General features: G+C 40.9%; 1 protein-coding gene across 2 annotated transcripts; it reads right to left on the bottom strand.

The window, feature by feature from the left end:
• Positions 1 to 6,597: 6,597 nt before the first annotated feature.
• On the bottom strand, positions 6,598 to 105,269 carry HMGCLL1 (3-hydroxy-3-methylglutaryl-CoA lyase like 1). Of its 2 annotated transcripts, XM_060258327.1 has the most exons (9): positions 104,935 to 105,269; positions 88,674 to 88,751; positions 85,331 to 85,438; positions 78,268 to 78,363; positions 68,982 to 69,130; positions 51,018 to 51,081; positions 44,831 to 45,019; positions 15,315 to 15,440; positions 6,598 to 6,937 (listed from the first exon to the last, which is right to left on the bottom strand). In XM_060258327.1, exons 1-9 carry the CDS (start codon positions 105,034 to 105,036, stop codon positions 6,836 to 6,838), a joined length of 1,014 nt encoding a protein of 337 aa, XP_060114310.1. In that variant the 5' UTR covers positions 105,037 to 105,269; the 3' UTR covers positions 6,598 to 6,835. The 2 variants fall into 2 exon arrangements, with proteins under 2 accessions (XP_060114310.1, XP_060114319.1); XM_060258336.1 differs by lacking the exons at positions 88,674 to 88,751; positions 104,935 to 105,269 and having other exon boundaries at positions 85,327 to 85,440.
• Between the last annotated feature and the right edge of the window lie 38,910 nt (positions 105,270 to 144,179).

Consider the following 144,179-nt stretch of genomic DNA (forward strand, 5'->3'; position numbering starts at 1 on the left):
ATAAATCAGCGTAAACACCTAAGGAAGCAGATCTCTAGGAAACTTTATGCTCTGCCCTGAAAACCTTACAAGCTAAACAATCCAATGTAGAAATGGAATTTTTCAGCTACAGATTTCATCTTATTTCTTCTGAGTTTTTTTTTCAATTTTCCAAATTCACCACCATTTTACATTTTAATGTCACTGAAATTAGTTAATACATAAGTACTGCAGCCAACACAAGATGTTGCTCTGAAGTACAAGGTCGTAATATACCAGGTGCTCTGAAGCTGGCATTTTCTTGTAACCTTCAGAAGGCTGTGAAAGAAGTTCCTGATTCAGGGGACAAAGGGAAGCCTGGACCAGAAGCACTTCTAGGTGGGACAAGAGGAGACGTCTAGAGTGTACTGGATAGTTAAGCCTGTCTGGTTTTGTTTTGTTTTTTTAAACTCCTGTTCTGCTTTTTGTTACTAGCAAACATTGGAATCCCTCAATGTAGGGAGTCTAATTGTTTAGCTACCAACACAAATCCTGTTTATACTTGGTCTGTATGCGGAACTGCAGTCTGAAAGCCTTCCCAATTCTCTTCAATGGCAGGGCCGGATCTGGGGGAGAGGGGGTATTTTGCCCCAGGCGTGCCAGAGAAGGCACCAAATTGGGTGCCCCCCAAAGTGGAAGAGGGGAGAAAGATTGGCTACTTTTGCTGCTGAGAAACGGCAAAAGCAACCCCACAGGTTCCCCTCCCCATTTAAACACCCAGTGGGGTGTTTAAATGGGAAGGGGAGTCAGACCCCCTACTTTTGCCCCCTCTCCATAATGCAGAGAGACGGCAAAAGCAGCCCCAGTGAGAGCTTTCTTCCTGCCTTTGCACTCCTGGGGTGCAAAAACAGGGAGAGGCTCTCCCCTCCCCATGCCTCTCTGACTCTCTCGATAGGTACAAGTGGTGGGGGCTTTCTCCTTGCCTTTGCAGCCACCAGGATGCAAAAGCAGGAAGAAGATCTCTCCCCCCCCCATGCCTCTCAGGATTTCCCTGAGAGGCGTGGGGGGCTTTCTCCCTGCCTTTGCACCCCCGGGGTGCAAAAGAAGAGGATCTTCCCCCCGCCGTGCCTCTCAGGAGTTTCCTGAGAGGCTTTCTCCCTGTCTTTGCACCCCTGGGATGCAAAAGCATGGAGATCTCTCCCCGCCCCCTTTTATCCTTCCCATAGAATAGAATGGAAAAATCAGGCTGCCTCTGCGGTGCGACGCTAGAGAGATTTAAAGTTTAAATTCCTTTATCTGGCGTGGCGCTGCAGCAGCAGTGGCCCAACCCCTCCATTCTTTCCAATGGGCCCATAGGATAGAGTGGAGGGATCGAGCTGTGGCTGTTGCACTACTCTAGAGAAGGGGATTTAAACTTTAAACCCTTCTCTGGTGTGGTGCTGCAGAGGGGGCACAAAGTTAGTTTTGCCTAGGGCGCAAAACACTCTAGAGCTGCCTTGCTGAGGCTTCCCCTCCCCATTTAAATACCGGCTGGGTGTTTAAATGGTGTGTTTGCGCCAGCTTGCCCGCAGGTCTCCTAATTTTTTGAGTGGAGGTTTTTTGGTTTTGCCCCCACTCAAAAAATATGTAGATCTGGCTGTGTTCAATGGAAAACACAATGTAACTGGTACATTTCTTTGTGTGCACACAACTACTCTACCAGCTGAAATCTTTGCAGTTGGAGGAGCTCCATGTGTGTACTGAAACCCTGCTGCTTGTACTAAATGGCAGGATCATATGAGCTGTACTGAGCACAATATCTGCAGTATTCTTCTTTTGTGCAGATCTCATTTGAATGCTTATTTCCCAGTCTGGCCTAAAAGAATACACAGGCTCCTCAGACACAGAGTGCTCACAGGATTATGTATGAATTTGTACTTCTAAACATCCAATTTCACTTAAGGTTAATCAGGGGTCATTTTGTAGAAAAATAGATGTTGGAACTCATCCAGGGATTGTTATGCAACTGCATATACTATTTAATGGACAAGGAGGTGGAACTCTCAGAAAGGTTCAAGATCTGTGCTCCTGTGAGCTCCCACTGAATCTGAGGCCTGAGGTTAATCACAAAAAGGTATAAATAAAATTAGAGGGTAATTATTTTAAATAAGCAGCAGTAATGGTTTGGGATTTACCTGTGAGACAGGCAAGGCCTATAAACAATTCTACGAACAGAGCGGTCTGGTAGCTTGTTCTGTAATGGGTTTGCTTATTCTAACCAGAACTATCCAAGACAAACTAGAGGACTTCCAATGCAATCCTAAACTGAGTGGCACCTAGGCTTCCCAAATCCCCCGCCTGGGCGGGGGACCCCCGATTTGGAGCCTCCTCCTCCCCCCTCTTGGCAAAAATCCAGAAAGCAGGGGGAATGGCGGCCCTTCCCATGCAGCCTAGCTCCCAGCAGCTTCTCCTCTCCCCTTCCCATCGATCCCTGATGCTTCTCATCCTCCTCCCTTCCCTTCTCACCTCGGATCGCAGCAGCTTCTCCTTGCCCCTCCCCTTCCCACCCAGCTCCATTGCAGCAGCTGGAGCTTTCCCAGGCTGCTTCCTGCCCCGCCCCAAAGGACCATGTGCCTTTGCACCTCCGGAGGTGGTGAAAGGCTTCAACTTTCTGTGTCTGTGTCTTTGTTGCTGTGAAGAAGCTGGCTGGTGAGTAGAGAGCCAATCCCCTACATCAGATGTGCGAGAAGGGGTGTGTGTGTGAAGGAGAGGGAAACATCTTCATTATTCCCTATGTGGAATATTTCTCATAGGGTATAATGGGGAATTGATCTGGAGGTTTCGGGGGCTCTGGGGGAGCTATTTTTTGAGGTAGAGGCACCAAATTTTCAGTACAGTATCTAGTGCCTCTCCCCAAAATACCCTCCAAGTTTCAAAATGATTGGACTAGGGTGTCCAGTTCTATGAGCCCCAAAAGAAGGTGCCCCTATCCATTATTTCCTATGGAAGAAAGACATTTAAAAAGGTGTGCTGTCCCTTTAAATGTGATGGCTGGAACTCCCTTGTTGGAGTTCAATTATGCTTGTCACACCCTTGTTCCTGGCTCCGCCCCCAGTGTCTCCTGGCTCCACCCCCAAAGTCTCCTGGCTCCACCCCCAAAGTCCCCAGATATTTCTTGAATTGGACTTGGCAACCCTAGTGGCACCTTTCTAAGCCCAGAGGCTACAGTGAACCTTGAACAGTGTAACTCCACTTAGGATTTCATTGCTGGTCTTCAGCATTACCTGGATTTATCATTTGGGAGCCATTAGCTATAAGAGTTGTTTGGAACTACTGATAAAAAGAGGACATTAGAAGTAAATGCACTTGGTACAGGTTATATCTTAATAATGTCAACACGAAATGAAAATGTGGCTGTTACTTGGTAATGACTAAAGCGTAGGGTGGATGCCAGTTGCCGATGGATGTTCCAGGTTGTAATATACCAGGCTGACTAATGTAGAGCTGTTCTCCTCCCTCTTAAGAGGAGTATGATACACTGGGAAAAGGGAGCATAACAGAGTAGAGTCATTCAGAGAACCAGCTTGAGTCACCTTGGTATCCCCTGGACATATTTCTGTTTGCTATAAAACTTACAGGGTGTCCTTGAGGCAGCCATGCTTTCTCAGTATAACCAACCTCACATGACTGTGGTGAATATTAAAATGAGAAAGGAAGAACTGTGTACAATGCCCTAAATTCCTTGAATGAAAGGCAGGATAAGAAATGTAATAAAACAATAGGTAGTATAGGTCAATTATTTCAAAATGCTAATTATAACAGTCTGAATTTTTGGCTTAGTTTGTATTTCTCCTTATAAGAATGAAACAAAAATACTTTACAACAAATATGTCACAATTAATGCATTGACCGAGTAACACAGACAAACTAATGCTCACTTAAGAATGTTAGCATAATGTGTAATGATAGCTTCTTAAATGTACTATGTTATGGAAAGACGAAATAAGCTAACACAGAAATGACAGGTATTTCTTTTTAAAAGGTGGTGGGTTGGTGCCATCAGCAAATTTTAACCACCTTTAGTTTCCAAGTCCTGTCTATGTGGCAGTCACTTCAACATAAGTTTACCTCATGGCTCCCTCAAGCCTGGTAACACTGCTAGTTCTCTATGCACCCACCAGCTTCTGTCTCTCTTTCCTGAAACAGCTCAGGCCTCTGAATGGGGTACTAAAACCGTCACACACTTGCAGACCAGTGTTCCCTCTGAGCTGAGTTACTGTGAGCTAGCTCACCGTTTTTTAGCCTCCAGCTCACACATTTTTGTCTCAGTTGAAAAAACATAGCCCCAGATCATACTTAATTTATGCAGTAGCTCACAACTTTAATGCCAGTAGCTCACAAAGTAGAATGTTTTGCTCACAAGACTTCACAGCTTAGGGGGAGCACTGCTGCGGACCCTTTGTTTAGAGCAAGTTGATCACATGATGTAGGTGTGCTTTATCAGTGCTCATGGCCACATAGCTCCACTATGAGCCTATCACTTTCACTCTTCTTCCAGGCAGCATGCATGGATCTCCCCAGCTCAGCTCGTCCCCATTGTGACCCTGTGATGTAGGGAAGGCTGAGAGAAAGGGACTGGGCCCAAAGCTTTAGAGCAGAATGGGCATTTGAAGCTGGTCATAGTCTGATGCACTCAGTGCTGTAACAGACTGGCTCCCACTGAAGACTCTATATGTGGTTGGGGAGGATGAGGACACTTATCTTTGCACTTCACCATGTGTAAGTTTTATATGTTGGCTATGGAGAACTAGGCACAATTTACTGGAAAATAACGGTTTCAAGGGAAACGAACTAAATTAGGAAAGATGGTGAATTGTGAACAAAACTCTATGAAGTAAAAGTACTAACTTTGGTAGTTGAGGAAGTCTAGGATTAAAATGTTTTCCTTTGATGAACTGAGAAACATAGGTAAATAATGAAGATGTTGTTTTAAATTAGCCTTCAATGATTTACATATGATTGTACAGTTTTGGATTACACACCATATATTCTGCTATAGCACCAATTTACAAACTTAAATATCACAGAAGAAGAAGAATTAAGATTTCCACCTCAAGTAGTTAAATGGGCACTTTTTAAATCCACCTTTACAACCGCATGAAAAAAATTTTGGGAACTGCAGGATGAAAATTTAAAGGAAGGGGGGGGGAACTGCCCAGTTAGAACCAGTTTATTATCATTAGACTGACAGAAACCTTTCCCCATAGTTTTAAATGGTCCAACAGCTCCGCTTCCGTTCTTCCATTGATGCTTGCACAGCAATCCTACATATGCCTCCCAAAGCAGATGGAAATTGTACAGCAGCAGGGCTTCATTAGACACGTCCTCCCAAATACTACTGCTCAATTTTTTTAAATAACTCCTGGGGTAAAAGTAGATTGCCATGAATACAATATACGTAGCAACTATAGGAGGGCTTCATAAATCTGCAAAACATGGCGGGCTGCCATTCCCTACAGATTCTTGGAACAAGATAAAGTCATTCATATACTTAACAGATGTCAACCATAGGGGGGGGGGGGGAATCACAAAAATGCTACTCATAGCAAATCTGGGTTTGGCTCCCTGTCCCTAACATAATTGACTTGGCAAAAGAAAAGAAGTAATCTGGAAGAATAAAACCTATAATAGCAAGGCCACACACTAGGAGAGAGCTCACAGACTGCTGCAGATATTTATATGGCATTAAAAGCCGGCTTGATTAAGAAATGATAATGTACGCACTATCTCTAGAACTCTCTACAGTCAAGCATGTCTAAAGGGGTTTAAAATACCAGTTGAAGATATGGTATCTTCCTACCATCAAACCAGCACAACCAGGATGTTTTCTTAAAGTGATTTCAAAGGCCTGGTCCACCATATAAGACCAGGGAGCTGACTGAATTTCACCACTAAGAAGCACATACTCCTGTGTTGGTGGCTGTTCTTTTTCTGCCTTCTTGTTCCTCCTCCCAATTCATTTCCAACCATACAAATTCACTATAGAGTGACTTTCAGATATCATGATGGTGGTGGTAGTGTGTGTGCATGGGGGGCGGGGGGGGCAGGGATTATGAGTTCTGAATAAGAATTGTGAATTATGTCGCTGAGGCTCTGGATATATAATTTTAATAGGCCATACTGTGTAAAATCCAACATGGATGGGCTTCAATGCCATCTGTTCCCCAGATAAAACTCCAAGAACTAACAATATGATGTATCCTTTGTGTGTTGGAATTGCATGCATACACTTTACTGAAACACTCAAGTATGGGTGTCACAGATGGTATAGGCATGCTGGGTAGGCAGAGAGGCAAAATTTCTTCTTGCTTCTCCAGTGTGCAATTAAGTGCTATGTAGCTCAGAACTGTCCTCCTAATCATAGAGGTGTTATGGCCAACTTCAGATACACTTGTACATCTGGCATGAAACTATGTTTCTTTAAGTATAGAGACATAGGCATTTCTTCCACCTCGAGCCATTTGTCCTTCTTCCTTACTCTTGTAAGCAAGGAGGTACATGCTTGAATGCATCCCATGTTTTTGAGGGGTCTGTTACCATTGGATTGAAAGCTGAGGGGGGCCATATTGACAGAAGCGATGGTGGATTTCAACAGGAGGATTTCTAAAAGCCTAAACAAAAGGCAAGAGAGTTTAATTCAGCCATTAGTTCTGACATCTTCCATTCTGTTTTTATATATGCAACTACTATCAGCTTAACATGTTTCTGCTGCCCCTTTTTTGTCTGCTCAAAAGATTTTGTTTGCAATGGGGTTGCTTAATGCAGCTATAAACAGAAAGAGCATATTGGTGGTCAAATATTCATAGCATAAATAAACAAACACTACATCTCATACAGTTCAACCACTGAAGGAAGCCTGAGCAACTTTGGAATTTGTTGTCTTGTTTAAGGCTGTGCAGATGAAGTTTCCAGCTTCCATAACCTTGGTAAGATCCACACCCTAAGAAGACAAAGAGAAAGAAGAGTGAGAAATTATTGTCATGTCCGTTCACCCAGATAATTCTTGATCAGCAATCAACTTTATTAGCACCACAGTCATCATCAACTGCAATAACCTGAAGCCAACACAATGCGCAAGAGATCCATGATCAGATTTTTCTTTTGCTCCCTTTCCTTGGACATGGGGAGAAGGGAAAGAGGGTAGCTATCCTTTTCTTCCAGAATGCTTTCCCACATCTATTTATTTAGAAAATGTACATGCTGCCTATCCAGATAGCTGGGCATTAGGTGGGCTTCTTGGGAACCATAAGAAAAATGTTGAAATGGATGGGAACATTGCTTTGGAAAAGAAATTAAACATATTGAAGAAGATGAGAATAAGAGTCTAATGTTTGCTTTAGGGCACTTCTGCAAGCTTGGAAGGGGGGGGTGGGGTGGTGGGAGGCACAGTGCTTGTCTTCAAAGGTGAAATTTTTTTTCTGAGAGCCAGTTTGGTGTAGTAGTTAAATGTGCAGACTCTTACCTGGGAGAACCAGGTTTGATTCCCTGCTCCTCCACACACACTTGCTGATGTGACCTTGGGTCAGCCACAAGTTCTCTCAGAGGTGTTCTGCTAAAGAGCAGTTCTGGGAGAGCTCTCTCAGCTTCACCTACCTCACAGGGTTTTTTGTTGTGGGGAGGGGAAGGGAAAGGAGATTGCAAACTGCTCTGAAACACATTTGTGTAGTGAAGGGCGGTGTATAAATCTAATCTCTTCTTCTTCCTCTTCCTCTCAGTGCCTATCATTGTTATAGATAATCACATAGCTTCCCTTCTCAAGCATTCTTCCATCCTGTCTTTGGTCTCTCTTCATGGCTGCAACTCGATTCATATAAATGAACGGTGGCAACAGTCCTATACATGGTTTTCTCTCTTCCCTGAGAGAGAGGCAGACAATTTCCAACAGGTCTACTGAGCAGCCAGCAGCCAGCTTCAGGGGCTGTTTGAAGGAGATTGTTATGAACAGCTTTGTTCCTCATGGAAATAGAATATTATTCAATAAAGTTAAATTTCTTTTTGGTCTTCTGCCCTGCCTCCAGTTTCCACGCATTTTCTTAAGCTGAACATTGACATAGCCATGTTACTGCTGCACAGTTAACTCACTAATCAGGTTCTAATAAGCAGTAAAATCCGTTTTATAACAGCCTTGACTTGGCCTAGATCCGCTATACATACATAATACTATTGTCCTAGGCAACCTAGACAGATCATAGCAGAGGCAAGATTCAAATTCAGGACTTTCTGATTTGTAGGTCTACTTTTTTTTTGCCGCTTTCACAAGTACTGGCAATAACTGTCTAGTTGCCACAAGAAATCAGCTTTCTAGTCAGTTCCAAGGACAGAGGAGGCTCCCTGCTGCATCTCTGCATGCTTTATTACACTGGTTTTAATCAACATGGGAGGTGATGGTGTTAATGCTGCCCCATTTCCATATCTGACTTGACTGGAACTTTAGAAGATATTGGATATTGGATTTTAATCACTCTCCATATGGGGATGCAGCAGAATTATCTTTGCCTCAGAGGAAGCTGCCTGTTGCTGCTCTGTTCATTGTTCTAGGAACATCTCCACCCAATTAGGAGACAAATGCAGAATAATTAGTCACCAGATGCATGGGGGAAGATTCTCTGAGGGGCAACAGTCCTACATATTTGCATTACCAGCTCTTTTTCAGGTGTAATAATTCTCTGGTTTTAATTTAGAAAAGCTGTGTATAGGAAACACTGTAGTATTAATAGAATATACAGAGCTAGCAAGGTGTTGCAGTTACCTTCTGAGATGGACAGGCTAAGTTCAGTCTCTCCCTAGGAGCAGCCAATGAGAGTGGAAAGAATGTTTGGAGAAGGGAACTTGGAAAAGAACAGCTTAAAAAAATGGCATTCCAATATTTTGTGAGACAGGGCATCAATTTTACCCTGACCACAAGGGCAGAAATGATTTGAATAGGATGACGATGACATTGATGATATTGGATTTATATCATGCCCTCCACTCTGAATCTCGGTCTCAGAGCGGATCACAATCTCCTTTATCTTCCTCCCCCATAACAGACACCCTGTGAGGTGGGTGGGGCTGAGAGGGCTCTCACAGCAGCCCTTTCAAGGATAACCTCTGCTTGAGCTATGGCTGACCCAAGGCCATTCCAGCAGGTGCAAGTGGAGGAGTGGGGAATCAAACTTGGTTCTCTCAGATAAGAGTTCACACACTTAACTACTACACTAAACTGGCTCTCTAATACTCTCTAATATTAAAGCTGCTCTCTAATACTTTGGAGGGGGTGCTCTAACAAGGGAAGGGGGGGGGGTAGGTGTCTCATGTATAATGACAGAGTCCAAGGAGGTAAAATATCAAAAAAGAAGGAAGATGATATCTTCACTTATAAACCCAGCTGCCATAATCTAGAATCTATTATCTTCATCCATTGAGAATGAAGACAAAAATGTTGCTTCCTATACTTTACTGTTCTCATTGTTTTGTTTATATCATAAATAAATCTTCCTTTTTTGATTAATGCTGTGGGCTGTATGTCCGAGGGAAAGAATTACACACACACACTTTAATACCTTTAGTCTATATTTCTGTTATTAGGATATAAATGAATGGTGGCAGCAAGTGATTGGAACAATTTTTCAGCCTCAAATTCAGCAGCGCTGTGTGAGCGAGCACCGATTAATAAAGGGGGCTGTCTGTGGATGTTTCTGGGACTGAGAAGGAGGACCTGAGGTGTGAAATGGTCATGATTCTCTTTAGATTTTTAAAGAGACAAGAAGAATGGTGATGTCCTGACCTATGTGTAACAACTTGAAGAAGAGAGGTTGTAGAGGGTGGTCGGCACTCTGTGTGAGTGAATAGGGGGCATCACACCCAGAAATGGTGGAAACTAGGGTTCTGGAGCTAATCGCAGTGACCTTACACTAATCACTCAGCCTAACCTAACTCCCAGGGTTATTCAGGGAAATAGGGTAGGAAGAAATATATATGTGAGTTTCTTGAAGGAAGAAAAGTTCAGAAAATAAAGAGGGCAACATCTACTTATTTTGAATTAGGGCTGTGGTTCTATATGAACTTACTTGAAAGTAAGTTCCACTGAAACCAGGAAGACAATTGCATCTGAATTATATAGATAAATGGGATTTATTTGGGGAAAATGTTTTTATGACTGAAGTGTTCTATATTATCAGTACTGTATGATTCTGAACCCTGTTGATTTTGGCATACAACTTCTGTAAAAAATCATTTCTTATGAAGCATTGTAGAGGATCTTTACTGATGTTATAGATGTGCAGCAACAAGACATCACACTGTCTTTGCCAGAATGCTACACTGAGTTTGTGGTTGACTCAGAATCCTCTTTCCTTCAGCTGATTGCCATCACTTGATTAATAATCTCTGAAACCTATTTCTAAACATATCTAAGGCTTTGTATACCAACCAAATGAATACTCAGAATGGATTTCAACCATTGACTTCCTCTGTAAGTGATTTCAGTCAACAAAACAAGAACGTAAAACCTGGAGCCTGAAAGGAAACCAAGAGATTATTCAGGCCTAAGGTAAACATGAAGCAATGATTAATTTTAGTAAGTGCTACCTACTATCAGAAAGTCACTGGCAAACAGGAACATAATTTCTCAGAAAGGAACATAACTGTGAATGTAAAAAAAAGTACTGGAAACTATGGCTTCAGTCAGCACACTCAACAGCATTTATATTGTCATATTTCGACATGTGTGAGCTCCTCATGGAGTTATCATGCAGCTGTGAAAATGCCTGAAAGGCAACTCAGTGGGCCCACATCTTGATCAATGACTATCAATCCGATGCTGCTTTTTTGCACATCAAAAGCACCAAGGAAATTATCAAATAAGGTGTTTGATCATTTGAACTGGCCTTTTGTGTTTAAGGTTCTGGAAGAATTTGGTTTTGGGGTGAACTTTATAAAATGTTAAATTGATATGTACTACTCAATCAGCAAAATTATTATCAATGGAGAATTGATCAAATCATGTAAGGATACAAAAAGGAACAAGATAAGGATGTCCATTGTCTTCTCTTTTGTCTATTCTAGTTTTGGAAATATTGATAAGAGGTATAAAACAAGATGAAAAAATTAGAGGTGCCAAGATTAAGAAAGAAAATTACAAACTGAGAGCTTTTGTGGATGATTTAGTGTTGGTATTGGGAGATCCTTTAAAAGGAGCTAACTCTTTGACGCACAAATTAAAATAGTTTGGTTCACTTGCAGGTTTTAAGATCAATAAATAGAAGATGAAGATGTTAACTAAAAACATGAATTCACAAGCGGTGGTGTTCTGATGTCTGATGTTCCATTCAAATGACAACTGAAGGATATATCAAGATTTGTGTGTCAGGGGGAAAAAACTACATTAAATACAAAGTATTAGAAGACTAGTTGGATTGGATTAGAAGAAGAGGTGGATTGGGTTAGGTTTCCCAAGTCCCTCGCTGCTTCTGGCGGGGGACTTTTTTCACATGTGCAATGCACGCGGGGAGCGATGATGTCACCTGGAAGTGACATCACTGTGCTGGCAGCATTGCTCACCGGCCACTCTAGGCATTTCTGGGAAAACATTATGGTTTTCCTGGACGCACTAGCAATTTGGGAGGGGAAAACTCTATGGTACCTATTGTACCATAGTTTTCCCAGAAACACTAAGAGCGGCCGGCGAGCGATGTTGCCAGCGTGATGACATCACTTCTGGGTGACGTTATCGTGCCAGTGACATTGGGGAAGGTTTCCCCCGCCGGCTCAATGTGGGCCGGTGGATTGGGAACCTCCAGGGTGGGAAAAACCCCACCTGACCTGGGGGCTTGGCAGCTCTAGATTGAGTTTACCCAATTTGAGAGTATACTTTGCAGCTTGCTGTTTGGTATAGCTGCAAGAATGGTTTCTCTTGATAAATAAAAGATTGGAGTTAGAAGGTTGTGATTTAAGATTTGGGTGGCATGCTTATTTATGGTATGATAAAGTTAAAATTAATGCTGATTTTAAAAACCACTGTATTAGACATGCTATTCTGAGAATATGGAATAAACATAAGCCCAGGTTATGTCTGAAAACTCCACTATGGATCTCAAATCAAGAGGCATTTTTTAGATTGGAAATGGCTTCTACTCAAAAGTATTTAACATTTCAGGATATTTTAGATTTTTCTCAAGGTGACTGTAAAATGAAAATGAGAGAGTTTTTGTTAATACAAGGTTATAGTTGTCAATGGGTTTTTAAAATTCACAATTTTCAGAAAGATTTAAACTCCATAAAAGGATTAGTGGTTTTGATCAATCTACAACTGTATTTGAAACAGAAATTTGTACAAATGACCAACATGGCATTGCCAAAATGTATAAACTTGAAATTTGAAGCAGAGGAAGAACAGGTATTTATGATAAAGTGGTCAAAAATTTTGGTTATTCTATTTAAATGGAACAAAAGGAACATTTATGGTATAAAGTTAAAATTTACCTTAAGTTCCAATTTAAGAGAAAACTTATAAAATGATGTATCAATGGAATATAACTCCAGATAAACTAACTCAAAATGTATAAAGATATTAAGAATAAATGCTGGAAATGTCAATACCATGAAGGGACATTTTATCATATATGGTGGTCTTGTAAGAATGCTAAAAAATATTGGATACAAATACATTCGATTATGCAGAAGACTTTAAAGACTGACATACAAATGAAACCAGAGGCTTTTTTGTTGGGAATAATGGATAAACAACTTGAAAAGATGAATGGAACTTTGTATATATATGTATGACCAAAGAAAAACAAAGAAGGGAAAGAAACTTAACCCAAAAACTGGAGTAAGAAACCTAAAAGGTTAATATGCAATTAAAGGGCCAAACATTAAAAACAAAAAGTAAAAAAATCATAAATCAACATACATGTATTTATTGCAGAAAGCTAAAACCATTTAAGGGCCCATCATAAGCCTCTATCCTATGTAAAATCATAAAACCTCAATGGGAACCCACTCAACTTGACCTGACGCGTTTCGACCTAGATTGGTCTTTTTCAGAGGTCAGAAAGGTAAGTACACATATTGGCTCATAATACAGAACAGAATAAAACAATAGAACAATGCTGGACCACAAGGAAATTTAGTGAAGTGACAAAGGCTTAGAGATATTCTTGAGGCCTCTTGTTCTATAGCCTTATGTCTTAATCAAAGGCATACCTATAGCATTCATTGTTTTTTTTGTATGCCACGTGGTCCAGAATTGATCAAGTAAAGTCAGAGCCTATGTGCCAAGCCAGAGGCTTTTTTTGTTGGGAATAATGCATAAACAATTTGAGAAGATGAATGGAACTTTGCTTATATATATATACACGACAATAGCAGCAAGATGGTTATATGCGTAGAAATGGAAAACTGCAGGAATACAACTACAATAGAGGAATGGCTGGTCAAGATGATGGAATTTGCAGAGATGTCCAAACTCACATCTCTGATAAAAGATAGGACTTTTCTTAATTTTATGTATACATGGAAACCCTTTATAGTCTTCTTGCAAGAAAAAGAAAAAAATGTGTGTAGGTGGGTTTTTTGTTTCTGTTTTTTTATTATTTGTGTAAAAATTCTAATAAAGTATTCTTCAATAACTAAAAATACAGCAGTGCAAAAAAAAAAAAACGCACTAAGGAAAGAGCCATAGTCCAGTGCTAGACTACACCCTCTGCAGGATTGCAGGAGCAGGGCTTGTTGGTATTATAGTTTGCTGTGAAGCATGGTAGATCATGAACTGTCAGAATGACAGGTGTCACATGACAGAGGTCACAGGACTACTCTGGCTGATGCAATAACTGGTAATAAGTAGACTTTCTAAGAGAGTCATATCAAGTCAGCAGAATTAGCTGATTGGTGGGCTGAACTACATTAACAGCTGAGTAGTTAGTATGTTTTTTCTCGACATGAATGAAGGACTGGCGAAGCATACTGTTACTCTGGACTGTGTATGTATATATCTGCACTTCTGTAAATAATCTGTATAATACACCATTTGTTCTGGAAGAATCTGGTGTGTTGGCTCTTCTTGCTGGCGTTCCTACCAATAGAAGCCTTTCTGGGAGCACTCTGCACACACGCTATCCATCAGGGCTAGGAAGTATACCTGCCTGAAATGTGAAGCAGCTACTATCAGGTGGAAGAGACAGAACTGGGCTAGATAATCTAGCAGTATGATTGTGCATCAGCCAGCTTCTCATATTCCAAAATAATTTATTTAGGTATGTAACCAGCACATAGTAGTTAAAACACAGTTGAATACCATACACTGGATACACAGCCATTGATAAGAAAATTATTAAATGAAACTTTACAAGTATAGTATTCAAGGAAGAAGAAAAAACTTTTGTATTTTAAAAATTGAAAAATACATGGACTCGAAAGTCTCGAGTCTATATCACTTGCTTACATAATCTTTGCAGATTCTAGAAGCTGCGGCCAGAAATTTGCTGCAAGCAAATGTAACCTTGGGATTAGAATCTGAGAAAAGCATATTACTTAATTCCAAATCTGGGTGATCCCGGGATCTCTTCAATAGGGGTCAGGTGTACCTAACATGTATTTCTTGATAATACCCACAGCCAAACAGGATATGTTCGATCGTTTCAGCTTTTCCAGAGCCACAGGGGCAAACACACTCAGCTACTGGGACCTTTTTGTAATGGCCCTGTTTGACGGCAGATGAGAAAATATTACATTGGGCCATAGAAAAGGCCCTTTGATGGGATGGAATTTCTAAGCATGACAGATATAAAGCTGGAGACCTGGCTAGATAAACTAGCAGCAGTGTTCCCTCTAAACTGAGTTAGCTTGAGCTAGCTAACAGATTTTTAACCTCCAGCCCATACATTTTTGTCTTAGCTCAGGAAGAATGACCCCAGAGCACAATAATTTATGCAGCAGCTCACAACTTTAATGCCAATAGCTCACAACTTTAATACCAGTAGCTCACAAAGTAGAATTTTTCCTCACAAGACTCTGCAGCTTAGAGGAAAAATTGACTAGCAGTATGATTGTGTATCAGCCAGCTTCTCATATTCATATCATTGGCTGTTTTCACTCATGCACAGACCATTTGTTCCATGGATGCCAAAGACCCAACCGTTTCACAGTCAAAAATTCACACAGCTTCAGGGCAGAGTACTGCTGTGGTAAACATCTTGTGTGTCACAGTACATTTAACCTCTGACTGTGTTCTACTAGAACCATGTACTTGAACGAACAGTTCTTTCTTCTCCCCATCCAATTTAGAATTTTTAGAAACGTGCAAAATCTTATAAAGAATCACTTTACAAAGCACTTACCGTGTTGATCCCTAAACCATTAAGCATGTATATCACATCTTCTGTAGCTACATTTCCTGTGGCACCTTTCGCATATGGGCAGCCTCCTAAACCAGCAACAGCAGAATCCACCACATTAACTCCCATCTAGAAAGGAATCACAGCACCACCAGGCTTCAGTCAGACTGATCATTCACAACTAAATTCACAACTAAAATGCGCATGAAGCTGAACGCATTTTCAGCTGAACACATTTTCTTCACTCCATAGGCATTTCTTTAACAAAATACAAATTCATCCGGTTTTCTTGAATTGCCCTTAAAGTTCTATCCCTGTGTTTTGTTGAGCAGTGCATCAACTTATGGTAACCCCGAGAGAACAAAAACATCTTGCAGTGCCATGGCTAAGAGTCCAGTCAGAGTTACTCCAGGTCAAACCCAATGCACAGTCTTGAAGTGTGTGTGTGTGTGGTGGAGAAATCACTTGTTTTTAAATATAGGTAAATGTGTGCTGGCCTGCAATCATTAACAATTTAAAAAAAAAAATCTTCGATTCAAGTGGGTAGCTGTGTTGGTCTGAAGCAGCAGAACACAGTTTGACTCCAGTGACACCTTTAATAAGAAGAAGATATTGGATTTATATCCCAGCTATACTCTGAATCTCAGAGCGGTCACAATCTCCTTTATTTTATTTATTTTATTAGATTTATATCCCGCCCTCCCCTGGTGGGCTCAGGGCGGCTAACAACAATCTAAACCACATAAAACATTAAAAACAAGTTACACATGCAAAAACAATCATACAATTTAAAATCAATAAGTCCAAGGTATGCGTTTCTGATTTCTTTGATGTTCTTAATTCAGTTATAATGATTCAGTGGGATTATCGGTTCTGTGGAGTAATAGCTACCTCCCTTCAGCTGTTGAAAACGAGTTTGAATAATTTGGTTCTACAGGCCCTGGGGAACTGTGGCAAGTCCTGCAGGGCCCTGATGTTTTCAGGGGGGGCATTCCACAGAGCAGGGGCTATTACTGAAAATGCTCTGGCTCTGGTGATGGACAGTTGAGCCTCTTTCAGTCTGGGGATCTTAAGGAGGTTTAGAGACCCTGAGTGGAGTGCTCTCTGGGGCACATATGGGGAGAGGCGGTCCCAAAGGTAGGCAAGTCCCAGGCTTTCGCCCCACACAAAACAGACACCCTGTGAGGTAGGTGGGGCTGACAGAGCTCTTACAGCAGCTACCCTTTCAAGGAAAACTCCTACATGAGCGATGGCTGACCTCAGGCCATTCCAGCAGCTGCAAGTGGAGGAGTGGGGAATCAAACCCGGTTCTCCCAGATAAGAGTCCACGCACTTAACCACTACATCAAACTGACTCCAATGAAGATTAATTCTGGGAATGACCTTTTGTGTGATGAAATGTGCATTCACACAAAAGCTTGTACCAGGGGTGGCCAAATTTGCTTAATGTAAGAGCCACACAGAATAAATGTCAGATGTTTGAAAGCCAAAAAGGGAGGGAGGGAGGGAGGGAGGGAAGGAAGGAAGGAAGGAAGGAAGGAAGGAAGGAAGGAAGGAAGGAAGGAAGGAAGGAAGGAAGGAAGGAAGGAAGGAAGGAAGGAAGGAAGGAAAATAGATTGGGGGAGGGAGGAGGGAAGAAAAAGAACTTTAAATGCATTCTCCAAGCAGCCAGCTGGCTTGACTTGGAGAAGTGATTTAAAGAGAGAAATGCCTTCTCCGTGCCAGGGGCTTCAAGAGAATTAAAAGTTATTGGTCTTAAAGGTGCCACTGGACTTGAATGTTGTTCCTCAGTTTTTTATCTTGTGTGAAAAGTCTGCTCCAAATTGTTTTTGAAAGAGATCATTTTAATCAGCTGCATCCAGCTGGTCTGGCATTTCCCCACCACCACCAATCCTGTAAAAAAGGCTCCTTGGCACTCACAGCTCCTTCATTGCGTGGGCTCCTTTCAGTGTTCACAGTACACAAAATTAATTTTTACTGGTAGCTGACCCTGAAAACACATTGCCTTTAGCATATGATGCCAAACACAGGCCTGAAGCATACGATGCCAAAGACAGGACAGCCATGTATGCTGGCCTGCCAGATGATGGTCAAGGTGCCCCCTCACCCCACCCCATTCTTACAGTTCTAAGGAGGCAAGAAAATCAGCTTAACTGAGCTCCTTGAAGACTCAGTGCTCATGTGACAGCCTGCATTCAGCTTGGCAGGTTATTACTTGTTCAGGTCTGGCCTACCAGCTCTTCAACAAAGATGGGAAATGACAAGACAAACTTGTCTGCTGGAGTATTAAAACCATTCATGGCCTGCACGTAGGGTCAGCATATATCAGAAACAACTTGACAGCACTTAACACACACACATGCACATGGTCTGCTTTACCACTAAGAGTCAAGACGAAACCAGCCTCCCCCCTTCATTCCATCCCAGTACTGTAAGATCTACTGGACCTGGACAATAGGCCATCTCTGTGAGACAGAACCTGCCATTTTAATCTATCATTACTCTGTAGTTTTAAATTTTACATATTTTAAATTGGTCTTTTATTGTTTTTATTGTTGATTCTTTTTATGATGTAACCTGCCCTGAGCCAGTCCTATGGGAAGGGTGGGCTAAAAATTGAATAAAATAAATAAACCAACGGCACTGCCTCCGTGCAGTTATGTTTCAAAAAGTGTCTTTTGTTCACTAAACACCACTACAATTACTTAGAACATAAGAATTCGTAACTATTTAAGGATCATAGAAAATAATCATAGCAAGGAATGGAACGTTAAACCCCAAAGTCCAACAGGTAAAGTTCAATAATGTGATCCAATCACTCTTCTCCAGTTTCAAAACCTTTAATCGCATAATAAAATAAATAAATAAAATACAAACAGGATCTAAAATGAAAGAAGCAATTAAGACAATGTCACAGAGAAACAATACAAGAGAATTGATCAAATATTTGTTGCCCTTTTTCTAAATCACTCTTCTCTTTTCTCAGGCAGACATCTTCAGTTCCAGCAGTAAAATAATAAGGTTCCACTTGAGCAGTAAAATAATAAGATTCCAGCAGTAAAATAATAAGGTTCCACAGTCCAAGGACGGCTCTCAAATATGCAGTTAATCAGTTCTCAGACACACAGCTAAACAATCACATCCAGAACATTCAGACCCTGTTTTTGCTGAAAGCTTCATCTAAGCTTCATATTCAAGACAAGGCATTTCTTTAGATCCAAAACTTTAGTCTGGTCTGGGCCTTCCCCAACCCCATGCGTATGTAACCAAGAATCATGTTGGCTTTTCTGCGGCTAAGAATACCTGGCCAAGCAGTGGCTGTGGCTGATCTCGCCCATAAGGATGCTAGCATCTTTAGGATGCAAGCTAGAAAAAGGAGCATTCAAGAGCTAGTACAGAGACTTTCCTCTTCCCCCTCACCAGCTGTGTCAGGCTCAGCCTCAGGAGAAGGGCAGCTCCCTTCAACCATTGAATCTGTGGCAACAAGCTCTGATAAACAGGAAGGGAAATGGTCAGGAAATTCTCCTAGGTCTTTCCTGGGAAAATTCTTCTAGGCCTTTCCAGTTGGAACCAGATTTTAAAAGCCGTCCCCCCAACTAAATACCAATTGGATACAAAATCTGGATAATTGGCTTCAACCAATTTAGATACTAGAGGTCTTGAGATCATCTAAAGGGTACTCAGTTTGTTCATTCCCTGAATTCTTTGATTACGTACCAAAGGCAGTATGGAAGTTTCAGACAACAGCACTTTATTACAGGTGATTAATTTTTTTTAAAGGTCTATGCCCTTCCAGCAGACAAAAAGGAAGACCTCAGGCTCCTCTGCTGGACACTCATCTAAGGATGGGGACAATGCATTTTAGTGGACAACAATAATAATGAGACAGCCCTGGGGAATCACATGAAGCAGTCTCCCTGACAATCAGAGCCTTCATTGTGCTCTCAAATTTTGCCAGAGCCATCATGCTTTGGGCTGATATCCTCATTCAGGAGCCCCTTGACAGTTAAGAGGTCCATCCTAAATAGGGGTCCCAACCCTCCCGCCCTGGCGGGGGACCCCAGGATTTCCACCCTCTTCCCCCGCACCCCCAAAAAATGGAAGCGGGGGGAGGGGGGGAAATGGCGAGCCGCTGCCGCCCCCTCCCCGCCCAGTGAAGCCGTAGGCGGCGGGCCCGCCGGCGCCCAGCAGCAGGAGGAGGCGGCGGAGGAGGAGCTGTCGGCCGAGGGCCTCGCTGGTGGCATTGGCGCAGCAGAGGGGCAGCAGGAGCGCAGCGAGAAGATCGGGCGCGCCAGAGCAGTGGAGGCGGCGGAGCCAGGCGCGGCCCAGGGCGGTGAGGGAGCTCTTGTAGGGGTGCAGCACAGCCCCGCCAGCACCAGCGCGGCAGCGCCGGAGGCCGAGGAGGAGGCCCCGAGCCCCCGGCCCTGCTCTCCATGCCCGCACCACCGCCCTGCTTCACCCAGGCCTCCAGCCTCAGGCAGCCGCGGAGGGGCGGGGAGGACGAGCGGGAGGAGGAGGGAGGGACAGCTGCTAGTGCGGCTGCGGCACGGGAACCTGCGGCTGCGGCGCTTGTCACAGCCTTGATATTGGCTCCACCCCTAACATCTCCTGGCTCCACCCCCAAAGTTTTCTGGCTCCACCCCCAAAGTCCCCAGCTATTTCTTCAATTGGACTTGGCAACCCTAATCCTAAAGATTAAAAGGGCTGCAAACTTTGCAACAGACACATCCCAAGATTGGGATTTTGCAGCAGACGCAATCCAAGATCCCACTGAAGATTGGATTGGCTGTACAGATTTTTTAAAATGTTGCTTTAGCAGCAACTGCCACCACAGCATAAGTATCTTAACTAAGTGACTGAAGATAAATAGCAGCAGCCATTTTGTGGCTGGCTCCACTCCTACATTGGCCATTTTGTAGCTGTGCCCACCATATTGTGTCAGAATTGCAAATGTGTCCACAGGATCAGAAAGCTTAAGGGCCTTGGTATACCCTGATCTTGGATGCTAAGCATGACTGGTACTTGGATGGGAGACCACAAAGGAAGGCTCTGCAATGGAAGGCAATGACAAACCACATCTGCTATTCAATCTCTTGCGAGTTGCCATAAGTTGGTTCATGTATGTAACCTACCAGGTTGCTTGCCATTGTGGGTAACCTCTTTCCCCCATAGTCTGGGTTCCTGCTGCCACTCAATGGAGCAATGAGAGCAAAAATGGAAGGGGGGAACAGCATCATGTGATGCCATGACTTCACTTTCAGGTATGCAACCAGGAATGTCACATGACACCGGTTTCTGCAGTTTCTCCCACCACACTTCCAGGAGTTGCCATTCAAGGTCTGACAGCCTTAAGTATGATGTAGTAGTCAGGGCTGGGGAAACCATAACAAACTTAAGGGTTGTTGTAAGCATAAAATGAAGAAAAGGCAAAACATGCATGTCACCCTAAGTTCCTGGGGGAAGCAGCAGGATACATATAGATAGACAGGAAATAGATGTAGAGATTAGGGTCGCCAGGTCCAATTGTTGTGCTGGTGGAGATGGGGGAAGGGCTTTCTGGAATGGGGAGAAGCATCATAATGCGCCTACATAAACCAAAAGTGACATAGGCATGTTGGGGGATGCTCTGGTTTTTGGGCAAAACTCTATGGTAGAATTCACTTCAAATCATAGAGTTTTGCCCTCAAACCCAGTGTCTCTTCCCCTGACATGCCTATATCACTTCTGGTTTTCATAGATATGTCAAAATGATTTCCAGGTTCCTGCTGAAAAGAGGGATGATTTGGTGGGGAGAGGAGTGCCCAAAACTGCAAGTTCCCCACCCATACCTGGTGTGGGGGGGTGGGGGTGGTCTGGCAACCCTAGTAGAGACCCAAAGTTTGACTTTAGACATACCCAGACTTGAGCATGACTTTTGTCCTTTGAATGGCACCCTCACTCCCTTCCAATAGCCTCCTGTTAAAACTCCTATTTTCTAAATGATACATCATGACTTGAGGTGAACTGCTGGTTAAGAAGCACAAGTCCACAGCCTCCTGAATGCAAGGAAGTGACTCGATTTAAAATGTAGCACTGTCAGATGAGACATAAGATGCACTTAGCCATGTAATTTTATGTGGCCCTAATACTGCTTTGTGTGCAGTACAGCTACATGAGCCACATTAGTGCACCAACACAGCAGTCACCTGACTATGGATTTCTGGCATGCTAAGGCTACCTATGGAGTCACAAGAAACACTGCATTGCTAAAATCTTCTTATTCTCCAGAGTCATGTATCTGTCAGGCTGTAGTTCCACAGGATCTAGGCCATGGGCAACACTGAAACCCACATATTGAATGGTAAATACTAGCAGGGATGTAAAGCTGCAGTATTGCAGTCGGAGCCCTCTGCTCACAACCTGAGTTCAATCCCAGCGAAAGCTGGTTCAGGTAGCTGGCTCCAGGTTGACTCAGCCTTCCATTCTTCCGAGGTCGGTAAAATGAGTACCCAGCTTGCTGGGGGGAAAGTGTAGATGACTGGGGAAGGCAACGGCAAACCACCCTGTAAAAAGTCTGCCGTGAAAACGTTGTGAATGCAATGTCACCCCAGAGTCAAAAACGACTGGTGCTAGCACAGGGGACTACCTTTACCTTTATTGTAACTGTTCAGTGACTCAGCATCAAGTATTATCAGATATTGCAATCTGAACAAACCAAAGTTTTAAACATGTAAAAATATAAGTATAAGAAAATGTTTAAAATGATGACTAAAACTTGACACAGTTGCTACTGTTCTGTATTTTAAACAACTCTGAGTATGCATCTAAGGTATACCTCTCTGAAATGAATACCTTTTTAAAAGTGAAAACTATTGTTACACTGACCACTTGGAGGCACTGTTGCTTTAAAAAGTGCCACTTTCTAGTACTAGTAAAATTTGGAAATGGTAACATTTTACTTAAGTTTTTTAAAACTTTAACAGTTAAAGCAAGCAAAGGGAAATGGTGCTGCATGAGGTGCGTTAATACGACACTTTGAAATGTATGCTCTCTCAGTACAGCTAGCCAAAACAAAACGTTTTGTTGTCTTCATAAAAGAGGCATAGAATTATTTGGAACGTGTAGTCGTATTCTTTTTGTAAAACAAAAAGATTTTTATACCCATATAGCATATGTTCTATCATCACTCATCCTATGGTCTTCATAAAACATTAAGTATTGATGAGACCCAATTTTGAAAACTGCCTGATTTCAGATTCTTACAACTCATGAGGAACCCTCAAGTCTTGATTTTTGAATGTTTCCCTTTTTTTCACTCCAAAATTTTATCTTTAAAATTAATATGTGTTCCCAACATTTTCAACATCGGTTACAAGCATCAAGTGCCATATAACATAAACATGGTACATAAATGGCATAAAACAAACCAAAGGCCTGTAAAGACCAGTAGTGAAAAGGAGGCAAGCCCAAACTGATGACGACATCCAAGACAAAAAAGAAACAAAATGTCTGCACCACTTCATTTGCTGTATTTTCCTCATGCAGAGGACTATGTTTGAAATCACTGGCGCATGAAATGGAAGGATGTAGCCAATATCCTCAGTGCCCTAACTCATCTTTGGGGTCAGGAAGCAATATTTCCACTGCCAGTTTGGTCAGAGATTCTGGAGGCTTTTGGGGCATGGAACAAGGGTCACTATGTGTGTGTATGTGTGTGGGGGGGAAATACTTGTGAGTTTCCTACATTGTGCAGGAGGTTGGACTAGATGTCCCTGGACTAGATGTCCCTTCCAACTCTATGATTCTATCTGTAAGATACAGATAGCCAGACATCTGTATACTTAAATCTGGGGCTATGGACTGACAAGCCAGATCTTTCTATGGACTTGAAAAAAGCCCCAGTAATAGTAACACATTTGAGGACTTAAGACCCTCCCCCCCCAATAACAGAAGCAGCACCTGTAGTTTTAAGAAACAAATATCCTTGGGGGGGCATTGGTGGGGTTGCCCATAGCCATTCAGTGAGCTTCCATGATAGAGTGGAGATTCATATGTGGGTCTCCCAGATCTAGTCTGAATTGAAACTCTTAACCACTTTGGTGAGGAGGCAGGATCTGGGGAGAAAAGCCATCTTGGGGAGCATCCCACACAGAAGGGAGGGAATTGCTAAATGTGGGATCAGTCTCAGTTGCCTTACATCTATGAAGAATTAAGCATTCTGAAATTCCTAAAATCAAAGAGAATAACCCATCTAATGTTAAGCACATTTTCATTCTATTCTTTCCAACAAGGCACATGCTCAATTCCTACAGAAATTTCTAATTTGCAAGGGCTTAACTTTGGTGGTATGGTGCCAAAAATATAGCCTACCTACGTCAAGACTCCAAAAAAACATAATGAAACCTAACAGTGCCCTAACCTCTATATCTCAGGTAAGTAGATGACACTTCATTTCCCCCCCTCAAAAGAAAGATTATTTTGGCAGGACATCTTAAAAGACTCTTACCACAGCTGAGGCTACAGCCAAAAAGTCTCTGCTTTTTCTCTTAGGGCAATCAGAATACACAATTCTTCCTTTAGGATCCTGGCTTAAGTCATCTTTATTATTTTAAGAATGCTGGTATTTTTCAGGATCACTTGCTTGGTAACAAAAAAATACCAAACACCTCTAAAAGTACTCTGGTAAAAACCTGCTGATATTTTCCCTGTGACACAGATGGTATAATAATACAGCTCATGGCTTACAGTGACCTTGAACTTCCAAGCTAATCCACAAATCTATCATTTTTTACTTCTTTTCCTACTTTTGTTTTAGGTGGATGGCAATATAATGCAGGTTGAAATCCACATTGTGATTTTTTTTTTATTTCTTTCCACATCCCATGGAAGCTTTCAGATTATTTGCTACTCTGCTATGTAATTTCTATTTGTCATGAATGGTAATATAATTCAGGGGATTTACCTTAAGTGCTGTAACATTTCTCCTCTCATTTGCAAGATTCAATGAAGATGAATACCATTCCAGATAGCAAAGCATCAGACAAAGAATTCCTTCAACAAAACATCCTATTTCTGCTATTGTGCATAATTGTGAAAGATCCGTGGTCCCCATACAAATTTTCAGCACCCCTAGAACTTATCTCTAGGAACAGTCTGTATAAACATAATGAATAGGGTAGTCTGCACACGCAGCTGATCTGTGTGCAATGGACTAGGTCATATGCTTCAATCGGCATGCTTCTTCTATCCCTCATCATTTTTCGGTATGCACATTTTAGTCTTTAATTTAAAAATTAACTGTCAAATCTGTAACTGGAAAAAAAAATGTTTCACATTTCCTTCTATATTCATATCTGGGAATGAAGTCTATTCCTTCTTTTACTGAAATGACAATGGCTAAGGTTTATTGAACTATCAAGCTGCCTTATACCAAACCAGCCCATCGGTTCATCAAGGTCAGTGTTGTCTACTCTTCCATGTCACCTGCTACCTGACACTATTAACTGGAAATGCCAGGGATTGAACTTGAGACCGTCTGCCTGCAAAGCAGATGCTCTTTCACTGAGCCACAGCCCTTCTGTCACATTGTCTAGCTTTTGTGAGTAGGTGAAACATTCCTTATTTTAGAGTCTTCTGATTCCTGATACTGCTGGGTTTTCAGTTCTGCTTGCAACTTAAGTTTTGATTCTGGAGAGGATTTCTGGAACTTGTACACTAAAATGCAGCTCAAAGATTAAACACTTTCACAGCACAATGTAATGTGTTATTCTATCAAAATCACAAAAGATAGGGTTTTTTTTTTCTTCTGTCCTCTAAATCAGGTTTGCAAACAATGTTTTTGGGTTTAGATCGAAGTTGTGCAGACAAAATAACAGTCTGTCATGAATGCAAAGTTTTTTACTGGTCATACATGAGGAGAGGGCATAGAAGACCCCAAAGACTTCCCTAACCCCATTGATACAACAAGAAGTCACAGTGTTAGTAAATGACAGAAGAGAAAGCAGGTGGAAGTTTTATAATTAAGGCATAGTTAAGATGGACATCTGAACCATGCTTCATTTTTATTGGAGTTATAAACCTGGATTTAGGGGTGTGATTTTTTTTAACTAGTACTTTTTTATTTGGATCTATCAGAGCTGAAAAAGTCTCGGTATTTTAAGAAAAAAAATCCTGGCTCTCAACACTGTCATGGTATTCAGATTCAGGATCTTCCAGAAATATTGAAATTTTTTGAGTCCGACAGACTCAAGAAGAAAAATGCCATTAAAAAAAATGACAGCCCAACCTGAGGGCTGCGTTGGTTTCTCCTGCAGCACAGTTTGAACTGTGCTGCAGGAGAAGCTGGTCCTAGGATCTCCATATGGTGGGGAGGTCTCTTCCATTCATGCAGACCTGGATGGGAGAACTTCTCCTGCGGAGTGATTTAAACCATGCTGCAGAGAAGCTGGCCCCAGGACCTGCCTGCCACAGGGAGAAGCAAGTCCCAGGGGCTGCTGTGCTGTACAGAGCACACAGCTGTTCATGGCACTTAAGATGCTGGCTGAGCTCACTTCTCCTACAGTCTAGTTTAAACTGGGCTGCAAGAGAAGTGAGTTCTAGGAGCTGCTGTGAGGCGCAGAGCATATTGCTCCTGGCAGCACAGAAGATCCTGTGGCTGGGCTCACTTCTTCTGCAGCCCAGAACCTGGGTTGTAGGAGAAGCCAGTAGAAAGCCCAGCCTGTGGGGAGTAATCTGTTCCTGGTGGCACAGCAGATCCTGGGGTTGGCTTCTTCTGCAGCCTGGTTTAAACTGGGCTGCATGAGAAGCCTGCCCCAAGCTAAACAGTCTGCTCCTTCCTGGCATAGTTGAGCCTCAGGATGTCTTCTGCAGTCCCTTTAAACTTTAAAGTGACTGCAGTAGAAGCCCGGGAAACAACTCTCAGGGCTTCTACTGCAGATTGCTCCCATCTCTCTGCCGTTTTCAGATCTGCCCAGTAATCCCCAAATATATTCAGGATTTTCTTGGATTTTTTTTTGTTTTTGTTTTGCGAAGCTGAAATATACCCAGAAAATACTGATAAGGTATTTTCTGGGTTTATTTTCAGCTCAAATAGATCCAAATGCACATCCCTATCTGGATTAAAGCCACATGAGGCAGGGGCTACAGTGAGAAGGATCAAGTGGGATCATGTAGGAATCTGGTAGGATCCAACCTTATGAGTTTACAACCAGTCACTGTGTACTTAATCTGGTGATGGGTTGAAGCCTTAAAATCTAAGACCCCAATCCAACACACACTTACAGGGCATTTCTATGCAGAATTATAGCTTTCTCAATCAAGCATAGTCAATAGATTTAGGAGGGTATGTTTAGGATTGTACTGTTAGGTTCTCCTTGATTTCAGTGATTTCAGTAGTTCAGGAGGGTTTTTTGCACAGGCAAAAAGGTTGGACAATGCAAAATGGTTTCACCAACTTACATAACGTATTGTAAGTAGGATCCTATTCTGTATTTCTTAATGTGTCCCTTGAATGCTTATGCTATGCTCCTGTTCTTTCTGGTAGTTCCTGTCTTTTAATATCATAGAATCATAGAGTTGGAAGAGACCTCCAGGGTCATCTAGTCCAACCCCCTGTACAATGCAGGAAACTCACAAATACCTCCCCCTAAATTCACAGGATCCGAAGGCATTCGTTACTGAATATCCCATCCTGCTGATTGTATTGACTCATTATGTGTAATCTGCCTTGAGTCCATGTGAGAAAGGTAGACTATAAATAATATAAACAATAAAAATATGCTTAAGTGCTTTTGATACTACATTGACTTTTAGAATTATGATTTCAAAATAAACAGCTTGCATTGTAATAATATTTTTTGGGAGAGGAACAGAAAAGTGTCTAAGAAAAGCAATGCTTAATAATTTCAAATGCTTTCTCCAAGTACATTTGCAGGAATATTGCAACACAATACATGTTAGTTTGCAAAGAATATTAACTGCATTATTTTGAAGTACAGGTTGTCAAAATTAAAAGCAATCCCTGGCATTTATAGCATCATAAGAGTCACACAGGTGCATATTTTTCTCCAGCTATATTTCAGGAATGGAGCTTGCATTCTTTGTTTAGTGCCATTTAGTGCTGGACCCGAAGACTTCTATTTATCATTACAAAGTATAAAGCCAAATGTCCTCCTTTTTTCAGGAGCACCACAGATTAACAGGTTAGAATGTTTTCCACATGTCCGTTTTTACTGTCAGGAGAATATTAAAGACGTTTTCCAGCTTCCGCAGCTCAGCCAGATGTCCATGGATCCCACGGTGAGAGCAAAATTGGCAAAGTAGCCTTCTCATGACCCCGGCATTGTTTTATCAAGGATCAGTTTAAAAGTATAAAGGGCCATTTCTTGCTGAGATCTGTAATGTTTTTCAGCCCTTTCCCCTGCAATTACACAAAAGTGCTGACTTTGTTGAACTACTGATATGCAGTGGTATTCCTTATGACTCCTCTCACACTGCGCTGTAATTGCTGTTTGTGTTGGCACAAGAAAAGTACCAGGTCTTGTTTCCACTGTACATTTCCGGACTCTGGTTTCACTAACATCAGTGTAGGATATTGTACTGGGCATACGTTTTGTTGTGTAAACATTAGCCAGTAATTTACCCTGTCAATCTCCACAGACTAGCCTCTAATTACCAGGGACCTCAGATGGACAATTTCTAAAATATTTTCTAAAGCTACAACCAGTTGATTTTTCTTCCACTGATATATTGTGTTCACAAAGGCATTGCTGAGGCCCCAATGTATTTATGACAGAATTCTTTATTTAGACTAACTCTAGACCAGGTTTTATTTAGATACTAAGAGAACAAATGGGTAGCTATTTTTTTAATAATATGTAGTAACTTTTGACCTATTATGGTCAGGTGGCTTTTAATTTATTTCTAATTTTAAGTGACATTTGATTCTCTTACACTGTGCAACGTCTGATTTTAATGTGTATGTATATAACAATTGTTTAGATTTTTAACTGTAAATTATGAAATGTTAATTTTAATGTTTAATCTTAGATTTTATGTTAGTTTTATATGTTGTAAGCCGCCCTGAGCCACCTGGTGGGAAGGGCGGGATATAAATCTTAGATAAATAAATAAATAAATAAATAAAACATGCACTTAGTAAGAAAATGTACAATTATTTCATCAGCACTCAAATGAAATGTGTATCACTCTGCTCAGAGAACCTTTACTGGCTACTACTATTAACCTGCTTTGCTAATCTGGGATGCAAAAACGTTTGGTACTATTTAAATCCCACGGATTTCAGGAAAGACAGATATACCAATGGACCTTAAAAGTGCAGTTTTACTATTTCAGAAGCACTCTTTAGACCTGCCTGGGATGGCTTGGTGGCTTAGGTTTGTCAGAAGAATTGTGATGGGATACAATGCTCTTTTTCTTGGCTTATTTTGCATTTATGACCCATCTTATTTTGCATTTATGACCCATCTTATTTTGCATTTATGACCCATCTTGGCAGAGACTGACCAAGAGAGAGATCTTGGGGTCGTGGTAGATAACTCACTGAAAATGGCAAGACAGTGTGCGTTTGCAATAAAAAAGGCCAACGCCATGCTGGGAATTATTAGGAAGGGAATTGAAAACAAATCAGCCAGTATCATAATGCCCCTGTATAAATCGATGGTGCGGTCTCATTTGGAGTACTGTGTGCAGTTCTGGTCGCCGCACCTCAAAAAGGATATTATAGCATTAGAGAAAGTCCAGAAAAGAGCAACTAGAATGTTTAAAGGGCTGGAACACTTTCCCTATGAAGAAAGGTTGAAACGCTTGGGACTCTTTAGCTTGGAGAAACGTCGACTGCGGGGTGACATGATAGAGGTTTACAAGATAATGCATGGGATGGAAAAAGTAGAGAAAGAAGTACTTTTCTCACAATACAAGAACTCGTGGGCATTTGATGAAATTGCTGAGCAGCCAGGTTAAAACGGATAAAAGGAAGTACTTCTTCACCCAAAGGGTGATTAACATGTGGAATTCACTGCCACAGGAGGTGGTGGCGGCCACAAGCATAGCCATCTTCAAGAGGGGTTTAGATAAAAATATGGAGCAGAGGTCCATCAGTGGCTATTAGCCACAATGTGTGTGTGTGTGTATACATATATATATATATATATATAAATTTTTTGCCACTGTGTGACACAGAGTGTTGGACTGGATGGGCCATTGGCCTGATCTAACATGGCTTCTCTTATGTTCTTATCTTGAAGCTTAAGGACACCAAGCAACAGCAAAAGGGGGGGGGGAATTGATTAAATACAGTTCTAATGATTCATTTCTCTGAACCATTGGGTATAGGGATGGGCACAAACTGATAAATGAGCCAAAATTCAGCATGAATTTGGGCCAGTTCGGGGGAAGGCGCCTTCCCTGAATATTTACTGGACTTCTTTCCAGTTCATATGTTTGGGCCATTCAGCTGAGCAATGTGTAGCTGACCTGTTACATTTAAATGGCTGCGCAGGAGTTGCTGTGCAGAAAAATAGGTGGTGGAGCTCATCCAGGGATTGTTATGCAGCTACCTCTATTATTCAATTGGCAATGTTGAAAGGAGGAAGGGGAACCCTCAGAAAGGTTCAGGAGTTGTGCTCCTGTGAGCTTCTACTGAATCTGAGATCTGGCTGTGAGCCATTTCACTGGCTGGTTTCACTTTAGCAAAATGGACCAGTGAAATGACCACTAGCCATTTCAGTCTAACAGCTGACGGGTGCACCTGCCCCATGGTTAGACTGAAATGACTAGCAGCCATTTCTGCCAAGCATGGTAAAATTCCAATGGTAATTGTTTTAGGGTCCTCCATAAAGCTGGTCTGTGAAACATCATGGAGGGCCGGTGTAGGTTGGCTCTGTTATTCTCCCCCTTCTTGCTTTATTGCTTGTGAAGTAGAGTAGTGAGAAATGAAACTAGTAAGAGAAAGAATAATCAACACCTTCCCATACATTCCTGCCTAGGAGTGTGAGACATCTGGGGAAAGCAAGGATAAGACACTGATAACATTGTGGGAATGTAGACATTTATGATAGTTTATGTGTTAGCGAGCATTCCTCGCCCCCTCCTTTGGGAACCCTTTGAAGTATGTCTTAAAAGAATTGTATCAATGTATTTCTAGTATCACTCTCAAGGTCCTGTACCAGGAGAGCATATCGATTTAACAATAAACGTAGTTTTGTATCCACTTGACTCATTCTTTTGAAAATCGCATGCTTGACATTTTCACTGGTCAGTTTCCATGATATGGATTCAAGCCACTTCATCTGTCACTTTTGCAGGTCTGCCTGTCAGCTGTTAGGTTTAAATGGCTACCAACCATTGAAGTTGTTGGTTTTACTTCCCTCCACTTGGAAGCAGGGGAAGTGAAATGGATGGGATAAATAACTGCCAAGCCATTTAAACTAACAGCTGATGGGCCAGCTGCAGCTGGAAGAAAGGGGGAACTGAACTCACCATTTTAACTTAGAGCCTTTTTGCTTTGTTTGTGGTTCAGTTCGGGGGCTGCCCCGAACCCTGAACCAAACTAAATATTTGGGGCTGATGCCATCCCTAATAGTGTGTGTGTGTCAAATGCTATCAAGCTGCAATCAACTTATAGCAACCTCAGCAAGGGGCTCTCAAGGCAACTGAGAATTGGAAGTGGTTTGTCATTGCCTTCCTCTGCAGTGTCTTCCTGGGTGACCTCCAATCCAAGTACTGACTCTGCTTAGCTTTCAGGATCTGACAAGCTTGGGCTTTACCATGCCACCTTCCCTCCTTTGAACCATAGTCTTTTATACTATTAAAATGATTGTTTGAAAATTATTATATTATGAAGGGGGGGGTGCTAGGTAACAGCAGAAAATTACAGGCATCTAGGTAAAAGCCTGGTTTGCTAAGCATAAATATTTGTGTATGAACTGCCCTTGTGGCTAGCTGAATGGATATCATGCAGTAGGGTTGTCAGGTTCCCCCTAGCCATCAGCATGGAGTTGGGTTGCCAGTTCCAGGTTAGGAAACTCCTGGAGATTTGGGTCAACTATGGATTCATGGATGGGGGTGAATCCATAGTTAACCTGTTAGGTTTAAATGGCTGTGAGCCATTTCACTGGCTGGTTTTATTGAAGCGAAATGGACCATTGAAATGGCCACTAGCCATTTCAGTCTAACAGCTGACGGGTGCACCCACCCCACTGTTAGAATGTAATGACTAGCAGCCATTTAATTGATTAGTTTCAACGAATGGGTAGTAGAGCTGTAGTGCAGATTTCCAGTGGAAGCTGAAATAACATTGAAAAAATATCCTGACATTTCAGGAGTGCCCTTTTTTGCTTTTTGATATCCGTGAAACTAAGCAGTAAATTTCATGTAGAATTTCAGATCAGAAATATTTTAATGCACACCACTTAGTTCAACTGTCAAACACATTACCTGTGAAATTTGTGGCAGCTCTAGTGTTGATTTCTGGCATCAACTTCCTGTTGACACATGATGTTCCTTGCTTGTCTGTTAAATGAACATGAACTCATGTTCTTGTGTTCCGGTATCACATGCGTCAGGGGCATATCAAGAAAATTTTGGGTAGTGAAGCATTGGGAAATCTGGAGGGGGGGCAAGGGATGGGGAAGAGAGACAACTGTCCTGAACATACTAGGAACTAAATAAAGCAGAAATGGACTGGGGAATACAAAAGCCCAGGACATGGTAATAGCTGTTATTTTTAATTTGGGAAGTGTTTGGGGGAAGGTGAGCCCTTGGCTTTTTCCTCCCCCTGCCCCTACTCTGTATATGAAATTGGGATGGTGAGTCCATTGCTCTGGCCTTTTACTTTCACCCCCCCTCCCCCAGTTTGTATATGAATTTGGAGGTTCTCTGCGCCCTCCCTTGCCAGCAAGTCCCAAATATTCCAGGAAAGAAGCACGTGGAAGCGGTCCCTCTTCTGTGGTATGGGGTAGATTCCAAATCATTTTATGGGTGCCATTATCTGATTAGACCTGAGATGTATTGCTGGCCTTCCCTGTCCTGATTTTTTTTTTACTAATGTCTCTCGATTGTATAAGTCCCTGTTCTTACAAACCTTACTTTTAAAGTTTATTCCACATCCCAGTAAAGTTCCAATTTTTTGTGAGTGTGTGTGTGGGAAGGGTGATATGTATGTAGAATATATTAAACAAACTTACATGGGCTAATATGTGATAGGTTCCAAACCATTTTGTGGGGACCATTTTTTCAGTGGACTGTTCATCTACCCATTTGTGGTCATCTGGCAACTTTTTTAAAATAAGAAAGTTTATTTAATGGACTCTACATATATTTCATCCCTCAATAAAAAAAATAGAAATTTACTGGGATGTAGAATAAACTTTAAAAGAAAAGAATGTAAGAACAGGGATTTATATAATTAAAAAATCAGCAGAAAATTAAAAATACTCATATAAAGAGTAGGGGCAGGGGGAGGAAAAAGCCAAGGGCTCACCTTCCCCCAAACACTTCCCAAATTAAAAATAACAGCTATTACTATGTCCTTCTGGGCTTTTGTATTCCCCAGTCCATTTCTGCTTTATTTTCTGATTAGTCTTGAGATGTATTGTTGGCCTCCTTTGCCCTGATTTTCTGCTGATTTTTTTAATTATATAAATCCCTGTTCTTACATACTTTTCTTTTAAAGTTTATTCTACATCCCAGTACATTTCTAATTTTTATTGAGGGATGAAATATATGTAGAGTCCATTAAATAAACTTTCTTATTTTAAAAAAGTTGCCAGATGACCACAAATGGGTAGATGAACAGTCCACTGAAAAAATGGCTCCCTATTTGCAATTGACGAACAAGACACTGAATGGTGTTTCTGCATGCCTAGGCAGCTCTATAAGAAAGTAGCAGGGGGAGAGTATTTGTTCCTGGCATGGAAGAAGGGCCAAGGATGATGATCAGCCTACAGCAGCATAACCTATCACATGTGGCATAAGGATGTGGGCCTGGCTGTCTTACCTGGAATGCCAGTTGGCCAGGGCTGGCCATGTCAGACATGGGGGATGACTTGCTTCCTATAGATCTTGCACAACACCAGGGCTTTTTTTGATGCAGTTCTGGCTGGCTTGGCATCAAGGGTGTGACTTAATAGGCAAATGAGTTCCTGCTACTTATGTTACTTAAAAAGAGTTACCAAACTTTTTTCTCCCTCCCCCCGCTAATTACACAAAAGAAACACACAGTTACAGAATGTGAAACTGGAAGACCTGCATTTAAAGGCTTCAGCTAACCATTACAGCAATACTAGCACCAAAATTTGTCAATACCCCTTCTTAAAATATACTTCTGTAAAATTTAAAATATACTTCTGTAAAATGTAAAGAAAAGAATCTGAAAATGTGATTCTATAAACAAAAGAAGCCATCAGAAAAAAAGGCTTCTTGCATTCACAGCATTTGGAACCAATTTGTTTCTAGTCCTGAAAATGAATGACTGTTTTGGACACACGCACAAAAGAGGCACAAAGCAAAGAGCCTGGATTATTGCCCAGTCCACTTCAGGATTAGATGATACTGACTTCTTCGTCATTTGGATACTCAAGTTAAACAAGGCACAGTCAGATGATACTAGGAGATAAAGAAGCATCTGCTACAGTTGAGTAGGCATACAACTACTAAAAGAGTGTCTAGGGCCCTTTTCAGGCAACAAAGCTTTTCACTATAGTCACACTATTTAATTATGCAAGATCGCCATCTTAATGGAAGTGATGTATCCTGGCTGGAGAAGAGACTGATGTACTGAAGAAGTGTTTCTGCTTCTAGCACTAATACTTCAGCACTAGAAAAGGGAAACATTACAAATAAAAGAAAAACAAAAAAACTACTGGATAGGGAAGAAAGGGGAACCCCTGACATTTTTTTTTTTTAATACAGTGAGGGACTGGGACTGTAAGGGTGATTAGCTCCCAACTTTAAAGTCTATGACTTTGGGTGGAGGAAGGCTGAATTTTGGCATTCTTATTAATCTCACAAGCACTTTCTAACAAATGCCCGCCACATTGCACCGAAAAATTCCACATAGCACTCTCAACTGCAGTGGTGGCACTAACTACAAGAGGGAGGGGAGGAGATCACATTTTCCCAGAAAGAATATATTGCGGTTGGAATGTTCTAAAAATGTGATATTCCCTAAACTGAAGTTTGAGAAAAGATATCTGGACCATGTGCAGCATAAGGATAACAACTGCACATTTTATTTTCCCACACACATATACACACACTCACACAAAATCATTTGGAAAGATCCAAGGGAAACAACAGTGAAAGAGAGAAAAATCTCTTAAGTGTCATGTAAAAAGTTTAGAGAAGCATCTGTTTGTTATATTTTCTCCTTCCCTGTGGAGCTACCAGTCTAATCTCCACTCTGCTTATGCATTAAAACAGTCAACATTAAGCAAAAGAGGGGATTTGAGGTGGCCAGCAGAACCAAAGTGTAAGTAGAAAACATGACATAGCATGCATAAATTAAGGCTTAACGAGTCATTGTGTACGAGACAGATCCCTCCTGAAAGCTTTTTGCAGCTGCAGTTTGTCTTAACTCAAACTGGCCTGAGATGAGGAAGTGTCTGCAGTTCTGGCCACCAGTTTTTGTTTTGTTTTTAAAAGAGGACACTGGCAAACCAAACAGAATCCAGAGGCATAGAGGCCAGAAGTTTAAAGGGTGGGGGTAGATAGAATTTAGAATGCATGACATGTAAGATAAAGCTCAGAAAATTGGGAATGTTCTTCTAGAGCAGCACTGTTCAGTGTGCTTCCTGGTGAAGACCACTGGCCCAAACAAAGAAGGGAATGCATTTGAACAGTTTCCAGACTCCACAGGGAAAGAGTTGGAAAGAGCCATTTAGCATGAAAACACTGAGACAAACATGAAGCAATTGTTTAAAGTTGCATCGTATACAGTTGGGCTATGAGACAATTAAATTTCCTTTGACATAAATTGTCCAGCCAATAAAGGTACTCCTCCTCCTCCTCTTGTGGTTTGTAAAGGAGAACTGATGAGGATTGTTCACAGAACTTTTACAAGAAGTAAGAAATTTTGCCAGAGCTGGTCCTCAAGGATGTTTCTTTGTGTCTTCTCCAAACAGCCAGATAGTGAAGACCAAGATGGTGTAGGTTCGTGTCATGGCAAATACTCCCAAAATGTATATATTCAGTATTGACTGCTAAAGAGGTGTTAAATGCTTGACTCCCGAGGAGCCAAAAGCAAACAATGATTTTTTTTATGTTAATAAAAAGCAGGCAGTGATATATAGGACACTGAATACTAGCTGGCTATTAGGAGCTGAAAAATCCAGTGGTGGAGTTATATATATTTAATTAGAAAAGCTGAAATACAAATTACCTCCAGTAGAAAGCAATTTAACAAAGCCCAGAGGAAACCATTAGAGAGAGAGTGGTGCAAAATGGCAGGGCCAAATGCATCCCAAGCGTGAACCTTTCTTTCTTCAATAAAGTTAAAGCCTCTGGACTTTAAAGTCTCTAAACATTGCATAGATCTTATCCCTAGTTGACACGGCAACTCCCCACAGGCCATTTGATACATACTTGTGGAAGGCTAAATTCCAGAGTAAGAAAAAACTGTCAAGAGTTTTGAGCCTAAGCCAAACTTTTGTCTAACAGCTCAAACCAAATGCTAGGAAGCAACAGCCAGAGAGGAGGAAGCTCTGTAGCCGCCACTGTACAACATCTTTGGATGAACAGTATTGTGCCAAATTTAAGCTTGTCAACACCAAATTTAATTCTCCACATAAAATCCACCCCCACTTCTGGCTCATATACTATCATCAAGGGTCATGCTTCAAATTACTTTCTGGGACTCCTTACTCTGCCACAGTGAACCCCATTTTACATGCCCATTATCAGAACTGTCAGCTGGTGTTTGCTTCCTCTTTTAGTCTTTTCTGTCAAACCTCCCTGATCACATATGCCATTGATCACATATGATCACATATCCCATAACCAATTCCATCTATCAACCTATGAAACTTAAATATATGTAATTGATAAATAATTTCCTTCATTCTTCCCTTCTTTGCCATCTTATGATAAAACCATTGCCTTTCTTGGGATACTGAGAGCATCCAGCACATGGCTTTGGCATGCAGATGGTCCCTGTTCAATTCTCAGCATCTCCTGTTAAACAGATCAGGTAGGTGGGGATGTGAAAGATCTCAGCACAGACTCTGTAGAGCTGCTGCCAGTGTGAATTGCCAATACTAACTTAAATGAACTCATGGTCTGATTCAGTATAAGGAAGCTTCCTGTTTTCATCTGTTCAGTAGGTCTCACTAATACAAATATTATTATTTATTAAGACTGAAAGAGCCATACAGTGCAAACCTGAGCAGAGCTACACCCTTCTAAGCCCATTGACTTCAACTGATTTAGAAGAGTGTATCTGCTAAGAATTACACTGTTAATGTTGTAAGTCAAAGTGCACCTATTGGAAATTAATTATATTTACATTCACTTGAGCTTTTCCCCAAACAGCAGCTGTAATCAGGAAGAAAGCTTTACACACATGTGGGCATCTTGCTTTACAGGCCCATTCCCTTGGAAAAGTTCAAAATGGCTGTTGAAACAATTCAATACACTCAAGTTAGAATTGACCACTGGAGTCCAAACCAACAGCACGGGTGAACTGGGTGCATGTGCAACAGGGAGGGCTGACACACAAAGCTCTTTTCAAAAGCTGGCTCCAGGACTGAACAGCTGTTTTCATAGGAAGGGGAGCCAGATTTATTTGCTATGCTCCTTCCTTTTCTCAACTGCTGCTGCTGTTCCAAATGATAGGCTCAATTATTGGCTTCTTAAGAAGGGCCCTCACCACTGGATTAGGGAGTGGAATGTTGCATGGAGTTTCTGCTTCTGCACATAGGATGCTAGTATACAGCTCAGGATGTGCAGGCAGCTTCTTCAGCCTTCTTGAAGGCTGTGTATCCACTGCCATGCACCATGTGTCTTCTTCACTGTGTATTCACTTCCATAGGAATCTTGAATGGATCAGGATGAATGTGTTTTTCTTAATTAGGTTATTTGTATTATTTATCCAGATAAAGGCTTTAAGGACTGTATAAAACTGTTATATTCAGAGAGGTTTATCTGAAAAAGGTGAATTTTGCTATGTCAATTACACTAATTCTTTACGGTGTTTAATGTCCATATGCACAGAAACACAAATCATATTGCCTTCTGGAGTATATGATCATTAAACTGAAGGACTAGTTACAGGAAAGTCAATGTGTTAGAGTGGATAGAGTTATAATTTCAAATACCTCCTAAGGCAAGGAAGTCAATATCTTTCAGTACAATTCACCTCACATGGCCTGCACCCTTCTGCGTCCAAGGATAAAATAAAATGATATTTCATATTCGACAAACATACTTTTCTGTTCTGATGGACACTGACTCTGAACATTCTACCTCCACACTTGGAATACATCCTTTTTTAAACTTATTTGGATATTTTCCCCAGAACTGCTAAAATATCCCTGGGTCGAATCAGACTGAGTCTCTCCCCCAACTTTCTCAGCTTGGAAAGAATCTCTTATTTCTGAACAGAAACCTTCCCCTAATTGAAGGACTTGCTGTGTGCTCGCCTGCTGTCTTTGTATCACATGGATGAGTAGCTATGGAGCTTCCCCAAAAGCCTCTGCTTCTCTTCCCCTTTTGGATTTACATTTGGCCACAGCATGAGCTTTCAACTGCCTAAGACTAGCCCGGTCTTGTAAACCGGGGAGCTCCGATTGACACGCATTATATACATCGCATATGTCCCTGAATCTTTCCCTTTGGAGATTATGGTGGATCCCTGCCTCAGTGCTCATGCCAAGGAGGTAGAGTTAAGATGAGAAGACTTTAGGAGCCATCCTAAACAGGTCAACCTGTCCAATAGGGCTTACTCTCAGGAAAGTGCTCTTAGGATTGCAGCCTACAGCTTTTACCTTCCCTCTGCAGCAAATTTGCTTAGAGCGTTGGGACATTTATGATGGAGCAAGCATTAAGCAAGTGTGGTCACCCCTGATCTATAGAGTAGGAGTGCAATGCGGTGGAAGGAAGGCTTTCTTCCATGAATAGGATTAGACTATTGGGATACGAATTAGAATGTAAGACATATGTCAGTGAGAATATCCAGTACAACTATATTTTTGGACCATACATGGTTATAAGGAGGCATAATGCTGTGAATTATACTGTGGTTTTTAATGAAATTTCTTTGGTGAACTGCAGAATTGAAAACCTATAGCTTTTCTCATAATGTTCTTTTTCTTCCAGAAGTAATGACCATATAAGTAAAAGATGGTCCAAAAACATCAGGAATCCACTGTTTCTCATGCTATTCCACTGCACCCTGTTAAACACATGGACAAATAGAAACCCTGTCTTAGAACTAATATCCATGCTAAGACATGTGTTAAAGATATATAATCATGGGATCTGCAAACTAGAGCTTTCACTACCTTGTTGGAAAGGTCTCCACAGCAGGAGGAAAAATTCCATTTGCAGTTTCCATTTGTTTCCAGCCACTTAGCGGCATTTCGTTTTATTACAAGTTTCCAGTCTTTAATATTAACGTCCAGTACGAAGTTCTGTAAACTGTTTACTGAAATATCACAACCATTTAGTATCGTATCATGCATTCATGAGCTGTAGTAAGAACAGCACTAGAAATAGGGATGGACACAAACTGAACAACAAAGCAAAATTCATCATAAAATTTGCACAAGATAGCCTGAAACAGCTGCGGGGCGGGGAGTGCCTCCCTGCCCTCAGCTGTGTTTTGGGCTGCCTTCTGCAGTCCCTTTAAAGTTTGAAGGGACTGCACAAGACAGCCCAAAACAGCTGAACCAGTGTGCAGTGGTTAAGAGCAGCAGGTGCTAATCTGGAGAACTGGATTTGATTCCCCACTCCTCCACATAAATCCAGGTGGGTGACCTTGGGTCAGTCACAGTTCTTACCAAACTCTCTCATTCCCACCTACCTCACAGGGTGTCTGTTGTGGGGAGAGGAAGGGAAGGTGATTGTAAGCTACTCTGAGACTCCTTTGGGTAGTGAAGGGCAGGTAAAAACCCAAATCTTCTTCTTCCCTCCCACTCAGCTGTTTTTCAGGTTTTCTGCAAGTCCTGTTTAAAGGGACAGTAGCCCCTTTCAACCACTCAGCTGTTTTTCAGGTTTTCTGCAAGTCCTGTTTAAAGGGACAGTAGCCCCTTTCAACAAGGTTTGCAGGTCCACAAACCACAAACTGGTTTGGTTCATGAATAAGCCTTCCAGTTTGGTTCATGGTTCAGCATTTTTCCAGTTTGTGCCCATTGCTAATCAGAAAAGGCTAACTTACAGCCTTGTGCTTTTGGGAGCCACTCTTCAGAACCTGTGTGGTCACAATATTAAGCTTCATGTTCAGGAGGTAAGAATTGTAGGGAGACAGAGATCTGGGGGCTCAAATTTAAGCCACTTTCTCTTATCTGTCAGAATCCCTGGTTGTTGTTAGGTGAAATTTCTTATGTCTGCTGCTTTCAGAAGTTAAAAAGAAAAGATAAAGGTAGTTCCCTGTGCAAGCACCAGTCGTTTCCAACTCTGGGGTCACGGTGCATCATGATGTTTTCATGGCAGACTTTTCAAAGGGTGGTTTGCCACTGCTTTCCCCAATCATCTACACTTTGCCCCCAGCAAGCTGGGTACTCATTTTACCGACCTCAGAAGGATGAAAGGCTGAGTCAACCTTGAGCTGGCTACCTGAACCCAGCTTCCACCAGGATTGAACTTAGTCCGTGAGCAGAGAGTTCGGGCTGCAGTACTGCAGCTTTACCACTTAAGTGCTAAAGCTGCTAGAATGATGCAGCTTTCCTGCTGGATAATCTCAGGGATACATACTTCAAGATCCTCTAATCATTCACAGATGGTGGATTTGAGTTCCCTTTATGTGTATCATCCTCTGTGATTAGCTGTCTTAACACTTTTTCTCATTCACTAAAAAGACACACCAACCAGTCAGCCAAACTGTAAAAATTTCATGAAGGACATACATTTGGCTTTTTGACTGTTGCAGAGGAAGGCTGGAGTTGGTGATGTCACAGTTGATATTGGCATAAATGCTAGACTTTCCGGACCCCTCAAGGCATTGTACCGTATGGTATCTATATAGACAGACTATTCTTTCTTCTCTTACAAATTTTTTTTAAAATATAACACTGAAATTAATCCCATGATAAGCAATAGCCAGGTTGCTGTTTTCTTCAGTTTGTGTATAGCAGTTAACACACAGGCATGTGTTTCAAAAGAAAACTTCAAGTGCATGGACTGATGGCTCTAAAATTTCATCTTGCTGTTTCAAACCTCTGAGAACAAACCCCAAACCTGAATTTCAAGACCAAAGATTGAGCTCTGGCAACCTCACACTTAGCCTATCTGTCATACTAGTTCCTCCTTGCATCAGTACCACTGTGATCTGGGCTTTGTGGGCAGAACATCCCAAAATCAGTCTTCAGCACTGTGAAGAAAAAGGTTACTTAGAAGTTTTGGTCATTTTAAAACCCTTGGTTCAGACCTCAAACATGGCCTAGTGTGAGTTCCCAGAGGTAGAAAGAGACACTGCTAGCAAAACAAGCTGACTTTGTTATTCTTAGATAACATGCAGTTGTGCAAAGGACTGAGGGCCTAGCACCAGCTTCCAGTTAACACATTCCAATGGAGGTCTATGGGTTTCACCTGTGGGAAAGGAGCTGAGGTATTCTGCAGCTTTGATTCTTCTCATCCTGATCAAATCACCTTATCGGGCATTTGCCCAACAGCAGGGAATTACATCACCATAAGGATTTCCATTAGTTCTTCAGGCTTGGGACCATGTTGGACCCTTAACCATAAAGAAGCTAGATTTACTTCTTCATGTGTTAACCTGATGAGACTACGGGCGATTTCCCACACAGCTTACCGAGGAGCGAAGTCCCTCCTCACCATGCAGCGTCTGCTCGGATTTCCCACCAACTGCTCCACGGAATCAGGAAGTGCCGGACCTTTTGCATCTCAAATGGAAATCGCTAAAACCCTAGTTTACGTTAGCAATGCAAAAGGTCCGGCACTTCCTGATTCCGCAGAGCAGTTGGTGGGAAATCCGAGCAGACGCTGCGCGGTGAGGAGGGACTTCGCTCCTCGGTAAGCTGTGGGGGAAATCGCCCTACATGTTACCAAACCATGCAGTTGCTGTTATGCTCCTGGCAGCCATTCTGATTGCTTGCTCGAGAGGGCCAAACCACTTGTTGGCCCTGTCTGTCTCTGGAGAGGGAGCCACCTTGATGCTGAGAGCCTTCATCCTGAGATGGAGTAATATCTAGTAACTTAGAACCATTGTATTGCTGTGTTAGTGAATGTTTTAATTCTGAGATTTCTTGTTTTCCCTCACAGTCTTGTTCTTTTAAAAAAATATCCTTGCACCTTAACAAAAAATAATTATATTTTTATTTGTTAGTGGTTTCTGTCTTCAATGGACCACATTCTAATTCCAGTATTTTAGAGCCAGTGATCACCTACCAGGTAACTTGTCTTTATTTGGACTTGTTCTGCAGGTCTACCCTGCAGGTTCAACTTTCTGGTTAAATCCCCAAAAGGCTAACAGTTTGCCATTTTGCTTCTAAGCTGTTGAGATGGTAGAAAGGGCTGGTGGTAGCATACCAGACTACCGTGTGGATAGCTACACACTAGGATTTTGTAATTTTATTGTACTGCAGCCCTTCCACCAAAGGTCCCTACCGAGGCTAGACTGAGGACCTTTGACAAGCACCTCCAATCAAAAGGATCAGTTGAGGTTACAGACCTCTATTTCAGTCCCTTATGAGCTGCTGTCAATCAGAGTAGACAATACTGACCTTAAAAGAATGATGGCCTGGTTCAGTATAAGGCAGTTCATGTGATCATGTACTGAACCACACTACCAGAATATAACTCTCCATCATCTGTTGCTATGAAAAATTAGAAAATGAAGCTAAAGATCTACAAGAAAACAAGTAGCTCCGTTAGTAAAAGTGCTTGCCATTGAAGTACACAAGATAATGGATTCTACAGATTTCATTTTAAAGTCTCCCTTATCCACGTGCAGATTAATTCCTGTCTTCCTTAGTTAACAAGAAATGGCAAATGTTCTGTTTTTCACTGTCTACAGCTTCCAACAATGACTGCTTTAGTTAGCAACAAATGTAAGAGTAAACTCCATCTCTCCATTATTTCATCCAGTGTAATAATTTTACAGAGCTCTGCCTAACAGGCAGCATGCCTGATATATTATTGAGATTTAAAGTTAAGCCTGTTCTATTTATTATATTCCAGGTTTTACTTCTGATGAGTCAGTACTTACTGAGGTTAGAAAGAAAGATTTTGCTGGGGATATTTCTGAAGAGCACAGTCAGTCAATATAGAAAAAGAAATTGTATGTGTGGCTTCAAGTATCTAAGTCCCATTTGAACTGCTAGAAGTCCAACAAGCTTGAAAATTATGTGACAAAAATAATTCTTGCCAATGTCAATGACAGGGCATTTCACTTTCACAACACATTCTCTGTGATGTACTACGACCTTACAGAACTGTCTGCCAGAGGAGGTCAGGAAGGCCCTCATACTTCTTTCATTCCACAGAATGTGCAGAACAGAAATGTTCATGGCATTTTTATTCAGGGATTAGAACCAGTGTTCCCTCTAAGCTGTGTTAGCATGAGCTAGCTCACAGATTTTTAGCCTCCAGCTCACAGATTTTTGTCTTAGGAGAAATGGCCCCAGAGCACACTAATTTATGCAGTAGCTCACAACTTTAATTCTAGTAGCTCACAACTTTAATGCCAGTAGCTCACCAAGTAGAATTTTTGCTCACAAGAGTCTGCAGCTTAGAGGGAACATTGATTAGAATTGCAGCAGAATTAAGAAGTCCATGAAGATCCCTTTATAGTGAAATGGGATTGTAGTTTATTACAATGATTATTCTAGCTATTACCCTGCTGTCACTGCATTGTCTTCTACTGTTATAATTCTACCTGTTACATTGCCTAGTACACCTTGCCTAAGGCACTTTGATGTTTGCATCATCTATATACCTAGTGATGTTTGCCCCTATCTGCAGATACTTAAATCTACAGCTTGGAGCCACACCATTGTTAAACAAATTTTTCACCAAACTTGGGGGACTCCAAGTCTGCGGAAAAAATCTGAAATGTTTAAATCTCACCCATTCAAAAATATGTTTTTAAAAAACATATTTACTTTGCTTTACTGTGAGATGCGCTGGACCCAGCCACAGTGGCACATGCCGGGAGCTGTAAAGAAAATGCGGAGTGGATTTTCCATTAAGGTCTCGGTGCCAAGATAGATAGGGCCCAGAGACCTTGATGGAAAATCCATTTCATGTTTTCCTTACAACTTTGTCCATGCTGCAATGTGCTTCAATGGAGTGGAGATCAGTTTCAGTGTTTCCATAGCCAGCTGAAGCTCATGCTTCCTGGAGTTGTGTCCTTGCAAATAAAGGATTGGTGCTTTGAGCCAAATTGTCTCTGTTTAATGGACCTGAGAACTGGTGCCTAGTAAGTACTCTAACCTGGAAATCCACAGCCAAAGGGGGATATTACACTGGAGATCCATTGCCAATCCGAGTAGACCCGGGGAGGGCGGGGGGGGGGGGGAGAAGCTTGCAATGCCATTTCATTTTTTTCCCAGGCTGAGAACTTCTTGTATTTTTAGTTTTTGCTGTGATCCTTGTGCTTTTTCTTGATGTTTCATTTTAAAAATTGCATTGCCAAATCCCATTATTCCCCAATCTTTCCATTTTAAACAGAATATTGCAACAGTTTTAAGCAAGTTTGTATTTTAAGTTAAAACATAATATCTTTGTGTTTGTTTCCTTTATAAAGTTTATATCTCTACTACTTCACATTGCATTTTATGACAAACATGGCCCAGTCCCACAAAATCCCATTTGTGTCAGATCTGGCCCTCCTAACAAATGAATTCGACATCCCTGTACCCATTAGGTATAATGTACTCTGCAAGGGACAATCTGGGTTCATTACTGTCATTAACCATTTCTAAATTACTATATCACCAAATAAATCTGTTAACATATCTGCCAAGTTCCTAAACTGCAGGATTCTGTCACTAGTATGTAGTGATGGTATGCAAGCTTGATATTCATCTTTACTCAATACATTACAAACACCTACTGTGGAGTAGCTATAGCCATACAAGTCCTAGTAATATCTGAAGGAAGCTGATCAGGGCTTCGTAACATGGTAATATCCCACACCAGTGTCATCCTAGTATGGGATTGGGAAGGACTTTCATGCCACTCCTAGAGCCCTTCAGTACAGCTATAAATCATAGCAAAACATCTCATACTTGTTTCAGTTTTTAAGATAATCACATGCTTGTGTTTGTTTCTCCCTTGTTCCCAAACTCACACAAAAATAAAGACTGAGATCTGAAGATCTATAGTATGTAAAGGCTGGGAATTACCTGCATAGCTGTAAGGATATTGGCTAAAGCCTGGCCATATGTGTCATGACAATGCACAGCAATGGCATTCACAGGGATTTCCATCAACACAGAGTCCAGCATTCTTTTCATGCTGCCTGGTGTCCCTACACCAATCGTATCTCCCAGCGATATCTCATAGCAGCCCATGCTGTATAGCCTTTTAGAAACCTAATGAGAGGAAAAATTTGAGAGTGTCAGACACAAATGAAACAAAACCCTTCCCAATGAAAATATATCTGAGAAGTATTTGTGATTCTTAACCATTAAGAATTCAACCATGCTGACGAAGAATTTCCAGAAATATAAAGGTATAACAGCTATGCCATACTTCTAGCCCTTCATCTCTTTTTCACGTTGACCTTGAGGTTTGATTCTTTTTTAAAAAAATAAACGTTTATCTCTTGACACTTCTTCTAAAATTACATAATCAGTGTCCTCTTCTGGGTTCCTTGAAGTATTAAACTTGCTAGGTGACTTCATGCTTTATGGTTTTAAGCTTTCTTTTGTTGAATGTTTTGTTTAAAAAGGAAACTTCGGTCTGTTCTTGGAGTTCCAGGATCACAACCAAAGTGTGCTGTTCAATAAACTGTTCGTATTTATGGGAACATTAGTCAACATTATTACAAGTTACAACACTTCTTTTTTAAAAAGTTAATGTGAGATAATTAAATTAGCATTAGTAACAGTATGCTAATTTGTTTCTGCAATTGGCACAGGAATAAATTTGGTAATGATTGGAGACAATGTGTTATAGTGGTTAAGAGTGATGGACTCTAATCTGGAGAACAAAGTTTGATTCCCACTCCCCCACATGAAGCCTGCTGGGTGACCATGGGCCAGTCACAGTTCCCTCAGAATTCTCTCAGCCCCACCTACCCCAAAAGGTGCCTGTCGTGTGGAGGGGAAGGGAAGACAATTGTAAGCCACTTTGAGACTCCTTAAGGTAGAGAAAAGTGGGGGTGTAAAACCTACTTTTCTTCTTTGAATGCTTTGAAAGTACTTGACTGGTCTCTGACTAGTCAAGCAGCCATTTTTTTTTCTTTTTGACCAGTTAAACAGCCAAATTCTACTACAGTATGGACCCAATGTACAAACAGCTACAAAAGGCTTTTGAATATACTACAGTACTCTTGCTGAGTTTAGCAGCACCAAACTGCTAAAGAAATCCAAGGACTTTACTAGAAGTAGAGTCAGCTGTGGACATGTGTGATATAGGCTGACAGAGTGTGGAGTTACTAGTCCCTGTTGTCCTGGAGTGATTCTATTATGCCTTATTTAAAGAACAGATGACAAAGAGGTTAAACTGTTTTGTTCCAAGTCCACAAAGGAAGCTACGAACCCCATGCTATTGCTATTTATTTCCATTTGATGTAACTGTTACATGTCTTATATCTTCTTACTCAGATAAATGCCTGTCATGGCGCAGAAAAAGTAAAGAATGTGACATGCACAATATTTTTCATTTCTAACACAGTTCTTTATTTTGTATTTATGACCTTCAGAGGCATACTAGGACAAATTTTGATAGCCCTTCTGTAGAAGGTAGCACTGGCTGGAAGAAGACTGGGGCGGGGGGGAGTTGGGCTCCTGCTGAAATGTTCAAAAAAATCCTATTGACAAGCGGGGTAAAGCTGGTCTTAACTTCATGTAGAGGGTTTTGGGGTTGTTTACATTAAACTGCAATATGGTATTGCAATAGGAAAGTTGGGAGCTGCACAGTTAAACCTGTCATCACGAATATATCTAAAGGTATGTCATACAGAGCTTAACAGGAAAACTGATGGAATCAGAAAATGGCTATCTTTAGGAAATATAAAGTAGTAATGCATGTGTCTGCTCTGGGAGAAACATTCCAATAAACTCCAGGTAAACAGAGATTCAGGCTAAGACAGAGGTTTTCTGAGGGGGAAAAAAACCACAAAGCAGAAATTGTAGCATTAACCAAGAGGGACAAAACACCATGCCTGGATTTTTAGCACATCATTAGCAGCAGCTGCTAGTGTCTTCTCCCAAACTGGTCCTGATTAGCAAGCTCCACCCTATTACTTCCTTACCTCTCATGTATCGTTAAAAGTATCATGTTGAAGTTGATGCCTGGTGAGGTGAAAGTGATTTTTGAGCTCATTTAGCATCTTCACACATTAAAGCCATTACTTGATGTTAGAGCCATCAAGTGACAAACTTGAGAAACTTCCTTTAAATATTTCTTAAACTGTGGACCATATATTATTTACAAATGATCAGTTCTGGCAATGTTCAAATAGGAATGAGTACAGCCTGCAATCACAGATTAGCCAATCTGGATCTCTGCAAATGCTATCAGTGGCATACCAAGGGCGGGGTGGTGGGTGCAATCTACCCCAGGTCCAGCCAATAAGCATCACTTCCATCCCTTCGTTGCAAGTTCCCTGCTCCCTTCAGAGGAACTGTTGGGCCACCCTTGAGCACATGGTGTTATAGCACAACAAATCTGCACCCTACTGTTTCACCTTAGGAATGGCGGAGATGAATTAAGCACCCTTTATTCCTTCATGCTGTGTGCCTTTGCTGATTTGTACCTTAGTGCACTTGAGGGCATTTCTTCCCTATCAAACAATTGGATAGGGAGCCCAGAGCTGACTGGCTGTCAGAGGTAATATTAAGCTTGATAAGTCATATAATGTACAATCCAGATCATGCTGCATGTGGTCTTATAGAACAAACATGCACCCAGTCATTTTGGCTTAGGGAAGCCGGGGTGTGTGGGTGGGAGCAGAGACTGAAGCACCCTTTTCCCTTTGTGCTGTGCTTCTGAGCCAATTTGTTGAGTCATGTTAGGGAGAGTTCAGGCTTGTGGCAATACAAACATAAGTAAATGAAACAGCATGTTTGCATTGACCCAATTAATGCTGGTGCAAGAGTGTGCCACTTTCATTGTGTAAATTCTTGATCCAATGTTGATTGTTCATTAAAAGGCGGGGTAGTGTGTGCTGAGCAACTCCAGGTCTCTTATGTGGTGTCTGGCAAAAAGGACATAGGTCAAGATTGATTTTTTGATCCTGTTAGACCGAGGGCTTGCTACTTTCCTGGAAAACCATGTGCTTATGATGGATGTTACCCAACACTACCCCCCCCCCCAGGATTAAAAAATGTTTGTTTAGAGGGTTAGCTGTGTGCTCTGCAGTACAGCACTTAGCCCCATAGCACCTTAGAGACCCACAAGAGTTTCATGGTAGAAACTTTTGTATTGTATTGACCCAATTAATGTTCCCATTGACACCAGTTCCCATTGACACCACCACCTTTGATTCTTAAAAAACCATAGCCTGAAACTCTTATTGGTCTCTAAGATGCTACAGGACTCAAATCTAACTCTTTTTTTTTCTGGGTGTTTGGTTGGTCTTGTTGAGGGTTGCCAGCTCTGGCTTGGGAAATATCTGGAGATGGAGCCTGAGGAAGCTGGGGTTTGGGGAGGGGAGGGACTTAAATGGGGTATAATGCCATAAAGTCCACCTTCCCAAGTGGCCATTTTCTCCAGGTGAACTGATCTGTCACCTGGAGATCAGTTGAAATAGTGGGAGATCTCCAGCTACCACCTGGAGATTGAAAATCCTACTTCTTGCCCTGGTGACTACATATTCCTGCATTTAAACAGTATTATTTATTTATTATTAATTTTATTTAATGATTATTAAAATAATTTTGTCATATAGAGCTGGGGTGGCCGATGGTAGCTCTCCAGATGTTTTTTGCCTACAACTCCCATCAGCCCCAGCCATGCTGGCTGAGGCTGATGGGGGTTGTAGGCAAAAAACATCTGGAGAGCTACTGTTGGCCACCCCTGCTATAGAGAAGGGTGTTGAATGTGCTAGGTATGCCACTGAATTCCATTCTGATTCACTGCTTTTAGCATGCCTAAAACTTAATCCATGTTGTTACTCAGAGTGCTCAAACATGGAATATCCTGACATATATTGAGCAATGACCAAATAAATGCCAGACATGCACAGCCTCTTAAATAAGATTATCCAAGCTTCAGAAATGCTTTTAAAGTTCACTAAAGACAGCATGCATGGAATCACTTTAACTGTGTGAAATGAACCTGAGTATATGTTTTTGCTTAAGAACTAAAGAAGTACCTTATGAGTTAGAGCAAGACACAGGTGGACCAGTATTCTTCTAAAGAGCCCTAGCCAATAGTGGGCATTTGTGTTCTACTAGTGGTTCAGAGCCTATCCGTTGCTTCTCCTCTCCTTAGACTTCACTGGAATACATTATCAATGGAATCGTAATCAGAATTATACCTTTCTAAACCCACCAGCTTCAATGGATTTAGAAGCTGATATTTCTAGCCCTAGCTAGAATTGTTGCTCAACAGCTCTGGTGGCAGGAAAATGAGGATTATTTAATGAGTACTAGTCTTTGGTCCCTTTCTTGAACACGCACCTTAATATGGTGATGGGGGTTGTGTGTATCAGAGAAGCTGAGAGCAATATCATAAGTTGTCTAAACTCCTAGCAGGGTCACTCGAGGCAGAATGGTCACAGCTGAGGCACCATACTAGTATGCAATCAACCCCTTTGGGGATCAATAAGCTACATCAGCAGAAGAGAACAGAAGAAGAGTTGGTTTTATACCCCACCCTTCACTACCTGAAGGAGTCTTGGAGTGGCTTACAATCACTTTCCCTTCTTCTCCCCACATCAGACACCCTGTGAGGTAGATGTGGCTGAGAGAGTTCTGAGAGAACTGTGACTGACCCAAAGTCACCCAGGTGGCTTCAGTCTGACACTCTTAACCACTACACCAAGCTGGCTCTCAGTTCCAATAGTGATAGGGGCAGACAAACAGGCCAACGATGAAAGGGGCAGAGGATTCTTCAAAGGGTAGCTTTTGAGCAGCAGCAGGGCTTTTTTTGAGCAGGAATGCAGTTTCGACTGGCTTGGAGTCAGGGATTTCGCCTAATATGCAAATGATTCCTGATGGGTTTTTTCTACAAAAAAGCCCTGTATGAAACAATGGTGACATCAGGGTGTGTGGCCTAATATGCAAATCAGTTCCTGCGAGGCTTTTTCTACAAAAAAAGCCCCAAGCAGCAGCATTGTGGAAGGTGACACTGGTGAAAGATCTTTCATAGACAGTGACACTATAGGTAATCCTGGTTAGTACTGTGCAGAAAAAGGCAATGGTAAACCACTTCTGAATAATTCTTACCTCAAAAACCTTATGATGAGACAATCCAAAGTGAAAAATAAGATAGTACTGGAAGATGGAACCTATTCTTAATGATGCAACTGGGCTAAAAACAAAAGGAGGTTCAGTTGTTGACATGAATGGATGCAAAAAGAAAGTCCAAAGCTGCCTGGTACATAAAATAGGAACATGGAGTGTAAGAAGCATGAATCAAGGTAAGCTAAAAATCATAAAACGAGAAATGGAACATTTAAAGATTGGAATTCTGGGAGTGAGCAAACTAAAATGGACTGGATCAGGACATTTTCAGCCAGAAAATTACAAAGTTATTTACTCCAAGAATGACCAACACAGAAGGAATGGGGTAGCTCTAATAGTGAGGCCAGATAAACAGCGCAGGCAGTCAGGGGCTATAATACAAATTCTGACCAAATAATATCAATCAGACTTCATGGAAAACCTATCAATATATATAACCATCATTCAAGAACCTGACTTCCAGATGATAAGCTGGGAGCCTGCTTCTGATGTCTCTCACACACACACCCTTAAAAACTCTGCTGGGTCCAGCAGGAGATCAGAAGCTGACTCCCAAGTAATCCCTCATCAGTTGGGAGCTGGCTGCTGATGGCTTCAAGCAGTCTGTTCCTGCAAACACACATGAATAGGTTGTGAACAGCTAGACAGCCCATCAATTAATTACCTGTCTGATAACCACTAGTAAACAGGAGTAGAAATGATAGGACTAGTGAGTAAAACTGATAGGTGTTCAAAATCCCTACTACTAGCCAGAAGTGCCTGCCGGGAGCTTTTCGTGTCACCCATGCCATGCTCAATGTATGTCATCTGTAAGCAAGCAGATATTGCACTATAAATCTTCAACTCACTCTTTTCCCAAGTTGCTAGATGTTTCAGGAAAATGAGAAGCTACACACAAAACAAAGATATACTTCAGACATGGGTGTTTCTAAGCAATTTTTAAAAATAGGCTTACTTCTGCCACTTTAGCTGGTGCAATATTTCCTTCATAAGGACATCCCAGCGCACAAGACACATACCTAAACAAGAAAGAACAGAGATTCTTCTGTAACCTGCACAGATACACCCTCTGATAGCCAGAAATGTTCTTTAAATACCTAGATGTACAATTAACTTACAACAAATACAGAAAACCTAGTTTAAACTACACAAAAGAATCCTCAAATATCAGTATGTAAGTGCAACCTTACTCTGCACTTACAAAACCTTACTCTGTTTTTAAGGTTTTAACTGTTTAAATATGTAAATGTTTTATACTTGAAATTGTTTAAATTTTATGTTTGATTAACTGTTGGAAGCCGCCCTGAGCCATTCGTGGGAAGGGCGGGATATAAATCCTGAATAAATAAATAAATAAATAAAACCAAACTGGATGCAATTTAGCACATTAGTGATTCAGAAGACAATTGTATACAGATATACACATACTTACTTGAGAGTAAATAGTTCAACAGAATTCATTTCTCAGTGAACAAGCAGAAGATTGGGCTGCGTCCCACTGACGTCTATAGGACTTAAATTAGTCACAACTATGGTTGCTTTCAGTAAAAGAAACACTGCAGTCTTAAATATACTTTCTGATAAAGTACATCCCTTTGAATTCACTGGGAGTTATGGGCAATCACGTTTAGAACTGAATTGTAGATTATGCCCACTGAGTCCAATATGGGAGGCTGGCAATAAAAACAGTAGCCTTATACTTTAAATATGAACACTAACGTCAGGTAGTCTATCATACCATCTTCTGCGGAACTCATTTCTTTATACCTCTGACAGATTTATAGCTTGACCACTAACTCCGATTGCACTGGCAGATTAGCTGCAATGCTAGTATAAAATAAAGGGAGGTCCCAAGGGCTGCTGTTTCTGTGTTCAGATAACCATTCCAGTATAATAGGGTTTTAAATGGGATTCCAAGGATAATAAACACAAATGCAACTTATGCACAAACTTCCCCATGCTGTAATTTCACATGGCTGGGTGTTTTGCATGAATTGTACAATTACATGATCAGCACATTTTTTTCTCGATGGAACCTGATCAGTCAGGTAAAACTGTAGCATGTAAAGCCATGGAAATTACCACAGCAATCCTGGAGCCAATGAGAGTGGTGTTCAGAAACAGCCAATAGCAGATGTGTGCTGTGAGTTCGGGAATTAAAACTGGCAGTTGAGATTTGACAGATGGAAGCTGGAAGTGGTGAGAGGAAGTGAAGAGTTGGAGAAGCATTAGTTTTAACAGGAAAGAACAGCATAGGAATAAGATTATTTATTTAGCTCCCTTATCCTGGTCTGGAATAAAGAGGGGATACTGAATGGCAGCAGGGTGCTCTGATTATTTTGAGCATAAATTTTTAAAGCCTGCCAGGAAAAAATAAATAAATGGCATGTACAGTTTTAAAAAGTGGACATTCTATATCTTGTTGCTATCAGTTAGTACTTACCTAAGCTTGTGTTAATATTAAAAATGAATTTGTTCCTTTGTTAAAAAGAAAAAAAGCCGCCACATCCCTGTCCGCTTTGCTTCACACAATAATGACGAGCCCTTGGACATGTTTAGATTCCTCCCAAGAATCCCCCCCCTGCCCCAAATTAAGGTATGTATTCCCATTTGGGTCAGTGTATTTAGTCAGTCTGTAAAAACATATTTAAACTATCTTGCTGTGTTGTATGCTGCGTAGGACTGGGCACAAACCAGCTCATGAACTAAAGTGTGTGACAAATTTTGGCCAGTTTGTGACACACAAGCTGAAGTTCGTGGCAGATCAACCAGCATAAATTTTCTGATTAAAACAATTTTATTTGGTAATATATGGTAATTATATCCAATACTAATAAAATGTTAATAAACAATTACTACCTTCCCCATACATTACACTTTCCCCTCCGCTTTCCCCCAAATCTTGACTTCCGCTGGTGTCAATTGCCTAAAATTCTAATATCAAAAGGTATCTTTAACTTTAACAGAATCTTAATTAAAATATATATATATCATTTTGCAGAGAAATAAAAAAAAACACAGTTCTTATACTTTATAAAGTCCCACCCAGTTATTATAGTTCATCTTCTTTCTTCCTCTAAAAACCTAAGTGGTATTCTCAAAAATCACCCAATGACCTTTTACTTTCCATTCTTTTTCTATATAGCTTCTGAATTTATCCCAGTCCATTTTAAATCCCTCTAAATCATAGTCTTTCAAGATTCTTGTAAATTTATCCATTTCACTCAATGACATAACTTTTACAATCCAGTCCCATTTTTCTGGTATTTTATCTTGCTTCGATAACTGCACATATAATGTCCTAGCAGCTGAAAGCAAGTACCAAATTACAGTTCTATCTTCTTTTGGAAATTTCTCCATTTGTAATCCCAATAGGAAAGTCTCTGGAGTTCTCTTAAATTCATATCAAAAGATCTTGGAAATTTCTTGCTGAATCATTTGCCAAAACTGTTTCGCTCTTTCACAAGTCCACCACATATGGTAGAAAGAACCTTCATGCTTTTTACATTTCCAACATTTGGGATCTTATTGTTCATTTTTGCTAACTTTTTAGGAGTCATATACCACCTATACATCATTTTATAACAGTTTTCTTTGATACTATAACATGTCGAGATTTTCATAAGAGTTCTTCCACAAGTGTTCCCATGTTTCCATATGTATTTCTTTATTTACATTAATTGCCCATTTTATCATTTGAGATTTTACTACTTCGTCCTCAGTAGACTATTTCAATAATAGTTTATATAGTTTTGAAATCAACTTTTCATTGTCTCCAAGCAGAACATTTTCTAATTCAGTTTGCACTTTCCTTATTCCTTCATTTTTAATATCATTTTCCACCAAGCTCTTTATTCGTTGCATTTGGAACCAGTCATATTTATTATTCAATTCTTCAGCTGTTTTCGACTCTATCTTACCACCTTGTATTTTTAATAATTGATTATATGATAGCCATCTTGCATCACCCATCTCCGCCGATATTTTAATTACTTCTGCTGGCACTATCCACATCGGCTTCCTTTCATCTCCATATTTTCTGTATTTCATCCACTTTTACTTCTTATATAGTGATGAGAGAAAAAACCATCCATCTTTTTCTTCCCATAATACATATAAGTGCGCCAACCAAATATATTTCCATGACCTTCCAATGCTAAAAGTTTTCTATTTAACAACGTCACCCACTCTTTTATCCATACTAGACAAACTGCTTCATGGTATAACTTTAAATCTGGTAGTTGAAATCCTCCTCTTTCTTTTGCATCTGTTAAAATTTTCATTTTAATTCTTGGTTTCTTCCCTGCCCATACGAACTCTGAAATTTTCCTTTGCCACTTGTTGAATTGTTTACTGTCTTTCCCTATTGGAATAGTTTAGAACAAATACATAATTCTTGGTAAGATATTAATTTTTATTGCAGCTATTCTTCCAAGCAATGACAAGTTGAGTTTATTCCATTTTACCATATCTTCATTCATTTTATGCCATAGCTTTTCATAGTTGTTTTTATATAAATCAATATTTTTCATTGTAATCTCCACACCCAGATATTTAGAGGTGACTTCACATCGGGTCAGCTCCTGCAATTCTTTTTGTTTACTCACTTGCATATTTTTGCATAAAAATTTTGACTTCTCTTTATTAATGTAAAATCCTGCCATTTCTCCATATTCTTGTATCTTACCTAGTAATAATGGCATTACTTGTATAGGATTTTCATTTATAAACATTACATCATCTGCAAATGCTCTGTATTTATAAGTAAAGCCTTTTAATTTCAAACCTTCTATTTCTTTATTTTCTTGAATTTGTATCAGCAAAACTTCAAGAGTCATTATAAACAACAATGGAGAAAGAGGGCAACCTTATCTTGTTCCTTTACTAATTTCCATATCCTCTGTAAGATCTGCATTTATGTAAAGTTTTGCATATTGTTCAGTATATATTGCTTTCACCATTCTTATAAAACTTTCCCCCAATTCCATTTTTTCCATCACTGCAAACATAAAGTCCCAGTTTAAATTATCAAAAGCTTTCTCTGCGTCCACAAAAAATAAAGCAACTTCTTTTTCTGGATGTCTTTCATAATATTCTACAATATTTACAACAGTCCTTAAATTGTCCCTAATTTGCCTTTTGGGAAGAAATCCTTCTTGTCTCTCCTTAATAAAGTTCATCAAATGTTGTTTAAGTCATTCTGCTAAGATTCTTGTATATATTTTATAGTCATTATTTAACAATGAAATTGGTCTATAGTTTTTTACATTTGTGACATCTCTGTCCTCTTTTGGAATCAGCAAAATTACTGCTTCCTTCCAAGTATTTGGTATTTTCCCTTGCGATCTTATAATATTCATCTGTTTTCAAAGCTTTGGTGTTAACTCCTCTTTAAGGATTTTAAAATTTTGCTGTATATCCATCCGGACCAGGTGCCTTTCCCATTTTCATCGAATTAATTGCCGCTTCAATTTCTATTTTTCCAATTGGTTCATTCAAACCTTTCTCCATATTTTCTGTTAAGGGAGCTATTTTGATTTTTTGCAAATATATTTCCATCTTCTCTTTACTTATTTTAAAACCTTTAAACAATTTGGTGTAGTATTTAAAAAATTCTCTTTTAATTCCTTCTTGATCCACAATCTCTTTACCACCAACTATTATTTTGTTAATAATTTTATTTTCTCTCTTTTTTTTCATTTCCCAAGTCAAATATTTTCCAGGTTTATTTGCTCCTTCAAAAGATTTCTGCGGCAATCTTTTCAGATTCCATTCCAGTTCTTTATTTAACAAATGTCCAATTTGTGTTTGGAGTATTGTAATTTCCCTCATAATTTTCTTTTTCCCAGGTCTCTTCCTCAGCTCCCCCTCTTTTTTCTTTATTTCATTCTGAATGTCCAACAATTGTTTTTCCTTTGCTCTTTTATCTTTATTATTCAGTGTAATCAATATCACTCTCATTACTGCTTTATATGTATCCCAAACCGTTTGAAACTCGATGTCCTTATCATTTATTTGGAAGAAAGCTTTAGTCTCTTTCTCTAGAGATGCGACAATTTCTTTATTGTAGTAAATCTTCATTTAATCTCCATCTTCTCACCTTTTTAGTCAGCTTAGTTAACCACAATAATGGATTATGATCTGCTCCTACTCTATTTTCTTTGTAATAAGACCTAAGTCTTTTGTACCCCACAACATGTCAATTCTTGAAAAGGTATTATGTCTTGCTGAAAAAAAGGTATAGTCTCGCACTTCAGGGTTGAATTTCCTCCATATATCTTCCAAATTTTCTTGTTTAACTAATTTAAAAAAGGACTTTGGCAATTTCCCTTCTTTATTATTATTTTTTTGCCAGATCTATCCAACGCATTCTTAATTGTTCCATTAAAGTCCCCCATTATCATTATTTGTTCATATGTCACGTTATCCAATTGTTGTGTAATATCTTTAAAAATATATATTTTGCTCCATTTGGTGCATATAGTCCCAGTAGCGATGTTTTTTCCCATTTATTATTAATTCCACCGCTACATATCTCCCATCACTGTCCTTAAAAATCAATTTTGGGCCCAATTCTTGTTTAATATAGAAAATCACTCCTCTTTTCTTTTGCTCAGCCAGTGAAAAAAATTCTAACCCCAATTGTTTGTTCCATAAAAATTTATCATCCTTTTGTTTAATGTGTACTTCTTGCAAACAAATTATATTACAATTTTGCTTTTTAATCCAATGAAACGCCTTTCTTTTTTGTGGTAAATTTAGTCCATTTACATTCCAAGATAATAATTTGTAATCCATCATGGTTCAAATTCTTTTTGTTCTTCATAAAACCTACGCAGTTCTTGTGTATTTGTAATTGTGATCCTTTTCCCTTGAAGTTTAAAACTCACACCTTCTTGTAGTATCCACCTATACCTTATTTCATTGTCCCATAGTTTTTCTGTCAGTTTCTTGTATGTCCTTCTATCAGTTAAAACTTGTCTTGGCAACTTCTTCATGATTTTTACTCTGCTGCCTTCAACTGTCAATGTTTTCCCAAAGTTTTTATTTATGATCTTTCCCACCATTTCTTTTGTCATAAACTTTATGACCACATCTCTTGGTAGATTATTATTTTTGGCATAGAATGAGTTAACCCTGTACACATAGTCATACATGTTCCTAGTATCTTCCTCCAGGAATTCCACAATAATTTTTATTATATATTCCTTCAAGTCAGTTTGTTCGTCTTCAGGTACTCCTCTCAGACGTATCTGAATTTCCATCAACTTATCTGAATTTCCATCAACTTGCAGTCATGTATTATCACTTTTTCTTGTATTTTTTTCAAGGTGGAATCATGTGCTTTCACTCTCCCCTCCACTTCTTGCACTTTCTTGGATGTTACCACAGTTTTGTTTCTGAGATCCTCTATATCTTTTTTCAAATCTTCAATGTCCTTTCTAATTTCCTTTTTGGAGGCAGTTATTAAATCTTTCATCCCTTTCATCATCCTTGCCTCCATTGCCTCCAATTGCTCCTGCATCTTCTCCAGTGAAGCAGCCCTTGTATGTATTGGCTTATGGTCTGACATGTAAAAATGCTGAAAAAGTTGACCTCACCAAATTAAAATCCAACTATCAGATTTTGAAGAATAAATTTTGCTTTTTCCAATAAGCCCAAAATCGCCATCCCTGGATCCTCCTAAGCTCAGATATAAAACTTTTAAAGTTTATATTTTTTCCAAAATGGCGGTCGCGACTTTTATGTCCCTTTTAAAACTTTTTTCCACTTTTTTCTGGAGGCTTCCAAAGTAGTTTTTAACAATAATGTCCAATAGTATTTACGTTACAATGTTCAAATTCACCGATTCCACTAATTTTTGATGTCTCAAATCCTTTTAAATAACTTTTAAATTTTGACCTTTTTGTAATGGCCACCGAAATTTTTCTATAATTTCTCAGTCCTAGAGAAGGCTGGCTGACTCCCAATTTTCCCTTCTTCACTGAATACTTCCTGCTTTACTTGCCACCAAATCCCATTCTTGCTGGTAGAAAGATCTCGTGATGCTTGTAACATACTTCCTGCTTTTCATGCCACCAAATCCCGTTCTTGCTGGTAGAGAGATCTCGCGATGTTTGTGATGTACTTCCTGTGTTATCTGTTAAAACTGCAGCTCTATGACGATGGGGCTTTCTAACCGCAACTGCAAGTATTCAAAACAATTATTTTCTTTTCTCTTTTTGACACTGTCTTTTAGTATTTTACAGTCCCAATTTCGCCCCTTCTCCCCTTCTTTCTACCCCGAACAGAAGTTCCAGTCTGCTCCCCTACAGAGAGGCAGTTCAGCTCGCCATTCGCCAACCCCCGGAAGCCCAACCAGCACAAATTTTCAAACTATTTGTGGCAGTTAGTGAACAGATACATTTCAACAGTCTCTGCTCAATCAAAGTGACAGGTTTCCAAAACAGTATCAAAGCAACAGGTTTTCTCTGTGTGTATGTTTTCTCTATGTGTAGCTTGCACCTGACATTTTCCCCAAAAGCACTTTCCTGGGTCATCCTCTATGGGGGGGGGGGGATAACTCAGACCTCCTAAGTCAAATCTGCACATAACTTGGAGGGCATGTAGAGGATCATCATGGGGAGATCCCCTCCAAGCTTGATGTTTCTAGCTTGCACAGGGTCCATTATATACATTCCTGAACCTTTGCGTGTCATTTTCACAGAAAGTACTTTCCTGGGGGCACCTTCTTTGGGAGGGGCGCTGTAACTCAGATCCCATAAATCCAATCCTCACCAAACTTGGAAGCCAAGTAGGGGAAAGTCAGACAGAGACTCCGTTTAATTTGGTGTCTCTAGGCACACTGGGGCTGTTCCACCATGACATAAACCTCATGAACCTCACCAGTTAATTTACCACCTAAAAGTTCTTGATGGTTCCTGGTTTGTAAACCAGGCTTGCTACAAACCACAAACTGAAATGCATTTTCCCAATCAGATTTGGTGGCATGAAATGCATTTTCCCATCCCTTACACTGGGTGTCTCAAACTATGTTGGATATATAGCCAAGTGTTTGGAAACAGACTGAGCCTTTTGGAAACTACAGCCTGAATACAGACTTTGAAGTTCTGGTTTCACTTTCCTTTTATCCTGTCATCCTAGCTGTGTGCACGCTATTTTATCAGACTCCTACTTATATAAGTGGTTGTGCACGGTTTTGCAGAACAGTAATTCAATTGACATTCAATTTGATTCATTCCTTATGTCAGAAAAAAACATACTTTCAGACTGCTGGATATCAAGAGACAAGTTTTGAACTCTCTAGCGCAGTGGTGTCAAACGTGCAGCCCAAGGGCCAGATCAGGCCTCCAGAGGGCTCCTATCAGGCCCGTGAGCAACTCACTGTTGCCTGCTTCCTTCTCCCTCTCTTGATTCCTATTGCATCACAGCCTGCTTTGCCAACTTGCTCAATCAAGCTACAGAGCACAGTCTCTATCTTCTCCACTGGTTGACCAGCACATGAAACAAATTATGTACAAAAGCTTCCATTAACTGCAAGGCTTTTAGCTAAGTAGCAAGGAATTAAGAGAGCTGCTGGGTCACATGACTAAGAGCTGTGACATCAGACTGCTTAGAATTCTGAAGAATTGAGGGGAGGGGGGAAAAAGAAGCAGAGACAGTGAGTTGAGAGGGTCAATCAGATTGTTCAGACCTAGAGAGTAGATCTGTATAAAAGTTGCTAGAGAACAAATTCTGCTAATTACCTCTAGTGGCGGGGGGGGGGTGTAGTTAAATAAAAGGAGCTTTAAACAGGAAAGCTCCTTGGTGTAAACAGTCACACACACTTCTCAGAGAAAGCTTTTACCTGGCTAAGAAAAGACTAGGAGTCTGGAAAGGCTTGCCAAAGGGCTTGGATAGAGACAAGGACAGTCTCATGGGTCAGGCGAAACTGAGGTAGTTCTTATGGTGTATAGAGATTAACTGGAAGTTCAGACTAAGAGAGTCTTAGGAACAACAGAAGATATTAACAGAAGTGGAAAAACTTTGTGTGCTCTCAGAGACACCAACAAAGTAACTGCATAAGCTATACCAGTATAACATCTGCCTAGAGTAAATTAAAGTGAAGCATCTTGAACTAAAAACAAAAGACTGTCCTGTGTAAATATCCCAGCTCTGCCTGTGTTTGTGAGAGTAACCATCTAGTCTGTTTGCTGTTCAAGAGCTGTGGTGCCTGAATTTCTGAGAATTTCTGAACTAAAGAAATCAAACCCCCTGAAACAGTGTCAGCCCAAAAAGGGTACAAGCCAATCTGAAGGAATGTACAGTACCACACATTTTCAAATAAAATTTTGGTATTTTTTTAATCTTTAATTGTGTTTGTCTGTGTCCTTTATAGTTTATATCTCTGCTACCTCACATTACATTTTATAACAAACATGGCCCGGCCCCACAAAGTCCCATTTGTGTCAGAGCTGGCCCTCTTAACAAATGAGTTCAACATGCCTGCTCTAGCAAATAGACTGTGTTCCCCTATTGCGGATGGTATACTGCTAGTTTATCGGGCACCAGTTCCTTATTTATTTCATCTTAAATCTCCACAAGTCTGCAGAGTTGTTGTGCTATCCAGATTCAACATTTCTGCCTTCAGTCACCCTTCACAGTAGATTTTTTTTTTTTTGGGGGGGGGGAAGGATGGTGGCTCAGTGGTAGAGCATCTGCTTGGGAAGCAGAAGGTCCTAGGTTCAATCCCCGGCATCTCCAAAAAAGGGTCCAGGCAAATAGGTGTGAAAAACCTCAGCTTGAGACCCTGGCGAAAGAGCCACTGCCTATCTGAGAAGATAATACTGACTTTGATGGACCAAAGGTCTGATTCAGTATAAGGTAGCTTCATATCTTCTAATAAGTCTAATCAGGAGAGATACTGTCTGTGTTGAGCCAGGGTTCTTGAATTTTTATCTCATGTTATATTGAAGCTTTTATAGTGAGTTCAAGAATTCAATGCTTAGTCCCCTCTTACACAAATTTCAGGGTTGCCCAGGTGAGTGGTTGGTTTTATACCTTTTACCTGATTAGAATCCTTACATTACCAATCCAAGTTGCTAAGTATTTTCTAGCCCCTATGAGGATCCAAGGGTTGGTTATGATCATGAATAATTTTATCTCTATTTTACTTAAATATATGACCTTTTATCAGTTTATTTTCTGATATGCTAACTGGTTATGCAGTGTTTTATATTGCTTAGCATTTGTAACAAGTGCCTAATAAAGGTTCTGCAATGATGAGCATGTTATCAGTTAAACCTGTGCATTAATGGGCAAATAAAAATGTCCTATGCATTTAAAAAGGAAAAGTTCAGATTCTCTAAAGCAAAAGGAAGACAAAACCATTGCTCATCTCGAGTAGAAACAAAAGATCAGAGCTCTAGGTAGACTGCTGGGGTTGGAAAGCTACAGGGACCTGAACACGATGTTTTATTGTGACATGGGCCTTGTAAGGAGAACTTACAACCAGGATGTGAGCCACATACAGAGTAGCAGTGCAATTTATCTCAGTCAACATTCAGCAAAAGTAAAATCAATCCAAGCCAAAACCAAAGCCTTGCACAGGAGTCCGCCTCTTGTAAGAATCTGTCAGAGATGATTACAAAGCCATGTATACACAGCTGCTAGCACAGCTGAATGCAAAAAGCCTCCTGAGAACCTTGTTACAGGCACAGATGCCGCTGCTTCCTGTTTATTATTACATTGTAAGTTTTCATACAATTTACACTGTTCGTTGCAGAGCTATTTATTTTCATTGGAAGTTCCATGTTAAAAGTAGAGATGTCCATCCCTAAGGAACATTCTTATTATAGCTGTCGATGTATCCCTATGTTGTAAAGCAGCCAAATGTTTACAGTCAGAAGCAGAGAGATGGTGAAGTGACTTTTAAACAGCCAGATCGTTTGTGCAAAGACTCCCAACTAGAATCAAAATAGACAAACTCGAGATTGTGTGGAGTCAATTTCTATATTAAAAATCAGCAGACAGGCAGCTCTCATTATATACATTGCCAGGAGAAGAACAAAAGGAAGGGGAAAAGGATTAGAAATACAAAAGCAAATGAAGAAACTCATTAAATTATAATCAGTGGGGACTGGAAGATCATAGAGTAACATCCCCTGTTGTGCTGGTTGCGAAATCAGCTGCAACAGCTGTAATACACATTGGCCTCAACAAGATACACAGTCAAGGCACTTATATTCCATTATTTCATTAGCATCTAAAGACCAGTCAATGTCTGCTGTCCAGTGGCCATTTTATGTAACAATTTCTTTGAAAAAAAATCCATAATTTCTGGGGAGATGGAAATAACTTTGGCTATCATCTTACGTATTTTTTATTGTTTTTCATCTGTTTGAATGCAACTGAGTGGTAGATATGAAGTAATCGACTGAATTTGACTATCAACAGGAGAAATAATATATTCCAGAAGCTCCCAAACAACAGATCAATCCTATGCAAGCCTACTTGAAAGTAAATTGCAGCCCCAAATGTTATTCACAAGAAGTAAAAACAGAGGGAAAAGATATTCATCCATAACATACTCCCAAGGATTACAAATGTGTTTACATGCTCCTTCTCCTGTTCTTTACCAGTTCCCATTTCATTTGGTAGAAGTAGTGATCAATAGAACATAGAATATTTCTGGTTCATTCCAGGGTACATAAAAACTAATTCATAAAAATAAAATCAAACTTTAACATTTTAAATAAGATTATGAATCTTCATATATATATCTATCAAACTATCAGTATTAAAAAGCAATGCTCTCCTCCATATCATTTTTCTCCTCCTCAGCATGTGTGCGAAGAGATTCAGAACGATTCTGTCTAACAGAATGAGGACCACTGGTATATTTGTATATAATGACTTCCCACAGAGACTACCTAATTATCATATGAGCTAGTGTTAAAATGATATGATACTTTATCTCACCCGGAACTTCCATGGCGTGGACATCTTTTAGTCTGCTCTCAAACTATGAATACCATTAAGACAATAACAGAACTTAACTTCCTTCTTATTTTTTTTTCCCAAGCTCTTGCTTCTAGAAGGTTCTGGAATTCACTGTACCATTCTATGCACGTTCACTCAAATGAAAGTTTCATCTTATTCACTGGGCTTTATTTCAAATAAGTACGTAGGATTGAAACCTTAACGATCAAGTAAGTAGTCTTGCTCAGTATCTTTGCATGTATAGAGCGATCTGAACAGAACTCTGTCACATCTATAAATGTTTGTAATCCTGCAATTACTATGTATTGCATAACAAAATATTTACTCCTAGGTTGCAAAAAGGCTCCATTCAGTTACAAACCAACATATTTTAATAAGAATGCAACTTTGTCCAGGAAACAGGACTTTTTTTCCCTGGGAGAACATCATGGAATGGAGTTCCAGAACCTCTTTGTGGAAACAAAATTCTCAAAAAGAAAAAAAAAAGAAGTTTCAAAGTTCCTGAGGGGCACCTGAGTGTTTCTCCTTCATTTCCCTCTTGAGAGTTCCAGCACTTCTTTTTCCAGAAAAAAAAGCCCTGCCAGAAAATATCTGATTTTTAAAACTGAGAAATATGGCTCAAATAAATCTTTACTTGTTACTTTTGGTTTTAAAAAACTACCTGCCCTGGTTTATTCACTACCTACTGCCTGTGGTGCAGGAAGCAAGAAGGTCCATCACTTCTCCTACTCCAGACAATCAAGGGACACAAATAACTAATAAACCCTACGCATATGAAGTCTGCAGTAGAGGCTGTCCAGTTTTAGCATACCCAAAGAGAAGTCTATAACAACAACAAAATTGTCCCCCAAGCACTTCTTTGTTTCTTAGTATATGGTAACAGAAAGTAACCCACTCTTTCTGAGGTACTGCCACTGTGACCAATGGAGACAGCAGTGCCTGACTACACTAGTTGTCCAACACACTCTTTGCAGCCCTCCTGAAAAATCATTGAAAGGGTGCTATTTGTGGCAACTAGTTCTAACTCAGATAATCTCAGGCTTATTATGAAAACAAACAAAAAAACATGCTAAAGAAATATAAATAACACAGTACTTTGTGAGGTTATAGGACAAGGATGTGCTTCTTGTAGGAAGTTTCTTGATTTCTCTGCTGTTCATGGGAAATAGCTAAAATTATGACTAAGGCTACTGTGCTGTGCATATTTAATACAGGAGAGATACCTTGAACTCAGGCCAAAGCTACACAATACACTTTACCTGACTTCACTACAGGGACTTATAGCAATACTGCTGCTGTATGTCCCCAATGGTAACGCCTGTGTAAAAGTATAATGGGAGCCTATTTGGATTGGGATCATAATGCAAGTGGAGGAGGGGCTCCTGTTCCCCTATGTCATTTTCAAGTGCCAAAATGGCCAGGGACCATGGCTTCCAAAATAGTGGGGGGGGGGGTGGGGAAGAGGAGCCCTCCTTCTCTCCCACACTACGGTTAAAATGTGCTTTGCATGAGGTTATCAGCATGGGGACATGCAGCTGCAGAATGGCTACAAGTTATGGCAAAATTGTGCGAGGCATAACATGTACCTCAGCCCTCAGTGAAATATACTTCTACGCTTGCAGGCATAAGATAGGGCTGTGAATACCACGATAGAATATTGTTGTGATTGACACTTGCTGGGATGCTGAAATGGACTCTAGTCCCACACATCATCATGTCATATAGACCTTGCATTTATGGCCTGTTTGTTCAGCATCAAGTGTTGCCATTGCTGGCAACTATTAGATGTTAACATTTCTGCTTGCAATTGCGTGGCGGCTAGCCAAAGAAAATGAAAAATGTGGTTGATGCGTATCTTGGAAGTAGAGCATTTTCTATACCATCTTGCTAGGGTAATATAGATGAACAGGTTGGCATACAATAAATACTTGCTCTGTTTCAAAGAATTCCTTTGTTGTCTGTGGAGTAGTACGAGTTACTGATGGCTATGTGATAATCTGGCACAGGCGAGGGAATTTGTTATATATTTTCATTTCCAAGAACTGTAAATAAGTATATGTGTGTATATCTGCACTTCATTTTCTCAGTGGAAGCTTCAAGGTTTGCTGTAGGGCAGGGGGGGGGGGGAAATTCAAGCAGAAATTCCCACCCTGAAGAAAAGGTTCCACTGGGAAAATCTACAAAATCATACAAAGAAACATCAGTTTAAACATCCAGAGAAGATAAACTTCTACAATACATTTTCAATGCAGCATTTGACACTTACCTATGGTCATATACAGTCAGGGGAAAAGACAGACTTTGAGGACATTTGGAACACTATCTGTTATTTGCTTAGCAACTGGGCAGAAAAGCAAATCTACCAACTTGTCTTGTACTTATTCCTACCCCCCAAATAGAAAGAAAATGTGAAATTCAAATGAAGAAAAAAAAATTGCTTCCATTTCCCAAGCTGCTCAGCCTTCAGGGGCAAAGAACTGCAAGTTCTTTTATGGAAAAAGTTTCTTCCAGCTATGCAGTTTAACTGAAAATGTGTATTTTATCAAAATATGTTTGGCAACTTCATACATTTATTGTTGGCATAATTCTCTCTCTCTCTCTCTCTCCCCCCCCCTTCCTTTACAAAAAAAATGCTGCTGTGCCTGTTACCTCCATTTTGGCCACCCTGCCTGCCCCCACAACTCCAGCAAAAGTTGAAATTGGACAACTGAGATTTTGTGAAAGGAATGCAATTCCAGTGAATAAAAACAGCCCTTTAAATTTAGCCCCCCCCACACACACACAATTGGTGCATCAAGTTCCAATTTTTTCCACAGAAATGTATTGCCCAAGAACAGGGAGGTTCCATTTAGCTAGCAGGGCAAAATTAATTCGTAGACCTCAGCCACCTGCTACAACTACTTCTGTCTGTCATTGCAATCTGGCATCCAGAAGTATACTGACTCTGTAAGCAGAGGTTCCTTCATAGCCAAAAGCAGCCCACAGACTCTCCCTTCATCAGACTTTAGAAGGAGTTTAGAATGGAGAACTATATTAGCATTAGAAATCACAAGAGAGTCTTAAATGCTGTTTTCATGGGCATAAGCAATGCGGTCTTTAAATTTTACACAAGTAAACCCCTTTCTATCCTGGTTGTTGGGCTGGGAAATACCTGGAGATTTGGGGAAATACTTGGAGATTTTTGGTGTGAAGCTAGAGGAGGGTGAGATATGGGGAGGGATTTCAGTAGAGTAGAATGCCATCTTCTAAAGTTGCCACTTTCTCCGGATGAATCTGTCACCTGGAAATCAGCTGTAATCCTAGGAGATCTCCAGCCACTACCTGGAGATTGGCAACCCTACCTGTTTGGATCACCTAATTTCAGTTTGTAGATGGACAGGTCAGCCAAATTGACTTAGGGACAGATAGGGGAATTTACTCTATGAACCTCATGTTAAGTTCCAAATTCGCAAAAAGATCTGAAATTTCTTAGTCAAGGACACAGATTTGCTTAGGTAAAAGGAACACAAGGAGCAGACATATCTATACTTAGTTCTGATGAGCCCCCTTTCCTCAGTGCTGGACAATACCAGGGAAGGAAATAAAAAAGCAAGGCAGCTTGCCCTATAACTGGAAATATGCCAGATGCCAGGGAGACATTTCAGGAGAAAAAGGATCCTCCTCATGGACTTTTTCAATCCTGGCCCCAACCTAGTAGAACTCTCTGCCAGATGACATCCAGGCCTTGCGGGACTTTATGCAATTCTGCAGAGCCTGCAATGCAGAGATGTTCTGCCAGGTTACTGAATGAGGACAGCAACAGTTGGCATCTTTTCTTGCTTTTTTGTTCACCCCTCTTCAAAAGTCCGCCCCTCCTCTGGGTATGCTCTGATAGTATGGAAGGAGAACTTAATTAGTGGAATGCTATCAGTTTGTTAATATATATATTGTTTTAACTTGAATTGCTGAAATGTTTTAACATAAAATTTTATTTTTGTATTATTTTAACTGACGTACATCGCCCAGAGTCCAGCCTAGGCTGGGATGGGGCAGATGATGATGATACTGCAGCTGCTGCCAGCCACTGCTCAACTATTGGCCACATTGCAAAAGAGTATGACCTGGCGCAGCCACCAGCCACCATGCAACCGGGCTAGACTTTTCCTGAGCAGATGCTGCCAAGAGGAGGGAAGGCGGAGAAGCTGAAGACAGAGGAGACATAAAAGTAAGGACTGGAGGATGGGAAGGACAGGAGGCAGGAAAAAGAAAGGGGCTAGGTGGGCTGACAAGGAAAAGAAATAAGAAATGATGGGAGAGGAGATATGGAGAAAATAAGGTACCCCCCAAGCTCTTGCAGATGCCCCACTTTTACAACACTAATGAAAATGCCATTTTGTGTACCTTTAAAACAGAAACAACGGTAAACAATATGCCCCAGTAGTAAGAGGATCAACATTAGCATACCAAAATCTGAACTGAGGGTCTGCTTACCATTAAATAAAAGGCATCTTAATGTGCTGGTACACACCGTTTCATACTAAAGAAACCCCCAAACATCCTTCTGTAATGTGCATGGTCTTAACAGAAGAGAAAAAATGATTTGAATTAAAGCAAAGCTGCAGCATGAATGTGAATCCAAAATTAATTTTAGAAATGGCCCTCATGAATAAGAAGACAGGCAGAGCAGATGGAGAACAGAGATTCCTAGAGGAGAACAATGGAACAGAGCTGAGGAAACCCACTCATCCATTACAAAAAAAGAGGATTCTAGACAAACAGAGAAAGAAAGTCTCTACTATGTAGTTTATTTTGTACAATTACTGGACATGGGCTCTAGAGGCTGCAAGCCAGCTTTCTGTATGCAGGAAAAAAGTTGTATTGGCTCACGCAAAAATCCAGGACAAAAATCCAGGACAAAAACTTAGACCCAGCTTTAAATCTGGACTATATTATCAAACAACTAAATTTAAATGACTCTATGGCTGCTTACAAACCGCCAGCTCAGGGCGGCATCGGGCTGCCTCAGAAGTAAATCGGCAGAAACTGGAGTGCCCCAGAACATCCTGATGGCCCGCAGAAGAGGGACAGGCTGCGGGTACCCTAGGGAGCATCCAGAGCACTCACACACCCTGTCTGCAGCTTCCCGGGTGCTTTCTGGGCACTTCCTGATCATCCAGACAGCCGGGGAGGCACCCCAGTGAAAAAGGCACTGCTTTGAAAGTGGTGCCTTTTTATGCCAGCTCCCAGTAAGTTGGGGACGGGCCAAGGGCGGGAGCAAGAGGGCAGCCAGATGTGCACACCTGGATGCACTTTTGGGGGGTGCTCACCTGCCATCCCTGTGGTAGCTTAAACTGCCTGTCTGTAACCAACCGATATCTAAAGTAGCATACAACAAGGGTATACACAAAGATAGTTTCATTTTGCTATATGTTTATGTCTGTGCTTTTTGTTTTATAAACTCACAAATACTTGTCCATTAGAAAGGCTACTATTGCCCATCTTGGGTTTGCTAGAATGCTATTACGGTCAATGGCATACAGAAATAAAATGGAGGAAGAATTAATAGCCCAAAAGGCAAGATTCCAATCTGATATATGTTACTTCTGATTAAGGACACCTAAGTTCCTGCAGGTAAACTATATAAGATAAGGTAAACTAAATAAGGAGGTAAACTAGCATATGGCCACGGTCACATCTACTGCCCTTTGAAATGGAAGATGTTGCCTTTTGAAATGGAAGATCCACTTCTGATGCAGCTTACAATGGGGCATGCTATGGTAAAAGACATCCACTTTGGACACTTCCAGCAAAGCATTAGTGGATTAGTGATAGAGTGGTGAAGTGAAGCAACTGTAATCCTTTCATATGTGATATACTACATTTCTATCTGAAGGCCTCTTTCATTACAAAATTAGAGCTATCATTTAGAAATGGTTATATTGGCTAAGTTTATAATTACCCTCTCACTGGTATGTCCATATTCCTTGCTGATTTAACAACGTCTTCAAATTTGTCCATGCTTTCTTCTATGGTGCAGTTAATATTCATTTTGCTGAAAGACTCAGATGCTGCACCAAAGACGGCTACTTCTGTTGCCCCAGCAGCAATCTGAAATAAACAGAACAAACGTGAAAAAAGCATTTTTCCTTCCTAGACGTATGTTAATTTTCCAGCATCATGTTTGCAACTGTAGTAACTTTACTCATCTATCATATGAAGCATCAGCAATAAAAGAATTCATCCCAATTCCATCATGTTCAAAGTATACTACATCCAATGAAGAGAGGTTCAAGGCCTAGCTAGACATTATAAGGCAGGGGTGCCAAACATACAATCCATGCGATGGAACCAGCCCACCAAGATCTTTAATCTGTCCAATGGGTACAGCGTCCTCCCCCGTGATCCTCCCCCATTATAGATTTACTGCCAGTTACTGTTGGGGTCAGCAGTGCGATTGGCATCTCCACATGACTGGCTTTTTTCAATGGCTTTGATCAGCTATTTTCTCTTTTCCCATGCAAATCCCCTTATTGCTTGAGTCCACCTCCTCCTCGTCTTGCTACCGTGCATCGGTGTGTGTGCGAAGCAAAGTTAGAGTCTAGTGGCATCTAAAGACCGACATAGCTTTCTCTAAGGTATCAGCTTTCCTGTGTGTGTCTCTCTCCCCGCCCCCATGTGTTCTGTATGCTGCAGATCTCCTGGGTGCACCTGGGTCCACCTCCCCATCCCCCTCCTCTTCCCCTTGCCTTCTACCCTGCATCTCTGTGTGTGCAAAGCGAGCCAGTGAGGTGCATTAGTGAACCTTGTGAGAAAACCACCAGAAACAATGAATCTTTCATGTAGGACATGTATAAATGTGTTTTAGTGCAAATTAAATAAGACAAAAACTAAGGAACACTGAGTATTCAATACATGAAATTTCCCCACAAAGTCTTTCAACAGCCTTATGAAATGGCTTCTTCAAGACAGACACAACAGTGGGTAAGCACTTTTTCTCAGCATTTAACTCCTACCAATGTGGAGAGAGTAAGGAAGGAACCGCTTATGAAAGGACTCCTCACGAGTTCGATCATCGACTTCGTCAGCCTCCTTCCCCTGACATTACACGGAGCCTCAGCTCAATTTTTTCAACATGGGTCAACGCATGCTCTCATCAGCTGCTGCCGGCTGCATTAGGCTGAGAGTGGGTGTCCAGACCAAGTTCACCCAGCGCATTTCCTTTTATAGATAGGAGATTTTAAACCTAAGCCCCTCAAAAAGTAGGCTCATACTGACCACTATACATTGCTGCCTTTCTATTATTGCAGTGCCTTATAGGAGTTCTAGGTATTTTTCTGGGGAAGACTATAGTTTTGTAGACAAACACTCCAGTTTAGTTTTGTAGACTCCCCACTCAAGGTAGCATGTGGTCATCCCCAACAAAATATTGCAAGAGTGTTAATGTCTTAAGCATGTTTGCATTTTAAGTAAAAAATAATACATTTAATTGTGTTTGCCTGTGTTCTATAAAATTTACATTTTAGGACACATGGCCTGGACCAACAAGCTCTCATTTATGTGAGATCTGGCCCTCATAACAAATGAGTTTGACATTTCTGTTATAAGGAACACACAGCAACTAGTAATCCATATCTTCACATGAAAAACTTAGTAAAAGTGTGATGAGGCATCATAATATTCAATAAGTGCCTGCCTCCCACTCCAGTTCATCTGCTACCACTTGAAAGGCCAGAGATATGCTAGTCATTTACAAGACATTGCTAATATGGGTGGGTGGGGGAGTGACAACGAGAATTCTCAATGTCTTATTTGGGGAGGGACTGTGGCTTAGTGGAAGAGCCTCAGCTTTGTGTTCAGAAGGACCCAAGATTCAATCCCTGGGATCTCCAGTTAAAAGGACGAGGCAGTAAATGATGTCAAAGACTTCTGCCTGAGACCTTGAGGAGCCACTGCCCGTCTGAGTAGACAGTACTGGCACTGGTGGGCAAATGGCGTGATTCAGTAAAAGGCAGCTTTGGGTGTATTCATGTGTATCTGTATACTAATACTGATCTGATAATCTTACATCTGATAATACTTACATCTGGTGACTGGAGCTGTGAAGAGGAACTCCACCTTGCCAGAGGCTAAGCACATTTCAGAGAGCTCTGAGAGAGAGAGCAGATAAGAAGGCTATAAGGGCAAGGATTGGTTTTCTAAACAGCTGGGGGAATTGCTGAGACGTGTGAGCTGTGTGATTGTGTGATTGCTGAGAATTTCTGAATTTGTGTGGTTGCTGGGGAACTGCTGTTTGTTTGTTTTGAGGGGGCTGACGGTGATTGTTGCTGACTGACTGGGAGTGGCTGTGTTCCTGGGGCAGACTGAGGCCCCACCCTCTTTGCATTATTAAGCTCCACCTTACCAGAGGTGCGAGCGCCTCTTGACCTGTGGCTCTTAGCGTGGGGGCTCTGTAAGGACCAGGAACCCGGAACCCTATTTTCCTTGTGTCCCAATAAGGTAAGTAGACCCTCCAGAAGGAGAGCCACAAAAACACAACATGATTTAAAGGGGGACTGTATATTTTAAAAAGCTATCATGAAGGTAGAATGCCAGCAGGGGGGTGGGGGCTTTCCAGTGTTTTGCACTGAGTGTTACATGTATGACTATCTGCCCCAAAGACAGAAGTCTTGGGTGTGTGCTTGATGCAAGGAGTTCCTGGTCCTCAGGGAACGAGTTCGTACCCTGGAGGCCAAGGTGGATGACCTGGAGATGCAGAGACAGTCAGTTAGGCACTCAGAGAAGATTCTCGGTGACGTGTTAGATGAGCCCCACTCTGAACATGGCAGCCCCATTGCTGCCAGGGAGCATGAGGGTCGAGAGGGAACAGGGCACCGTGCTGAGGACAAGAGGAATGTGCACTCAGAAGGGACCTCTTCTTCAGTTTGTGAGCGGGTATCCTGTCGCGCCAAGGAACCATCCCTGGGCAGGGAGGGGGGGTCTTGGTAGTTGGTGATTTGATCCTTAGGCAAGTAGATAGCTGGGTGGCAAAACCACGTACTGACCGTATGGTGACTTACCTGCCTGGTGCGAAGGTAGCGGACATTACGTGTGTAGTAGATAGGCTGATAGACAGTGCTGGGGAGGAGCCAGTGGTCGTGGTGCACGTTGGCACCAACGATGTGGGGAAATGCAGTCGTGAGGTCCTGGAAGAAAACTTTAGGCTGCTAGACAGGAGACTTAAGGCCAGGACCTCCAAGGTAGCCTTCTCAGAAGTGCTACCTGTTCCATGTGCAGGGCAGGAGAGACAGGCACAAATTAGAAGTCTCAATGTGTGGATGAGACGATGCTGTACAAAAGAGATGGCCTCCACTTGTCCCCAGATGGAACCAGGCTGCTGGCAATTAAAATCAAAAAGGTGGTAGAGCAGTTTTTAAACTAAACCTTGGGGGAAAGCCGACAGGAGATGAAATGTCTCTGGTTCGGGAGGACTCATCTCAAAGAGATGAAGGGTTAGCTGTTACTTTTCTACCGGGAAATGGATCAGAGTTGTCCACTGAGATGGTGACAAACAGTATGGACTGTCTGTCAAAGTCTCAAGGCAGCAGGAGGAAGGTTGCGGGCCTAACTTGCCTGGGAAACTATAGACGTTTGTATACAAATGCTAGAAATATTTGAAGGAAAATTGGGGAGTTGGAATGTGTAGTGTTGGGGGAAAACATAGACATTCTGGGAATTTCAGAAACTTGGTGGAATGAGGAGAATCAGTGGGACACGGTGATTCTATATCGGAAGGATAGGGAGGGAAGAGTTGGAGGTGGGGTGGCTTTGTATGTCAGAGAGGGTATACAGTCCAGTAAGACTGAGGTCAGAGAATTAGATTCCCTTCTAGAAATGCTTTGGGTCGAAATAGAGGACCCAAAAGGAAATTTAACTGTGGGAGTTTGTTATCACCCACCAAATCAAAATATAGAGGACGATTATAATATGATGGAAGGATTAAAGATAGTGGCTAAACGGAAAAACTCTGTCATAATAGGTGATTTTAACTACCCGCAGATTGATTGGGTCAATATGTGTTCTGGTTGAGAGGAAGAGACTGAGTTTCTAGACACTCTCAATGACTGTGCTATGGAGCAGATGGTCACAGAACCTACCAGGGGCGGGGCGATCCTGGATTTGGTCCTAAGTAATGCCCAAGACCTGGTGAGAGATGTAAAAGTGATTGCACCCTTAGGAGCAGTGACCATAACGTTATTGATTTCACCATTTGTATAAATAGGGAGTTGCCCCAAAAGACCAGCACAACCACTTTTAACTTTAAAAGGGGTAAATTTTCTGAGATGAGGAGGCTTGTGAAGAGGAAACTGGAAGTTAAGGCAACACAGTCAAAACCCTTGGGGAAGCTTGGAGGTTATTTAAAACTACAATCCTAGAAGCTCAGATAAAATATATACCACAAATTAGGAAAGGCACAAACAGGTATAAGAAAAGGCCTGCATGGTTAACAAACAAAGTTACGGAAACTGTAAAAGCTAAGGATTCCTTTAAGCAGCGGAAAGCTAGTCCAAGTGAGATTAATAAAGGGGAACACAGGCTGTGGCAAAACAAATGCAAGACTGTGATCAGGCAGGCAAAAAGGGACCATGAGGAGCATATTGGAAAAAACATAAAGACCAACAATAAAAATTTCTTCAAGTATATTAGAAGCAGAAAATAAGTCAGGGAGGCAGTGGGGCTCTTGGATGACCAAGAGGTAAAAGGATTACTGAAGGAAGATAGGGAAATGGCTGAGAAGCTGAATGCATTTTTTGCCTCCGTCTTCACTGTGGAAGATGAGAAGTGTTTGCCCGCTCCAGAACCACTAATTTTGGAAGGGGTGTTGAAAGACCTGAGTCAGATTGAGATGACAAGAGAGGAGGTCCTACAACTGATAGACGAATTAAAAACTAATAAGTCACCAGGTCCTGATGGCATACATCCAAGAGTTCTGAAAAAAACTCAAAGTTGAACTTGTGGATCTCCTGACAAGGAGGGGGCGGCGTGCTTCCTCCGTGCCTGTCTGCCTGACTCCAGCTCTGATGCTTAAAGCAAGCACCGGGATCGGAGGGCGGAGGGAGCGATCCTGGCACTTGCTGTAAGCATCAGAGCTGGAGCCAGGCAGACAGGCACTGAGGAAGCATGCTGCCCCCTCCTCAGCCGGCACTCGCGAAGCGCTGGGTTTGCGGTGGGGGCAGCGTGGAGCGATCCCAGTGCTTGCTGGAAGCAGAGTTGGAGCCAGGCAGGCAGGCGCGGGGAAAGTGCCGGGATCAGAGGCGGAGGCGCTGGGATCAGAGGCCCCCCCTCGGAGGAAGGTATGTCCTATCGTCCCTTCACTCCATAAGATGCACACACTTTTCCCCCCACTTTTTTTTTGGGGGGGGGGGAGTGCGTCTTATGGTCCGAAAAATACTTTACTTTTCTCCCTTTCTCACAATACAAGAACTCGTGGGCGTTCAATGAAATTGCTGAGCAGTAGGGTTAGAATGGATAGAAGGAAGTACTTCTTCACCCAAAGGGTGATTAACATGTGGAATTCACTGCCACAAGAGGTGGTGGCGGCTACAAGCATAGCCAGTTTCAAGAGGGGTTTGGATAAAAATATGAAGCAGCGGTCCATCAGTGGCTATTAACCACAGCATATTATTGGAACTGTCTGAGGCAGTGATGCTCTGTATTCTTGGTGCTTGGGGGGGGCAAAGTGGAAGGGCTTTTGGCCCCACTTATGAACCTCCTTTCTTTTTTGGCCACTGTGTGACACAGAGTGTTGGACTGGATGGGCCATTGGGCTGATTCAACACGGCGTCTCTTATGTTCTTATGAACTGTGGTTGGCATTCTCCAGATGTAAGCTTGAGATCTCCCAGAATTACAGCTGCTTTCCAGATGACACAGTTCAGTTCCCCTGGAGAGAATGGCTGCTTTTGAGGGTGGACTGCATGGCATCACATCCCTGCTGAGCTCCCTTCCCTGCTCAAAGTCTGCCCTCCTCAGTCACCACCCCTAAGTCTCCTAGAATTTTTCTGGAGCTGGCAACCCCAAGTGGGAGCTGATCTCTGTAGTTAGGAGATCTGTTGTGATTCCAGGAGATATTCAGGCCCCATCTGGAAGTTGGCAACCCTAGAAGGAGAGAAGGAAGCAGGAAAAGGAGAGAAGCTATATTCAGGAAAGAGAAAAAAAATAGTGCAGGAGGGGGAAATGAGATACTTCCCACAAGTCCTTGTGCATTTCCACTTCGAAGATCTAATTAAGCTTGCAATCTTTTTACTAATGATTACTAATTATGATTACAATTTTTACTTCTATTTATTTGCATCATTAAATTCACTCTTTTTCAAGAATTAAACAAGGATTGTTCCTCTCCAGTCCCATATCTAATGCTGAAGATCAACAGACCCAAAGGGTAGGGCAAGGATCAGATGGTCTGATGAAAAATGAGAAGTTTTTTCTTTAAAAAAGGAGAAGGTGGTCCATCTGCCTGATGCAGGCGGGTGGCCAGATAAGAGGAGAGACACTGCCATCATCACATGAAACAGGCAGGTGAGGAAGAGGGAGAGCCACCCTGGTGCCAACCCTCAGAGCAGCAAAGGGAAGAGAAGTGAGAGCTCCCACTGTCGGCAGCGGGGAGCCAGTTGAAAGGAGCTACTGGAAAGCCTTCTGCTGATGCCAGCCTCACCACAAACACCACTCCTACGCAAGCAGATGGGCAAAGAGGAGTGAGAGCAGCTACTGCCTCCTCCCATTGCTGCCAACCTCACTGCCACTGCCCCTCCTGGCTAGGCTGATGCCCCCCTGCCTCCATGGCTCTCCCATCCCACTGCCAAGGCCACTGCTGCCAGCCCCTCTGTCATCAATGCCCACTGTGGGGCAAGCATGGGGGAGGAGCAGGAGCCACTGCTACTTGCTGCCCCATGAGCCAGGCAGGCAGGTGAGAGATGAGTGACGGTGGAGCTGTTGGCAGGCAGGCAGTGCGAGCTGGCTGAGCAGGAAGTAAAAGACTCTTGCCCTTGTAAGACTCAAGAGTACCTTGCTTGTACATGAATGTATTTTAATTTTAATACTAGGGCAAAAGGTGCCTTAAGCTATGTGAAATCTTATTACAGTATTGGTGGGAGAAGGATGGCTCAGTGGTAGGGCATCTGCTCGCCATGAAGAAAGTCCCAGATTCAGTCCCAGCATCTCCAGCTATAAGGATTAGGAAAGTAGGACATTTGCCCCTGGAGAACCACTACCCATAGACTATATCATCTGCCAGAGGAGACAGTACTGAACTTGATATATTAGTGGTCTGACTTAGTGTATGACAGCTCCATGCATTCATGTATGATACAAATTAACTGTATACAGCTTCCACTGCACTGATTAAATTGCTGGTCTAAACCCCTGCCCATGAGAAAATTATTTCCCTTGCAAAGATTCCATACATATGACATATTTAGCTAGAATCAGCATGCTGGCCATGTACTATGTGCAGTTTCCAGAATGTGGGCAAGGCATATAAGCAGGTAGATACTCTATTCGCATTCTGGTAACTACAAGTCAGTCAGTCTCAGGACCAGAATGCTCGTGCTCAGGGCTTTTTTTTTGCAGCAGGAACTCCTTTGCATATTAGGCCACATGCCCCTGATGTAGCCAATCCTCCTGGAGCTTATAGTAGGCCCTGTACTAAGAGCCCTGTAAGCTCTTGGAGGATTGGCTAAATCAGAGGTGTGTGGTCTACTATGCAAAGGAGTTCCTGCTACAAACCACCCCCCCCCTCCCCACTCTGCTTGTACTTATTAGGCATGCAGCAGCCTTCAGACCATGTTCCTCAAGAACCCCCTTGATTACAGACCAGGCAAGCTCCTGAGCAGATGACCTCCATATTCTCTGGCAAAGTTCATTCTGTGATCTATATGAAAAATAAAACAGGAGTCCAGTTACAGGAGAGCCAGTTTGGTGCAATGGTTAAGTGTGCGGACTCTTATCTGGGAGAACTGGGTTTGATTCCCCACTTCTCCACTTGCAGCTGCTGGAATGGCCTTGGGTCAGTCATAGCTCTGGCAGAGGTTGTCCTTGAAAGGGCAGCTTGTGGGAGAGCTCTCTCAGTCCCACTCACCTCACAGGGTGTCTGTTGTAGGGGAGAAGATAAAGGAGATTGTGAACCGCTCTGAGACTCTGAGATTTGGAGTGGAGGGAGGGATATAAATCCAATATCATCATCATACAGACTAAGAGCAGTACTGGGATGAATTTGCTAGAGGGTTTTTTTTGTGTGTGTTGGTCAATGCTGATAATAAATTAAATTAAATCACTATGCTGGTTATCGATTATCATGCTAAGAAACAGATAACGTATTCTTTTTGCTTTACAATGGGCCTCTTTCTCTATAAGTTTAATAGGATTTACCTAAGTGCATTAGTGCACTTCTAACCTTGAAATTATCTGAAAGTTTATTCAAGCAAACCTTTGTCATTGAAATACATGGGACTCCTTTTAAGGATGATGAGTTTCCCACATGGAAACAAATGAAGGTTCTGGGACAGAAGCCATGCACTTTCCATAGTCACTAAGGCTTCCAGAAAAAAAAAAGTAATTGTCAGGATGAATTAAACTCTCTCTTCACTCTCTAATCAGATTTCAGATGCTTTGTAAAGCTTCCACCTATGCCTAAAGAAAGAAATGTAGTCCAATGCAGACTGAAAACATAAACAAGCCATTACACAAGTCCTTTTTTCTATTCCATATTTTCAGATGGGATCTGACACCTTACGCCAGCTTGGCAAAACATGGTGCAATTAGTATCATCAATCAATATTATTTATTTACATATATACTTTGCAAGGTGCAAAATGAAAAGTTCCTGCCTTGAGGATCTTACAATTCAAAATTTGCCATAAGGGAGACGACAAACAAAGGGGAGGGTAAGACAGTGCAGACTGGGATAAACAAGGGAAGAACATGTGTTCATTTCAACCCACGCATTAAATTTAGCACAGATTTTCAAATTTGCTTAACTTGGCTTATGAAAACTCACAAAGTTAACCCATAAATGAGGCCACCTCATTTTTGACAAAAGTAACCAGCAAGGCCATCCTTAGGAAAGTTCTCTAAGCTTACTGACGTTAATGCACTTAGAAGAGCATAACTCTGCTCAGGATAGCGCTGTAAATGGAGCTTTACATGGTGTTTTCCAACTGTAACAAATAAGTTCTTTAATATAAGGACTGGTACTGCAAGCAATATACATACAGCAGAATGGAACCCTTGAAGATTAGGAGTGAGTACAGGATATCGGACTCCAGGATAACATTCTATTCCCCTCATTACTTCTGTGTGATCTGCCATCTTAGAGAGAGAGAGAGAGAAAAGCTGGTTTAGATTCTTGATGTCATAGATCTGTATCAGATATTTACCTGATAGTTATTAACGAGCTACAAATATTTACAAATAACTTTTATTTTATTTTAGATACAAGAGCAAAACAATCCTATTTTCATTTTGGGGGGAATACAGGTGGAAATGGTCATTATATAAAAACAGTCCACGCTGCAATGTACTTTGTTGCATGTTTCCTATAAAACAAAGGATCTGATCCTACAGCTGTGTGAGACTTCTACATGTGTATCTGTTTACTACAAAAGTGATGGCATTTTTCTAAAGTAAACTAAAAATCTGGAGATAATATCCCTATCCTGTCCTTTCACATTTGAAAATTGTTATATTTAAACTTGGAAGAGGAAACATGATACAACTGTTTTTCTATCCTTGCTTTACTACTTAACTTTTTTCTCCACAAAAGTGGATAGATACAACAGTGCAAAGAGATCCTATTTCACTAAAGAGCATTAGTTTAGTTCATCATTACAGACTTTGCAAGTCGCATTTCTCTCGCGTAGAATTCTGTCCTTTAAAAAAACAGTAAGGGGCCACATTTATATAACTCATGACAAGTCAAAACAGGTTTAATTTTTTCCCATTTAGTAAAGAAGATGATTTATATTATAAATTGCACCCCACAACACAAGTACCTATGGATGAAAACACATGGGCCCTTATACCGTGTCCTTTCCACTTTTAAACTCCCACTGTAGCATGTGCAGAGTCGACATGTGAGGAACAGAAAAACATTTGGGCAGGGATTCTGTGTTGGGCAGGGATAAGAAGTGTGTAAGAATGTCTGTAATGTCACTCATAGCTCACAACTGGGCATTTGACACAGAGGCACAAAATGAGAGCTTGGCTGTAGAAGCAGCAGCAAATGGGAGCAGAGGTGGGCAAGGCTGCCCTCTGCACAGTCCTGTTCCCATGCAGCTTGCTGCAGTTCCTACCCCTACCACTCCTGACCCTCCTCTTATGATCTGACATAGTGACAACTGTATGCCCTTCATAAGCAATCCCCCCTCCTTTCCTCCTTTGCAGCAGAGATGCAGTGAAGGGGATATTGCGGCTCAGCTGACAAACATCCCCCCCCCCAAAAAAAAACCCTTAAAGGGCTTAAAGTGAGGTCGAAACATGGAGCATCAAGGAAGAGGTTAGTTCTACCACTCCCCAGACTGTCAGTAGGCAGAGCTTCTTCCCACAACTATCTCACCCCAGATAATCTGATGAAGGGAGCGTGACTCTCCAAAGCTCATACTCCCAAAATTCTTGTTGGTCTGGTCTCTAAGGTGTGATTGGACTTGGATCTAGCTGTCCTACTGCAGAGCAACACAGCTGCCCTCTGAAACTCCCATTGTTTTACCTTTAAGTTGGAGCAAAGGAGATTTTTCTTTTGTTCCATCTTAAAGAGGCAAGTCCATGGAGCCCATGATTCATGCTCAGAATAGGCATGATGTAAAGTGGAGGGTCACAAAAACAGCAGCAGTGTCCCACTGGCCACACTAGGCAAAATCCCTGTGTGGAACTCAGCAGTCTGCTAGAGTTGGTGTGACTGGCTTCTCACAGAGTTAGAGTCATTAAAGAGGACAGAGCCAGTTAGGTGTAGTAGTAAAGAGTGGTGAACTCTAATTTGGAGAACTGAATTCAATTCCCCATTCTTCCACATGAAGGCAGCTGGGTGAGCTTGGGCCACTCACAGTTCTCTTAGAGTCCTCAGCCTCTAAAAACAAGTCTATATAAAGTAACCACCGGAAGCAATGAAACTTTCACGCAAAGCATGTAAATATGCATTTTAGTGAAAATTAGACACAACAAAACTAAGGAACACTAAATATTCAATACTTGAAATTTTCCCACAAAGTCTCTCAACAGTTTTATAAAGTTGGGACTTGATGAAGACGTGGGTGAAGTCTTTAATCCCTTAGTGTTCCACTCATGATTGTACAGACGAAATAAGGAACCGCTTTGAAAAGAACTCAGCCTCCTTTCTTCCTCAGCCTCCTTTCCCGCTGTTACACGGAGCCACAGCTCTACTCTTTACAACATGGATCAACGCATGCTCTGATCTGCTGCTACTGGCTCTCCCTACTGGGAGAGCCAGAAGCAGCAGATCAGAGCATGCATTGATCCGTGTTGTAAAGAGTAGAGCTGTGGTTTCATGTAACATTGGGTGAAAGATGCTGAGGAAGAAAGTGAAACCGTGAGTCCTTTTAAAAGCGGTTCCTTATTCTCTCTGTACAATCATGAGTGGAACACAAAGGGATTAACGACTTCACCCATGTCTTCATCAAGTCCAACTTTCTAAGACTGCTGAGAGACTTTGTGGGAACATTTCAAGTATTGAATATTAAGTGTTCCTTAGTTTTGTTGTGTTTAACTTTCACTAAAATGCATATTTACATGCTTTGAATGAAAGTTTCATTGCTTCCGGTGGTTACTTTATATAGCTTACTTTACACCGGTTCCAGTTGTATTGATCATCTCTAAAAACAAGTCTAGCTCACCACTAGCATGACATTAAGAGCTAGAACTTGAGGCTACCAGACAATCTTGGATCTCCTGGCTATCGTATACACAATGCCATACCATAATTCATTTATTTTAACTAAGGAGGATGATCTAATGCAGTGGGGATCCTATGCTGTGGCTGTTTTTACTGTTTATCAATCAAAATATTTTTTCAGCACAGTTACATAAACACATTCACAAAAGTGGAGATATCCATAATAGAAGATCTAGCAGTTTTGTAAATTGCCCATGCATTGCAGTTTTCATAGCAGCAGAGCAAGTCAATAGGGGCATTCACACACACTAAATAACACACTTCGCAAATGGATTTTTACTGTGTAAGGATAGCAAGATCCACTTGCAAACAGTTGCTGTGTGAAAGCACCCATTGTCTCCTGGCAAAATGCTGTGCGTACATAAATTATTAAAAGTATAAATCTACAGAAATGCACATGCCTCTAATATTCCAAGGAGCCCAAAAAATTGTCTTAAACTGTAAGTTACCATCTTGCACTATGGTGGATAATGAAATATCCCTTGTTTCCATGAGCCAGAATGAACCAGAAATGCCCTATTCCATTACTGCAATTTATGACCAAAAACCATTTTCTGCTGGTCTCCAAAGAATAACAAGAAATAAAGTGATAGTGGACATCACCAGTCTGGACTCAAACACCAAAGTATAAAATACACACAAATACTCCAAGTAAGGCTGGCATGCTGACTCTGGAAACCAGTCGGAGGGGTGGGGCTAGGGACATGGGGGAGAAGTGTGATATCACCAACACCTCTATGCGCCTTCCAGGTTGTACCACTCTGGGTCTGGGAATCTTTATCCCCTTAGTCCTTCAAGGAGCCCATCACGGAAAATATGAGTGCAGTTTGATTTTAATTACGCCCCCAGGGCGGTCTATCCACAGCCCAATGGCAAAAAGTCTAACCGAATATGGAACCTACTCTCTTCTCATTCTTACACTAAAACACTTATTACGTTTAAGGCTAGAAGCTGAACCCAAGGGGTTTTTTTGTCTGTGTGCATGTGACTTTTTTTTTAATCAGAGAAAATAATACACAGTGTCATATAGAAACAAATGGTTGTATAAAACCACCTCAAATAGGTTTTTGAAGAATATAAACACCCTTAAAAAAAAAAAAACATTGTATCCTAATATTCAATAAAATATCCAGTTCTTTACAATTTTACTTAATTGGTTTTTCTTTCATTCTCTTTTATAAGATGATTACATTACATTCCAGATCCTTTTTACCAGTCTATTACAAATGGCAGTTTCTTCATTTCTGCTGACAAATACATTTTTGAATGTTTTGTGAATGTCATTCATAATGAAAGTGTAATACATGCCTAAGGAAGGGAGGGCTGCTTGAATGCTGAAAAGCTGTATTAAAAACATGATCAATAAAAGAATCACATAACTGTGCCCTACCTAGCGGACCCAGTTCCAAAAACTTTAATCCCTATATTAAACAACAACGCCATCCAAACCTCCCAGACCAAGGGAAACCTATGAAACCAAATATCTACTGTAACAGTAAACCAGAGTGACAAAAACCTACGGTTTTAACAGTGACAGAGGAACTGAAAGTACAGTTAAAAGGCTAGACTGGAAGTACAGTTCAAGCTCTATGAAACTCAATCATTGAAAATCATGTTTATATAATGTATTTGTCCCCATGATTTTTTTCGTAAACAGAGCATTACTTTATCATGTACTTTTAACATTTATACAATTAACTTTCAAAGGGCAGTAAGATACTTAAGCAATAAGCATTTCAATGGCAGCTGTTTATCATTCTTGGCGATTTCGATTATAGGTGTGGGATCCTGTTTTATATGGCACCTTTGCTACTGCAGAACTTTTTTGACTTCTTCTGGCTGTTTTCAGTCAGAAACTCTCTGCCAAACAAAATGTTAGAAGGGAAATGGTAAAACAGCTTTAAAATACTAAAAAGGGTGGGGGGGAAGAAAAGAAAAAAAAATGAATCCATGCTGGAAACATAACCAGCAGCTCTATTCCCATGACCTAAGAAAATAAAGAAAGGAGTACTAAGAAGGCATAAGCAAGACTGCACTCCATCTCCAAGTGACACGGCCTTAACATATAAACAGAATTTAATCTAAACATCAACTAAGCTATTAAAACAAAACATCCAGACTTGAAATGAGAATAAAAAGGAATTGTTCCTCTCTCTCCCCTCTTCCATATCTGACAAGGCTAAGCCAAATTTGCTACCCAAAAGGGCTCACAGGAAAAGCAAGGAATTAAAAACACATTTTTTAAAAAAAATCAAGGAGGGGTAAAGGAAAATGGTGGTATATGCTTGCTTTATATATTACTACATGGAACAATTCGGTACTTCAGTGCTATAGTCATCAAACCTCAATGTTACATTGTACAATGACCTAGGATAAGTTTTAGGAGAGGCATAAGAAATTATATAGGTTTTATCTTATTTCCCTACTTTTTAGATAAGTTCTTCTCTTGATGGAGAGAAAGTGGTACGGTATTTTTTCCCCTGCACTAGGTTCATTTTGCTAGTTACTCCAAAAATGTACATATTTATTACATTCCTATTCCACCTTCTCCCCATCATAAAACTGAAGGTGGAATACACAGAACTAGGGTTGCCAGTCTCCAGATGGGTGAGATAGTCCAAAGCAAAAGCTACCGTGAAGTCCAGCCTCTACCAAAAATAATACAAAATTAGTCCAGAATAAAGAAATAATTCATATATTAAATTCTGACAAGTATAACACTTTTTATGCAATTTCAATTATGGGTAAGAATGCTAGCAGCTTTGCTCAATGAATAACCAACAAGCAAAGCTGTTGGCATTCTTATCCATGATTGAAATTCTTTATGTAGAGCTTGAAGAAGCTAAAAGCAAAACAGGGAAATCAGTACAAACCTGTTGCACTATGGACTGACTGGCTGCACAGTCTAATGAATTGCAGGCTGTACATGTTTGAAGATATTGGATGGGCTGAACACTAATCAATTTTACCGGAACGTTCCCAAGAGAGCTACAGCTTTCCGCTGTGAGACAAAGAGGGACTGGTGTTCCCCCCATATGGGCATCTCGGAGTCTCCAAGAGATGTGGGTGGCAGGGCATTCTCCCTGCTCCCTTGGGTGCAAAAGCCAGGAAAGGATTCCGCCCCCCCCCCCCCCCGTGCCTCTCAGAGATTCCAAGAGGCACAGGTGGCAGTGCTTTCTCCCTGGGGTGCAAAAGTAGGGAAAGGATCTCCTCCCCCCCACACCTCTTGGAGTCTCTGAGGGGTGCAGGCAGGGGGCCTTTCTTAAAAACCCTTCTGTAACATTGTGCTGCATTGGCAGACTGATCCCTCCATTCTATCCTATGAGCCCATAGGATAGAATGGAGGGATTGGGCCACCACTGTGGCACAATGCTACAAAAGGGTTTTTAAACTTGAAAACCCTTCTCTGGGGTCGCACCACAGTGGCGATCCAATCTCTCCATTCCATCCTATGGTCTCATAGAATAGACTGGAGAGATCTGTCTGCAGCAACCCCAGAGGGGGTGCAAGTGGTTAGCCTTGCCTAGGGTGCCAAAGGGTTCAGGGCTTTGCCCTGATTATGATTTCCCCCAATAAGAATAACTTTACACTTTACAAAAAACTGAAGAGATCCTTTTCCCCTTTATCATTAATGCACCTGACAGACCCAGCCCCTTCATTTTTTGGCAGCCTTCTTTTAAACACCAACTATTTATATTACAGATTAGTATCATGAAGGAGGAGGACAGAAAACTAGCAAAGATTCTCTCCGTGGCAGGATAGACACTATTAATAATGAGTATCTTCACCGAGTAGCACCAGGAATATTTCCGTTGCATACAATTCGCATTATTGCTTTTCAAAGAATTGCCAAGTTTCATTCAGTCCAGGAAATGATCTAAAATAAATATTGGAATATTGAGGCTTTGTGAGAAGGACCATTTCATACAGTTATAGCTTTACTCAAGCCAGATGGATTCAATATCCACAAAAGTATTTCCATGTAGTGAATATCTAGCGTAAGGTTTGCTTCCAATTCACTGGGCCACCTGACTCAAAGTTTTGTTCTGCTTCTCTTTTTTAAAAGTTATATTACCATATAGCATTTAGGACTGACAGAACCCTGAATGAATATAGAAAGAGCAACTGTCTCCCCCAGAAGACTTACAACCCAAGTTGGATAAGTATTAAAGGGATGGGGAAACAGAGAAGAGAAGGTGGGGAACTGACAGTGGATGTGAAGAAAGGGTAGGCACAGTCAGGTACTACCTGAAAAAGGGAAAACAAGGCTGGGAAGGGCAGTTGTGCCAGGAAAGGCATCAATTTTATATACAGGATGTGACAATACTGCAGTTTTCAGTGTAACTGTGCAACTATTAAATATTTACCTACTTGAGGTACCCATTTTGAAGAAACAAAGCTCGTCACTTCTACGACAGGCAAACCACTTTTAGAAAGTCGGTCGATTAGCTCTATTTTGACATCTGTAGGGACTACAGCCTGTGAACAGGGAAAAAAATATCTTCTGTAGCCATGTGGTAAAAACATTTGGGATAAAAAGAATGATATTTATAACATTGTAAAATAAAAAAAATCACCAGTGATATATTAAATTATTATAAAACCTGTAACCAGATGCTGTTTTCTTAGGCATAAGAAAACTGACACATGCAGGGAAATGGCCCAAGAACCAGTTGTGACTCTCACAGACAACTATTGGGTCTTCTCAAAAGTCTGTAAAAGCTGCTCTCTTTATGTACTTGCTTACATTGGGCTGGATCCTATGACTCCTTTATGCTCTTAAGCAAAGAAACTTTCCTTTGACAGAGCACACCATCTCAGTCAGCACAAGGCAGTCATAAAATCCAACCCAACATTAATGGACTGCTTCTCAACTGAAAACAATTATTAAAAAATGAAAATTCTTACAAATAATTTTTAAATAATTAACTAAAATTAGTAAAACTATATAAAAAGATAAAACTCTATAAAGCACAATGAGAATCATCCTTAATCCCAAGAGGCCAAGACATCAACAGTTGATGGTATCTAACCACACAGTTCTGAAGACTTAAGGGATTTAGGTTTTCTTAAGAGGGGGCAGCAAATTCCATGAATTCCTCCCACCTTGCTACAGCCCATTGAATATCCCAAAAAATAAAAATAAATGAAGCATTGTTCTGGGGGAAGGGTGTCAATAAACTCTTTGGAAGAGCACAGGGGTAAAGTTGGTGCCTCCAGTAAGAGGGGGATTAAGCAGAAATTGCTCCTTCCTCTTAAGAAAGCTTACCTGACCTCGAGTCTTTGGCACGCTTGGTTAAATACAGATCAGTCCCCCCCCCCACACCATTTATTGAAATAGATGAGAAAAGAACAACTACATACTTCTTGGGGGAGACCATTACACAGCTCTAGAGTCACCACAGAAAAGGCCTTGCTCAACCTTTCCAGCCTTATGGAAGAAACCCAAAGTTCATCCCTAACAGATCTTAAGGGGTTGTGTGGCTTACATAGGAGAAGACATACCTTGAGATACCTGTTATCAAAACCTATGCAAATGATGCTCCAAAATGATACCACAGATAATTATGAACAGTGGACATGAACTGTTTTTCTGACTAATATGCTTTGTACAGCACCATCCATGTACTTTGTAATCTAGAGGCTGACAAAGCTTTTAAGTGGCAGATCCTGGCCCCAGCACTTTGAAATACAATCATTCCAAGAATGCAAAGGATGCCATAAGGAGGGGACAGGGAGAAAACAAAAGATAATTAACCATCAGAGACAAGTGGGAAATCACAAAATCAAAATAAGGAAGAAATGTTATAGTTAAGAGTGGTTTCTTCCTGAGGGTATAACTGACATAACTGTAGTATGTGAGAATACTCCCATTATATAGATGGAGCAAATTGCATAGGTCTTTCCCACCTGATCATCACCTCTTCCTCTCAACAGAATTTCTGATCAAGATTCATATGTGAGTCCCATGCTCACTACTCCAGTATTCACAGAGCTGCTGACCCAAGGTTAGAGTACATCAAGGTCCATCTCCTTCTATGTGAACCCTTTCAAAGCGTTACTCCTCCTCAGAGGCTCTGTAGTATATGTCCTTACCATCTGAAATGCAGTCACTGGTCACAAACACCTTCTCAGTAGTGGCAAAACTTATCAAGCTACCTTCTCAGTCAAGATTGCTTAGTTTCTTTGTTACGGGTCTTCAGACCACAGGTAAAGACCAGATGTCTGCCTGTTTTATTTTAGGCTTGGTTTTCTGTGACTTTGTTCTTTATTTTGGTTTGTTGTAGTTTTTTTTAAAAAAACCCTGCATCTGTTATTTTTAATTCATTGTGGCATTACATGCCTTAAGCTGCCCTGAAGGTCACTGAAAATGGCAGCAAATAACTATATGAAAGCATAACTAAGTAAAATATGAAATATCACCAATGCTTTCACATGGCTCTGTGTGTTTGGAAAGATGGTCCAAATCTCATGTACTCTGACAGCGTTTTTTTTTAAAGGATTGAAACACAGATCAGTCAACATGCCTTAGATTCTCTTTCACCTTATAACTTCTGGTGGGTAATCACACTGACGAGCAGGGGAAGAGCAAAATTCAAGTCCAGTAACACCTTAAAGAGCAACAAGATTTCCAGGGCACAATTCCAGTTTGGTGTAGTGGTTAAGTGTGCGGACTCTCATCTGGGAGAACCGGGTTTGATTCCCCACTCCTCCACTTGCACCTGCTAGCATGGCCTTGGGTCAGCCATAGCTCTGGCAGAGGTTGTCCTTGAAAGGGCAGCTGCTGTGAGAGCCCTCTCCAGTCCCACCCACCTCACAGGGTGTCTGTTGTGGGGGGGGGGGGAAGGTAAAGGAGATTGCGAGCCGCTCTGAGACTCTTCGGAGTGGAGGGCGGGATATAAAGCCAATTTCTTCTTCTTCTTCTTCTTCCTTGAGGTTTCTGACGAAGGGAGCTTTGACTGTTGAAAACTTATACCCTGGAGATCTTGTAGGCCTTTAAATCTATTGGACTTGAATCTTGACCTTTTATCTTATGATACAGCTGACAACGATGTGGTTTGGATTCCTATATGACAAAACCCAACCTCTTTTTCAATTTCATGCGAGTAAAATCGAACAGCCCTCCAAATCTTAAGCATCATGGAATGCTTGCAAACTGGTTTCTTTGTCCCCCCCCCCTTTTTTTTTTTTTGCTCATCCACAACCTTTAAAGGCGGGGCATCCTTGAGCTATTAAAGGCCTTTTAACCTAACAGTTTTAAAGAGGTTATTATTTTATTGACAAGATTTTAATATTGTAACAATTGGGTATATTTTTCCAGGATTCACAATTCTTAGGGTTACAGAAGTGTCTGTCCATGGGATTTTATAGTTTCTCTTTTGATTGCAGTCTCCACAGACACTGTGGAACTGAGCACAGTCTCCACAGACACTGTGACATTTTCTTTTTAATCCACGAGTTCTGTTTTCTGACGTCTGTAAAATTTGACAGATGACCGCTGGACTGAAGATGGGACAAATCTAAAATGGGATGGGACTGGAGGAATCTGCTCACCCATACTTCCCACCTTCTTCCAGTATGATATATTCATGTTTAAAAGAGAAAGATATATGAATATAAAATTATAATCTCATCAGGAGTGAGAAACACTGCTTTCCAGACAGACACATAAATGGTCTACCTCAGATCATTAGAAACATGGATATTAAATTACCTTTTCATTCTGCAATCCATCTCTTGGACCTACTTCTACGACCTTAACAAATTCAGGAAATCCACTTGTGAGAAATTCCTGAAATGTGAGATAAAAAAAAGGAAAGATATTAAATATTAGGATTAAAACTGTATTAAAACTTCTTCTAGGGTGAGTAAATCCAGAAGTGCTTTCAGGAACATGAAACAATTTGTTTTATTACACTATCCTCCCATCTTTCCACTATAGAGCACAGCTCTTTACTTACACAATTTGGTAGAGTGGTTAAGTGTGCAGACTCTTATCTGGGAGAACCGGGTTTGATTCCCCACTCCTCCACTTGGACCTGCTAGCATGGCCTTGGGTCAGCCATAGCTCTGGCAGAGGTTGTCCTTGAAAGGGCAGCTGCTGTGAGAGCCCTCTCCAGCCCCACCCACCTCACAGGGTGTCTGTTGTGGGGGAGGAAGGTAAAGGAGATTGTGAGCCGCTCTGAGACTCTTCAGAGTGGAGGGCGGGATATAAATCCAATATCTTCTTCTACCCTCACAAAAACCCTGCGAAGTGAATTTGGTTGAGAGGCAGTGTCACACCCAAAGTTACCCAGTGAACTTCATGACTAAGGACCTAACCACACGTTATGTTTTCCTTGTGTCCTCCCTGGGTCCTGGCAATTAGACATTTGCTGCAGTTTATATGCTCAGAATTCAATTTCTAGGTGCATGGAGCTCGATGGTATGAAGGCAGAGAGGGTTCATCCCTTCACACTGCTTTTTTCCTGATATAAAACATCCCTGGTAGATGCTATTTGTCCTTTTAGCAAACCATATGTTTCTGGGTGGGCTGCAAATGCTTCCCTGAAGGGCAAATAATACCCACCAGGGTCTTACTGATCGAAATAAAATATTCTAGGCTGTTCATCACACCGGCACCAAACTAGCATTATGTGAGTAGTAACAAAAATATCTCAGAGTATGTTTAGAGTGCCTTTTCTACCCCATAGTTTTATATACATTTGCTTTATATACAGTTCTGTTTTATATACATTTGTCTTCACAGAGTTAGCATTAAGGAGCAGGAATTCCAGAGCAGATGGCAAAAGCTGAAGGCAGGTGTGAGCTCCAGCTCCCCTCTTTTTAGAAATTATGTTTCATTTTGAATTCTAGAGCCAGATCAAAGCTTCTCATAAAATAAAATATACACAGCCAAGAAGCAAATTTAGTTGTGGATGCTTTTAAAAATTCTCTCTAGAACCATGTGCTGAATACCTTTGATCTGGTGCCAGCAAGGGAGCGTGACCAAATCTGATCCTAGGGGGTAGTATCTGGTTCCTTGTTGCCAATTCATATGGGAATGAGTAGCATGGAGGGCTGTGATAATAGCGGTTTTTTTGCAGGCTACTTTGGGAGCTGGAGTTCAAGACCTTGGCCCATTTGCCCTGCAACCTATTCTTAAAGTGACCTACCAACAAAATTAGTTGCTCATCAGGACCTTAGACTACCAAAAACCTGGCTTCTATAAAAGGGTTATTTTGTAGAAAAATAAGTGGTGGAACTCATCCAGGGATTGTTATGCAGCTGCAATACTATTCAATGGACAAGGAGGTGGAACTCTCAGAAGGGGAGGTGGAACTCTCAGAAGGGGAGGTGGAACTCTCAGAACGGTTCAGGAGCCACGTTCCTGTGAGTTCCCACTGAATCTGAGGCCTGTTTCTATATAACTGGAACTTGGTAGTTAAGTTTATTTGCAAGTGATGCTATGGTGATTCCCTCAGGATCCCTCCATCTTCATTTTGGTTGGGCAGCCCCTTTTATTTAATTTTCCTTCTTTGTTTTTCCATCTATCCCACCCAGTTGTTTAAATGTCTAGGGATCTGAGGAACTAACTAAAATCCTTCTTTTTTGCCTTTGTTTAAAAATGGCACACGAGATGTAATTGGTAATTCAAAATAAACAAACTGTTTTATTGTACTTATGAGTGGAAATGGACAGGTAAGTGTCAGGTTTAGGGCTTAGAAAATGAGAAGGCAACAGGCAAGAGGTAACTTTGTATGCATATAGACAATGAATAATCAAACATGTAGCTGTTTAGTTATACAGACAGGTCTTAAAGCTTGAGGTAAGAAATTTCTTGGGAGTCTCTACTCTCTCAGCCCCACCTACCTCACAAGGTGTCTGTTGTGGGGAGGTAAAGACCGCTCTGAGATTCAGAGTATAGGGCAGGATAAAATTCAATATCATCATTATCATCATCATCAAATAAACAAGCATAAGCTTCTTTGTCTTGAGGACATTTAAGTTGGCGAAGGCAGGAACATTCACACAAGCTCCAGTATCCCTTATAACCACTTGGCAGAGATCATCCCCCTTTACTAGGAGCTATTTCTCTCAGATTGGATAGGGATCACCCTCCTTTACTAGGAGCCATATCCCTCAGGCTTGAATGAGGTCCTTCTTGATCTTCTCATTCCCTTAACTTTCCTTCCCAGTCAACTGTCATTTCTTAACTGCCACTTCGAACTGCCACTCTCAACTGTAGAGTTCCATTTGAATCCCTTGTCATCAAGGTTCTCAGACCAGGTTAAAGCGTTCATTGTCACTGTCCATCACAAATGCCAAAAGAAAATGAAAAAAAGCAGACTAACGGTAACTGAAGATTTTATATTTTGATTAACTAAACTGATAGTATAATTAGGCATGAGGCTTATAATCTAAAATAACTCAGTACTCAAAGCCCAGAAAATGCATTCAAACACCAACTGTCCTACTGGTAAAAGATAAAACTATCAGAGGGTAATGATTCAGCTGCAGAGTCAAATTCAAGGTTCTTGCTTCAACACCGGAAATGCTCCAAAGGAGCTTGACTATCCCCTCCCGCTACACTAATGACCTTCATTTCATCAAGTTCATATGGATCAATGACACTGGCAATGAACTGGGGAAGATTTGTGCGCTGAAAAGCTGGGACTTGCACAGATGCCAAGGCAAGAGTCAGGAACTCATTTCTCTAGGAAAACACATCGACTGGGAACCTCAGAATGTTTGCCACTAAATGCAAAACCATCTTTCATCCCGGGTGCATCTCTTTTAGCATCACACTAAGGAGAGGAAGAAATTCTGAGGCCAAGTGAGCGACACAGCTTTGTTTTGGGGTAGCTTTCTATCATATTTACTGCCATGAGTGTCACCTGCCACAAACAGCCTACACATATTAAATTAAGTCCTATGTAGTAGCATCCTTCAGTGATTGCTAAAGTACAGTAAAAATATTTTAGTACATTTACTGTGCATTTATGTGAATGCTGTAAAAAGAAATGGGAAACAGCTGTATAACATCTCTGATCACGTGCAACATCTGGCACTCTAAACCCTTCTTGGACTAAACTGGGCCCACACTTGCCGAGAACATAAACCTATTTAAAATGTAAAGGCAAAACTTTCACATCTGCCGCATAACATAACCAATCTCCCTTCCTCTTTTTTTTTTAAACATCAATTTTATTATAAATTGAAAATCTCCTCACAAAGCATATATAGTTGAGATTTTCTACAACTATTAGATAATTGCTCTTACGAGGCAAATGCCACATTCATGATATGACTACATCTGTGACAGAAACAAGAGGATCTAAAACAAATCATACCTTAAATAGAATAGATTCAAAGCGCACATAAAACTTTTACTGTCATGACTGTATCCTATGTAAGCTGAATCTTGTAAAATACATTGTTCACAAACTGTATTGCTGCATATGGCTGGAATCCTGCAGGTTTCAGAGGATGGCAGGTGACATGTGATTATACGACGGGAGATCTTTTCTTTATAACCTTAATATGATCTATCAGTTATGCACACATAGCTGGAAAGGGGTTTGATGATACTTACCACTTCATAGTTTTCTTCTTTCAGTTATCTGTGACAAATTAAGACTGCCTCTTCTTCTTTGGATAAAGATCACATCTGTTCTCAAATATATGGATAAGAATCATGGCTTTACAGAAAGGACAGGATTTAGTTTTCAATTCTTTTGGGAGAGGGTCTCCTCCCAGCAGTTCCCTGCCATTGTCCTGTTCATAAATTCTTCGTAAATTCTCCCATACACACCATTTCAAACATGCTGTGTATCTAGGAAATTTTAAAATGGCAGCAACACTGAAAAAAATGGCACCAGTGAAATTACACAGGGCCAGGTGAAGGAGGCAAAGAAAGGAGGTAGCTATACAGATCCCAAGTACTGCAGTCCACAACTGAAACTAACTCTCTGGTAGCACAGTCCTTAGGCTTTTTTTTGTAGCAGGAACTCCTTTGTATATTAGGCCACATACCCCTGATGTAGCCTATCCTCCTGGAGCTTACAGTAGGCTCTGGACTAAGAGCCCTGTAAGCTCTTGGAGGATTGGCTACATATGCAAAGGAGTTCCTGCTACAAAAAAGCCCTGCTTAGGAGTTACACCCTTCCAAGTCAATTGATGTCAACAAGGATGCTTAGTGTTGCACCATGGATTTGACGGAAGAACCATGTATAGAAGTAATAAAAATAATGCTACTTTTGCAAGGAAGGGATGAATTACTCACTTGCCCTGGTCTCTCGTCCCAGATGGAAGTGGTACTGAATTTCACAAGTACCTTGTTTGGTATAAAAATCTGGCTTCTAGTGTTCAGCTGCACAAATCAAGTGACAAGTCCCCAAATTTTATCTCTCCATATTGCTGTGTTTCATGAGATTCTGGGCACTTGTACGATTATTTAAAGTTACCCTTTCATTTTGGTGAAACTCTCATTGATGGATGTGAAGTACAATCTACCGAGCCAAGCAGCCTTTTGATAAGCATTTTCTACATCTAAGTCAATCAGTTCTTTGGATTGCTTTGTTGCAACTTTCCTTGTGATTATTCCCTACCACCACCACCACATCTAAGCATACTTTAGTTTTCCAATTTCTTTAAAGCATTAGAGAAGAGGCAGAAATGAATTTCCCAGCAGTTCTCTTCCATGGCGAGTGTTACTGGATAAGTGCAAAGCAGGTAGAACCAAACAATAGTTTTCAGAGGTAATGCAATAATGTGCATGCATGTTGCATCATAACCACATGGGCACCAAAACTCTTGAAACAATAGTTGAGGTTTTCCCCCCTCAATGCTTGTTGAAAATGCTCTCAAATATCAAGCACTGAACTAAATGTTCACCAGTCACTAATACCAGTTTCTAACTAATTTAGTGTTTTCATCTCTGGTCCTTCAACACAACAAGACTGGCAGATTTGCTGCTTGCTGTCAAAGTGTATTTGTTTCCTCTGTGCTGTGCTTGTATTTATGTAAATAAATTCCTACAAAGACATCATAAAGCTCTGACATTCTCTCATAAACTGGTAGCACAGTTCCTAAAACATCTTACCACTAAGGGTAGGCTTCGTATGTTAACATATTAGTATATTCTTCCTTTTTTACATTTTTCAAATTTATTTGCAGAATTTATAAACCTCTTTTCTTCAAACACCTCAGCAGCATTCAATATTAATTTTTTAAATCTGTAAAAGACAAGGCCACTAAATAACCCGAACAGTGTAAAAGCTAGTACATTCAGCCGGAACACAAGAATTAAACTTTAAAAATACATAAAAACCAGGGGAAATATTTTAAAGTCTTAATGTGATGTTAAAAGGGCCTCTTTGGAAAGGCTGTCCCATAGTTACATTAACTTTTCTTCCGTAGTTTGATGCAACAAAAAGCATGCCTGGTCTTTATGGATAATGAGGGGTTATTGAATTAGATATTGGCTCAAGTGGTGAGTACTATGGGTGAATTGTACAGAATATCAACAAGGAAATAATTTACATAAAAGGCTAAGAGCCTGCAGCATTCAAGTTTTCCATTCATCAGGTGCTGCCAAAGAAGAACAAACAAGAAAAGTGACCCCCCCCCCCTCCCCTTCCATGCAGAGAGCAAAGCTGTATTCCCTCCTCCTTCCACCCACAGCCCCATTTTAGAAAGGGAGAAAAAGGGCTATCAAAGCTTGACATGCTTTTTGCCAAATAGCTCCTTGGAAATGTCCCAACCCCCAGGTTACAAATTGATGAAAATGCATAATAGAAAAATGCCGCTAACCTTTAATCATGGGATTCAAAATTACCCAACTGTAAGCAAGCAAACTCTGCAAACATACACATTCACAACAAGTTGCTAATACCTTCCTGGCATGTGAAGCATAGAATTCAAAGCTATTAACAGAAGACTTGCCTTAGTCCGGATTGTGGAAATGCCACCCAGCTTGCTACTTGGTCAGTGTAGCCATTTTCACACAGGTTATTTGCCCCAGGTTTGCTGTTGGGAAGTGGATTTCTTTCCTGCTTCCTCACAACACTGCAGTACATTCATGTACCTCCTGAGGTTTCTCCAACTTCTCTCCCCTCTCTCCCAAAAATTTTGGGACAGGTCACAGAAAAACCTGGATGGCTACCACCATGCGGGTGGGAGGTTTGGATTTTCCCATTCTGACCCAAATGGCAGCCATTTTCCCTGCCTGCTATGGCCATTTTTTCCTATCACCACTAGGAGGCTGTTTGGTTTCAATTAATTGGCAATGGAGTATCATTATATCATTAATGATAAAACAATCTATGTATCAGGTTATCCAGATTCCCAGCTTTCATTCTTGAAAATGTAATTATCTAATAGCTTTTGTTAAAGAGATATGCCTTTCACCATCTGTCAGTGCAATCAAAAGGTCTAGAGACTTACTTTTTAAAAAATGAAAACTGGGAGTTTGTAGAACTTGATATGTATGTTAAAATACTGATTTAAAAAAAATGGGGAAAGCTGTGATTGCACAGAGAGACTGGCTTTTTTTGTAGCAGGAACTCCTTGGCATATTTGGCCACACACCCCTGATGTAGTCAATCCTCCTGGAGTTTACAGTAAGCCCAGGAATAAGAGCCTGTAAACTCTCGGAGGATTGGCTACATTAGGGGTGCGTGGCCTAATATGCAAAAGAGATCCTGCTACAAAAAAAAAAAACCCTGGGGACTGGGATAGGGAAATTGGGTGAAAACGTGACACGCGGAAGCCCTGATGCACTGTGCTGTATTAGCACTGCAGCAGCAATGGGAAAACTACACAAGACCATCCCTGCATCGAAAACATCTATAACCCAACACAGCCAGTTCACCTGCCCACCCAGACAAACAGCATTTGTGGATGATCCACTCAGCAATAATCAGTGAAAGGCCCACCTGTGCTTGGAGCTACAATTCATAACCCCCGCCTTCAGCTGATCATAAAATGACTCTTCAGACTTAATTTAGACATGAAACCATGGCAGAAACTTGTAAGCGCACATGTAAGCAATATAGATTCCAATCCCAATACTGCAGCATTGGGTATGAGCTGAATTGAATGTAAGCAAATTTCTCCTCAATAATGCAGCACTGGGTATGAGCTGAGTTGTGGAAGCTTACACACACATACTCATCATTCAGTGATATTGCATGATTGTGTGAATAAATGTATGAAGCTGTCACTACAGGAACAGATTTCACCTCACATCGCAGTAAATGTCATACTGATTGAAGAGTAACATAATAGACTGAATCAATGTTAAACAGAACATGCTCCCTGGAGGAGCAGCAGAGCAGTCTTGTTCTAAACATACTCTCTTCATTAAAGCTTCTGTTGACAGTCTTTCTTGCAATGACATAAACATGAAGGAAGCACTCTGCACACAAAGCACTGAATCATCAATAATCTGTTACACCCTTCTAAACCCATTGACACCAGAGAATTTCGAAGGATGTAATTCTGCTTAAGAATTAAGAGCCCTGTGGCGCAGAATGGTAAGCTGCAGTATTGCAGTCCAAGCTCTGCTCACGACCTGAGTTCGATCCCAGCAGAAGCTGGCTTCAGGTAGCCAGCTCATGGTTGACTCAACCTTCTATCCTTCTGAGATCAGTAAAAAGAGTACCCATCTTGCTGGGGATAAAGTGTAAATGACTGGGGAAGGCCACCCTGTAAAAAGTCTGCCATGAAAACACTGTGAAAGCAATGTCACCCCAGAGTTGGAAATGACTGGTGCTTGCACAAGGAATTACCTTTAATTCTGCTTAGGACTGTATTGCCAGTGACATAACAGTGTGCTTGAATCAGTCTCAGTTGTTTTACCTATATATGTGATACCCATTACGCAATGTTCTGCAACAAGGCAGCAAAGTATAAGGCTGGCATCTCAGCATCCATTTAAAGATACAGGACTAGTTCATAACTGAAACGGGTAGAATTAAAAATAACTTTAGCTGCCTCCTCACAGTGCGAATTCTCCATGTTGCCCTCATTTCCAAGTGTGAACACAGAGGCACTGGCAACAGAGCATCCACATGGTCGTTCTGCATGCTTTCCTTCCATCAGCCCCTCACGGCTGCCATTTCCAACTCTCTGCCATCAGAGGGCTTCTGAAAAAAAATGATAATTGCTATCCAGAAACAGCTGGACAAAATCTCGTTTTCAAATGCTTTTTCCTCAAAATATCCTTAATCAGAGCTCACATGGATGGCCATTTCATCCCACATTCTATCACAAATTCACACCTGATGTGCAGCAGAATTCTCTGGACCACTCGGTAAGTTGATAATAATGAAAACAATCAAGATATCCCAGGTGACAGAGCCCACTGCAAGGCAGTTTGGATCATTTGTACAGGTTCTTCTTGAGTAACAGCAAGCAAACCGAAAGTAAAAGCAAATTATTCTTAGCTCAAAGCAATTAGAAGCAATGAGAGTTGGAAAGGGGGTAGTTTATAGTCAGGGTTGCCAGATGGTCCCCTGTAGGAGATGGGGGTAGGGTTGCCAGATGGGAGATGCAGTTTAGGGAGGACAGAGACCTCAGAGGAGTATAACACCACAGAGTCCACCCTCCCAACCATCCATTTGCTCCAGGGGAACTGAGCTCTATAGTCTGGAGATGAGTGTAATTCCACAGGATCCCCAGTTCCCACCTGGAGGGTAGCATCCCTATTCTCATTGGAAAGGCACACTGCAGAAGAGAAATAACCAAACAACCACAAGCTTATACTTGAGAGAAACATCACAGTGTTTTAAAGTAACAAAAGGAGAATTCCATGCAGAATAAATGGTATATGAACACTGCTAATGCAAGTTAAACCAACAACACATTGTGGGTTTGAGAATGAGAACTTGATGGAAAATGTATGGCAATAAAATGGTTCAAATGATCTAAGACTTGTAGTAACCTCAAATTAAAAACATACTCTTTGGGATACGCAACACTAATAAACCAATTACTACAAATAATAATGACTTCTAAAATCCATTAGGACAAAAACATTTTGAAATAATAGAATGCACCGAAGGGTATTTGCTGATCTGAATACTACTAGATTTGGAACATGAAGGTAATAAAAATCCCCCCAAAGATTGAAACCAATCAAGAAAGTATACATAAAAGGTTGCAGGTTTTCTTCTGATGTTCACGTCTTATCTTAGTTTCACCTTCTCACATACCAAACAAAATGTTTTGCAGCTCTTCTAAGGGACTCTTTATCAACTGCTTTTCTTTTTAGATGTGTCTCTCTAAGCTTTAAGTGTATGCTTCAAATGTAAAGTCTGAACATGACAAACATCTATGTCACACAGGTATTCTCAAAGTCTGGAGTGGGTTTAAGTACTGACAAATATGCACTCAGTTTAAAGCTCAGGTTCCCTTAACTGGTCAAATAGCACCCCTTCTAGACTATTTCAGGGTGGAAAATGACATGAGGGACCTTTTCTCTACATGTGAGAATCTGAATTGGGCACCACATGCATGGGAACTGAGGGGAACTCACAGCCCATGTCTGACTGTAGTGTTATTTGGACACAGGGTGAGGACCCCAGACCCAAGTTGTGTACTGCATAATGTGCTAATAGCCCGTTACTTGTCTAAGGCTATGCAGACTGTTTCCTGGGCTATGGCTCCTTGCCACTAAATAGTAACAGATTTGTTTATTCTACAGCCAGCCTTAAATGCCAGTGCAACAATATTCACTGTCTTACACCTTCACTTATCATCAACTGTCCACATGTAAAAAAGGCAAGCATTTATTTCTAATCATTCTCTTCTAAGCCATCAAAATGTTCCTGATCCCTTTTCTCAGCAACAGAGTGCAAAGCTGCATGCTCCTGCCCAACCAAAAGATATAAATATGTAACCCAATGCTCGATTTCTCAACAAATGTTTCCTATAGCAGCAATGACGTTTATGTTAGTGATGCATACCATATTTTATATGTGGGGGTACAGACAACCTAATAGCAATCTCTTTCCGTTAACTCAAAAACTGAAAGACTGGTTTCAGTGTCTCATCACAAAGGGTGTCTGGATGGAGAAAGATACCATTAGAAATAATTATGGATGCTATGGGATTTCCCACCCTGCTAGACTGTTTCCTCACACCATATTTTCCTATCAATATTAATGCATTTATAAGCTTATGTTTGCATTAACTGCATAAAAATGGTGTAAAAGAAACAACTCTATTAAGGGCACCAGGAACAAAATGGTGCACAATAACGGCGTATAAATAATAAATAAAGAAATAAATGACACATGTATACCTCATTAAAGATAATGAACAATAAGCATCAGCAAAGAAACACAGGAAATCATTATAGACTCAAACACACCAGCGTGCAACTTTTCAACCCAGCCAAGAGTCAGTTTGGTGCAGTGATTTAATGTGCGGACTCTTATCTGGGAGAACCAGTTTGATTCCCACTCCTCCCAATATGCCTGCTGATGTGACCTTGGGTCAGCCACAAGTTCTGCCAAGGCTATTCTGCTCAAGAGCAGTTCTGGGAGAACTCTTAGCCCCACCTACCTCACAGAGTGTCTGTTATGGGGAGGGGAAGGGAAAGGAGATTTGTAAACTGCTCTGAGACTCCTTTGGCTAGCAAAGGGCAGGATATAAATCCAATTTCTTCTTCTTCTTCTTCTTCTTCTTCTTCTTCTTCTTCTTCTTCTTCTTCTTCTTCTTCTTCTTCTTCTTCTTCTTCTTCTTCTTAGTGGCAACTTTCTTAATCACTGAAATTCACCACAGTTTAGCATCCATCCATCTATCTATCTATCTATCTATCTATCTATCTATCTATCTATCTATCTATCTATCTATCTATCTATCTATCTATCTATCTATCTATCTATCTGAACAATCTCACATCACATGAATGGTCTCTTTGAAATTCAAAATAGCCAGTACTTGAGGAGTTTTGTACCTACACTGTGGCAGTATTTGGTATGGTGGTTCACCAGGTAGTCTCTTTAGGCACATGCTCATAATCTGTAGGCTTGTTTGGGTTACACATGCCCTTGGGTCACCTCTAGGCTTGATATTTGCCACTGGAGGTGGGAGATCTCCCACAAAAGACACCTGCATAGCTAATCTCACATTACAAAATAAAACACCTTTATGCTGAAATTATGAGAAACAGCCATTCATAGGAGAGTTTCTAATATTCTTATTGTTCACTAGAAGAATATAAAAATCAGAAACTCTTAAAACTGGTGTATGTTGAAATCTTGGCTTCAATTAACTCATCACTCATGGAGTCTTCCTTTAGAATTTATCTAACAACTATATGAACAAGCAACACATGTTTTAATTTCAGCAGTATGTAAAATGCTACAGGGAAATTATATGCTGCTCTATAGAGTGATAACTAGTTACAGTGCTTCAGTAAAAAACACATAGAGCTGCCTTGAGTTGTAGCATTCATGACGTTCAAGCATGCTTTAGCTTCAAGTAACAGGACTAGCATTTCAGTATCTATGGCTGCTATGGCACAGGGTCCTCCGTACATATCCCCAATATCCTGCCTCTGATTGTGCAAAGGTTCTTTACATCTGAGCTCATTCCTCTCTCCAGTTTCCAGTCTTAACAAATCCTTATTTATTCAGCACTTTTTATTCTAAAGTTCATATTATCCAAATATTCTGGATGCTCCTTTATCACTCAGTTTTTCTTGATCAATCACATTGTTACCTCATGTGGAAATATAATAACTAGGATATTTCAAAGCCTGGACATTTTACACTAAACCAATTTTTTGTCTTCTGCTTTACTAGTGACCTCTCTAGACTCCCTCTATTTGGGGGCTATTTGCTATTTGAGGGGTTTTAAATATTTCTGTTGAAGCCCATAAAATAACATCATTGTTTTCAAACACCTTTGCTTCAACTAACATCTGTGGTCAGAAACACCCAAAAAAGGATAAATTCTGTGAGATACAATTTCATGACAAGTGAATGAATAAAACTGTGTTATTTCAACAGAAGGAATTTATACATGCTGGCCCAAGCCTGGCCAAAATTACTTACACTTAGGTCCTACTGAAACCAACTAACACATATCTCACTGTTTTCAACCAATAAGAGTGGATTGGGACCACCTGATTCAGTGGTCATAGACTAGACTAACTCTGCATAGGGTTGCCAAGTCCAATTCAAGAAATATCTGGGGACTTTGGGGGTGGAGCCAGGAGACTTTGGGGGTGGAGGCAGGAGATATTGGGGGTGGAGCCAGGAACAAGGGTGTGACAAGCATACCGTATTTTTCGCTCCATAAGACGCACCTGAGCATAAGATGCACCTAGTTTTTAGAGCCATTTGTGTGAATTTAGAGGCATTTGTGTGAATTTTTTGCAGTATTCGCTCCTTAAGACGCACACACTTTTCCCTCCACTTTTTTGGGGGGGGAAAGTGAGTCTTATGGTGCAAAAAATACTAATTGAACTCCAAGGGAGTTCTGGCCATCACATTTAAAGGGACATCACGCCTTTTTAAATGTCTTCCTTCCATAGGAAATAATGAAGGATAGGGGCACCTTCTTTTGGGGCTCATAGAATTGGACCCCCTGGTCCAATCGTTTTGAAACTTGGGGGGTACTTTGGGGAGAGGCACTAGATACTATACTGAAAATTTGGTGCCTCTACCTCAAAAAACAGCTCCCGCAGAGTCCCCGAAACCTCCAGATCAATTCCCCATTATACCCTATGAGAATCGATCTCCACTTAGGGAACAATGAAGTGCTCAGTTCCCACCCCCCCACCCTCCACCCCGGTTTCTGGAGACTCTGAAGAGAGGGATTGGCCTCTCTACTCACGAGTTGCAGCCAACTTCTTCCAAGTAACACAGACACCCCATCCCAAGAGGAAGCCTTTCCAATCGGAGACTGGAGCCTCCAGAGGGGGGAAAAAAATCACATGGTGGCTTTGGGGGAAGGGCTTCCCCATGCCAGCCAGCTGACTGAGGGCGGGAAGGAGACTGGGAAAGTGGCAGAACCCCCGCTGGGACCTGGGGATTGGCAAGCCTAACTCTGCATAGGATTTCATTGTCAGTAATTATATGCATGCTTTAGTCCCACTGATTTCAATAGAATTTACAAGCTAAGAATCATACCAAGCAATGCTACAGAACAGAAGTCATGTAAAACATACTATGAAGATGTTTTGGAACACATAAAAACCTGTCTTATATTGAATCAGACCCCTGGTCCATCAAAACCATTACTGCCTATTCAGCCAATACTGTAGGTCTGTGATACAGTTCTGGGACTTCAATGTTGAATGTGTTTGGGGGGGGGGGGTGGAATCCAATATATCAGATTAGAAACCCATAGCTTTCCAGCCAAACACCTTTGGGGGGAGCCTACTTCAGGGCCTTTAGACACAGGAAAAGGCCAGAGTTCCTCTTGACCAACAAAGACCACTTGTAAAAGTACCCTCTCCATTAGGAAAAACTATTCAGCTTTCTCAGACTACAGATCTGAAGACAGGGATTTCTCCCTTAGGATCTGAGGATTTTGATGGAATTGATACATCTTCCAAAAGGAAATGGTAGTTGTGAGCACAGATCCCACCTTTATTCCCAACACACCTTTTCACAGCTCACAGGAGATATGTTTGCCATCCATCTACCCATAACCTTCTCATCCTCAGGAAAAGAACCGGTACTCATTTGACCCTAGAATTGGCATGTTGCATTTATATAAGAAGGGCTAAGACATTTAGGAAGGGGGGATAAGAAGGATAAGGCATCCTGGTAAACCCTTCCTTCAAAATACTAACATCGTGGGGAGTTAGAAATGGGGGGGGAGGACAATGACATGCTGATGATTCATGTTACAGTTTCTAGGATGCCTCAATACTAGCTTCACACTCCACATGCATAATATAGGCAGGCCGAAAGTCAGCCAGGGCAGAAAATAACAATGCAATCCTAGGAAGGGTAACATGGATTTCAGTGGACTTCGTCTGGAGCAACCTTGCCTAGGATTGCACTGAAAATTACATACCCTGCTCAAATTTGCCTGGTGGAATGGTTTGATGCAATATGAGAACATAGGGTGGCTGGAAAGACTATAGGAAGCACATGGAAGCAGAATGGCATTCCAGCCTGTCAGCACTTTCTGATGGCCATTCCAGCCACTCCATATTTTGTTCTCTATTCCACGCCAGAAGCATGGGTGGGCCAACAGATGCCAACATCTTCAAGGGAAGCAGTGAGGTATTGAGGCTGCCAAGGTGAAAAGATCTCTGCCTAAACAAGCTGCCTCTCCACAGAGACAGTGGGCTGCATGCAGGAATATCACTTTAATCTACCATGCTCAATTTCAAGTGAGGGGATTGCTGGTGCAAACCATTATCCAGAACTTTCCTTTTGTCCAATTCTATTTTATTTAACTTCCATGAAGGGATGGGGGAAATCATCAGCATCTGGCTATACTACTGCTTGAACAAGCTAAGCAGGGAGAGAAAAGAACAGACACAGAGTGCACATTAGAATTATCCTGGTGTATAAACCTACCAACATTTCATGGCATTTGAAGATATGATGCAGATTGTACTGCACATTCCAGTGTCTATTCCCATCCATAATCAGCACAACTCATCACAAGTAATTATATCTAACCATAACTGAAAATGGGTAAATCCAAGTGGACAGCCGTGCTGATCTGAAGCAGTAGAACAAGGTAGGAGTCAAGTTCATCTTTAAGACCAACAAAGTTTTGTTCAGAACATAAGCTATTGTGTGCTCCAGAAGAAACGAGGTAAACATGGGCAAGGCCTAACATCCCACATAAGCGAAACCATTTTTAAACTCAATAGACACTTCCCATGCACACGTCCTTGCATCTCCATCTTTGCGTTTCTCCTCTTCTCATAACGTGTGTGCTCACACTTCAAGGTAAGGCAGCAAACCAGATGAAAAGTGGCACAATTAATAATCTGCCCTGAATCTCTGTGAGGAAGGCAGACACCATGTGTATCAATAATACACATGCCCATATGTGGTATTACTTGTTTATTGCCTGCTTTTCTTGCTGAATCTTAGGGCAGATTACTGGTTGTACCACCAACAGGTCAAAATGCATGCTGCATCCCACCACTATAATGAAAATCATTCTGCCCAACAGGGGGACGATGTGTAGAACCCCATATGTGCAGTTATTTGGAAAAAGCAATGATATTTAAATTCTTCATTTTTCTGAGGATATCTAAGTGTGTGGGCAGAGAGTTGGAAAATGGGACAAGCTTCACTACCACCCGCACATCTCTGTATTTGAAGAAGTGTGCGTGCACACAAAAGCTTATACCATGAATAAAACTTTGTTAGTCTAAAAGGTGCCACTGGACTCGGCCTTTGCTCTGATGTCTCCTAGCCACTCTCCCCTCCGTTCCAGTAACTTCCTACTGTCACATACAAACTCTGCTGCCAGAAATGGAGGGAGGGGCAGAACAAGGGGCAGCGTTGCAAAGTCTTTAGGCTGTCTGTTGTGTAATACTTCAGCAAGGAGAGAGGAAAAGGAGACACACGGTGCCTGTGCAGTCAGTTCCAGGCCGTTCAACGGACTTGCTCTTCATTGGCGCAAGACTGCAGCGTTAGTGTACCGATGATCCCATAGAGAACCAGTGGCCGCTACTATACCCTAACATTCACGGAAGAGAGAATTTTGGCTGGGCTAAGAAACCCTCCCATACTTCGGCTTAGATTCTTCACCTTCAAATGAAAGAGTAGCTAGAGCCCTCTAGTAGTTCCTATGATGGCGGAGTATCTCGCCCCCCACCCCTCCCGCGCTAGGATATTTTCTCAGGAGCATCCTCTCTCAAGACGTCACCATCCAGATCCCTCCGCGTCAGTGCCGAGGCAGGGGCGTGGTCTCCGCGACCACTCTGGCGGGCAGAGACCCCTTTTAGCTGCCGGACAGCTTTGTTGTTGCAGAGGCTCGCCCCCGTGAGGTAGTACCTGTGCGGACGGCTGCAGGGCCGGCTCCCCAATCCACAGCTGCTCTTTGAGGAGATGCTGGTAGCTGAGACAGTGTTTCACCGCGGACGGTACATTGCCCATGGCCACCACTACCCCGGCTTTGGGGCGCACGCTTTCCAGTGGCCGCAAGGTCACCGTTGCTTCCTACCAACCATTGCTAGGAAGTCGCCGCGGGAACCAAGACTCAGAGCGAGCAGCGGCTGCTGCAGCCTCCTGCATCGGGGTTGGGGAAATCCCGGGCAAAGGAGACGCCGCTGATTGGCTGAGGCGGCCGCTGAGAATTAGGCAGCTTCTGCATCCCTCCCGTCTTGGATGCTGCTGCCGCAGGCTCGCTTGGGCTGCGTCATCAGGTAACGCGGGTCGAGGACATGAGCAAGGCCCGGTTGTGCATCATCCTGCCTGCCTGACCTGTGCATATCTAACTCTGTACAGGATTACAGGCTAACTGCCCAGGCCCCTAAGTGTCAATTTGGAAGTAAGTCTCAAATCATTGAGATTTGCTTCCTAAGTGAAAGTCAGTTGCAGACTAAGTGAGGCATTATGTAGGGCCCCTGCTCCCATTGTATCACCACACATTTCACATGGTCAGCAATCCAGTAGGTGGTGGTGATAGAGGGATAAGTCTCCCTTACACAGGTTCCACCTTAGGGTTGCCGGATCTAGCTTGGAAAAGTCCTGGAGATTTGGAGATGGAGGACAGAGATCTCAGTGGGGTACAATGCCCCCCTCCAAAGCATCCATTTTCTCCAGGGGAACTGATCTCTGGAGTCGAGTTGTAATTCCAGGGGATCCTCAGGTCCCACGGGAAGGCTGGCATCTCTATTTGGGTGCCTCTTTCAGTGCCACACAAATAATGGTTCTTTCTTTCTGGAGTTTCTGAATGATCTAGTGCCGATATCCCAATGATTTTCAAATCCAGCCTGAGAAATTTTAAGGTATTTTAAGTTTCCTTCAAATACCTTCATAAGGACTATCTTCCCTGAAAAACAGCTGCTATAGTATGTCCCCTCTAATGCATAGTCACAGGAGAATTGGATGTGTTCTAGGGCACATCTCAAGTCACACAGAAGAAAGTACTCCTGGAATGTAGAAAATTTACATACATAAACTGTAAACTTAAAATCTTTAGCATTTTAACCAAAGGAATATTTTATGGAAACTCTTTTAGGTACAGAATAGCTGCCTGTAACATCCATGAACATGCACACCTATTAATATCAATTTTGTATTCGAATATTCGTTGATTTTTGAGAATGCTTATAAACTTTTAAACTATCTTCTCATCTCTTGGAGGCTAACCGATGGTCAATTAAAATGGGCTCTTTGTGCCCTTTCTACAGATAAGAGACTCATTTTACTACACTGGAAAGATAAATACCCACCTTAGAATTCTATCAATATTTGAACCCATGACATAAGATGTCAGTTGCATGTGGACTTATTTTTAGATATTTGGAAACCCTTGCTAGAAGCATGTGTGCAAATCTACCACCACTGTTATATTTTTGTCTTTTTAAAAATTCTATTTAGTTGCTGGATTTTTAAAAATTCCCTTTTGCTGGAGTTTGAGCATTTTTTCCTTGTTCATTTTAAAGAATAAAAAAAAGAAAGCTGAGAACCAGATGGTGTAGTGGTTAGAGTGCTAGATGAAGATCTGGGAGAGCTACATTCAAATCCCTACTATGTCAGAGAAACTCACTGGGCGGCTTTCAGCCAGTCACTCTTTCAGCACAATTTATTTCTATTGTTGTGATGATATAGTAAGAAAGAAGAGAATTATATAAGCTGGGGGCAAAATGCAGAGTATAAATATCAAGATAGATAAATAAATACTCTGTCTGGTTAGCCAAAATATACTTTGGGTCAAGTAATTGTTTTCCATTTTCATGGCACACAAAAAAGATCAACTTGAACTTCTAAAAGCCTTTGTCAACATGACTTGGAAAGTTTCCGCTGAACTGCAGCCCTTTTACCTTCCATGGGCAGGTCCCTATGGGCTTCGTATAATCTAAGAACATAATAGAAGCCATCAGGCCTGTAGCCAGGATTTTAAAGGGGTGTGTGTAAAAAAGTTGGGGGGCACTTAATAGCTTCCCTCCCCCGGCCACCACCCCTGTGACTCAGGTGCCCAACTCAGGGTGCCTGTCCTTTCCTCCCACTCCCCCACTGCCACCACTTGAGGGGCCACAGGGCTGAAAGCTGAGAGGCCAAGGGCTGCCCCTTCCCTCCTTCATGATTTAAAATGCACAGGAGGGGTACCCAGGAGCAGCCACTGACCCTCCAATGCCTGTTCAAGGGCCCAGCAATCATGGGAGGGGCAGCAGCTGCTCCTGGGTACCCGCCCTGTGCAATTTAAATTGTGGGAAGAGGGAGACAGCCTCTCAGTTTTTACCCCCATGGCAGGGGAAGAGAGGGACGGACAGGGGCACCTGAGGAAGGCAGGGGCCAGGGTCCCTACAGGCCCCCTGTAGCTACAGGCCTGGAAGCCATGTTGGATCAGGCCAGTGACCCATCCAGTCCAACACTCTGTGTCACACAATGGCCAAAAACCAATCTAACTGTTTACAAGCATGGTTTTGTTCCTTGATTGGATTTTGCCTGATTTATTGCAGTTCTATTTCTCATCTAATCATAATGCACCAAAACATAAGAAAGGGATTTTTTCAGTGATGTACCAGGACTGTGAAAGTCTGGGATTTTATATATTTCTGGAACAAATCATAGGATTTGGCACACTATTTTGTCAATTGTTTTGGAATGCTTTAAAAATGGAATACCAATTCATCCTATTAAGTAGGAAGAGCATCTTTTTGTGTGTTGTACAATGCAGTGCAAGACTTCCTGCATTATAATAGATGTGGATGTTTCTCTAAAGTTAGAGGTTTTTAAAGTAGAAATTGTCATGCATTCATTATAGACAGGATGATCAAAACAGTCAAGATTTTTTCTCTCTCTCTTGTTACCGATCTCTAGCCAAGAACAGCAGGGTAAAAATAGATTTATTGTTTGCAAGCACTGTTGCATCAAGGGGTGGGAGGCGGGAACTGATGACAGTAAAGAGAGAATGAAGCAAGGAAATTAGATGCCAAAATAGGCAAATGGCCAAGGTTCCTACTAAGAAGGGATCAAAGCTACATATGGTCAGTCTCAAGCAACAAAAATAAGCTATACAATTTTGGCAAGCACAAGGCGGATAACACAGTCCAGCCTCCACAGAAAAAGAGAAAACAACAGACCTTACCAATACTGCATGGGATCTCTGGGGAAAGCAGAACTATCATCATTGACTCAGTTTTATTGGAGAAAAATGTAAATAATTCCTCGCATATGTTACGTCTAGTTGATGTAAATTGATGGGAACAAGAAGACAGTGCTTCAACACTTCTACAAGATATGCCAGTAAATCGGTGTTCTATTAGCTTATTTCAGAAACTGGATTCTTGTGTAAAGATGACTAACAGCTAAAGTTGCTGAACTTTGGCTCCACCCTACCTGGCATCCAAATCAGACCTTGTCTGAAAAAAGTTCAAGTGACCTCTCCAGATGTTAGAGTCTATTATGTCACTCCTTTTGGTGTCTTGGTACCATCTCACTGTTACAGAAAAAAATAGCTTCCAAATTCTATAGGCTATGGCTCAGTCTAGACAATCAGCAAGTGACAGCCATTTCAGTATCATGGTTAAAATGCCAGAATTGGAAGAAGGAGGCCCAGGTTCAAATTCTTCTGCTGCTTACTGAGTGACCTTTGGTGATCTGTCTTTGTCAGCTTTAGTGTACCTAAAAGTGAACTTGTTATCCTCAAAGCACTACTTCTCAGCCCTCTCCTCTGTGGAAATCTAAAAACCTGGCACCACTGATGGACCTCCTGATGGCAACTGGGTTTTTTGGCCACTGTGTGGCGCAGAGGGTTGGACTGGATGGGCCATTGGCCTGATGCAACATGGCTTCTCTTACGTTCTTATGTATCTAGGCTGTGAGTGACTAAGTGGCTGGGATATCAGTATGGGGGACAGGGGGTGCTTTTAAGGATGATTTATAAATGTGTTTAGGTGTTCTCTTGATGTGGCTCATCAGTCAGTATTGTGTAGTGGGTAAAGTGTTGGGTTGGGATTGGTGAGGTGGGCTCAGATACAGACTCAGGCATGCAGCTCATTCAGTGAACTTGGGCCAGTCACACTGTCACTCACACTTTCCTCACGGGGTAGTTATGGTTATAAAACTGAGGAGACTGTATTATCTGTAGCATAAAAGTGATATCTGTAAGGCAATGAGGCTGGTTATGAACTCTGCAATAAGTTCATTTGGATACTTTCCCCTCTATTCCTTGGCTTCATCAATAACCAAAAGGCAGACTGTGCCCGAGAAGTCAGAAGGAGATTGAAAAACTCGGAATGACAGCAATGAAGGAGGCAGAAAGAAAAGATCCTAAAGATGGCTCTCCCATCTTTGGGGAGGGACGGTGCCTCAGTGGTAGAGCATCTGCTTGGTAAGCAGAAGGTCCCAGGTTCAATCCCTGGCATCTCCAACTAAAAAGTGTCCAGGCAAGTAGGCGTGAAAAACCTCAGCTTGAGACCCTGGAGAACCGCTGCCAGTCTGAGTAGACAATACTGACTTTGATGGACCGAGGGTCTAATTCAGTATAAGGCAGCTTCATATGTTCCTGTATGTTCATATGTAAAGTGTAAGGATGTGTTGCTGGTGACCAAGATCAAGTCAATTTATGCCATTCCCCATTAATATGTATGGGTTTGAAAGTTGGACAATGAAGAAAGCTGACAGGAAGAAAATAGATTCCTTTGAAATATGGTGTTGAAGGAGAGTTTTACAGATACTGTGGACTGTCAAAAAGACAACTGGGTCCTAGACCAAATCAACTCCCTGAACTCCCCCTAGAAGCTAAAATGGCTTACCTGAGGTTATTTTGGTTGCATTATGAGAAGACAAGAGTCATTGAAAAGGACAATGATGCTAGGAAAAATTGAAGGCAGCAGGAAAAGAGGAAGACCCAACATGAGATGGTTTGACTCAGTAAAAGAAGCCACAGTCCTCAGTTTGCAATACCTCAGAATGGCTGCTAACAATAAGACATTTTGGAGAACATTCATTCATAGAGTCACCATATGTACTTTTCAAAAGTAAGATCCCAGTAGCCATTGTGGAGGTTGCTAAGCAGCCACAACATCAAGAAGCAACATGATGGCTCTTCACTCACAAAGGGAGGGAGTGGAGAGAGATTTCCAAGTCAATAATCAGCCAAGCCCATGGCAGTTATCATCAGTATATCTAATGTGGCCAGATCTGAGAATGCTTAAATGTGGAGACTATCTGAACAGACAAAACACTTATTTTGACTAACATGAGAAAAACATTATATTTGCAGAAAAATTTGAAATCTAAAAACCAACACATGGAATATTAACATCCTCCTGAAAAATAATGGAAGCAGCCGCTATACTTTTCAGAAGTTAGGTCCCAGTAGACATTGTGGAGGTTGCTAGGCAACCACAACAGTATTGCAAGTCTTCAACCCTTGGATTCTGTCATTAAACAAAAATTATTATTATTTATTAAAAGGGAGTAGGAAGGACTTTTTCCAAGATCATGTTTGCTTTAGAATGAGGACTCATCAGGGCCTGGACCAGCAGCAACCACTGAGAACCTTGCTTCCATTTGACTTACATAACTTAGCTAGGCCTGACTGCTTGCTACTGTTCAACAGCAGCTACCTGACAAAAGCCAGTGTGGTAGTAAAGCTTCAGATCTGGGAGGCCAGACTTGAATCTCCACTCTGCCATGGAAGCTCATTGGGAGATCTTGGGACAGTCACACACATTCAGTCTCACATATCTCACATGGTTGTTGTGAAGATAAAATGTGAAGATAAAATGGAGGAAATGATATAAGTTGCTTTGGGTCCCCATTGTGGAGAAAGTTGAGCTCTGCAAGGTAGCAGGTCCTGCTCCAGTGACAAAATGTCTGGAATGAGGGAATAAACGGGCAAGGTTAGCAGACATGCAAGGAGAGGGTAAGTAGCTTTTTAATATATATAAAGTTTTAATATAAAATTTTGTCAAGATAGGCTGAGAAAGGTTCAAATAGTAAGGAGGGCAAATAGTTAAAAATACCTTTAGATACCAACATTTAAAGGGTTGTAGGCTATATTCTGTGAGGAAATTGAATAAAATATTAACTAGGGTATTTTTCAGACTGCAGCTGTCTCTCACATTTTCACAAGTGTTGTGTCACTTCTGATGATTGCACTGTCATTGAGATCAGTTCAGACTTCCCTTCATGGGTTCCATCTGTTCCAGGTTTGGGTGTGTGTGTTTTGAGGGGGCCGGGGTTGCAAGTGCACTGAAGTGTTTGAGCATTTCAGCAGACTTGTTCGCTCCGCCTACCTTCCTTACATGAAAGTAGCCCTATTTACTCTTTTGTAAACTGCTATAGGCTCTCAAACAGCAACTCTGAAGTACAAAAGATAATTTATTAACTAGGTCACTTGGCCCCTGACAATTTAAAACTGAAAACATTAAATGAATGTACCAAAAAGAATAAGTGTTTTCCCTACTGGGGAGAAAGGTGTGAGGGGTCAAGAGATGATCTGGTGGATCTTACAGGACAGTAGTACTATTGGCTTCAGTATGCAAGAGGGGGACATCATCCTGGCTTTCTCTGGCTGGCTGGAGAGAGAATTCGAGAGAGGAGACTAGACCAGAGAAAGACACACACATGCCCACAAGGCAGAGCAAAGAGGAAGGTGCCTCCAATGGGAATGACTGCTTGTTTCAACTCAGGAGCCTTCAATTGTTGAAGCATTTATCCACTGGGATTTTTTTTTTTAATTAAAATGCCCAAACCCACCTGCCCTTTCTGGGTGGGTTTTGGGAGGCAAGTTGTTGTAGAAGTCACCAATGCAAAAAACTTCATTCAGATTTGTTACGTATGTGAGTCAATGTTATTAATGGTGTTCCTGCCTGACGCATTGGAACCTGAAAGACTGAGCTTGGGGACTTAGGAACTTTGGGTAGTAAGATCCAAATCCATACTGCCCTGCTCCAATCACGGGCCCCCTGCTGGTTTGAATGACCCAATAACATGCTTGCATGGGAACCCAGTGTTGTATATAGTTGGGCCAGTGGGCCCAGTTCTCCAGTCTTGTAGTGCAGCCACCTACCATACTGTATTCAATAAAGAGCTTGTTACCACTACCACCTCATCTCATCCATGCATAGAACCCACTATATTACAAGAATACAAGCAGAGGCTTTGTTGTGAATACATCTTGCTTGAGGGAGGGGAAGTGTGGGAGAAACCAGTCTTATTAGGAATGGGGAAGATATGAGACAATGGTGGGATGTTTACAAAGTTGTCTGAACACAAGAATAAAACACGGTATCAAGTACTGCAAGTGATTTTTAAGGAAATGTGAAAGACACCTAGATAACTTGATTTAGCATGAGCTACATAATAGATTATTAAATTCACCAATTTAAGAATGGAACAGGAAAAGTAGGAAGGGACCAAATAGATACGGGGTAGTTTCTCTTTAGGAACCTAGATGCCAAAGTAGGGCACTAGAGGCTGGCCTTTCTGGGTTTGGAAATGTTGCTGGAGGAAGAAAAACTGACTTCCTTAATATGGAGATCCATTGCAAACCATAACCTTCTGGTTCTCAGAACCCAGATACAGCCCATCCCTAAACAAGAATATTTTGTGCACATTATAAACAAGATAAAAGAAAAAAATGTGCTCAAATTATGTTTACTTTATACTTATTGAGTCATTTACATGTATTTGTGAAGTGATTTTAATTCCTGCTTTTCATGAGTCCAAAATGGAACTCACACTTGCATTGAAATAAATAAATTGCATATTGTATCCCAAAAGTCACTATACTGGCAGTGGAGAATAGAGAGCTTTTAGGAACGCATCTTCATGAGAAAATTAATATGACTTGTTAAAATAAGTTGTGTGGTTAGTCTCAGACGAAAGGGGTGGGAGATAATTGAAAACACATTTCCTGAGGAATGGTATCTGAAAACAGTGATTCAGCTTTTGAAAACAAACTACAAATTATATTCTCATACAGTTAACAAAGCAAGTAATTCCTTTGATTCCTAGCACATGGGGTCATGACAAATAACTAAAATATGAGTGTGTGTTTTTTTAAATCAGTGTTCAAATTAAGGATATCACTTTTTCATACAACTGTACTTAATATAATTTTATGCACCCTGCACAATACACCTGGCCTCTTTTTGTGCATGATATAACTGAATTCACACAAAAACCTTACCCGATCTATAAATAATGAAAATATCTATGGGTATATTATGTAGGATTTAAAATAAATACAAGGGATATGAACTTCCATGCTTCAGGAAATAAGCCAATCACTAGCTGATGGGTTGGGGAAAACTCAAGAGTACAGGCGAATTGTTTTATTTTTGCTGTAGGCAGGCAGGAGGTTTTTTTGCATGAGACATCTGGTTATTGAGCACTGTCATAAACAAAAGTGTAAGATAATGGGCCCAAGATCTTGTTCAGTTCACAGTTCATGCTTTACATTCCTATTTGAGATGTTAGAAGTCTTCCCTGTACTCAGCGAGACTGAAATGATCCATGTTGTTGGGAGTTAGCAACCTTAATGAGCATTGATTGAACGGGAATAAAAACTGCCATTTTCTATTGGAAGGTATAGCCAGCTTTAATACTATTTTGTTCTCTATTTCAATATTACACAAGAATTAAAGCTTTTAAAATTTAAACTGTCACCTCCACTCTTTAGGATTTGCACTGTTGCAATTTGGCTCCTTCAGCTAATTTTTCTACTGACTAAATCGATAAAGGGTGCATTTATGAGTAGACTTACAAGAGAGTCAGGGAGTGATCAGCAGCTTTACTGAAAAGTAAGTCTCATTCCCTTTTAAATGTTTTGCCACTAGGTTTTCATTACTGCAATGAATCAAATGTTTGCAATATTCCTTTCAGCCTTAGTTGGTATTATAAAAGAACTGTATCATCTGCACAAAATAAATGAGGAAGAGTACGATAAGCTGATTTATGCATGAAGTCAGGAGAATTAAAACTCTTAATCCCATTTTATTCTGTGGAATTTACTTCCAAGAAAGTGTTCCTAGGATTGCAGCCAAAGTCAACTGGATAGGTCCCTGGGGGAGAAGTGTATAGGATTCCACAGTAAAGTTTATAGCCCTACTGAAGAGTTGTATAATGCCCTTTCATGATAATGCCTGAAACTATAGTCATCACAGAATTAACACTTCTGGGTTTTTTTATTTAAAACATTTCTAAGCTGCCTTTCCACCCAATTTAGCATCCCGAAGGCAATGAACAAAATTAAAACAACATAAAAAACACATATAAATATATATAAGACAGTTTAAAACATATAAATGGGGACTCACAATACTTACAAAGAAGAATCCCACTCCCCATCTCTGTTGATTCCCCTTATGACTTGAGAAGGGGGAGACTCGGGGGAAATCTTATTCCCGCCCCCAGTGCCATGCTTGGAACAGCTCCTCAGCCTAGCATCGTCCTCAACTGTTGCTGGGCCTTGCATGGCTACCGCCATCCTCCTCTGTCTGTTGGTGCTCTCTGCCACCACAGTTGGGCCTAGCGCAGGTACTGGGCATCCTCCACCACCAAAACTTGAGGGATGGGTGGGAAATCCCATATTCCCTCATCAGTGCCAAGCCTGATGCAGCTCCTCAGACTGGTGTCCTCTTCTGCTACTGCTGGATGTGGCGTGGCTGATGGCATCTTTTGATGACAAGGCTGAGCCCAGAGTGGGTGTCTGCATGTACCACCAGGCCAGGTTGCAATGGCCCCATTCTGATCGAGTAAGAACACTGTGCATGCACAGACAGTGTAAATGTATTGGCAGGAATTTAACCCCCTCTAAAGAGATGGGAGTACCAGACCACCTCACATGTCTCCTGAGAAACCTGTATAAGGGTCAAGAAGCAACAGTCAGAACCGGATATAGAACAACTGATTGGTTTAGAATAGGAAAAGGAGTTCGACAAGGATGTATATTGTCACCCTGCTTATTTAATTTATATGCAGAGTACATCATGTGGATGAAGCAGAAGCAAGAATTAAGATTGCCAGGGAAAATAACAACAACCTCAGATATGCAGATGATACCACTCTAATGGCAGAAAGTGAGGAGGACCTAAAGAACTTCTTGTTGAGGGTGAAAAGTAAGCTTGAAACTCAAAACATCAAAAAACCTAAGATCATGGCATCCGGCCCCATCACACCATGGCAAATAGAAGGGGAAGACATGGAAGTAGTGACAGACTTCACATTTCTGGGATCCAAGATCACTGCAGATGGTGTAGCCATGAAATTAAAAGACATTTGCTCCTTGGGAGGACAGCTATGGCAAACCTGGGCAGTATAATAAAAAGTAGAGACATCACCCTGCCTACGAAAGTCCATATAGTCAAAGGCATACATCCCAGTAGTAATGTATGGCTATGAGAGCTGGACCATAAGGAAGGCCGAGCACAGAAGAATAGATGCTTTTGAGCTGTGGTGCTGGAGAAGAATCTTGAGAGTCTCTTGGACTACAAGAAGATCAAATCAGTCAGTCCTAAGGGAAATCAACCCAGACTGTTCCCTGGAGGGTCAGATGCTGAAGCTGAAGCTCAAATACTTTGGCTACCAAATGAAAAGGGAGCACTCACTGGAGAAGACTTTGATGCTGGGAAAGACAGAAGGCAAAAGAAGAAGGGGACGGCAAAAGATGAGATGGCTGGACAGCGTTACTGATGTAACAAACACGAATTTGAGCAGTTTTTGGAGGATGGTGGAAGACAGGAGGGACTGGCGTGACTTTGTCCATGGGGTCGCAAAGAGTCGGACTCGACTGTGCGACTGAACAACAAATGTATTTTCATTTTGATTTAATTTTTTTTTCAGCAAATCTGGGGAGTCCACAAATTTAATTATCTGCAGGAGGGGCACACATTGTTAATAGTATATAGATAAATAACAGAGGAGTCAGTGAGGGAATACCACATGGCACAGAAAAGTCTGGTGAGAGACAATGATAGAAAGGGACAGATGTATCTGCTTGGGGGGAGAATAGTTCATAATTTTGTTCCCATGGCTGAGAAGGTACTTTCTTTGGTTGCCACCTGTCTAGCTTCAGATGTTGTAGACACCTAAACAGAGCTTCAGGCATGGCCTAGCAACTGGCAGGAATCCAGGGGTTGGTGACATACCCCCTTCAGTTGTGGCATGATGTCACTTCTGGAGATCTGGGCTGAGTCCAAGCCACCAATATCCAGATGACACTATCTCACACTTCCAGCAGATCCCAGGGAGGCTGTAGAAACTGAACCGGTGTTGGCACTTTTGGAATGCATGAGGGCTAAAAAACTGAAACTTAATCCTGACAAAACAGAGGTAATATGGGGGGTTGGGGGGGAGCCTGGCTAAAGAAATGGGTTATTCCCTCTTCTGGATAGGATTGCACTCCCCTAAAGGAGCAGGTTCATAGCTTGGTAGTGCTACTGGACCCAAGCCTCTTGCTAGATATGCAAATGACAGTAGTGGCCAGAAGTACCTTCCACCGGCTTCAGCTGGTGAGCCGACTGCATTCTTTCCTGGGTAGAAAAGATCTTGCTAATGTGGTACATGCCCTGGGAACATCTAAATTAGATTATTGCAGTGCACTCTACTTCGGGCTGCCCTTAGAGACTGTCTGAAAGCTGCAGTTGATACAGAATGCTCTGGCCAGAATATTGACTGGAGTGTGTAGCAGGGACCATATCACTCCTGTCTTGTTCCAGCTACACTGACTTCCAGTTTTCTTCTGCGCTCAATCAAGATGCTTGTACTGACCTTTAAAGCCCTGTATGGTCTGATTAGTTCCTAAAGAGGACTGACATTACTTGCAGGTTTTTCCCTGGAAGTGACAACATGCAGTCAGCCTTACAGTAGCTTTTTAAAAAATGTCTCCCACCACTGCTCTTAGTGGTGGCAGGAAGAGAGGATTGCCAAGGGATGATCCCATGCCATAATGGGAGATCTTGCTACCCTAAAACTAGTGCCTTGAATCGGACCTGCAAGCTAACTGGGAGCCAGTATAGGTGGAACAAGATATGGTTCCTACAACCTTCTCCAGCCAGAATTCTGGGGCAGCATTATGAACCAGCTGTATTATCTGGACACTCTTCAAGGGCAACATAATGTAGATCCCAACAACCACTGCCACCTGCTTTTATATTGGGTCCCCATGTTCAGCAGCACCCCAAGCTATGAGCTTGCTCCTTCCAATAGGAAGACAACTTCCAATTCCTGCCATATTCCTTCTACTGGTAGCACTTTCATTTTGTCATGATTAGGTTATGTAATCTAGAAACTTTTTTTTAATTCTTCCTTTCCCCCTTTTCCTTCCCCTCCCTCCCCAACCCTTTGGAAAACTCAATATAATGTGTTACATACATATTTTAAAAGCCCTGGGTTTCATCCTCCAGGCACCAGTTCATGTTTTCTACAGGTTCCCTGGGATATGTTGAAAGCATAGGACAGAGCTGAATATCATCCACATACTGGGAACAATCCAGCCCAGATTTCTAAATGACCTCCCAGCAGCCTCATGTAGATGTTGAAAAGCATGTGTAAAGTAGGTGCAGAGTTTGCATTTGGCAACCCAGAAAAGCACGTGATGTTGCAGTGTAGGCGCACTGATGCATTTGAAAGACCAGCACTGGGAAGTATTTGGTCCCCTAAGAGGTGAGGCAGCATTCAGAGCAAGCATTTGGAAACCCCAAGACTCTTTCCCCCTGCAGCTCAACTCCAAGGCTGCAGTTACAGTGGCAAAGTAAACTAAAGATGAGTCCCTCTGTATTGCATTGAATAGCATGTCAGATTCGTTCTGGGGAGTCCTGGTTCAAACAGCCCTTGAGTTGTGAAATTCCTTGACAAACTTTAAAGCACTTGCCATCTCTCAACCTACCTCACAGGGTTGTTATAAGAATGAAATGAGGCAGGGAAAACTCCAGAAATTTATTCTTTGGCAAAAGGGTTCGATAAAAATTAGATCAATGAATGAAGAGACCTGTAAACGCAGGAAAATACACAGTCAAAGGAAACTGCAGTGCTGCTGTTTACAGATGGCTCCAAAACCCTTACCCATCCTACTGAAACAATTTCTGATTGGCACAACTGTTGTTGGCAACATCCCTGTCACTTACATTATCTGCTCAGTGCTAGGGTTGCCAATTCCCAATTGGGGGCAGGGGATCTCCTGGTTTGAAGGCCCTCCCCCCATTTCAGGGTTATCAGAAAGCAGGGGAGGGGAAAATGTCTGCTGGGCACTCCATTCTCTGTGGAGACCAGTCCTCATGGGTATAATGGAGAATCAATCCATGGATTTCTGGGGGGTTGTTTTTGAGCTAGAGGCACCAAAGTTTCAGCATAGTATATAGTGCCTCTCCTCAAAACAACCCCCAAGTTTCAAAAGGATTGGACCAGGGGGTCTAATTCTATGAGCTCCTAAAGAAGGTGCTCCTATCATTCATTATTCCAAATGGAGGGAAGGCATTTAAAAGGTGTGCAGTCTCTTTAAATATGATGGTCAGAACTTGTAACTTTCCTATGTGCCATTAGCCAGACTGACTCCATGCTGTAACCCGATACTAACACACTGTGCCCGGCTTCAGGCCACTAACACTAATTCCTCTGCATTTCAAACAAACTGATCACTGGAGGATGGCAGATAACCCCTGGTCAACATCTGCAGGTGCTCTTTGAAGCCAGGCTGACCAGGCCTTCTCAGCAGGACTCCATCCTCCCCTCCTGATAACAGACCCTGAGAAACGGGCAGTTGTCTCTAGCCGTGTGAAAGATCGTTTTATTATTGTTGCTACAACCGCATAAAGTGTAACTAATGCTAGCCCTTGGCATCAGTGTTATCCTGTACCTTCAGCTCTGTAGTTCTCAATAAACACCTATACTTTTGTAACAAAGTCTTGGGCCTCGATTGAAGTTCTTCCAGTTCCGACAAGGACTCCCTTTGGAGTTCAATCATGCTTGTCGCAACCTTGCTCCTGTCTCCACCCCCAAAGTCCCCAGTTATTTCTTGAGTTGGACCTGGGAACTCTACTACTCACCCATTCTTGCTCTACTTCCCCTGCTCTTGCTGAATGGCAAAATAGTAAGATGCAAAAAGTCTAATAAATGTATACAATTATTTCCCATAAAAAGCTTTTTTATTCAGTTACACACATACTAAAGAACAGCAGATAATTCATTCAGTTTTTTATTTATTTACATCTGAATTCACATCTTTATAATTTATTTTGTGGTGTTCATTGGTATAGTGCTGTAATAACATCATTAAAAACATTTAAGATCAATCTACTACATGCCAAACATTTATTTTTAAAAATCAGCATATAAATATTTGGTTTAGGGGTTTTATTCTCATTTTTGTGTTCCAAGGGCATGTTGTTATGCTCTACAAAAACAAGTATAAAATGTTGTTATTCCTTTTACACAACACAGGGGGCTCATGTACTCATTTTTAAAGCACTTCAGTGATTTTTGCCTCTTGGTGTAGTGGTTAAGTGTGCGGACTCTTATCTGGGAGAACCGGGTTTGATTCCCCACTCCTCCACTTGCACCTGCTGGAATGGCCTTGGGTCAGCCATACCTCTGGCAGAGGTTGTCCTTGAAAGGACAGCTGCTGTGAGAGCCCTCTCCAGCCCCACCCACCTCACAGAGTGTCTGTTGTGGGGGAGGAAGGTAAAGGAGATTGTGAGCCGCTCTGAGACTCTTCGGAGTGGAGGGCGGGATATAAATCCAATATCTTCTTCTTCTCTTAAAATAATTTTTTAAACCTTTAGAATTAAAAATGTGTGGTCTGAACAAAACATAGCTGTATCAGATAACGTATCATTTACTGACAAGGATATTTTTTCCATTGCTTTGTTTTATTCTTTCTAAATTGCACATCTATCTCAATGGTTCATGGATTCTTTTCTTTAAAGCTCCTGTAAAGGACATTTTGCCTATTAGTTGTGCCAGTAATGGGAAACTTTCAACCTACCCACATGCTTTATAAGCTTCATTGTCTCTAGTTGTTGTTGACAACACTGGGACATCCACCCACGCCTCCTGCAGTTCACAAAATTGAATTCTAACTTCCTAGTTCTGACTTCCATGCTCCCACAAATTATTCCCATGGCTGAGATCACAATGTGAGAAGAATTTATACATGTCTAATGAATATTCTGAAGCATTCTCAGATTCTTGGCATAACTGTGTCTGATTCATAGTTATGTATGCGTATCAAACCTTCCCACAATATGAATTTAGTCATGGGAATGACTTGTGGGAACAGGATTAAAATTTTATCATGCCATGGATCCCTAAGGCCATGATGTGAAATGCATTTGGTAAAAAAAAAAAATCAAAAAGCTAATTCACATAATTCAAAAACATACTCCTGATCACATGCCAAGTTCAAGATGTGCTGCAAAAGACTGTGTAACAAAGCCATAGTCTAATTGTCCCATCTTGTGGCCTATCTGATCCTCAGAATGTGATAACTTCCCTGTTTTCTCCCCTTTCCTCATCTTACTCTCAAGATTGATGTGGTCATACAATGGAACAGTAAGCCATGCAGCCAGCTATAACAGCATTTAAATTCATATTCAGAGGCAATTTGGGTCATGAGATTGGTGACCTAAATCCCATTGCAAGCAATGGGACTTTTCAAGCAAGTGTGTTCAGAGTTGATGTGCCAGTCTCATATGATAGAACGCTCTGTTTCATTCCTCATAAGGTCATTTATTTTGAAGGTATTCAGCATATTAATGGGAGTGTTGTCAAAAGGTATTACAGACTAAACACAATCCTTAGCAAACCAACTCACATTCCACAGTATCACTTACACAATTAAATACTAATAGGGTAAGTCATTGAATCCAGACAAATATTTCCACAGGAGCAAGGGCTTCCCTCTGTGGAGTGCAGATTTCCAACTTCTCCCACAGCAGCCCAAAATGCCACTGAGGGGGAAGGGGAGGGGGGAATCATACTTTGCCTGTGCATACATTAGCCTGGATCTAAGCCATGGTAACAGGATCTAATATATTTGAAAGATTTGTGTCTTTACTAAAATGGCCTGAACAATTGCCAAGAAGAGCTGAACTTAGTGGAAGAATTCTCTACAGAACAAATAATGACTGGACAAGACAAGAACAGGGGGGAAACAGAGCAAATGGATTCCATTTATGAAAGGGACGAACAGAAGGTAGATCGTGTTTACAGAGAGATCACTGACCAATTTCCAAAAGGGGTGGAGGTAAGGGTCCTCAACAGATGAGTTTCAAATGTAGGTCTTTAAAGCTATGTGTTAATTTCTGTTAGCTAGCATAACAATTCTTATAGGTACACCACAGCTAAAACTAAGATATTTAGGCTGTGAGTCCAGCCCTTAAAATTGTAACTTAAAACTTTAAAATATTACAATTATCCATCAAGGCTTTTCATTTATTTTGGCTACAGGAATAGTCTTTGCACATTCTTCCTTGATAATATCTCTGGTATAGTTCTTCCCATTCCCTTCCTTTGACCTCAGTAGTGCCATGTTTTAGCGTTCTTTATAGCTACAGTCTAACTACTTAGGAAAAAAGCAGCAGCAAAGAACCAGAGAAGCAATTTGGTACATAGACCTACATTCATGTCATAATGAGGGTCACAGGTACACAGTCTTCCTGCTTGATCCATGTGATCCACAAACTATTACTTCCTGTGCCACTTGAAAGAATCATGATGCAGATAAATAACCTTTAAACCTAATTTTAACACATTAAAGATTTAATAAGCTTATACTTCCATGGATGGACACATAAGCTCTGAGATGTGTATTTGTGTGTGTAATTAACTGCAGAAAAAATATGGCCAAGCCCTCTGCTATTACCAATACAGCCAATCTTTAGCTTGGATATAACTTCTCTATACATAGTTTGTGTATATTTAATTTTCAGTAGGTCCTTATTACAGTCAGCAAGTGTTTCCCAGGTGGTTTCCTATACTGAACCTTTTAAATTCAAGTGAAATCAACAGTCAATTCAATTATGATTCATATTTCCAGACCTTAATTAAGACAATGCCTGTGCAGACAGTGTTTAAAAGAACAGATGGCTAATCCATCTCCTGACAATGTGTGCTAAAGAGGGGGCCCATGCTCAGATTAGGTCCCCAAGACCCTTTAATTCATTACACTTGCAGACAAAACAGCATCATTTTTAATTGATTGAAATAATAAAGAAGACGGTTTAGAAAGCAGTTTGATGAACTGTTGATGACATTTAATAAAGAAAAACATGGCTGTGAGAGGAAAAAAGAGGCTGACAAGATTTGTCCTGGTGTCATTATTCATATTTGACAGACCCACCTGCTGTGAAAGGAGATACAAGGAACTTTCCTGCAGAGATATAAACTTTGACAACCCTGTTCAGCAGGGTCTCAAAATGCTGGAATAATGCTGGCAACAAAAAAAGGATTGCTGCTATGTTGTTAAAATACCAGCTAAAATGCACAGACTAATCTCAGTTTCACATTAATGTTTGCACTCAATAATTTTAAGAATCTTATCTTAAAATAAAATAATAATCAGCTTGCCTTGCAGCAAGGCAAATAAGGAACAGAGATATCAGAGTGATTCAGATGACTGAGTTTCAAATTGATTTACTGTAGGAAATTAGTGTTGAAAAATTGACAAGATCCATGCAATACATCCTCTACTTTATAATTCATCTGTGTAAATCTTGTGTTTCACAAACAAAACAAAACAGAAATTTATGCCTGGGAATGTGTAACTTGGAAACAGATTGCAAAAAGGTTTGGAAAGCCAATGCCAATGAATAGCTCAGGAACTCTAGTCTAGACACTATCTACATTCTCTCTCATTTCTTCAGACAGTAGACACACATCAGTAACTCAGAAATATATCTACACATTGTAAACAAGGGAATAAATATTGTATTGGGAAGCATTATCCTACTGTTTTTCTGCATTTACCAGCAGTGGCTTGCCCTAGCACAAATCAACTTATTGCTTCCTGATCTGGCCATCTCTCACTCAGCAGCCGAGGGGCAAGAAATGTCATCTCCATCACCTGCATTGCAGTATTGAGTCCCTAAAGTATTTTTAGAAGGGGGAACTCTCATCCTTGAAATGCTGGTGCTTTCCCATGTTGGACTTGGCAATGTTGTATCATCTTTGCCTTTAAGAGAGCAATCGACTTAGAATCCTACTCATGTCTGTTCAACATGGCTTGCTCCAAAGAAAGTGTTCTCAGGATTGCACTGTACATTTAACAAAATGGATTATTTCAATATCTTCAAAATGTGTTCACTTTTTTACTACTGTGATATTTTTATGTACTGATTTCATTATGTAAGACACTGACAATGTTGCTCTACCCCATGTCACCAGAAAACCAGATCCAGTCACTGTGAGGGGAATGGGAGGTAGCTGTGAACCAAAAGGCGTCTGTGCAGCAACTGGTGGCGAATCCATCACTTGAGCTGGCTCAAGCAGAAGCCCAAGAGCAAAGCAGCTGCTGGTGAGAAATCAATCAGTTCTCAACTAGTAATGGCAGGATACAGAAGTAGTCTAAGTGGAAAGTAAGGTTTTCATAAGTCACTAAGAAAACTATTGGGGGAATATTTTAACCTTTCAGGACATTCAGTTGCTGATCTAAAAGTACTAGATACCTTACAAAGGAATTTCAAAGGGAGATTAGAAAGAGATTCTGCTGAATTGCAACTGATAATGAAGTTCAAGACTTCAAGACAATGCATCCACTTGAACTGAGTAATCAAGAGCGTTTCCTATCTCAGTACCAATGCTGATTTCTGACCACCTGCTTTGTTGTTCAGTCACTCAGTCGAGTCTAACTCTTTGCAACCCCATGGACCAAGTCACACCAGGCCCTGCTGTCTTCCACCATCCTCCGAAGTACACTCAAATTCATGTTGGTTATATCAGTAATCCTGTCCAGCAATCACATCTTTTGCTGTCCCCTTCTTCTTTTGCCTTCTGTCTTTCCCAGCATCAGGGTCTTCTCCAGTGAGTGCTCCCTTCTCATTTGGTGGCCAAAGTATTTGAGCTTCAGCTTCACCATCTGACCTTCCAGGGAACAGTCTGGGATGATTTCCCTTAGGACTGAGTGATTCGATGTTCTTGTAGTCCAAGGGACTCTCAAGATTCTTCTCCAGCACCACAGCTCGAAAGCATCTATTCTTCTGCGCTCGGCCTTCCTTATGATCCAACACTCACAGCCATACATTACTACTGGAAATACCATGGCCTTGATTATACGGACTTTTGTTGGCAGGGTGATGCCAACACCTGCTACTTCTCTGCATATCACACCTAATCCAGTCACACCTGCTATTGTCATTTGCCTGCTAATGTCAGTTGGCATCTGAAATCACTCTACTCTCCAAGACAAATGGACTCACATTCTAGCTGTATCTGAAGCAGTGAGCAGTGACTTATGAAAGCCCATACCCTACCACAAATTGTGTTAAGTCTTTAAAGCAGTCTTTAAAGTGCTATTGGACTCTTCTACTGCTACAGACAGACTACCCATCTTGATCTAAGAATTTACTGTCCCTCAGTCTCCACATCTGCCTACAGATGTGATGTGCCACCTCCTTCTGACCCTGTATTTTTTTTTTTAAATTATTTTTTTAATTGTAAAATGTACTTCAAACATACATCATAAACATTAATGTAAACAAACCTGTTATGTTTACAAATCTATATTATTAGTAATATACAAAATTTAAATATTCTCTGGAAGCTTACACAAAGTATTTTGATGATTTTGAACAAAATCAAAGAATGTAAACCATTTTTCGATAAAGTTATTAGCATCAGAGTTAGCATTTGACTGTTGCAAGTTATACACAATTTTATCCATTGTAATTACATCCCAGATCTTTAGGAACCATTGCCTTTTAGATGGCAAAGATGTAGATTTCCAGTACTGGGCAGTTAACATTTTTGCAGCCAATAAAAGCATCGTTAATTCAGATTTATGTTTCGGAACCTCATCAGGCATCCATAGATTTAACAAAATAGATTCAGGAGAAAAAGGAATCTTATGATTAATAACTTGCTCTATTGTTGGTAAAATTAGTTTCCAAAACTGCAATATCAATGGGCATTCCCACCAGCAGTGGATAAAAGATCCAATATTGTCACATTCTCACCAACATTTTGCATTCATCAATCTCTTAGCATGGAATAATTGTAGGGGAGTCAGATACCACCTTGAGTATATTTTAAAGTTTTGTAATCTTAAATTCAGCAAAGGAGTATGATATAGTTTTGACAACCAAATATGTGACCAATTTTCAAGTGTGATTTGTTTACCACTATCTTTATTCCATGCTTTTTGCTGAGACGTTTCTTTGAGCTTCTTGCTTTGACTAAGAGCTTTATATATTATTGCTGTCATCCCTTTGAGTTTAGGTTCTGAAGCAGTCATAGCTTCTTCAAATGCGTTTAACGGCCTGTTGATTTGGGATAAGATATTTGGGCTGTGTAATAAGTTGTGAACTTGGTACTTTCTTTCTAAGTTTGTATTTGTTCTCATTAAATTATTAAGTTTTAAATGCTTAAATCTAAAAACTCCTCATCTCCAATTTTGAAAATTTGCAATAGATTTAGCAGCTGGGAACCAGTCTTGTCCTAAGAATACCATCGCAGGAGATGGTGTAGGTGCCAATACTGCTTTATACCCATTCCACAATTCTAAGATGAGTGATAAAAAAGGATTAGAATGAATATTGGAATTACGATGCTTAGGAAAGTTCCATATCGTTTCATGAAGTAGGTCAGGGGCAATAAATGATTGCTCTATCTGAATCCAGGCTTTTTCCCTAGTTGGTGAAGCGTATAAAATAATATATTTTAATTGAATGAACAAAAAGCTTCCTTGCAGATCTAACAATGTTTTATGGCATTAAAATGGAATGGTTTTAGATAACAGGATGGTCGCTCCTCTTGCCTTGGAAGAGTCTGGGGCTTGAAAGCTCTGGGAAAACCATTTAGTTTTCAAAAGAGGTGAAAAAGTTCTTTTAAGATGGGTTTCTTGCAGGCAAAGAATATTTATTTTGTCTTTATACATCAGGTTAGAAATCCGTCTAACCTTAATAGGGTTGCTCAACCCTCTGCAAGTGGCAATTTTAATAAGTTTAGACATTATATACGGTAATAAGCTGACTTAGTGTAACTTAGCAGAACAACTTTCAAAATGAAACTTAACAAACCACAACACTATAAGAACAATCTATCCAAATAAAATTCCTCAACTATTGGGACACGGTTCCAAGCCTCTTCAAAGAGAGAGGCCAAAGAGAGATTAATTTAAATACTCCCGTTAAAGGAACCGAAACTATACACCAAGCTAAAACTAAAAAAACTAATATGGGGGCAGTTTTAAATAGTCAAGATTATTTACATAGAAAACTCCCCCCTCCAATTTAGTTTTTGAATAAATAGCTTTAATAGAAATGCTTGCCACTAAATCTATCTTGTGTTTTAACGTTTTTGATTATATTGATACTCTTTCCCTTGTATTTCATATTTCTTTAATTAGTCTTATCCATGTTACTTAATTCTATGTTGATCTAAACAAACAGAAAGAATAAAGAAAAAGACTTATTTGGTTGTCAAAACTACAACTTCCACTATATTGATTATAAAACGTGAACATGAATATAAGGAGATCTTCTTTGGCTGTCATCTTTAAAAAATATTTTTAACATAGTGTCGTTCAACCATATTAAAGTGTCAAATACAATCACCATTAATTAGCTTTAATATTAAAGTCATAAACTTGATAACTATTAAAAATAAATTCATAATTAATTCATCTAAATTTATATATGATTTCATCCATAATAAAGTTAAGCAATGAATTATGTTGCAATGAATTATTGTACATACAGATTAGAATTTCATAGTAAGCTGTATTTCATAACCCCAGCAATAGATAGATAGATGTAAAAGCTGGAAAGAAATAAAGAGAGATCAAAAGATAGGAAGGATGAGAAAAGAATGTATTACTGCAGTAAATATACTCGTTACTATTCTAAAACAGGATCAGAATGCACTTCATATTATCAAACATAAGATCAGTTATAATACAATAGAACTTCTTACTAACTATATACACATGAGTAGTTATAAGCAACAACTGTATATTCCAGTATTATAGTCTTAGAAGATGAGAGTTCAATAGCAATCCTTAGGGAAACTCTGCTGGGATTTCAATAATGGTCTTTGGGAAAAAAGCGTTCTTCTTCGGATCAAAATTTTGCTAGTTGCAAGTCACTGAAACGAAACAACTGTATATTGTCATATAAACATATAGAACAAAGTTCTATAAGACAACCCAACTGACATAACTAAAGAAAAAAGTTATCAGGTCTGATTTTTTGCTTGGGAAACAGGCAGCAGTAATTCTTCTTGTGTGATAGAAATGTTCGGTTTAAAACAATTTTATTGGTAACATATGGTAATAAATCTATATCTTACATCTTTTAAAAAAACTTCTTTTATCTACCCCATATATTACTTCTACCCACCCCTCCCCCCGTTACTCGACCCCCACCAGTGTTATTTACTTAAAATGCAAATATTTAAAGGTACCCTTAACTATTAGAACAAAAAATTATATTCCTCTTCTTTTTAAAACTTAATCATTATCAAAGATTGTCCAGTGTCTTTTTATTTTCCACTCTTTTTCTACATATCTTCTAAACTTTTTCCATTCCATCTTAAAAACTTCCAAATCATAGTCTCTTAATATTCTTGTTAATTTGTCCATTTCACTCCATGTCATAACTTTTATAATCCAATCCCATTTCTCTTGAATTTTTTCTTGCTTCCACAACTGCGCATACAATGTCCTAATGGCTGAGAGCAAGTACCAGATTAAAGTTCTATCTTCTTTTGGAAATTTTTCCATTTGTAGTCCCAACAGAAAATTCTCTGCAACTTTGTTAAATTCATATCCCAAGATCTTAGAAATCTCTTGCTGAATCATCCGCCAAAACATTTTAGCTCTTTCACAAATCCACCACATATGGCAGAAAGAACCTTCATGCTTTTTACATTTCCAACATGTGTGATAGAAATGTTAAACGCCGCCAGCAAAGCCTTGCCTGTGACGCCATCAGATGCTTGAAAAAGAGCGCCATTTTTGTATACCAGTATATTTGATACCGGACTCCAGCGAAAACGGATTTTCTTTTCAAAAAGTTTTGTTGATACAACCTTTAGGAGATGTCTTCTTTTAATGTCTCTGGTGACAGATCCGTGAGGATAAGCACTTTTTTCCCATTAAATTTAAGGTCACGTTTTTGCGCCTCCTGCATTACTGCATCACATAACTCCAAGGAATTAAATTGAATAAGGACATCTCTGGGTCTTATAAACGCCTTTGACCCTAATCTGTAGGCTTTATTAATAGTAGTTAAGGAAATCCCCTCAATTTTTACAGTCTTTTCAAGCCAGTCTAACATAAGTTTTGTCATTGTTTTGCCATCTTCCGCGCCCTCTTCTACCCCCCTTATCTTCAAATTCCGCTCTCACCAGCGGTTCTCCAAAGATATTAGCCTCTCAGTTGCCATTGTTTCAAAGTTCTGTAAGGCTTTAATCTCATCCTGAGCAGCGTACAACATCTCTGTGGCATTTTCTGCAACCTTAGAGGTTTCTTTAAGATCTGCCGCGAAAGAATCAAGTTTGTTGTTCACTGGTTGAAGTAAGTTAGTAATTGAATTTGTAAAGTACATGCAAAGATCTTCCTTAAAAGCGGTTAGATCTTTTTTAGTAAGAGGGGCGCCTTCATTCTCTATATTAGTGTCAGATCGAGGAGAACTAGTGCCAGGTGCCATTTTGGCTATTGGTGGAGAACCCCTTTCAACCGGAGATATTATATTATTTGAAGGAGAAAAAAAACTTTTTACCAACTTTGCTGATTTGTTTGCAGATTTAGGAGTCTTTTCTGAGCTTTTTCTCATGATTTGCAAAGAATGAAGTTATCCATAACGATTTATTTAGCAGTAAGGAGGAACAGAAGTCGGAGCTCTCTTAAAACGCACCCACCATGTTGAAGTGACGCCCCCCCCCTGTATTTGTCCATAAACTTTTGCCATGTTTTAGCAATAACAACATTTCTGTATATAAATTCATATAAATGTCCTTGAGGGAAAGTGAGCTTTTTGTTTCTACCATAGGGAGACTAAGATTTTTTTTTTAGCAGAGTGACTGGTGGGTCATATGATATGGAAGTGAGAACAACTTATCTAAGAGACAGCTAAATTGTAATCAATACTCTTTTGACACAATTTAAAACAAATTTAATAAAATGTTTTAAAGATGAGTGTGCTTCTGCTGTATCACTCTAGTACTAAAATGTTCAGGCAACTTTAAAAATATTGGTTACCTTCTCACTCCCTATTTCCCAGCAACACTTGACCATATCATGAATGACTTTATTAATTTTAAAATGGAATTGCATTGCTTCAAGTATTTGAAGCTGTGTGCTTCTCTCCAGTCTTGGATTGCATGTCTTTACTACATGGAATACCATACAACTATTCTGGCAGATGCTTCCTGCTCTCCAGTAGTACACTAGCCTTACAGCAGCATCCTTGATGTGTAGTGCTAGCAGGACTAAACTGTGCAACGCAGATGCAGGCGGGTTGCTGGATTACATAGGGTGAGGGAATACAAGATTGGTCCATACAAGATGGGGAATAGAAGATGGGACACAGCTCAGTGAAAGAACACATACATTTTATACCATCCCATTCCAGTTCCTGGAACCTCCAGTTAGTGAATCTGAGGTGATGCTGGGAAAGCCCTTTCTCAAGTTGTTGTCAGAATGTATACACTACTGAGCTAAGCAAACCAGTGGTAAACATAGCTATGTGTTCACTTCTAGTACACATTAGTATCACAGTGGAGAAGGGGAGGAGAAGAAGGAGTTGGATTTATACCCTGCCCTTCACTCGGAGTGGCTAACAATCTCCTCTTCCTCTCCTCACAACAGGCACCCTGTGAGGTAGGGAGGGCTGAGAGAGCTCTGCGAGAACTGCTCTTGAGAGAACATCTCTGTGAGAATTGTCACTGACCCAGGGTCACCAGCTGCTGCATGTGGGGGAGTGGGGAATCAAGTCTGGTTCTCTAGATTAGAGTCCCCACTCTTAACCACAGCACCAAACTAGCCCTCAACTAACTTGTGCATTTTCTAGGAGTTGGATTTTGGTGTTGGTGGCACTGTACACACCTAGTCTCAAGGTTCTTTTGTATAATTGCTGCCCTTCCACTCACAGTTATAAATATGGTAGACTAGAAGTATCAGTTTAATACAAGAAGTCATCATATCTGTTATTTAAAATGCTTCTGTAGCTCTTGTTTCAAACTAGAAACTCTAATCCACACTGTTTATTATAATGTCAAGTGCTCATTTTAAAGAATTCATCTTTGAGCAAGAGCTGAAGTAAGAGAAAGATGGACTGCACACTGCTTGGTTACTGTAGATAAATATGATTGTGATTCACAAAGATATTCAGTTTTCTAAAACTTGCAAAACAGTATGAAAACATACAAAAAGCAGAACAGAATACCCAGTGACTTCATCTTGTAGGACATTTTCTTGATTGTATATATTGGGAGTCAACTGGAGAAGGTCTGTTAAAAAAGCAATTTAAATAAGTAAGGAACTTATGTGTGTGGGAGGGAAATCAAAATGTTTTTCTGCAGCACTCATTGCTCACAACCTTGCTGTCCTTTTAAAAATGAAATGCCAACATACTAAAATAACTAAATATGTACCATCTCAACTTCACTTCTCTCTTGCTTTTAAAAATAAAATCCAAAACTTTATGTTAATATAAATATTTACTCTGGAACAGGAAGTAGCACTTTGAGATCTGTCAAGTATCATCACAGGTCAACTCTGAGGATCTAAAGACCATAGCACCAAGATGGTGACACTAGCATATGATACATGCACATACAAACACTGAACTAACAACTCCATCTTTGTTGCACTGATGGCCCTATATGTGTTACTTTATCATAAGGAAAGGAAGAAGCTATTTCCCAGTGTTGGACTAATCAAGGCAATACAATAGAGAAATTTACTTCATGATGTACACATAATGTACACACTCACTTGTCTAGCTGAAGGCCTAACACTCCTGATTCAGAATAGGTACATGTACATAACAGAGATTTTCATATGTAAGTGGAGAAGGTGCTTAAGAACAGTTAAATAGATTAAGGGGAGGGGTCATGGCTTAATGGTGGGCCGTGGTCAGACATACATTTTTATCCAACACAGCAGCAAATGCTCTTTGGATTTAAAGTGCACGTCCATACAACATCTGGGAGTAGTTGGTGAGTTGTGGGTATCTCGTCATGCTGCAACTTATTGTTGGAATTTTTTGATAGTAGATAAAATCCGGTCCTAAATGCTTGATGATGGGCCAAAAATGGATTTTCCCTGTCTGATCACACCAGCGTTAGTGAGTTGTCGCAACTTGCATCCCAGATCAGCGCCATTTAAAAAAAATATCTTAGCAATACACGCATAACCACATAATCAGCAAAAGGCGGCAGGGGCTCCTGGGTGCCTTAAGCACCCCAACAGATGCATTCTGAGCAACTGCAAATGTTTCTTTTAAATTTTTTTGGGGTTGAATTTTGTGACACAATCATTTTTAGTTTATGTTTCTAGAAAATAGTCCCATCATAGTTGAGCCAATCAGCGGCATTGTTTATGCACATGAGCAAAGGCCGGGCTGTCTGATCAGTCAACGAACAGGACAGGCGAGACGGATTATGTTTGGGATGTCTGAGCAACAACGTTTCAAATAAGGACGGACAAAACAGGAGTGCCTTGCTGACGAATTAAATGGTGCGTCTGACCACGGCCGTTGTGTATCTACTTTGAATGGGGGAAGGTTCAAATACAATCCCCAGCATCTCCAGGCAAAAGGAACAGGTGGTAGCTGATATGAAAGACCTTTCCCAGAGACCCTTGAGAGCCACTGGACACTGAGTGAACAGTAGTGACCTTGATGGACCAGTAATCTGAATCAGTATAAGTCAGCTACATATGTTGAAGACTTCCCTTCCTGGGTTTATTTTTCCTTCTAAATTCTACATAGTCTGCTGAGCTAATTCAAATAAATGAATATTAATAAAACATCTACCACATAAATCACAATTTGTCAATACACCTGAGGAGTGGGAGAGTCAGAAAGGTTAAACTTCTTCCTTCAGGGCTGTTTCCATACCATACACCTCCATAATGTATTACTCCAAAATTTAAAAGAGTGGCCCTTCTCATACATTCCCTAATTTCTTTACTGGGATACCACTTAAATTACAGTAAAATTACTGGAGACTTGAAGGCGGAAAATAACCCCTCATGTTGGCATGGGACAGGAGCCTGCACTGCAGCTTGAAAGCTCTGTTGTTTTCATAGGACTTTTTATTGGTAGGAAAAGTAACAGAATTTCCCAGTTCCCCACACCTCAATTTCCTTCCTCCTAGTCTACCCCTATTCCAAGGCCTGTCCATGAACAGCACGGCATAGTCACATTCCATCTGTCCCTCACACCCCACTCAAAATGAGTATTTCTTACCGGCTGTTATGATCTCATCTGGAAGTGTTTTAGCACTGTATCATAGTGTCTCCTTTTATTAGTCAAATTTCTCTGCTTACTCAAAATAGCAGTCAAAAATCAAACCGAAGGCTTTCTTTAAGGGTTTTGTCTTTCTCTTTTTTATTTCAGTGGGTCAAAAATTACTTGATTTCAAAATTCTAACCTGTTTAAGAACACATTTCACTCTATTCATGGTAACTACTGTGAGTGAAGCTGAAGAGCAAAATGTTTGGAAAATTTACACCAATATTCTCGTTTTAAAATAATTCTACATCTTTAATGAGAACCGTGTGTCTCTGTCTGGGAAAGAGCCCTTATGGCTGGATTATTTTGATGTCTTGAGGAGTCAGACTTTGCACTTTTGAAGACTGTATAATAACTATGGAAAGTCTGGCCATTTTTTCTTGCATTGAGAGGGTTCTCTTGTTTAGGAAAGTAAGGGGGAGATGGAAAGGCCCTAGACCTTTTGGAGCTGGACCTAATTCATGTTACTGAAATGGAAAGGAGCTGTTTCCTCTTAACTCTATAATATTCAAAGATCTGGCCAGGGACAATGACTGAGGCTGCATTCAGACATTCTGAACAGTAACTTGGTCAAACCATGTTTAGTTTGACATATGAATGAAAATGACCTGAACAAACAGATTTCAACCTAGAGAATTTTTTTGTTTGTTTGTAAACCAGAGTTTGTACTCATTGGGGCTGTTGTTATATCAGAATTTAACAAACCAGAGCTTATTGGGTAAAACCACTTCTTTTGTACTACTTGACTTATAGGAGAGTAATATAGGAATGGAAAGTGTCTTCCATTCTCCCTGGCAGGAAAGGGAAGAAGTAAGCAAAAACAAGGCAATACAGCATCTGCATGGCAACAAGCAAAAACACTACTGTGGGTTAGACTATCTAATACAATACCAAATTAATGACTATCTAATAATATTAATAAATATAATTTACAAAAACTATCTGTGAATATCATATTAGATAGTCTTATACACAGTAACATTTTTGCTTGTTGCCAGGAAAGATAAGAAAACATAGCAATTGTTTAGAAATACACCACGATTTGATACTTAAACAGCTGCAAGAGTCTGTTGTACAAGCTCAGGACTATCGTGACATCTGACTACATCCTTGAGCTACAAATCAGGAAGTCCCCAGTGTGAATCTCTTGTCAGGAACATATACATTAATAAGCCCTGTTCACATGTTACAAGGAATATGCATGCATCTGTAAGAAACAGCCAACACACGTTCACTTTGCAACCAAAACCTGGGATTAGTACCTGGATAGATGTGGGGTTTGTATCACTTGTTCAGCTGCACGTGCATTGAATGTAACTTGATTTTTATTTTTATAAATGCTGTACGTTCACTCAGAGATGCCAAAAACAGTCACAGGCCCCCAGACAAAGATTCCATTTCCCCCTCATGACCCTAAAACAAACCAAATGACAAAATGAACAAATCACTTGGCTTGCTGTTACCATGAATCTATAGTAATAAAACAATAGGTCTGTCTGTCCATGTTTCTTTGTTTATTTATTTATATCTCACCTTTCTCCCCAAAGAAGACCCAAAGCAGCTTGCATCATTCTCCTCTTCTCCATTTTATCCTCACAACCCTGTGAGGTAGATTAGGTTGAGTGTGTGACTGGCTCAAGGTCACCGAGCAAGCTTCTATGGAAGAGTGGCAATTTGAACCTGGATTTCCCAGATCCTAGTCAAAGTGTCAGACTATACTACTATACTACATTGGCAGGCATAACTCATCAGAGAATAAAGCTAAAAGACTCAAAATCAGCAAGGAGACTCAAAACTCGCTTCAGGATGATTGTGGAACTTCCATGGCCAAAACTGACAGGCATGGGAAAATCCTGGCCCAGGAGACAAACCACCACAACATGCTATTTGCAACTGAGGGTAAGGGTCTCTCTGACAGGCGTAATTCAAAAAATAATGTTATATGATGGAAAACTGGACATTAACCCCAGAATGATGATGATGGAAGTTTCAGTGCCAAATATGAAGGGAACTGGAATACCCTGAACCAGGTTATGTTCATGACAGACAACATACAATAAAAGAGCTTTTAAGCAACCTGTCATGTCTCTAAGGATGTGACCACATGAGTGGTTTGGTCCAACATAGCCACCTGTCCTTCCCAGATTAAATGGGCACGATCATGTGTGCACATCTGGCCCCCAAGCTGTACTTGTGCTTACCTCACGCTACGACAACTCCCAGATGGATTAAATAGCCACTGGGAATTACTTCCAGGGTGGGCTTCTGAGCATCTGATCATTCTGGTGTGCCATAGAAATGCATGAGTGGCATGATCACTCCACTCAGTTTCTCATGTGTCTTTTCACCCCTCTCCGACCCCATTCTGAGGAGCACTCATGTTTGTCCACTTGTGTGCACACACAACAGGACATTTTTAAAAAAAAAAAAAAAAATTCCCCATGGGTCCATGGTTGCAGCATGTTAGCAATGTGAACGGCTTACCTTGGGCCCATGCTGCTTTGGTACCGATTGAGCACCTGTTGTCTCATCATGGCAGAGTGGGGCAAACTCAAACAACATTTCCAGACACAAGCTGCTGCTGCCTCAACCTGCCCGTCTGATCACACCATAATACTCAGATTCCCCAACAAACAACGAAAGGTTGCTGGTGATGCACTCTCATCCACATCTACCTCACAAGGCTGTTGTGTGGATAAAATGGAGGACAGGAGAACAACACAGCTTTTGGTTCCCCCTGGGGAGAAGGACTGAGCATGGTACTTGTTATAAATCCAATTTTTAATTATATTTAAAAGATTACATCATTTGTCATATAGCAAAATAGCTAATAGATCTTCTACCAGCACAATAACAATTAACAACCCAGTGCCTGAACTGGGAATTACATCTTCTATTCCACATGTTTAACCACTAAAAGAGATTAATGTTCCATTACCAAGCATGTAAAAGGGGGAGGAGTGAGGATGCTTCCTTTTACTATGTTAGTTCATGAGGAAATATTAACTCACTCTGCACTCTTCTGTTCATAATATTAACAAATGTTTGCTACTCTTAAGGACATTTTGTCACCAAGCAGGATAGATTTGAGAAGTTCTTGAGACCAACAAGCAGGAGTCATTTTGTAGAAGAGTAGGCGGTGGAGTTCATCCAAGGATTGTCATGCAGCTGCAGTACTATTCAATGGACAAGGAGGTGGAACTCTCAGAGGGAGGAGTTGGAACTCTCAGAAAAGTTCAAGAGCTGTGCTCCTGTGAGCTCCCACTGAATCTGAGGCCTGCCAACAAGTGAAAATAAAGTTGGGGGGGGCGGGGTGGACACAGAAAACTTAGTTGGAGGGAGATAGAAATGAGTGAGAAAAGTGTGGAAAAGAGGGAGAGAAATTAAGGAAAAGAGAAAGATTGTTTTCTCTTCCTGTAACACCCTAACTCCTGCTTTGCACGATCTGGCCGAGCTGGGTGCAAGGATGGGAAGAGAGAAAGCTTTCTTGGTTGGCCTTAGCAGGCTGGCAAACTGACAGTGTAGCAGCCATCAGCCAGGCTTGCTTGTCTTCCTCCATTGCTGGATTAGTTGACAGGTTTTGTTATAAAGTGGGCTCAGTCAGCTCTTTGAAACCAGAATGCATTTATTGAGAAACATACACAAACTGGCAGTGAATGAACATAGAAAATTACACCCCCTTAGGCAGTCACTCCCCAAAACCAATGCGCCCTCTAGGATCCTTCATTTGCATTTTCCTCTGAAATGCATGCTTCCTGATTGGCCGATTCTAGCAGAACAGCCAATCAGAATGTAGGCAGCAGGATCCTGGCCTGCAATGGATGTTTGCTTCATTCTCAGTCACAATGTAGAACATAACAGGCTTAGCATGATCTGTTATGCACATTAGCCTCAGTCTTGAAGAAAAATATGTCTAGCCAATAGTAGCCTGCCATTTTGCAGTGCTCAGACTTTCCTGTGCTCCTAGTGGCTGCAACCAGAACTGCATTAGAAATAAATCGATGTTCAGATGGATGAAGGCCCTTGAGCTGACTTGCCCCCCCCCCAATTTTGTTTCCCTGGTCTCCCTCTGTCAGTGGCCCTGCATTCACTGTATGTACAGTTGGACTTGAGATTTAAATTCCATTGCAAGCTCTAACTTAGCAAAGGATTTAACCAATTGTAGCCTAAGCATTTCTTAAAGAACCACACTTGGTAGCCTGCAATATTACAAACACAAAAAGATATTGTAAGAAGTGCATTTCTTAAAACGATTTCATTCTTTTTTGCCAAATTATTAATAAAGAAAAATCACTTGTAATAACTATTGTTTTATGTTAGTGAAAGTATATAAATACAAATGGATTCCACATGCAAAGAAAAATTCCACAGTGTTGGCTTTGCATTTATTTGGCACTTGGGACTTATTTATTAGTTCACAGAGTTGGATATAAAGCAATTGCTATATGGTAAAGCCATATGGTAAAGTCACAATAGCATTCTCTAAAATATCAATTATTCTCTGTTTAATGCTTGAATTCACTTCTATCTTCCATGAGCTTGAGCATTCTAGACCAAAGGTAGAATTCCACCTGGTGGTCCAAGCCTCTGAGCACATACAAATTGCAGTGGCTTCTACAATTAGTTGTCTTTGATAGATGTTGCTGTTTTGCAAATAAACAATGAGTCCTGGCTGAAGATTCTTTCAAGAAGTAAAACTTTTACTTAACTTTCAGATAGATGGTTCAGATAACTATGTAAGTACAGTGCAGACCTCTCATTCAGCAAACACCAAAGGAAGGGAACAAGCCAAACAAACAAGAAGACAAAACTTCTAGGCCCTGATTAGTAACTACGCAAGGCCCCCATCTGTTGAATTATCTGTTGAATAATTTGGTAAGTATGTTTACTGTCTAAATACCTCTCTGCTTTTATAGTGTGTGATCCATTGCTATTGCTATCCTAACACCCCTTCTTGATAGCAGATGGATCACCCCATGAGGCCCTCAGGTGGTGGAATTCTGCAGATAGTGGTTTAGTTAGCACATCTGCAACCATCTCCTCTGATGGACAATACTTAAGTTCAGGTACTCCTTTTTCACATGACAGGTGACAACTCACATCATTAGGTTTGGTGTGTGGTTTATTCTTTCTATCTGAGCTGACTTTATGTGCCTGTCATTGTCCTCCATAAGAAGTGGTAGGTCGTTCATGCTTAGTACCATGTCATCAAACAACTGGCTTATCCAAACTGTTTGTGAGCCTAGGGGCTAGGCAGGGGAAAGGACACAAAGTGCGGAAGGAACCGCACATAACACAACCAGGTTGTAAAAGAAAGGGCATAACTTAATTGAATATAACACATGGTCACTGGTGCAGCATGGGGACAGGTCCTGCACTGGACAACCCATTGGCAGCCCAATGTACCCGCCATTCTCAGGCTGCTGTGTGGTTTTCTTGCTACCTAGTGGTCAAGCTAGTCTGCAGCCTCTGAGCTGGGCATACACTAAAGTCTTCATCCCCAAGACCCCATAAGGGAATCTCCAAACTGGGGGAGGTGGGCATGCAATCACCCCTCCAAAAGGATCCATCCCAATGCCCAACCCTAATTTACAGACCTACGCCTTCAGTGGCTGGTCAGCAAGGCCTTGGCAGCCAACCCTAGGTTGCCTTTGGGTATTGCTCCCTACTCTGACCAGCAGACCATACAGCTGGCCCAAAGCAGGTGGTGCCATCTTCTACCGTGCAGGGCCCCCCGCCCCAGCCCTGGGCCACAAAATGTGGTTTCACGTTAAGTCTTACCACACCTTTGTGACATACATGTGCTCTGGCCACAAAGTCAGCTTCTGTAGATAAGATTGTTACTGTTGTTTGTTTTCTTCTGGTCCATACAAAAAGATATCCCATTGTAGACTTGTTGTCTATTCTGTCACTTGCCCAGATGGTGTCTACATAGCCTGAGGGTTTAGGGTCCGAATTTTAATTTCATTTCAATAGTGCCCTTTGAATATTGCATAACCCTCTTCTATTTCAGTCACATACAAAGCATTCTTCACAGGTAAACTAATGTTGCACCCGAATGTGGTAATACAATTCAAAATTTCCTGTCGAACTGCTTCAACAGGGATGTTTTTTCCACTAGCAAGGGAAAATTGTGTTTCATTGTAGAATCAATTTCTGTAAAGGATTCTTTGTCACTGGTCATATGACTGGTGGCTCCTCAGTCTATACACCATCCAAATTTCCTTTTTTCTTGGCAAACTACAAAGCAGCCAGCTAAGTTTTCCTGTGCAGTCTTACCTGTGATGATTTTGGCCATTTCCTTTCCTGTTCCAAGCAGGGGTCATTTTGTAGAAAAATAGGTGGTGGAGCTCATCCAGGGATTGTTATGCAGCTGCACATACTAATCAATAGAAAAGGCAGGTGGGTGGAGAGGAGACGGGGCAGTCAGAAAGGTTCAGGAGCTGTGTTCCTGTGAGCTCCTGCTGAATTCAAGCCCTGGTTCCATGGATACACTTGTATAGCTCAGCTTTCCAAACTGAACAGTCTTTCTTTAGAAGTCCAGCTTTCTTGCAGTGGAAACACACCCTCACTTCTGGTTTGTGTTTGTTGTCTTCATTTATTTAAAGTACTGTAAGTACTTCTGTAGGTACAAACAAAGGTACATAAGATTTACAAAAATGTGGTACCCTATAATACAGTATCTCTCAGAAAAGATATTATCTAAATAAACCACAGTATCATAACTTAATGTACTTTTGAATTAAATCTGCTTACCTGATCCATGTGATGATAAGGTTTTGTAGGGGACTGATCTTGAAGGAGATACAAATCAAAACTGGTTGCAACTTAGCCTGCCTCCCAGAGATGGTATTGCTGAATTGGTGGTCAGAGGACCACCAATTGGTGGTCAGAGTTAATAGAACAAAACCAGAAACTATATTATTGGCAGTACCACAATTAACTATAGTGATGTATAGGAAAAATAAGACAATGCGTACATTGCAATCCTGGAGAATACATTTATGGGACTATTTCATTCTAAGGAAAATAACAACATATGGTTCTCAGCAGGGCTTTTTTTGTAGAAGAATCCCAGTAGGTGCTCATTTGCATATTATGCCACACCCCATGATGTCAGTAGGTACTCATTTGCATATTATGCCACACCCCATGATGTCATCATTGTTTTGTATAGGGTGTTTTGTCAAAAAAGCCCAGCAGGAACTTATTTGCATATTATGCCACACACCCTGATGCCAAAGCCAGCTGGAACTGCATTCTTGCTTAGTCTCTATTATAGCCACCCCTCTGCCCTCCAACCTGGGCAGCCTGCCAAAAGGCACCCCCAAACCCTGGCAATATACCTCGGAAGTCACAAGACCTTGAACCCTGGTTTATACATGGCACATTTCCAGGTGCCAGCTAAAGAGCCAGCCCAGCTAGCAGGAGCTCAGACTCTGGAAGGTATAATAAGGAAAAGGGGCAGCTGTCTTCACGTAACAATGACTCTTCTCACATCTTCATGACACCTTTTTGGATCTATAAAAAGGTACACCCAGCCATAGTGCTGTGTGTTGTTCTAGGGCACCTATAGAGTCTCATCCCCCAAACTTACAGTTTGGTCATTCATGTTTCCTTTTCCATGGACTTCTGCACATCCTGATGGTAAATATCACCTCTCCCTTAATGTCTCCAGGCTCCTCCATTTCTCTATAATCTTGTATGTGTGTACATTTGATTGTTTTGTTAAGTGTGCCTTTTCATATTTATCAGTGATTTTTCAATAAAAATCATTTATTTTTAAGTTGGTCTGGTCTGTTGTGAGAGCCTTCCTGGAACTGACCTTGGTATACACAGGTATAGGTTCCACCTGTTATGCCCATTTTGCCATCTCTGTCTCCCCATTTATTCCCTCATCTAAACAGAGACAGGCAATTTGGGTAACACTATCATGTAAAAATTATGAAAGATTTATAAAATTGTGGTACCCTATAATACAATATATCTCAGAAAAGGGGATTTTTTTTTTAAAAAAATCACATTATCATAATATACTTCTAAATTAAATCTCCTTACCTGATTCAGCTAGGGCAATCTTGCTCTGGAGACCTTCAAATGTTTAGAGGGTAATATATAAGGAATATGAAAAGAAACTGAACATCTCATGGGCATAATTGTTGCGAAAATGTTAATTTAAATTTGTTTCCTACTTCTTGCACCATATAGGCAAACTCTACAAGGTTTATGTTTGTTGTTTCTTGGATTTGCTTAACATTTTCATTTCATTTCATTTATATCCCACCCTACCCCACTGAAGTGGGCTCAGGGCGGCTCACAACACAAAGATTCTAACAATAAAATTAAGAATTAAAATACATTAATAATTTACACAATAAAAATAAACAACAATTCGTCAATGTGCTATCCCATAGTCTTCTTTAGAAGTATTCAGATGCCGGTCAATTGTATGCCAACCGGAAGAGGACTGTCTTACAGGCCCTGCGTAATTGCCCAAGGTTCCGCAGGGCCCTCACCTCTTCTGGCAGCTGGTTCCACCAGCAAGGGACTGTGATCGAAAAAGCCCTGTCCCTAGTTGACTTCAGATGGGGATTGTAAGGAGATGTTGAGAACCCGATCTCAGCACTCTCTGGGGAACATATGGGGAGAGACGGTCCCTAAGATTGGCAGGTCCTAGGCCATATAATTTGTAATTATGTAGCTCCACTATATGGTTGTGTTGTTTGTTTTGCTTTGAAGACTGTTCAAAATTTTTAAAAAATGAAATTTAAAAAAAAAGCAGCAGGAGGCATTGGCCCATCCATTTCTTTTCATGCAGACTGTGATAGCACATCAAGAAGAAGCACCTGGTGAACTGACACCAGCCATCATTGCCACTGAAGGGTCCAAGCCAAGTTCCCTATGGGATGCTGGTAACATTGGTGGGGTTTGGCTCTGCTTGCTCCTGGTCACTGGTGGCTCTTTCCTGCCCTGCCAGGAAAATTCTCGGAAATTAAATGGCAGCCCACCCCTGTAAGTATGTTTCTAAAAATAGAAAGAGTTGAGTTGATTGACATGTGTTTGATAAAACAGGCACATTCATCTGAGAACTGGGATTTGCTCTGAATTGTTGAGTGTGTTCTAAATGACAAAGTGTGGTTTGTGGTATAACAAGAATTTATCTGTTGACCTTCCAGGAATATGTCTGGGATGTAGATAATAGAAATGGCCCTAGCATTTTCTTTTAATATACAGATTTGAAGCAGTAGGCATGTTTGATAAGGAAGATTTTGCCAGTTTTCCTGATAGTATCTCTTAACGTGCTGTTCCCATCCTATATTTGCTCTCTGGATTTTAATTCAAGTTATATATGTGTAACTTTCATATTTTTATTTATTAAAACATTTATACCCCACCTTTCTTTGTGATTCAAGGAGGCTTATAATAACAGTTCAAAACTTTTCCAGTTTACATTTCCATATCAAGTGGGATCCTTATAAATACAGTAACAAGTCTACAGTTGGAAATGTGGGGATTCTCTGTGTTTGTTTGGAATGGCTGAGAGCCACTTCCAACCTGATTCGTATTATCCTCACTAAGATTCAAATGGCAAGCACCATCTTTCCGGTGCAGGGTGGGGAGGAAAGGATGCTCCATTTAACGCTCTTAGACAATAGCAGATTTATTTTTATCTTAATCTAGCCTTTTATCCAAGTATTTCCTTTTCTTTGATGGAGCACAAGCTAAGTGAAAACATCACCCTTTCCCCACAGAAACGTGACTGGCCTTTCTTCCTTGCAAGGGATGACATTAGCAGGCGAGATGGCCTGCCCTGACTGGAAGGTATCCATGATATTAAACAGCTCATGGGGGCTGTGAAGTGCTGAGAGTGATCACGCAGAGCAACAGGCCACAGGAATGCAAATCATGTGAAACGCCAAGAGTGCAGCTAGCAGGTGGCCTCCCTTTTTCATCTGATGTCAACACACTGTTCTGAGCAAGCCCTTTTAACATCTGTGCTGACCCACCATTGCCTTTAATTAAAGATAAATGCAGTCACTGAATGGGCTTACGTTCAAAGTAACCACATTAATATACTGCGGAATATTTGTTTGGCTTCTGGAGAGTGGCTATAATATATATGTAAATAATCACACTCGTATAACATAAAATGACATTTTTTCCAAGCTGTAAACCATTCTATATTCCGCAGAAAGTTTCCCTGGCAGGGCATTGACCAACTCTTTTTCCATGGGAAATGCTCCTGTCCAGTCAGAAGCTGATTTTTCAAAAAGGCCTTATAATTAATATGTGTAAACCACTGAAACATTTCCTCTTAAAAGGGTATGTGAACAGAAATATTTGTTTCAAAAAGATTTTGACAGTTAAAACCCCCCGCAAGTCAAGGAAATGATCACAATATCTAATGTCATTCCTCTCTTCCCCAACATTCCAGCATAATCCTACTACCCTCCCCAATCCTAATTCAATCAGTAATTGATAACAAAACACTGCAAAAATATGTTAAAGCTATTGCCTCTTTGAAAAATAGAATGCCAGAAAAATAGAATGGACACAGAAAGGTGGGAACCAAATTTATCAGCCAAATCAGGCATGGGTTATTTTTTTTTAATGTCATAATGAATGTTAGAGTAATTATAATGGAGTATTGAAACTGAATGTATAAGGAGCACAGGTGAAGTAATTACCTTTGTTCTCTGTTTTTTAATTACTGTTTATTGTTTATAAGAGATGAGGATTTATGTGTGTATGTATTTAATGATAATTTAATAAACAGCTAAAAAAAAGAAAATTAGAATGCCACAAGATCTTTTTCAAGGACAATAAATCCTAAAATAAAACAAGAATAATATAAGCATCAACAACCGGGTTTCTGAAATATTAGTATTTCATTTCAATGAATCTTTGATTAGGTCGGCTGTTCATTTTGAAACATCATTGAAAAAGTAATCCAGAAGTGGCATGTCATAAGCCTCACTTTCAACATAATACTGTATTGTGACCAGTGTTCCCTCTAAACTGAGTTAGTGTGAGCTAGCTCACAATTTTTTAGCCTCCAGCTCACACATTTTTGTCTTAGCTCAGGGAGGATGGCCCCAGAGCAAGCTAATTTATGCAGTGGCTAAATTGCTTGCTCACAACTTTAATGGCAGTAGCACATGAAGTAGATTTTTTGCTCACAAGACTCCACATTAATTGTGATCCTATATCTATTTCTGAGCATGCTCTAGCCAATATAGCCTTGTATGGATGTAGCAGGAGTGGCCAAAGCTGCTTACCGTAAGAGCCACATAGAATAAACGTCAAGTGTTTGAAATCCGCAAGATATGAACGTTAGATGTTCGAGAGCCACAAGGAAGGAAGGAAGACCAATAGATGGGGGAGGGAGAGGTGGAAAGAAAGCAACTTTAAATGCATTCTCCAAGTCAGCGGCTTGGCTTGGAGAAG

Source organism: Heteronotia binoei, chromosome 1 (assembly GCF_032191835.1).
Source record: "Heteronotia binoei isolate CCM8104 ecotype False Entrance Well chromosome 1, APGP_CSIRO_Hbin_v1, whole genome shotgun sequence".
Taxonomy (NCBI): Eukaryota; Metazoa; Chordata; class Lepidosauria; order Squamata; family Gekkonidae; genus Heteronotia; species Heteronotia binoei.

What these genes read in the sequence shown, in the direction of transcription:
- HMGCLL1 (XM_060258327.1), bottom strand. Translation starts at nt 105,036, where the DNA reads ATGGGCAATGTACCGTCCGCGGTGAAACACTGTCTCAGCTACCAGCAT. An exon ending in ATGGATTGCAGAATGAAAAG is followed by an intron (nt 85,439 to 88,673) that starts GTAATTTAATAT and finishes CCCTGTTCACAG; the next exon opens with GCTGTAGTCCCTACAGATGT. An exon ending in CTTCAAAATGGGTACCTCAA is followed by an intron (nt 78,364 to 85,330) that starts GTAGGTAAATAT and finishes TCTCTCTCTAAG; the next exon opens with ATGGCAGATCACACAGAAGT.